Source organism: Callionymus lyra, chromosome 18 (genome assembly GCF_982586985.1).
Source record: "Callionymus lyra chromosome 18, fCalLyr1.hap1.1, whole genome shotgun sequence".
Classification (NCBI taxonomy): Eukaryota; Metazoa; Chordata; class Actinopteri; order Syngnathiformes; family Callionymidae; genus Callionymus; species Callionymus lyra.
The window spans coordinates 21,682,691-21,809,795 of NC_141835.1; the positions used below are offsets into that span (position 1 = coordinate 21,682,691).

Consider the following 127,105-nt stretch of genomic DNA (forward strand, 5'->3'; position numbering starts at 1 on the left):
AGCATATTATAAATCATGTTGGAAATTGAAGTATGAAAGTGCAAAGTATTAATATACTATATAACTACTTTTAAGTGAAAATCCATAACGTATTTCGGAATGCTTTCCGTTTCTATATATATATATATATATATACAGTATATATAAGTAAGTAAGTAATTTTTATTTGTATAGCGCTTTTCCAGACCAGGGTCACAGAGCGCTTAAACAATCAAAACAATATTCAATAAAGGATATACTTAAAAGATCAAGATAAAAACTGATAACACAACAGTAGTTCCAGAAAATCAAGGAAAAGCCTGAACAAATAAAAACGTCTTATATATAGCCATGCATATATATATATATATATATATATATATACATTCTATTTATTTTTTGTATTGAAAGAGGACTCAACATACATACGGAAATATATATATATATATATATATATAAAAATAAAATAAAATATAAATAGAATGTGTTATTTAATCAAAAAGAACATTTAAATGAAACTTTCAGATATTGGCTTTGAAATAAGTGTCTCTTTTTGTCTGAACTTGGTTTTATTATTTTCCACATTTCCATATCAATGTATATACTCCTGTTTCCTGTTTTTCTTACCAATTCTAAATATTTGTGTCGCATTTATCATTTAAAAAATGTGACGAAGAGGTCACAGAGTGAAAGTTAACAAAAATGTCAAAACCTTTACAATTCCTCTGTTTGAACACTAGAGGGAGCCGGCTCCCTGTGACAGACGTCAACTGCATGAATCAATTTTGTGTGTAACATTTAAGGGGTGTGAGGAAAAAAAGAAGCAATCACTATTTGGCGATGAAATGCATTACATGTCTTGAGGTGGAAAAAAAACTCATAAAAATGCTCCAGAGATAACTAGAGCGTCCATCTAATGAGATGCATGAAGTAATAAGTAGTAAAATTGTCAAAGCAAAATGGGGTTGTTTATTAAGTGGGGTTGTATATTAATTATTGATGTGTGTGTGTCAGTATATGTGTGTGTGTGTGCATGCGACAGAACAGGTGTAGCTGAGTTGGTTTCCAGCCAATGTAAAACATTTTCTGGAGGGGGGTTAATAGGGGCAGTTGTCAGTCACGGGGGGAGACATGTTGAGCAGCGCTGTGCAAGCTGACACTAGACAGGCCCGTCTGTCGGTTCACTTTCCGCCCCGCTGAAGACACAGACAGTCTCCATTGTCTAACAATTAGGTGACATGGAGGGGAGGACCCCTTGTTCCACTCCATTGTTGTAATTAAAGGTTCGCCTTAAGGGCCATGTGTTCAGTTTCACATGCTTCTCAATGTTTAGAGCTTTAACGGAGCTGATGGTGATGAAAACCACACAAACAAGAGTGTGGTCAGATGAGTGGCCTACAGAATGAATAAAAGCTCTCTTGTGAAAGCGGTCGATGTTTCAGGAAAACGCTACTTAAGCTATTCCACCAGAATACTGTGACAGACGAGTTATAATGTAGGTTTCGGGTGTAGGCTCAGCAGCAGGACGCCCTCAAGGAAGGCGCCCCTGACAGCTTCACTGAATAGATGGTGGCATGACTCTGATACATGTGTGCACATTTGTGTATTTACATTAAGTCTGACGCATAAATCTGCGAAAAGAACATTTTTGCTCAAGCTACAAATGCCAGTAAAGTTAAACAAATGTGTTGTTTTAAAGTGTCTCTTAAATAGATTTTGGACCTCTATTAAACTCAATTAAATTCAATTAAATTCAATTTTATTTAAAGTGTCTTATCATAACAAAGTTATCTCAAGACACTATACAGTTGAAAAAAGACTATAGTTGATTAAGGAAAAATAGATCCCAGCAATTCAACAAAGAGCATAAAGCGAAACACTGTACAGTGAGCTGTACAGTGAGCTATGACGAGGAAAAACTTCCATTTAGAAGGCAGAAACCTCAAGCTGAACCAGACTCATTGTTGACGGCCTCAACTCATCAGTACTGTATGTGCTTTCTGTACAAAACTCTCTTTTCATTGAAATATTTACATTATGTACTTAAGGGCTGGAAATGTATTCATATTAACCATGCCCAATCTGCTGTGATTAGTCAAGCATCAAGGTTTGTCACTGCCTGTCATCAATCCCGTAAGGCTTCACCTCCAAGGGGCTCATTGTGTGACCAAAGAGGGATGTGATTGGCTGTACGAGGAGTGAAGGCCATTATTACGTCAAAATGGGCTCCGCTCTTGTAACCTCTCCTTTGCTGAGATTTTAGAAATGTATAAAGTCATAACTTTTAAACATGGTCATAAAGAGAGACTTCATATTAGATTAGTTTGATTGTAATGTTGTGACAAGAGAGAGAGAATCTTGTTGGTTTGGTGGTCACATGAGTCAAAATGTTACGTGTTGCTTTTTTATATGAATCAGTTCTCAAACCTTTTCAGGAAGACATCGCAAACTTTCCCTTGAATTCTTAATGTTTTAAAACGGGAGTCTCAAACCCGTCCTTAATGGGCTGAGAAATAAACACTTCAATTTTTAGCTGAAACACCACATAACAATGCTAGCTGCTTCGTTGCGAGCTCTTTGTTTCCAAAACCTTGTTTAAGATTGTACACGCAAAATAGTTTGGAGTGCTAAAAAAAATAATACAGATTTGAAAAGGAATTCATGACCATTTCAAAATGTATTTTTGACCATTTCAAAAATGATGGATTCTTTGGAACTCGTGAAATGGTTTGGCAATCCATCTGGATTCACTGTTAATCATGAGCATGTTCAAGCCTCACTCAGAGGATTTTGCTATTGACCATTGGAACAATTTGCCCTTTAAAAGATTAGAGTTCTTGACTTACCTTGGAATTAATGTCACCAGGTTTCATTATGTAAATGTTATTCACAAATTAAAAATTGAAATGAACAATTGATAGCTTGTACCTTTGTCACTTATTGGATGGGCTAAAATTAAAGTTAAAAGTTTTCTTGTGGTGTCTGGGAATGAAGAGGACCCAAATGAGGAGTGGAATCACCAATCAACAGGCGAATAATTCACACTGTATTCACACATTTAATTCAGAGAACAGCTATAATAATGTAAATAAGGGTTCCACGAAGAAGTGTCCAGAATGTCCGTGTCCATAACACAGTCCAAGTCAACTTAAAGCGCACCACAAACCAGGCGGAGAACAAACTAAGGAAGACTGAAGTATAAATAGAGCAGTGGTAAGGGAAAAACACACAATAATAAACACGACACAAATCAGGCACTTGGCGAACTAAGAACAACCAAAATTGATAATCCAGAAAGTGGAACAGGAGGAGAATTGAACCGCGATATACCATGACGCGAAGATAATAATCTGGCGCCTGCTGCTGGGAAAGGGGTGGCTTTAAACTCTCCAGCTCATGGATTAATTGCTTAAAGAGCCGCAGCTGTTGCAGCAACAGGCGCAGAAGTTCTGAAAAAAAAAGGTAGAACAAACAGGGAGTGTGTTTAATAAAATCACAAGACTCTTGGATGAGAGGTGAAACATCTTCCTAGAACTCTACACCGTCCAGTTGACTCGCTTTCTAATCACTAACAACATAAAATATTCCACCAGGGTGATGTGTTTCTTTTAATTGCAATGGCCCTTAATCTTTGGTAATATTTCATAATTACATTGTCATTTCTAAGCTTTTTGGACTTTAGATGATTTTTTGAGCAGCTGAAGTTCAACCAAATGCCTCATAGATGTGTGGCCGAGGGCTAATCTACACCCAAATATTGATGTTTAAGTTTTCCTCAAGGCCAAGATTTGATATGGATGAGGCCCATAAGAGAAAGAGCACCAAATCTAAACATCTATAACCATAGTTAACAGTGTGAAGTATTCTATAATAATCATTCATCACAACAATTAAAAAACTATTTTTTTAAATATGTGGTCGTACTACATAAAATATTATTTTGAACCAATAAATGATCCAAAAAGTATGTTGAGAAAAAGTTATTTCATTTTATTTCAAGGTCATAGAATGTTCATCTTATTCAGAGTTGGACTTTGGGGTATTCTATCGTTGAGAATTGTTCGAATTGTTCAACTTATCCTGAATGAATAAAAATCGTGGTACAGACTCTTTTACTTACCGTAGATGGATTAATTTACTTTTCGTTTTTCTCTTTATGCTAGCACTTCATTTCTATTACATTTTTGCTTCCTATATTTTGTCTTATTTGCTTTTTGTCTCATAACGTAATATTCTCTTTCTTTCGTTGTTATGGGTAGGAAATGGTGTGATGTTGTTTTTCATGCGTCTTGTGTATTTCTGTTTAAAAATAATTAGAAAAATAATATTTTCTTTAAAAAACAAAGGGTCAATCACCTGCAATAATTCATGTTTTGGAACTCCCTCCTGACTGCTAAATAGCCTTAGCATTAGAAGAAAAACTACCCCCTACAGTCACGGGCACCACCTTAGGCGGATTAACAACAGACATAAACTCGTATTTTACAAACGCCTTTTTTGTGTGAGTGAGTAAGAGTGACCCCAGTCTCTATTGTCCAGGGAGACAGGTTGTTGATGAGCCTGCTTTTAAACATGAGGTTCCAGTTGACTGAAAAGAACTGACAAGGTGTCAGTCGCGTCTGTCAGGATCACTATTGAACAAAACGCTCCCTTCAACGGACGCTGGTAGATCCTACGTGAAGCTCCAACGTCCCGCGGAGTCATTGGTGGTTTGAAAAATATGCCTCCGGGGTATTGAAAATGAGCACATGCGTGTGGACAACGGAAGGTGTGTTTGCCCGTTCATCTTGACACTTCCAGCTCTGACATTATTGTCACATCAGTGCACGGTGTGCTGCTGTGAGCTCGCCGAGCAGGAATTCATTAACACCTCGCATCAACAACTTGTCCGGCATCGGCGGGAGGTGGAGACAGACCGGTGTTATATTGCTGCCTCACGAACTGCTGCTTCAAACCTACACGTGATCCTTTCTCTCTAATACAGAGGGGAAGAAGGACAGACGGATAGACAGACGGACTGAATTTTCCTGTAACAAAGATTTTCTCATTTTTTAATGGTGTAAATGAAATGTGAGCAGACCAGCGATCGCACCTACTCTTCACACTTCCACTCGTGATGCTTGGTCTCCCTCCAGGATAAAACACCGACCTGTCCATCACAAACGGGTTCATTCACATGTTAAATTTTCCGCTAACATTGTTTGGAAGATGAAAATAATTGATAAAAGCCTAAACAAGCACACATAATAGCGCGTCAAAAGCAAGTGTAACAACGTGGCAGGTGGAGCACTCTCGTCCTCAGGCGACAGATCAAGCGTAAAATGATGGTGGAGAGAAAAAAAAGGTAATAAAAGCGGGACATGGAAATTATGCAGATTGTTTCCTGAAAATCACAATATTCCGTGACCTATAAAATGACTGTGAAAAGCTCGTCATGCTAAACTCTCATGTTAGTGGAAAATAATTCAATGAGCTTACCACCGCTTTTTACTTGAGAGCCTCAACGAGCACACTTGTCATCGTACATCAGCCTCCTGCACTCCAGCTCCACCACACTAGCAGACATATTTCATCCGCACCAACAGAGCAGTGGTCGCAGGCATCGATGGATATCCAGCTCAAGACATCCTAAAGATGTGGGTTCATGTTTCCTTTGTTGAGTCACGGAGCACGTTCACGCCCTGACCAGGTCGGAATCTGACCTTGGGATGTTCGACGGTGCGGAACAGACTGTACTGTCCGTACGGATAACATCAACCTCTCCTTTATCTTCTTGGGTTTAGGATGTCATTATTAAACTAGTCTACCAAAAGATTAAGATAAAATCCAAGATTAAGGGTTATTTCAAAATTGAGTAAAACTTTAAAAGTGGTTGTTTCAAAATGACAAACAATTTTAATTTATATTGATTTAATGATTTATTACTGGTTACATTTAATATATAGCTTTTTAAAGTATTCCTTTTGAGATCTATCTATCTATCTATCTATCTATCTATCTATCTATCTATCTATCTATCTATCTATCTATCTATCTATCTATCTATCTATCTATCTATCTATCTATCTATCTATATATCTATCTATCTATCTATCTATCTATCTATCTATCTATCTGTCTATCTGTCTATCTGTCTGTCTGTCTGTCTGTCTGTCTGTCTGTCTGTCTGTCTAACTATATGTCTGTCTGTCTGTCTGTCTGTCTGTCTGTCTGTCTGTCTGTCTGTCTGTCTGTCTGTCTGTCTGTCTAACTATATGTCTGTCTGTCTGTCTGTCTGTCTGTCTGTCTGTCTGTCTGTCTGTCTAACTATATGTCTGTCTGTCTAACGATATGTCTGTCTGTCTGTCTGTCTGTCTGTCTGTCTGTCTAACCATATGTCTGTCTGTCTAACTATATGTCTGTCTGTCTAACGATATGTCTGTCTGTCTGTCTGTCTGTCTGTCTGTCTGTCTGTCTAACCATATGTCTGTCTGTCTAACTATATGTCTGTCTGTCTGTCTGTCTGTCTGTCTGTCTGTCTGTCTGTCTGTCTGTCTGTCTGTCTGTCTGTCGGTCTAACTATATGTCTGTCTGTCTGTCTCCAACATTTAATCGAGAACATGTATATTTGGTTAAAAAATATTTTGTAAAAGGTGTTACAGGTGCAGGAACAAAAGACCTTAGTAGTCTCGCTTTCACGCAGGAGGTTTTTTCAACCGCAGCCCTCCAAGGACAGATCCAGCTTCAGTTTGATGCAGGTTTAAATTTCCCTCAGTGAACAGCAGACACTGCCAAGTCAAGCTAGATGTTTTCCTCTTATGAGGAAGGTCCATAGATTGGAGATTCATCCTCAATGCATGAAGCCTCACCCATGGTCCTGCTGATGATTGATAAACAGGAAGACACAGACTCTGTATTTTTTCTCGCCACAGTCTCTGTGTACGTCTCCACATGTCGGAGGGATGACTTCAGTGTTAATTGGGAGATCTCCCATGGGAACGTACATGCATCGCACTTGTTTATTAGCTGATGGGATCGCCACAGCGCTCCCCATTCCACAAGACTGGATATTCTTGGTATGATCTTGTGTGCAAATAGTGTTATCCCGCTGTAGCTTTACTATTTTGACCATAGCAAGATGAAGGCAACAGTCTTCTGAAAACACCTGAGCGGGTCCTTAAATCACTTTTCAATATTTCACTCTTGTGGTCATTTGAATTTAAATCAATATTATTGTAAGTTTGAAGCTTTGAGTTGAGAGGCCAAAACCCCATAGCCATCTAAGTCTCGAACCACTGAACAAATTGCAAATATACCAGGAAGTATGTGTCGGCTTGCGACGTTGTCTTTTTATTCTTGGAGGCTTGATATATCTTAATGATCTCTCTGTTTACCCTCCTTCATCAAACCCTTCCATCAAATTCATTTTCTTCAGTGTACGTTTTTCTATTACTGGAAGCCTCGATATTATTGTTTACATTAAAGGGCAACTACTGTTAAAACCCAACTCTCCTGACTCACTCACATATTGCAAATGTTGAAGTCTTCCTCTCTTGATGCAATAAGTCCCTCAACATATGACGTTTTAAAGTTATTACTTTATGAAGTTCTCCCCCCCCAGACTCGCAGAATGAGATATTACAGGAACGGAGCCCATTATGACATAATAGCGGGATTCGCTCCTCCTGCAGCCACACAACAATGATGACACTGGGCTTACGAACCTCGATTCTTGACCAATCACAGCAGAGTGGGCGTGGTTATGGTAAACAAGACTGAAGAAAGAACTGATAAAAACCAAACCTTTTCAGTGGGCGGGGCTTTAGGGCATTTTCTAATGTAAATTTTCCAATGAAAGAGAGTTTTGTACAAACAGACACGTACTGATGAAAATTAGAGGTCAAAGATCTATTTAAGAGACACTTATATCAACATATTAGTTGCCCTTTAATAATCGTACATACTTATCACAACTTAAACATTACAACCTTTTATATGTATCTTTATAGGTACATAATTACATGAATATTCATCTACTTTGATCAAAGGGAACCTTTGGATGGGTCACATAAAATTTCTTCACGGGCCAGATTTTGGCCTATGGGCCTTGAGTTTGACACTCATGCATGAGACCATTGCCACAGAAAATACCTGAATTTCTCATTATACATCCTTTTCGGTTCCAGCTAGTATACAAGTGGTTCCTTAAATTGTTATTTGTTTTACAGGGAAAATAGACAAACACAGAAAAACGTAAAGGCAGCTAATACTGATGAGAATGTGTCCCTTGTCATACGGAATGGTTCTCATGATGGTAAATAAAGATTCATTTGTGTCCTTTTTGTGAGAAGTATTTTAACTAAGCATGTTTTCTTATGTTGTGGTATTACACACAAGCATTGCTACCGCACTCTGTCTGTAAAAACAAAACTCATTTCTGAAGATTGAAAAGATATGGCTGCAAATCACACACATGTTTGTGGCTGTGACTCGTCCACTTTGATTAATGTGGGATTTAAACCATTTATTATGTCCAGTAAGTGCATATTAATGTAATGAGCCGAATTAAAAGTCATGATCATAAACAAGATTCATGTTTGAAATGGAACGTGAGACGTTCCTCCCCTCTGACGCCAACAATTACGAGCGTCCCAATCTCATCTTCATCTCCCCTGACATGGCCCCCTTGTCAGCATCACATTAGATTCTTCTTTCATTTTTTACGAGAGGCTGTTAAAGAAATGAAAGATTAAACGCCGTGAAGCTTGTTACAAAATGTGTTGTGTGTGTCGTCTGAGGCCCCAAAGGTTGTTTTGTCGTTGACATGACAGTTGGGCATAAATTGCTCATAGAGAAAAGTAATAATGTGCTCTCGTGAAATTGCTTTAGTCTAATTAGATTTCTTGAGAAGATACTGTCACTGCCTAATCCATCTTTGGAGAATCATTCCATTGACGGGGATTAAAAACTGAAAAGATCTTGGTCTGAATCATTGATTAGAGTGTTTTTCCAGACTTTTTCTTTAGACATGCTGATCTGAATAAAAAGATCTTTCTTCTGTTCGAAGAGGTTCTGAATTGGCATTTCCGCAGGTTAGAATGTGGTAAAAGTTTTTTATTGGGTGTCAAAAACGCCCAGAAAACAGTTGAGATGGTTGTCGACTTCAGGAAAGTCACAGCCCCATCATCACCCATCACCCTGGCTGATCCCCCACCCCCTTCTCCATTGTGGATTCCTTCCGCTTCCTGGGCACCACCATCACCCAGGACCTCAGACCATCAGCTCTCTCATCAAGAAGGCCCAGCAGAGGATGTTCTTCCTGTGGCAGCTGCAGAAATGCTGGTGCAGTTCTACACAAGCATCATCTAGTCCATACTCACCTCAGACGTTGATCGGCTGTAGACTACCATCTCTTCAAGACCTGCATGTCTCCAGGTACCGGAGACAGCCAACCCTTTTGCACCCTGGCTACCGACTTTTTATCCCTCTCCCATCGGGCAAGATCCTCGGTGAATCATGACCAGAACCACAACAACCACCTCTTCCCCTCCGCAATAAGACTGCTGAACACAAACTTGTAAAACGACAGTCTACATCTTGTATTCTGCACTCTGTGAATAGTTTAACTGTTTTATTTATGTTTGAGATTTTGTCATTTATTTTAGATTTTATGTTTACTGTTGCACACAATACCGAAAGAAATTCCTATTTGGTGGTTTTGCATTGAAAATGGCAGTAAAAAAAATCTGATTCGATTCTGAAAGGAGTTGGAGCCTATCCCAGTCACTCAGGACAAGAGGTGGGGAGGGGTTTAAAACTTAATCACACAAGGGGACAAGATCTTTTAGTGGTCAAGGTCGTGTGCCTAACAATACGCAATGTATTTACTAAAGTGTCCTGGAAGTATGAGTCTGGTTGCAATAGAATATTTCAGTCTTCTTCTTATCTAAGCATCCGTCCTCCATCTTATTCCTTTCCCTCAACATCAGTTTCACTCTTAGTTGAACACTCTGTACGGTTGGTAGCGACTATAAGTTCTGTTAGCTTAGCTTAAACGCTGGCATCTTGACACATCACAACACCAACTTGAACATTAATCCATCTTTATGTTGACATGGTTCCGGGCCTTGAGTTTGACCTATGGCCATAGTGAAAAACAGACACTCACATACACTCACATTTTAGTGTTACACTAAATAACCTGGGTACGTTTTGGGCTTGTTTGGTCAAGCTGGAGTACCCGGAGTGTACCCATGCAAGCAAGCATGGGTTGAACACAGAAACTGTCATTTGGAATCGGCTTCTACAGCTGCTTTGTTTTGCAAATGCCACATTATGCCGAGCTCCTGCACCACGATGATGATCAGGTGGTCTGCAAGCTGCTTGCCATCCAAGCTCGACGAAGACGTTTTATGCCAGATATTCAGGACAGTGTGAGACAAGGTTGTATATAAAAAAAATGTAATATAGTGTATGTGTTTAATTTCTTGTCCAGACAAACTAATGCTGTTATAAAAAGGTTGTTTAGGGTGTGCAGAATCTAGCAGCAGCTTTTTAAACATGCATGTCTCTTTTAAATGAAAGATGATCCTGGTTTATCTTCTGTGGTCAGCAAAGACAACAGGATCGGTGCTAATGTGTTTGGTACCGCATTATGGCTGCACACTATCGTCCTTCTTCGATGATCACTTAAAGCTGCCCGCTTTAATCATGTGATCGCAGGAAGTTTGGTCCAAATTCCCCAGGCCGAATCATCCAACATATGACCATCACCGAGGAGGAACACGAGTGAAGGCTAACTTTGTAATTCATCTGGAATATGCTAATGATGCTTTAGTAACAGGTGCTGCACGCTTGACACACCATCCATCAATCAAAGCTTAACAAAGCATGGACGCTAGTGGTCTTCACCCTTGACCTCGTAGTGGACGTGTATTTGAAGGAGACTGATGAGGGTTGAACTGTGGTGAACCCCAAATGTGGTGTGGCTGATGAGCCATAGCTCAGGGTGTGTGTGTGAACAATGACGATACACAAGTCACTTCATTGGCAGCAGATATTGTTTTCATGCTTGTTTCAGCGAAAGTTATTTATTTATTATTGAAAGGGTCAAGGAAGAAGATATATTTCCTAACTGCTACCATTTTCACTCAACGTGTTGGCATTTAGCTGGAAGAGTTCCCCACACATATATACACAGTATATACTGTATATATATATATATATGTATATATATATATATACATATATATATATATATATATATATATATGTATGTATTTGTATTTATATATTGTGTGAGTGTTTTGAAATCAGTATTTATTGTTTTGTTTTACGATGTTGGATTCTTTATTGATTGTATACACGATTGTGGACTTGTGTTTTTGGAATTGTATTTATATATTGTACTGCTACTGTCTGTTTAAGGCTGTTCACTCACACTTGGGTTCAGCTTCCTTACAACCAATATCAACCTTAACTTAGTATGTGGCTTTTCAACTAAATAAAATGTTTATTTATGTAATTAACAGCAGGAGTCCCCAACATTTTTTTTTCACAGTTGGAAAAGTAAAATTCATTAGGCATAATCTGCAATAAAAAGAAAAGGTATTATAACATAATAGATAAAATACAAAATGGTGTTGGCTGTCGCACTCATCAATGGAAACTATCTGCAGAGTGAGGTGCAGAAACATGCAGCGACCCACATTGCATACACAGACAAACACAATGCCGCTCGACCTTGTGTCTTCGTAGTGTAGCGGTCGCCATGGCGATGCAACTCTAACTCTAACAGAGATATGAAGTCCTTTGACATTTTCTTTTAAATGAAAGACTGGATGGAACACATTTGAAGGACTTTCAGGCGTAGAGAAGAGAACGCTGCGGAAAGAGTTTATATAATAATTAAAGGGGATGATGGATTTTATTCCTATGATTGACTCAGAAGAGGAGTAAGAATCTCCAGACTGACGGCAGGAGGCTCGCTGCCAATCGGCCTGTTAATGCTCCACACTCATCCATCCCCTCTCCAGCCCAGATGGCCATGATTGTTGAGGAGAGATGAATCCCACCTGACAAAAATGAAGCTTTAATCTGACTAGTCTGTGATAAACATTGTCGGTCATATCATTATCTCACCACAGTATCGATGGTTAAAAATGTAAACGCACATAATGGATCCACATTAGTGACAGAAAACATGATTTCTGTCATTACACACTTCATTTACTCTGAGCTCAGCATGCAAGAGACAGATGTCCGAATGAGGAAATTATTCTGTATCAGTCTCTCTAAAGTACATGAGTGAGCTATTTTGTTACTTTTCATATTCCCATGCTCTGCTTAGCTTCAGTTGCTCCTTTTTTGTTATTACATTTTTTTTTTGTCTCTTTACTTTTTGCAGATTTAAAGGTTTTGGTTTAGTAGCTGTACCTCGCCTTGCTTTCCTTATACATGGTTTTGGTTTTACCTGTCATGGATCATGTATCGACTGTTTCGTTATTTAAGCTGCTACTTTGTTTTTGTTTTTTGTTGTTTTTTTTTTTACAAATAATCGTAGAGATCTGTATCATCATTTAGGATATATTCTATAAATGGTTTCTTAGAAACAGTGCTGGTGCCTCAACCGTATTTAAAAGAGCAATACGTAAGATTGAAAATAGTTTCTGGCTCCACGCTCTCAGAGGAGTGTAACTAAAATACCATGGCTCCTCTATTTTGCTATTCTCAGGAGAACTAACAAGAGAAATTGTCTTTCAAAAAAACTCAATTGCCACTAAAGATTGTTGTTGATCTTTTTTGTTGCAATTCTTTTTGGTAACAATCTCTTCAATGGCTCTTTAATCCGACATGTAAATGGCTTTAAAGTGAGCGTCCTTGACCCGATGCCTCATAATTTGAGCAATAAATGGACCGACTGTTTATAGTCTACTGGGCTTTCAGAGCAATTTGTAGCAGATTCACTCCGTCACTCACGCAAGAGTTCATGGCGACGAAAGAAAGCAAGGATCTACTGCTGTGCCTGACTGGGCATGCAGCGGAGCGCCCTGCTAATAACATGATGCGAACAAATCACTGGTTCGATTCCCTTTGACAGGAAGCGTGTATCTAATTCGAATGAGGCTGCGGAGCTGCCATATATATATATATATATATATATATATATATATATATATATATACCTGCTCACTCCTGGGTTTTTTTTAATTACTTCAAACGTGTGTCATCCCGTTTCATAAACACTTTCTCTTCAGAAACATACCTGCGGCACTTCCACTCACTTTCCCTTTTCCGGGATTATAACTCAAAATGTCAAGTAAAAATAGAAATGTCACCAGACTCTACTGTTAATAACTGACCTTTTTTTTAAAGGACAGCTTCAAATATGCGCTCAAACAAAATCTAATGAAGATAAAGATTCAATAAGAAGAGGAAGCGCTTCTTCTGACATTGAAAGAGATTGACCATCAATCACCATCATTACTAAAGTGACTCCTATATTGCTCACCTGTTTATTTTTAATACACACCAGGACTGTCTTTAGCTTTAGCTTTAGCCATGTGCACGTGATGACCAGGTTGTAAACCCGTCAGTGAAATCCAAGGATCTCCAAACTCTGTTAGCGCAAGTGATGGTGTGCGAGTGAGAGCAGGAATATTACACCGCTGCCATGACAGACCTGGTCCAGCCTGCAAAAGCACTCTGCCATTGTTAGTCAGTAATGGCTGAATTAGATGGACGCAGCGAGCAGAATATAAATGGATTGTGGTGTTGACGTGTTTTTACGGCAGCATGAGGAACTCAAACTCGCAAAGCAGAGTCTATTTTTGTTTCATCCAACATGGTACCTTTGTTGTGATTCATTCCAATACTCCTCCTGTGTTCAGACTGACTGACAGTATTTTACACTTTAAATAAGTGTTGAGTCTAAATTTGAGATGAAATTGACAGTATTTAACCTCTTTAACACCTACATTAGTTAAATACATTGTTCTAAACAATCTAATACTGCATCAATGTAACTATGTTTATATCAGATAGTTTCCATTGATGAATGAAGAAACAGGCTTAAAGACACGATCTATAAATAGATGTATTTTAACACTCTCGCTGACAGAATCAAGTGATGAGTCATGAGATAAACCAGAGCGCTGGTGGTCCGACTGAGTACCACTGAACCCGACAGCAGACTTCTGAGGGTACTGCAGGGTCAGGGACTTAATGAGCTCATCCAGCGGCTGCAGGGCCACTTCGCTCCGTCCAGCGCTCAGGAAACTGGTTGATATATTCACTTGTGCCTGTGGTTCTGTTTCTGTCTGTGAAGCACCTGCTAAATCTTTGTGATCACGGCCAAGACCAGCAGAAACGCACAACAAAACAGGTCTTTATCGGGTGAAATGGTCCATGAAGAAGCTTCAGCCCAGGGACCATCAGTCAACTGCAGGAACACTAATTTGCCATTCTCAATGCAGCTGACAAATACATTGTAAATATATTGACATATTTCTCCTTTTGATTTTTACCTGAGCTTTATACTTGTTTTTCTTCTGTTGACCACAGAGCTGCTTTACAGTTGCATTTATTTCCAGGCCAAACGGCCAAAGCACTGAGAGGACAATAAAAAAGTAAAGGACCCGACATGATCCCCTCTCTCGTAAACTGTGGTATGATATTAATGTTAGAATGTATTGACAGAAGAAATGTGTTCTATCTGATGTAATTCAAATTTAAAATTTCCCTTGTTTAGTCGCTAGTGATTTAGTGTTAACAAGGTTTTAAACCACAACGCAATACCAATTGTGGTAATGACAGGAGGATGAGCGAGTCTGGCTGAATTGGGGTCTCAAAACCTCCCTTGGAGGAAAGTACCAGGTACACGAGAGCCAGGATTCAGAAAGATGGCTGAACAATGAAGGCAAAAGGCTGTGGACCTAGCTTTCCAAGTAACCTGGACCAAGTATGACCTATCCAAGATCACCTGGGTGGACTAGTGGAGCCTTTCAAAATCTCCTTTCTGTTGAGATCAGTTTAAGATCCCTACCCCAACAAATTTTCACTAGTGTGGTCTGAGAGAGGTCCATGGTACACAACCTGTGAAAAACAGCACTCAGGTAGAGAAGGGTTAGGTGCTATGACAAGATGCTCATGACAGTAACCACCTTAAAAAGAGGAGAGGAAAGAGGATATGACCGGTCTCAGTGCTTCTCCAATTCATCAGGTATTACAACCAAAAAATAAAGTTGCGTTTCCAGCTCTCCTTATCTTAATTTGCAATTTCATTTGAAAACTCTGCAGTAATTCAGTGTTGCTTTGTTTATTCATTTTCTCCTCTTTTAAGAGAAACGCCTCTTCATTTTCTCCATTAATTGGATCGTTGCAATTAGACGACGGCGTGTAATTTTGATAATGAGTGAAAGAAAAATGCCTCGGCAACAGCGCTACATGTTTCCCATTGAGAGGAAAAACATCTTTCTTTTTTAGTGGCAGATTAGAAGACGCTGTCAGTGCTGAGCCACAACCTCCTCCCTCCTCTATTTATGCATCTTCCACCCGCTCGCCCCCTCCATCCGCCCCTCTTCACACTCTCGCAGATAGACTGATGACACACTGTGAGTGCAATCACTAGAATTCCAGCTGTAATTGCTCTAAACTCCTCTCGCATCATGCCGATCTTGCCACTTGAATATATTTCATTAAAATGTGTACATACGTCAGTGTCACGTCAACAAACCTGAGTGGAGAACCGGAGTTTGACGGATGAGGAGCACTCCAGTAATAGTTTCCTCAAAACAATATTAAATAAGAGGCGTGGTGTTGCTCTACAAAAGTAGGCTTCCCAAAATCCATCATTGCAAATCTCTCACAATATTCGCAGATGAATGTGCAGCCCACATGGAGAGGGGAACTAAACCCCTACGAGCTGCCACTGTGGTCTCACAAGCCTTTTGTCATCACAGACAGCTTCTGTCGCCGAAATCTCTCAATTTCTGCTCAATGCCTTGGAACCAACGCTGAAATCATCACCATAATTATCGTACGGGGGACAGAATTTAGATGCAAAAACACCATTCGTCCTCACTCGTACTTGTCAAGGATAACTTTAACGCCAAAATCCTTTACCTCAAAATCAAGTGTTCAGTAATGACTGCTCGGCTGCCAAGACTGGAGTTTCTGGCATGCTCCACATTTCCTCTCAAATGCAGTTCCGCATGATGTCTCCTTGCCAAATGTCATGTATTTTCCACGACAAGATACATGTAATTTGGTGATGGACTTTGCTGGGAGAGTAGAAATAATTGTGCAGCTGTGCAGCAAAAGAGCAGGATACTGGGTAATGAGTGACCTTGTGACCCTGCCACACAGAACACAGCTGAAAATGAATGTTTTGCACTCGATGTGAGGTTGACGATATTATCTTTGGCTCCCCCCAGTGTCAGAACAGTGTAACGATAATGTTGTGACTCCTCTGTTGCTAAGCTGCCACATACTGCATGTCAGTTTTTTTTTACAAAATGAGAGAAAAGCTCCTGTTTTATCTTCTGGCAATTTTCTTATAACTTCAGCTACTTTAAATCGAAGACCGTGGTCCTTAAACTAATGTGAAAACCCAACTCTCTCTCCTGACTCACTCACATGTTTCAAATGTTTAAGTCTTCCTCTCCAAGATGCAGTAAGTCCCTCATGATGATGTTTTGAAGTTATTACTTTATGAAGTTTTCCCCATCCGAAATCTTGCGAACGAGTGGTTACAAGAGCAAAGACCATTATGATCCAGGCAGCTGTAATCACGCCCCGCTTTTTTATATGAGTCTCTTGGAGGCATCGACTTTCAGGATCGATGATGTGGGCAAGGCTTAAGCGGATTTTAATCTTTTTTTAATGTAAATATTTCAATGAAAAGAGAGTTTTGTACAAACAGAAACGTACTGATGGGTACAAAAGAGGTCCAAGATCGAATTAAGAAACACTTAAATCAACACATTAGTTGCCCTTTAAACAGATAAAGGTGGAATTTCCTGCCAGGTTGGAGGGGTACCTTAGTACCCTTCCAAGTGAGATAGATAGATTTATTGATTTATTGAAACTCTTTCGTCCAGCAGTAAAACAAACATTTATAAAGAAATGAATCTGAAGAGACCTATTGACAGATCCAGAGAACATTACAGAGATTATTGCGACCTCGTAAAATCAACCAGATTGGTCAGGGATGTCCATGTGTTTAAACAGAACAGTGGTGGAAAGCAAACTAAGCATTAATAGAAGCATGTAAAATATAGAAATAGAAATTAACTCTGTGAGGTAAATGGACATAGAGGGAAGAAGGTGTGCATGAAAAACCATCAATAAGTATCTAAGAAGTGTCTAAGAGTCTCTAGATGTGCTGGATGGTGACAGGTGTAAAGGAGATCACGGTCAAGGAGGAACAATTTTGACAAATGTATAAACATACTTTGCAAGAAAGTATGAGTTAATGGTAAACGTATTCATGGATTTCTGGAAGATGGATCAGTGGACACTATCGTTTTATAAGTAGCCAAGGACGCAGAGAAAAAATACACTGATGAACTAGATGAAGAGGAATGAATCACTTCAAAACACACTGACAGGTAAAATAAAATGATCGGCAAACTGAACATGAATTGATGGCCATGGATTGAAAGAAGGTTTCAAAATATGTTAATCAAATGTGTAATAAGAGATTCAGAAGCAGGAGAACGATTAAGGGTTGTTCAGGGATGAGCTGGAACACCTCAGATCACGTGACGCGGGCGCCCAGCGCGCAGCTTTATAACCGCCCTCATCCTCACACGCGCTCACACGCGCTCACGCAGACGGACTGCTGCCTCGCTGTGATTGACACCGCTTGGAAATTGGAGTTTAACGACCTCTGTTACTTTTTATTTATTTTTCAAAAACTGATTCTGTGTTTGTTTTCCGCTTCTTCTCGCTCGCCGAGTGTGTCCGTGCGTGATGGAAATAATGCTGACATGTTTGAGGTACGTTTCTTTTCTCAGATCAGACAATTTGATATAAGTTAGGTATTTAAAAAATGCGCTTTTTAATTGTTTTATTTATTGATTAATAAGTTGAATTCAGTGTAATTGTTTTACTGGACTTCCACGCAAATGAACCCAAAAATCAAATTGATTCCAGATGACAGTCAGTCATTAATAGGCGAGCTCTGCTGCCCTACATACTTAATGCCATGATCTCCCCTGAGGCCACACAGGTTTGTCCTCAACTGCTTACTTTCCCACTATTGTCTGAATTACATCTGCTGTAGAGTCATCTGCTTTGCACCAGCAGCAGCAGAAAAAAAAAAGTTTCCTCCATCAAGATGTCTGCTTGCATGGATATGAGTTGAACCACGAGACTGAGCCATGACCCTGCACGGATTCTCCGGTGCCAGCATGAGCACAGCGTCGATGGGGAGGCAGTACCTGGGTTCCAACGACGCCCTGTACGACGACCCGGCGCTGGACTCCGGTCTGATCAAGAATGGATTCCTCTTTGAGAAGCCGCAACTGGCGTCCATCAGCGCCTCCTTCTCCGAACTGAAGGAGGTCATCTACAGCACCATGGCTCCCGTTCTCCCCACCAACGTTTCCGATCTCCTCAGTAATGACACCATCATGGAGGGCGGGGTGGGAGCAAATTGCGGGGAGGACTTTGTGGACAACATGGAGTGTTTCATGATTCTCACGCCAGGTCAGCAGCTGGCCGTGGCCATACTGGCGCTGACCTTAGGTGCCTTCACGGTGCTGGAGAACCTGGTGGTGCTCTGTGTGATCCTGCACTCCAGAACACTGCGATCTCGACCTTCTTACCATTTCATCGGGAGTCTGGCCGTGGCCGACCTGATCGGCAGCATCATATTTGTCTACAGCTTTCTGGATTTCCACGTGCTGCACAGAAAGGACACGCACTATGTGTTCCTCTTCAAATTGTCCGGAGTGATTGCCTCGTTCACCGCCTCAGTGGGCAGCCTGTTCCTCACGGCTATAGACCGCTACATATCCATCCACAGGCCCCTGGCCTACAAGCGCATCGTGACAAAGAGAAAAGCGATTATTGCTTTCAGTCTGATGTGGACAATCTCCATTATTATCGCCATGCTGCCACTGCTGGGCTGGAACTGCAAAGATCTAAACTCCACCTGCTCCGATATATTCCCACTGATCGACCTGAAGTACCTGATGTTTTGGATCGGTATAACCAGCATCTTGCTCCTGTTCATTGTCTACGCTTACATCTTCATTCTGTGGAAGTCGCACCACCACGCCGTCCGCATGCTAAGCCGCAGCTCCCAGAGGAGCGTGATCATCTACACCGCCGAAGGGACCAAAGTTCAGACGGTGAGGCCCGAGCAGGCACGGATGGACCTTCGCCTGGCCAAGACGTTAGTCCTGATCCTTGTGGCCCTCATCATCTGCTGGGGCCCTCTCCTGGCAATTATGGTGTATGACCTTTTCGGCAAGGTGAACGATTCCATCAAGACCGTGTTTGCATTCTGCAGTATGCTCACTCTGCTCAACTCCACCGCAAACCCAGTGATCTACGCCATGAGGAGCAAAGACCTGCGCCGGGCCTTCCTCAACATCTGCCAAGGAATGACCACGACTCTGGACAACAGCGCGGAGAGTGACTGGAACAGCAGGAGCGTGAGATCCACGGGAGTCGGTGCGAGCAAAGAAGCAGCCAGCAGTGCCACATCCAGAGTGAAAGTAGCCCAGGTTACAGTTTCTGGACTTCCTGAAAGCTCCAACGCAGCTTCAGTCTAGATACCACCGTGAATCAATGTTGTGTTGAGATGCTTTTGCTGTGTACTGTTCAACGCTGTTGCTGTTAAATCTTCTGAGCCTTTAAATGAAACATGTTGCCGTGGAATGTGAAAAAGTGACTTAATACTGTAAAGCAAATAAAGAGGTGGAGGTTGAAACTGTTCTGATGAAGAAAAAAAAAACATTTTACACTTATGATCATGGAGAATTTCATTGTACTAAAAAAAGAGTCAACAGTAAAATAAAGTGGTAATTCAACTGTTCTGTTACGTTTTGTTGTGGTACCTTTTCATCCATAAGTTAATGAGATGCCATATTTGTCACAAGTTGTTATCATGACTCTGAAGTTGATTCTCCTGTAATGCGTTGTTTGTGCCAAGATAAATGACAATGCTGTTAAATATGTGTTTCAAAAATATTTTGCATGGCTCTTATTTTACCTCACCTAAATAATGTATATTACAATTGCTATTGACTGTTTCTTTCATGTTAATGTATGGCTTTTATATCTGCAAACGTTTTATCCATGTAGTTGAACAGAATCCTTAATTTATTCATTTATTATTTTGATTATTGGTAGTACATTTGAACACAGTCTTCTTAAAGAACATGGTTGGTTATTTATTTTTCATTCATTGTTTAACTTTGCTTTCATTGTAATGGAATAGATTTTGTCTTCTTTTATATTTGTTCTGATATGAATCATTGTAATATATGTTTTGTAAGAAAATGCAAAAATAAACGGAGGTGACAAAAAATGACTACATTTAATATCAATGACTAAACAAAGAGCGTTCTCGTGTTCTGGTTTGAGAACACAACGATGGCGGTTGTGTAACACTGCCATCGTGTGGTAGATACAATTATACTTTTCTTTCAATCTGCGATAACTCAGATTAAAAACATTTTTCGTTAAAACCGGGGTATTTATTTGAAGTAGTTAGTCGTTTTTATGCCATTTTTAATAATTGCATTAGATCGACGGCTAGTATTTATTTTAACCAAAATAACAATATTATCCATAGTGCATTGCGGCGACTTCAGATGTGACGTCAGGAGCCGGAGTAGCTAGCTAGCTCTACGAACTAACGGCTGGTGTTTGTGTTTGCTGCCTGTTCCTCGCCATAACTTGTGAAGATCAACTTTAAGATTGTTTCCAGTTGGATTCCGCAGCTTTAACGACGGTCGTTTCCTGATCAGGTAAGGTTGGTTTTCCCGGACATCAACGGCGATGTCCCACTTGTGATAGCCTGAGCTAGCGTTAGCTTCGTTTTCCTTTAAGTTGTTTTCGAGAACATGGATCGATCGACGATTAAAAAGGGACACCAGCCAATTCGTCTTTCTAATCATTTTTAATAATTCTGACGTGTAAGGTTTCTGGTAGAAAGTGGTTTAACAGTTCAGTATATTCTTAAAACATTTTCCAGCCATGGCGTGTGGTGCAACGCTGAAGAGGACCATGGATTTCGACCCCCTGATGAATCCAAACGCTCCTAAAAGACGAAGATGTATCCCTTTGTCCCAGCCGTCGTCATCCCCTAGGAAGTACCTCAGTATGGAGCCTTCGCCCTTTGGAGAGTCATCGTCCAGACTTAGTGCAGGTAACCAGTAGAAGTATCACTGACGTCAGTTTTTATTAGAAAAATATGGGTTTGCTTTAGCTCATTGTTGACCCCAACTCTGTCCTCCCAGAACAAATCCTCACCAGCATAAAGCAGGAGTACAAGCGCATACAAAAGAGGAAGCATCTGGATGGCGGCTACCAACAACCAGAGTGCTGTTATTCTCCAGAGTCCCCCTCACAGTCGCCCGCTGTGAATGTCCACATGTCAGGTGGGTGATCCCGTACGTCGCCCCGGCCGTGACACGTCATCATTATTTTTTATATCTGCAGGGTCATCCTCTGGGGGCGTCTCACCGACTAGGCGAGAGCAGCCACTGTTCACCCTCAGACAGGTGGGCATGATCTGTGAGCGCTTGCTGAAGGAGAGGGAAGAGAAGGTGCGTGAGGAGTACGAGGAGACGATGACGTCAAAATTGGCAGGTTGGTGTTCATGAACCCATGAGAATCAAGATGTGCAGGTCCATAAAAGAAGTTCATATTTAAATCTCGGAAGTACTTAGCCCACAATTGGTTTCATGCTTATGATTTAGCTTTGAGCTTATTTTAGATGATTACTTTCCTTGAGCTGCATTTTTGTCTAATATCTACCTATTAATTATCACCATATTATGTTTATAGTTAATTTAATTCAACATCTTATATTCTCGAGAAGTTTGGTAAATGACCAAATTTAAACTTTAACATGTTTGTTTGCTGAATCAACATTGTTATATTTCCACATGCTGCATATTTGGAACCGTTTGTTTTGACTGTTGTAAATGGACTTATTTTATTCCTGCAGAACAATACGACACTTTTGTCAAGTTCACACACGATCAGTTAATGCGGCGATTCGGGGAGCAACCTGCAAGCTGTAAGTTTCATGCGTCTCCTCCACCTTGAATAAGTAAATGTGTCTACAAGTCTGGATTCTATATTTATTACATCTCTTCTCCAGATGTTTCCTGAGCATTCCCCTCCTACTGCAGCCTCCATGGCATTTCTCACAAGAAGCTGGCGAGTTGGAGATCAAGTTACGCAGTTTATATGAAATTTTTCTTACAGTGCCATATTTCTGTCTTTGGACACGTTTCTATGAAGCTGTCGTGAGCAACTCGGTGCTTCCTCATGTACATATGACATACCCCCCCGACCCCCACCCCATCTCTAACAGTGGCCTCAGTTCCTGCTCCTCGTACATCAGCTCTCACTTTTGTAAAGATTCCCAGCATTCCAGACAACTCTTCAGTTTGTTACATGTAAATATGTTGAAGCAAGTAGAATTTTACGAGGTTTGCTGGTCAATCTTTGGAGGCGATGGAACAGGGAATTTGCAGTTTTAAAACTGTTCAATCATAAATGGACTTCTTTTCCCCTCCTATATTTTATTTATTTTAACATTTACTTTTATCACTTTAAAATGTACTGACATGAACAAAATAAAAATCTTCAACGCATTTTGACCCTGCCTTTTGTGACTCTTTGACAAGTCACAAGATTATTTTGTATGTAAGTAAGTAATATTTATTTATATAGCTCTTTTCGAGACCAGGGTCACAAAGAGCTTAGACAATCAACAATACTCAAAAGTACATACTTTAAAGATCAAGATAATACTGAGAACAACACAGGAGTTCGAGAAATTCAAAGTGCCTTCAAGTACAGAGTATGTTCTTTAGAATATAATAAATAGGCAACAAAGTTAACTCCGACTGACAGTTTGGTTGAAAGCAACCGAAAAAAAACAATCGAGACTTAAAGCATTTCAGACTTTGACCTAAAGATGAATATGAAACACACACCAAAGTTTAGTTGACTTTTTAATCGTCAACCATTTGCAGTTGTGAAGACTTAATTTCTGCATCAGCAGCCTCCCCATGTAAGCCGGGCCACGTGATCAGTCTTCACTTTGGTCGACTTGATGAAGCCCAGAAACTCTAGTTCTGACACGGCTCTAATGAAGCGAGCACTGGAGGAAAGTTAAAGGACTTTGGATAAAAACAATAGAAGGAGACAGACTCAGGTAGATGGGTAAAGGATACTGTTTGACTTCATCCACCTTTCCAAAACTTTCAGATTCTGGGTCAACACCTTCAGCTGCTGACACCACAGTAGCATAAGCCTGAAATACAAAAATAAATGACATTGAATAATAGAAGTTAATGGTCACAGATGGATCTCAAATACAACACATATGGAAGAAAAATCACCTCCAGCCAGTCGTAAAGATTTATCATCCGGCCACACTCGAGGTGGAGCTTGTAGGCGATACAGATATCAGGTGCAGAATTGGAGACGGTGCCGTCCTCAGCTTTAAGACGCTCGTTCTGAAAGACCAGACAAAGTGCTTTTGTGCCAAAAATATTGAGATAATAGAATTCTGATCAACAAGAGAATGCAAGAATCGTGTTTCTCAATCATATGATGCGAAGGAATACAATTATTTAACAGTCTAGCAGCAGGTCAAACAAGGTCTATATTTTCATCATCTTTATAAGTCATCAACATGGACATTAATACTTTGTTTTTGAGCCAAGAATCCAGTGTTCCAAAAAAAGACTTGGTGGGCCAGTAATTACTGCATTGAAAGGTTAACTAACACACGGCTGCAGTACCTGGAGATAGTAGTAGGGATTTGTGAGCGCAGCCTGGATGGAGATTCGAGGTGTAGCATTAAGATGGCGTCTGATCGAGGCAGAGGAAGTGTAGTAGCAGACTTCAAAGAGTGTCTGAGACTCCGGGGGCAACAAGTGAGTCCTGTGTGGTGGGAGACGAGTCAGCGGGGAGAAGTCTTTCTTTTTGCTCAAATGCTACATTCGGAAACAGCAGATTGCTCACTTGACTAGGCTGTCAATAAACTCTATGGTGTCATTACGTAGGATTTCAAAAGGACTCTGCTTCTTAGATCTCCTGGACTCATTCATCTCCAGCAGCGCCTATAACAAGAGTCGCAACATATTAGCAGTGTAGCATGTACAGTATGCTGATGGCAGACGGCTTTAAAGGTTTACTCCGATCTTTTTTTTATTTTTATTTCCCATAACCCTTCCTCACTTTTAGAAACTTGTTTCATGAAACTGCTGGTATAGAAGCTGGGTTTGCACGGAACAGACTGTGAGCTCAGGGAGATCACACTGGACAGGTGGTGAAAAATGTCCTGGCTGGAGATACGGAGCAGCTACAGTCTGATCGCCCACTCAGTGAATCAAGTTTCTTGATTGAGTCATAGCTTTCATTTCCAGCTTGCTCTTCGTGATCGACAACCTTCAATAAAACTGCGCTGTACCTTCTTCAGTTGGAACAGATCGGTTTTCTTCTGGAGGTTTTTGATCGGGGAGATGAAAACCTCATCCGTGTCTTGGGGAGCATCCATCATAGCGACAGCTGAAATCAAATTAATAATGTCATTTTTAGTCATGGCAGTCTAGTGCAAACAACTTCCATAATTTAAAAAGGTGTAATGTCAGGTGTTTAAGAAGTTCTAAACATTAAATCTGTAGTTTAAAATCTAGTTTAGTTGATCTTCTTGGGTGTACTGTGTTCAAGTTTACAGCTTGTTTGAGCACATTTAGCACATTTTTGTTAAAACTGATTTATTTTTCTAGGCCACTTACCATCCAGCTCCTTGAATTTGATTATCATTTCCTCCAGCTGGGCCTGAGCACTCTTCATCTTCTTGGACTTTGTGGACTGAAGGATCTCTGCACACCTCTGCAGCAGAGTGGTCAACTCTTCCTTAGCCAGCATTCTGTGAGGAGAACCCATGTCCCAGAGAATTAACTAGTGCTCAAGATACTTTCATTTAGAGTTTAGACACGCATGCATATAACAGCACATTACAAACTGCTAGTATTTTAGATCATATTGTGGCAATTACGTTCATCTTAAAGCCTGCAAGTCATCGTCACAGATATGGGTGCTTTGGTTCTCTTTATCTATTACTTATTTTGTGCGTTATGTTATTGAATTATTTTACTCTTTACTGACACCACAGAAAAATAATTTCAGCCCTAGATATTCAACGGAAATGTCGACATCTAGTGGTCAAAAGTGTTACTGCCAGTTTTACATATGAACCAACAATCATATTATTTTTGAATACGATTATGATTATTAAATAATCGCAACAAACATTGTATAATAACTGGTTTGCTCAGGAATGTAGTAATTCAACTGAAATAACATCAACAGGGGTTATAATTGTAAGTAAGTATGGTTATTTCTAAAGCGCCTTTCTAGACCAGGGTCACAAAGCGCTTTAATGGATCAAGAAAAATACACAGTTAAAACTATATACTCTAAAAGGCAAAGAAACATAAGACAAACACAGGAGTCCCAGAAAATAAAAAGTAAAAAGCCTGCACAAATAAGAATGTCTTAAGATGTTTCTTGAAGGAGTCAGTAGATTACATCAAACACAGAGAGAGATGAAGATCGTTCCAAAGCTTAGGAGCAACAGCCTGGAAGGATTTCTCTCCTCTGGTCCAGAAGCGGTGCATGGAACCATCAGTAGATTCTGATCCACAAACCTCAGAGCCCGAGCTGGGGTGTAAGTCTGGATCAGATCACTGATGTAAGGAGGAGCCTGACCATGAATAACTCTACATGTAAGAACCGGAATTTTAAAGTTGATCCTGAAAGAAGTGAGTTCTTCTACTTGAGCGGGTCAGAATTCTTGCTGCAGAGTTTTTTATTAACTGCAGGCGAGACAGCTCCTTCTTTTTTAAACACGAAAATAAACTGTTACAATAGTACAAATGACCAAAACGCATGGATTACAAGCTCCAGATCGTGTTGTGACATCATTTTCCTAACTTTGGAGATTTTTCTTAGTTGAAGGAAACGGTTTCTGGTCAGTGTTGAACTAGAGACATGTCTTTGTCAAATACAACACCAAGGTTTCTCAGGCTCATTTTGACAGACTGGCCTAAGTCACCCAAGTACTGACTCAACCCTGGAATCTTATCATCAGGAACAATAACCAGAGTTTCAATTTAGAGCGAGAGAGAGGGAGAGAGTGTTCAGATTAAATTGTAATATAGTTTTAACTTATGTTGTTTATTTTAACATATAATAATTTCTGAAAATCTTTAAATGATACATTTAAAGATGAAATAGACTTTGTCTGATTTTCTTGCTTGTATTTTCAACATAATTTAAAATAATTCCCATTTTAAAGTAAAGTTATGAATTTTACCCTGAGGCAACTTCCATTAAACCAGATTAAATTCGTTTTCCATGTACATACAATCTCTTGAATTATATCACATGATTACTGAAAAAAACAACTTCTCTTACCATTCTGTTTGTAGTAGTATGCATGTCGAAGTTGAACTTTTCGAACAAAATCACTTTGTCTCATTATTGTGATAATATCAAGAACACAGACAAATAAGTGATACAAGTCTTAACATGAGAGACTTTTTACATGATCAAACAAAACAACTTAACCAAGATTCATGATTCATCTTTTTAGCAAATCATTACACACCTTATAGCTCTAACATTTTATCTGAACTTTCATAAAAAAAGGACTTACTTGAGTAACTTGATGGCTGACTGGTAATCCTCATTGTCCCACACATTCTTCTCCAGACAGATCAGGTGGAGCTCCCTGATCTACAGCGAGTACAGTTAAATCACAACGCTGAGAGAAGAAGCTCAGGATGTCAAGATCTTGCCTGCTTTCCGAGTGGGTAACGGGGTAGAGCCGATGTCAGCGTGTGAAGAACCCTCAACACCGGATAATAGTTCTTATGGTACTTGCGAAGGTTCTTGATCATTTTGCCAGCCACCTCCTTGACACGGACAACGACAGTGTCAACTCACAAAGTGAGTAATCAACTCATAACATTAGTGAGGACAACGTGTGCAAACTACCTTCAAGTGAGCGTCATTCTTCATCAGATCATCTTGTTCCTCGCCTTCCTGCTTCTCTAAAAACCTGAAATAAAAAGACCAGTATTTTTAATCTAAAAGTCCAAACGGAAACTTTGAGACAACGACATTAATGAATAAATTAAAGTCCCAGTATAGCGAGTCAAGTGAGTTGCATGATGATTTTTAAACTGTCGATACATCTTCAGCAGGACACAAGGCTGTGGAGTTGAATGAATTCAATTAACTGAGCTTCATTATCATAGTTATAGCTCATTCTTCTCATCTTTGATAAGGTAAGACGTTTTTTGTGCTCATTACCTTGTGAATGAAGGCAGCTGCCTGATTTGCTCCAACTGGTCCACCCCAAGTTCCTTCACGTGTAGAAGAGCCTCCTTCTTCTTACAGCATAGAACACTGAGAGGTTGGGAATGGAAGTGCTCCAGCAAGGCCAGCTGACCAAAACATGATCAAGCATGAGAAATCAGCGAAAGAATTGCACCACATTAAGGGTTGGTAATGACAAGAAAAAGAGAAATCTAGGCGTTACAATGTCAACAATAGTCAGTTGGACCAAATCGTTAGCAGACAGACACAAGCATAAATTATATAATGATTATGTTTTAGTTATCCACATGGCGGTTGACAAAACCATATCTTAAATGTAACATTATTCTATTTTGGCGATTAGGAAACATTTTATCATTTTATTGTGACTTGTTTTTCACAATTAAATAAATCACGTAAGGAAATATAAGAACGGTTTTATGAGACAAGAGTTTACCTGCAGGCCCTTAATGAAGTTCCGCACAGAGAAATCATGGTAGAGGAATATGCTGATGAGAACCTGGAGAACCTTGGCGTTGAGTTTAAAGGGGAACTGTGAAGTCAGGATCAACTGCAAAGAAAAGTACAACTTGAACCAACAACAGATGCTTATTAAGCCTGTTGTCATTTAAACCTATATTGCTGGTGATTTTTTTACATTAAGGTTGTAACCATGATGGACATCAAGTACAAATACATATGTATATATACATGACTCTCAAAAAATCAGAAGTCAAGTGTACAAGTAGGTGAGATCACCTTGTCCATGACGGTGGCCAGGTGCTGTGTGCAAGACAGCGACTGGAACAGCTCAATGCAGAGTAGTGAGGACACTGAATGTGGCAGCATATGCTGGATGGTACTCGGTGAAGTTGCAATCCCAAAAATGAACATCAGAGGAAGACGGAGGATGTATCGGCTGCGAAACAAAATAACATATCCCTGACATTTCAGATAGTTTAATCGTTTTAAGTCCGAGAACATACTTCAAATGAAAATGCAGTTTCTGACTGTTCAATATTAAACCATCATTAGAGACATTGTGAGGAAAAAGGTTAATACATTAGACACCAACAAAATATGTAACTTGGGTTGGATGCTTAAAATTACCCGTTTTTCTAATGTGAATAAAATGTTTGAAGTTTTCATTTAAAGGACAAATAAATTCCATAGTTGATATTAATGTTTTGCAAAACAAAACCTTTTTTTTATTAAATTTTTTTTTTCAATTATGTTGATTTATATCCAACGCTTTGTACCTGCAAATGACTATGAAGTCCTGCAGAACCTTTGGGTTAAAAGCCTCAAAATCTTTAAATATGATTACAACAGGAGGCTGCTGTGGATGGCTCTTCGCTGATGAACTGCGTTTCTTTCCCGGACTAGACGACACCTGAGGTACAAACATTGTCATTTAGGGTTTTACATAAACATTAAGATTTAGATTGTGACTTAGGATCCTACCCTTGTAGCATTATTATACCAGTCACATAACGTGCCCAGAGAACAGTGGACACTCTTGTGGAGGGGCATGTTGCTGTGGTCAGCTTCCTCCTCATCCTCATCATTAGCCACAACAGTATCCATGATGCACTCCAACACCCTTCTCATCAAAGGTTTTAGAGCTGAAGTTGATAAAAAAAAAGAATCAAATTGAACTAATGAACATAAATAATCAAAGATCTACCTGCACATTCTTTGGCCTGTAGAGACGCCACATGAGGAGTGACAGACTGTTGGAGCAGGTCAAAGAGACTCTGGAATGTCATGTCGTGGTCAGGCACATTAACACCTATTCAAATAAAAGGCAGGACAATTGTTTTCATGTCCAACAGTGCTCTCTTGTGTAAAAAAAAACAAAACTGTTTTCATACCAAGTACAAGAGCAGCAGTTGGTATCTCACTAGCTCTCATTTGAGATGCCCAGTCGCTCTGCTGCCTTGTGGAGGAACATTTCCCAGTAAAGTCCAGCAAACTATCAAGGATCTTCCTGTTGAGCTCTTCCTGTAACAACTAATGATTCAAAAAGAATCAAATTAAAATAGACAGATTCTGCCACGTCAAAAGAAAAACATTAAAGAGTTAATCGATGATACGTTTATGATTTTTCTAAATAGCTTAAAAGATTTTTTCACAACTTCTTCATTAAGACGACACAAGCTTGCTTATGTCAATTGTGACTTTTATTTATTTGTAAATCAGATTATTACGGTTGTTAAATAACACTTACCTCTGTGTCGCCTTTAATATTTGTCCAGAGATCATTGCAGAGTTTAAATCGTACTTGACTATTTCCTGCATCATCGCAGCCTTTTATAAAGTGGTCCTCTATTGATAAAAATGAACAGAAACAAGTGGGATTTACTGCAAAAACAGAACGCGATATTATTCCTACATTCATTTGTGACGCTTCTTACCAACGCCGACCGAGGACTTCTTTTTTTTGGCACTTGGTTTGAAAACAAAACAACCCTGCAACGTGGCGTCCAAATTAGTATATCGCGCAACACTTTTATTTATGTCAAACTGTAGATATACATACCTTGGACACGGAGGAAGTGGACATTTCTTTGGATGCAAATAAACCGAAATGAAAGACGTTGTTGACACAGAAGCAGAAAACGCAAGGTTCTGACGTTTCCCGCCAGAATGACGTATACGGAAGTAGTGTGAAAGCCGGTGTTTCATATGTATTCACCTTTTATGTGTAAGTGTAACAGGGTTTGTGTTTCATATACCTTTAAAAAACTCCGTATTTATTCTAAAAAGTACCTAGGATACATATACCCTTGTCTGTAAATACCGTTCGTTTTCCATTTGTTTTATGGTTTGTAGACCCCGAACACAACACATTTCTGCAAGTATGTTACGAGGCAAATCCTATTAACATGTGCATTCGAAAATGCTCTTCCATTAGCTTTTATTTGCTAATGCGATTAACTATTAAGGTCAATATTTAATCTATATTATATGTAACTACAATAGGCGTGCTTTTGCCTTCTGTTGTCCGTATCATTATCAATATCAAATTTAATTAGATTAATTTTAAATTTGTATTATTCTTTTTTTTTAATATATATATATGCAATTTTATGGTAATGTCTCTTGTTGATTTAAATTTAATGCGTTTTATTTATATTATTTCACTTTTTTATTATTATTCTGTAATGCCACACATTTCAGTGTTATGTTGCTGGTTTAACATTTGCAATAATCTCAATCGGATTCACTTAATTTTATAAACATTAACTCAATGAGATGTGTCGTGTGAAGAAAAGTGCCTATTGCTGTTATTTGTACCGTATACAAAATGATCAAATATATGTAACCAATTGTCCTTTTTATACCAGGTTCACATAGAGTACGCACATATTATTTGATGGGATGAGCAGCAAATCCATTTAATCAGAAATAGCGTCGACAGTCATCAATTATAATAATCATAGCAATCGCTTAAAGGTGAAAAGGTTTTACTGTTTAGTTAGTGTTAAGAAAACAATTTATACAACTTGTCAAACTTTACAGCATTTTCTTTCCTTCTGGAGTGTACAAGACTAGAGACTGTAAATATAAAGATATAGAAAAATATAACATAAATGTCTTCAAACAACACTTTACAAAAAGAAACAGTAACAGTTTATTGAACACTTTGTGGAAGACATGTAAATATTACAGATAGCTCTACTAGTGTTTAGAAAGAATGAAATAAATACAAACAGAAGTTTAAATCCCATAGGGATGTATAAAACAGTTTCTCTTTAAAAGTTTACATATAGTAAAAGGAAAAAAAACATCTCAGTACTAAGCATAAATACAAACAGTATTCTAAAATCTATGCCCTATAGTTTACCTGGTTATTATGACTAACGTACATACTCAAAATCATCCAAGACAGTTTTCATTAAGCACAAAATAGGCAATTTCATTGTTAACCTTGCCTAGTATCTGTTAACCGTTGGGAATCTGATGCAATAACAAATCATTCTGCAGCATACTTTCTCAAATCCTGAGTGAGATCGAGTCTAATAAAAACTGGGCACCAGGTTATGATCCACTAAAAAGCCATCTTTTTATTATGACTTTGGGTTTCATATCTTGCAGCTGTTTTAGTAACTGATCAGCACCTTCTGACAATCTTTTATCCATAACAATCTTTACATTACTACCGGATGTGAGATTAAGTGGATTTCTGAAGTCCACATGATTCTGAGAATCGTCAGGTTCATCTTTTTTTTTCATTCTACCTCCAACTTTGGCTGTGCACTTTTGCATCTGTGTTTTTTTAGAAGGAGATTCTGTGCTGGATTTTTCCTCTAATTTACGCTTGGTTGAATGACTTGGTTCTGAGGTTTCAAGGATTTCAAGGAGAGGATCCTCAAGTACTGAAGACTTCAAAGACACTGGTGTGACCTCGGTTTGTTGTAGCTCTGCAGGGGTAGGAACATCAGGATTTGAATAATCTCCTGAATTAACAGTCGTACGGTTCCTCAGAGTCTTCAACCTTCTAGGACAAGCTGGTGTTGGTTGCACAGGTCTTTTTGGGCGACCTCTTCTAGGTCCCATATCAGTCTGAGTGGAAGCTTGGGATAGTACATTGTCTTCAATCTGTGATTCACTGGAGAGTGAATCTGTCTCCTGACCACTCTGGTTTAATGCTTCATAAACCTTCGTTTGTTCCCCAGATTTCTCTTCTGAGTACACCTTTTCAGAAGGTGCATCTGGTAGACACTCAGATTTTGTCACTTCTTTGCATCTAGCCCGTGAGTACTTCTTGCAAAATATGAACTGGCTCCTCTGGTCTTCAATGCATCGTTCTGTGAGGCCATGAGTGGTGTAATGCTTGAAAATATTTCTTTCAGTCGGTTCAACTGTATCGCAACCTACTATCATGCAAGGATATTGCAAAGCAGTCTTCTTTGTGCAAATGACTGCTGCATCTTCATGGGATTTCAGTGCCGGCTTTCCAAAATTCGTCCAATGTTCAATCGTTTTGTTCTCTTTCTTTTTTACATTTTTCTTTCTTGATTTTTGTTTGTTTTCAAGATTTTCTTTTCCATTGTTGAAAGTTGGGAAAAGTCCTGCAGTCTTATTTCTTCTTCCGTCACTTGCTTTTGGATCATAAACATAGCTATGCTTCTTAATTAAATGACGTAGGAGGTTTGACTTTGTTGAGTAAATGCGTTCGCATTGTTCATACTGGCACCTGAAAGTCTGATCGACCGAGCCACTCTCAGAGATTGCAATTTCCATATGGTAATTCTTTATGTGCTCGATATAGCTGTCCACGGAGTTGAATGTAAGCGTGCACTCTGGTCTGTCACAGTTGAAAGTCCCAATCATCAGGCTGGCCATCATGGTGGTAGCTTTGTCACGGGTAAACTTGTGAAGCAACAGATAATGTTGCACTAGTCGAGTAATTCCCATGAACACTCTTGAGCAGTTTTTAACTTGACAACGGACTTCATCATCTTTTTCAATGCACTGAAAGCCCTCTTTTTCACTATTCACCTCTTTCTGTTCAGGGTCTGAATCGGTTTTGCACAGAGGCAGGGAAGCCTGATGCATGGCCCTGTAATGGAGAATCAGATTCTGTTGTATGGTAAATGCAGCAGTGCATCCTTCATGAACACAGCGATACGGTCTGTACGGACTGTAGGGGTTGTCCATATCACACATTTTAAGTCGTTTTGGAAGCTTTTCTTTCTTTTGTGAATCATCTTTTGAAGGGGTGCTTTTGGAGCTACTAGGGGTCTCTGGGGAGATGGAAGCAGATGCATTTGGTGATTGTTCTACTTTGCTAAAAGCTGTCTCCATGCTCTCCTTTTGCTTTCTTGGTGTCCCCGGACTGCATTTTTCTTTAACATTGGCTCCTTCCTTGACTTCAGTACTTTTATTTTGTTGGCATGGAGATAAGGGTACCACACACGGAATATCTTCTGATGTACTTTGTTGTGCGTGTATTGTTGTCACAGTTGGTCCTCTATTAAGTGCCACATAATGTTCTGTCTCCGTTGTCAAATGTGTCGGAGCAGCGTCTGGATCATAATTGTTGTCTCCCGGATAAGTATTTGCAATATCAAATGGTTCTTGCTTTATAGTAAGAAGTGTTACTGTAGTTGTTGTACCACTGACTGAATGGACGTCAGTGACATGGTCATCTGTCGCCTCATCCTTGCTTAGTCTAAACGCCCGTCGATGTCTGGCACTTATTTTAAGCTTCTGCATTTCTTCTTTATCCAAACGGTGGACTTTTTCATAGTGAATTCGTAGACCCGTGGTTCTTGTGAATGTTTTAGGGCAAATTTGGCAAGGATAGGGAGCTAGTTTGGATGGGGTTCTTTTAAGTTCTTCAATCATTTCATCAGTGAAATCGTGCATTTTACGCAGATGCTTGAACAATGCTTCCTTGGTCATGAATGAATACTCACAACTATCTTGGTCACATTTAAAAGGTTTGGGTACTTTTTCAGTAGGCTTATTTCCTTTGCTTGTTGTCTTGCTTTTTGTGGTTTTTGGAGTGTTTTCACAACTCAGACTTTGATCCAAAGGCAAGATATTCTGATTTTTTTGTCTTGCAGTTTCTATTGAACCCATTCTGTCAAATGAAGGTGACATTTCCATTGTACTATTATGACTTGGGTGAGTCAAATTCCTCTGTCTTTGATTCACAGGAGTATTTGCAAAATTAGGAATTTCCATTATATTGCAAAGTTGAGGCTCCTGTTTTAGTACCAATGGTGAGGTCAAAGTAGTCAAGTTATTTGAGTCTTGAGAAAAATCACCATTTGATGCATTAAAACCTGTTCCATTTGTTTCAGGTACATGTGGGTCATTTAAGAAATCAAGAAAAGATGTTGGCAAATCTGCAGTTAGGTCTATTTCCTCTAAAGGCTTGCACTGTGAGCGTTTTGAGAGGTGACCTCCTAAAGATTTTGTGCTTGTGAATTCTCTAAAGCATCTCCTGCAGATAACCTTGCCCTCTTTAATTATAGCTGGCCATTTGGCTCGCTTGGTCAACTTGCCAGACCTTTCTTTCTGAAAGTCAGAGTCATCAACCTTTTCGTCGATGGGTGAGGCTTTGCAGTCAGCATTAGAACATTCACCCTCAAAATGATATTCTGTAGGAGTGATACCAAGAGGACTCATTCTGCCATCAACAGCGTTGTCAATCTGCTTGTTAGCAGGAGATGCAACATTTTCTGTTTTACTTAATTCTGTTGCTAATTTGGTTCCAACTTGAGCTTCTGGACAATTAATGGGTGACTCAACTGCTGAGCTCCGAGTGGTTTCACTGTGAGCATACTGAGTATTATAATTTCCTTCAGGTAGGCCTGGGGTTGTTGAGACACAGCTATCACTATTCAGCTCCTCTGTGACACCAACACTGATTTTTCTCACTTCTCCACTTTCTCCACTACCTTCTTGAGATAGCGGAGACAGCATTTGTCCATATGAATGTCCTCCATTATGCATTTGTGCTCCATTGTCAAGCATTAGTGAACTGGACAGATATTGAGACATCAAACTTGAATCTGAAGGTGTATGAGGTCCATGGGGGGCATGTATTGGGGCCATTGAAAGATCTCTTTCAGGTTGTGAATGAGATGCAGATGCCTGGTAAGCTTCAGCATGCCACTGAGAATAGTTGCGCACAGGGTATTCGTTTATGTTGTAACTGCTGGGATAGCAACTATTAGTTGGAGCTGAAGACCATGACTGTGACATTTCTGGCTGCATTAGAGGACCTGGATTGTGTTGCCCACCCCATGATGGGTACAGTGTTGGGTTCACCATTGGAGTGATTGGGACTGGGTCCATTGGGCCTGGGTAATTTGGGCCAGGCGAGGAAGAGGATCCCGATGGGTAGGTCATTTGCTCTATCCCAGGTTTGTTGCAGATTTGCCCTGTATGCTTTGACAATATATTTGCGGGGTTCTGGGAATGACTGGGTGTAACAGCTCCCACTTGCATCTTTTTGTTGGACATTTTAGCTACTTTGCTGTACTTTTTTGCCAGTTTCCAATCTTCAAATATGTCTGGGTGCTGCTTCTTTACATGTCTGGACAGACTTTTATTGGTACTGTATGCCCTTGTGCACTCATTGTTTGGGCAACAATGAAGGTTTTCTTCACTCTCCTGTGCTATGGTTGCACTGGTGGGATATCCTTGCAGTGAAGGATTGACTTCTTTCTTGATTTGAGTTGGAGACATAATCTGCGGCAATGGCTCTTGGCTATATGTCCTATGAAATCCATTCTGCATATCTTCCAGCTCACTCGCCATTGTATTTATTGAATGAGGTGAAGGACATATTCTAACGCCCTCACCCTGATCTCTTACATGATAATCAATAGGGTTTCCCTCCAGTCCAAAATTTTCCAGTTGGGCCTGTGAAAATGTTGATTCCACTTTAACGTGTACTGCTTCTGGTTTTGTTTCCAAATGATGAGCCTTGGGCGCAACTTCTGCTAAATAAGGATTGGGCTGCTGGTTTGGGTTGTTATCTACTACCTCACAATCCAAACCGTCCACAGATTTTGGAATGTTTTTCACTGAATGCGCTATTCCCACTGGAAGTTCCACAGAGACCCTCTGCTCTTCTACATTGCAATGCAGTGCAGAGGCATTAGTGTAGACTGTGTGTACGCCAACAGAGGCTGAAGGTGTATTTTCTGCACACATGACTTGCAAATGTTCCCCCTTCAGTGTGATACTTGGGTTTTGATTTGGCATGGGGACTGTGTTCATGGCACCATTAGTACCATGAGTTGCTTGGTGAGACAAGAAATCTGTGTGTGTGAAAAATATCCTGCCACAGTTGTTTATTTGACAGGTATAGGTAAGATAATGCTGAGCCTCGTGATCATACAAAAGATAGGCCTCACTGAAAACTTGACCACAGTTTGGGAACATGCACTGTGCCTTAAACTCTGAATGGGTTTTTCTGTGCATTAGGAGTTCTGAATTAGAATTGAAGTTTGACTTACAATCCAGCTGTATGCAAATGTATGGTTTGGTACCACAGTGCATCTGCAAATGATCATTGAGATGTCTGACATTGACAAATTGCCGCCTGCAATACTGACAAATAACCTTTTGCTTTTGTATCTCTAAAAACCTCATCGCTTCGTCATCGTTTTTGTGAGATCGAACATGAGCCATGAGATTCCGGAAAAATTTAAAGGCTTTAGAGCAGTTTTTAACAGGGCAGAAGCAGTCATGACTTAGTGTTGTGTCTGAAGTAGCTTGTTCCGCCTTTACAGTAACTGTGGTTTCTGACTGGTTACCAATTTGCAAATCAGTTTTCAAGGGACTAACTTTTGCTTTGATTATATTTATATTTTTTGTTGGACTTTTGGGAGATAGAGGTGGTTTCGGCCCTTTTCCTGCAGCTTTCATTGCAGCTAGTCTCTCTTTACACGATTGCTTTACATGTGATGCTACATGAGGCTCTAAAACCTCTCTACTTTCAAAACTGTCAGCACATATTGGACAGAGATAAACTCCATCTTTGAAATGCTTCTGAGCATGACGGACAATTCTATGACCCAAGAACTCTTTGTCACACAGAACACAATACTGCATGTAGGCCCGCCAATTTCTGAAACGAGCAGAAACAAAACCCTGCTCTCTAAGCTTTTTGACCTCTCTATTTTTTTCTTTTTCATCCGTGATTTCATTGAGCTCATTTGTAGTGGTTAATAAGAAATTCTCCAAGTCTCTGTACTCTGGTACCTTAACTAGTAGATTTTCCATGTCTTGCTCATCTGTATCATTTAGTGTGTCAATGGATGAAACAATAGCTGCCTCATCTCCCATTAGCGCCAAGCAGTTACATTTGAGTGTCTTCCAGTCCCAGAATTCTGGATCAAAAGGCCACTGTGTTTTCAAGGCCAGAAGTAACTCACAGCGTAAGGAGTTGGGTACTGGTAGACTGGCGCTCTCTTCCGGCTTCTGGTCAGGCTCGTTGTACAGTGACTCGACGGCGTAATAGGAGTCAACTGTTGGCTGAAGGAGGAATTCAGTCAACTGGCATGCTCTTTTAACTTCCAGATCGGTTGGCAAGAGGCAGTAAATAGTCTTGCAGATAGTTGACTTGCTATCTTTATGGTCACTTGAGGTCATTTTCAGGGCTTGGATGCACATTTCGACACACACCGGAAGCCCCACTTCACCAATCTATGGGACAAAAATGCAAAAATGTGAGGAGAAAGTTTGCTGCGAGTAAAATCAAGAGTTAGAAAGACCTTCACCTCGTTTTGAATGACTTTAATTAGAAACAGAATGTGACAGACACTTCTGCAGAGAAGAGCCATTTCGTTGCAGTGTTGAAGAAATGCATCTGTTGTCGTCTCTATACGCATGAGTAGCTTACTCCAGAACAGTGTGAGTTCCCTGGAATAGATAACCATCATAACTTAAGAAACTTCTTAATGTATTCATGATCTAAGGTGACAAGATACGTGCTAATTGGAAAAAAAACTATTTCTACCTATACAGTTTAGAAATTCAGAGAAGGAAAAGTAAATGTAGATTCTTCAGACATCAACATAAAACTCAAATTTAATGTACTTACCAGGCACAATAAACTTCCCCTTGGAGAAGTTGGCGCTTGAGGAAGGCTGAACATAAACAGAGTGCTCCTTTTTCGTCTCCATCTGACTCCAGGTTACAAATCATCTCTAGAGCATCTTTGCAGTCAATGGAGGATAACTGTGAAGAGTGGGTATTAATAAAGAGGAAATATTGAATGTTGTTCCATTTAGTTACGTGTACATATAAGGAGAGTTATCTATTGAGTTAATCTTTTTTATAGAGATGTTGATTTTCTTTTAATTTTTACATCCTATTCTGCTAATATTTCTCTCTTAAACAGAACAGTACATAATTCTCCATAATATTTTTACACCAAAAAGACATGAACATGGTCTACAAAGCATATACCTAGTTTCAGGAAGAAGGTTTCTAAATAAATAAATAGACAAAAAAACTCACCTCATTTATTAGTTCCTCTTGACTTTTTGACATGCAGATACAAAGTAAGAAGGTTGGTTTGAACGTCCCCTTCCCTTCATATCCTGGATAATCTGCACATGTCTTTGCAAGCAGTGCTGCTTTTTCAAGACTGTCCATTTTGATAAGGTGCTTTATTCTCATTTTGAGAAGTGTGGGCCCTTCCATTTCCAGATACTCATGAACTATTTTGAAAAAGGTAAGTATATGATTGTAAGAATAAAACAAAAAAAGTATTTACGCAAACCATGTAACCAGAATAAATGGATTTTAACTGACCTTGCTCAGGTTGACAGTCCGAGTTAGACAAGATGTCACATAGTGTGGCGTTTGACCAGGCCCCATCTTGCTGTGCCAAAACTGAAAGCAAGCAAAGTTTGGTGCTTTCACTTTCCTGCAAAAGGCTTTGTGCCGACTGTAACACAAGAAACATATATGAAAGTTTAGTTTTTGTAAAACAGATCTCAAATCAGAGATAGAATCAGAATCCCTTTATTGTCCCGCTAGGGGAAATTCGTTTTAACAACAGCAAGAGCAATATACCAGAAAAAAATAAAACACCCAGAAATAAAATATTAAAAAGAAAAGAAAAAATCTAAATAGAATAGAAAATAAATCTGCACTATATTATATACACAATCATATTTACAAAAATAACAAGAAAGGTGCAGTTAGATAATTATCTGGCTGTGTTCTTGTTGTGGAGTCTGATGGCAGTAGGGAGGAAGGACCTGCGGTACCTCTCCCTCACACACCGGGGATGGAGCATCCTATCACTGATGGAGCTCCTCAATGCCCTCAGTGTGTGCTGGAGAGGGTGAGACAAGTTCCTCCTCATGGAGCCCAGCTTGCTCCGTATCCTCCTCCCAGTCACTTCCTCCACAGGATCCAGGGGGCGCCCTAGGACGTAACCGGCCTTCTTAATAAGGCTGTCCAGTTTAGCCCTATCCTTTGCTGTCATGCTGCTCCCCCAGCAGACCACACCGTTGAAGATGGCAGAGGCCACTACTGAGTCATAGAATGACTTCAGGAGTGGCCCCCGGACACCAAACGACCTCAACCTCCGGAGCAGGTAGAGTCTACTCCGCCCTTTTTTAAAAAGAGCAGCAGTGTTATCCACCCAGTCCAGGCGGTTGTTGAGGTGAACACCCAGGAACTTGTAAGACGTGACAATCTCAATGTCCTGTCCCTGGATGTTCAGTGGTGAGGGGGAGATGGAGGGACACCGCCGGAAATCCACAATCAACTCCTTAGTTTTGTTGGAGTTGATCTGGAGGTGGTTTTCCAGGCACCAGTCAAAAAAGTCCTGGACAAGTCCCCGGTACGACCCTTTGCAGGTGACTGGTGGGAGACATGTGTTGGAAGTCTGCAGTGTACAGTGAAAAGAGGAACGGTGCCAACACCGTTCCCTGGGGGACCCCTACACTGCACAGTACAGTCTTCGAAACTGTGGACGGTTGGTGAGGTAGTCCACAATCCAGTCCGTGAGGTGAGTGTCCGCTCCAGACAGCTCCAGACAGATCCCAGATAGGGACAAACATGAGAGATACATATGATTTTGCAATAGGTTCAATTATGAAGCGACTTAAAATGGTCATTAAACAATAGAAAAGATTTTGCATTGTGATCCGAGTGTTTTCTGGAGTGATACAATTACAATATAATTAAATCTTAGATTAAAATTCCTTTTTTGTGTTTAAGTGAAAGTACAGGCAAAAAGCAACATACCTTCATCACTCAAAAATAAATTATAGACATACAAAAAAAATTTTTTCAGACTGGGATTTAAAGAATGGAATGTTGTTATGCTGGTTATCAAAAAAGCATTAAGTAAAGGCATACTGACCTTGATGGAGGACTGAAATTCCTCCCATAAGGCACCTGGAACCTGTTGGGGCAGCAGGAGCACCAGCTCTGCACAGCTCCTGTGAAAGCAATTTAAAACTTTTATTAAGCTCAAAAACATATGGACATTTATATGGCTGTTGATGGATTTATAGGTCGAACATAACTGTTTCTGCTTTGACTTCACTTTAAATTTTCCAGGATAACATTTTAATATTATGGTGGTTAATTAGAATGTTATTAACACAAAAGTTACAACTGCATTCTCTGATTGTGAATAATACTATACTTTATGGTTGTTTAATTTCATAACCATATGTGGGGATTCTACTTACATTGCTAACTTTTCAAGTAGGAGTGGGACATTTTCACATTCGGAGGAGAGACAGGATGCAGCATGAGCGAAGCTGAGGATAGCTGCAGTGTAAACCTCCAGCAGCGGCAGCGGGTCTTCATCAGTTTTCCAACGTCCGGCATGTTCCACAAGAACCTGGAATGGAAAAAGCCACAAAAGCTTAAATAAAAATACTTATAGGGAAAGTCTTCCAAGACAAAACTACTAACTAAAAATTATCCTCACCGTTAGATCTCCAGAAGGATTAATAAATTGTATCTATCAATCTAACTATCTAAACATATCTATGTATTTACCAATGATAATGACAAACACTACTATACTGTAAAGATATCTGCTGCTATTGTTATAGGTTAAGTCCTGTGACTAGAATCAATTATGATACATTATTATTCATATTATTTAATAATACTGTTTTCTTTTTCCAAATGTTCTTTATCTGTACTTCAAAAACATATGAAATTGTAGGGAAAACCTTATATATCTGTATACCTGTATATATATACATATATATATATATGGTTTTATTTATTTTTTATAAAAACCAGAAACATATTCATATCTTATTTATTGTTGATTATTCTCCAATATCTGTTCACAAAGTATAGGAGGGAGTTATAGAAGAGGAAAGGGCATTTCTGTGGGTCACACATTAACGTGTATTCATCCTAGTTTAGGATCTTTGACATGCATCAATGATAAAACAAATCCGTTCACTTTATCATCGATACCAACCATTTCTTTTTAGTGGCCCAATTATTCCAGTAACTGCAGTTTTGTGCATAAAACAAACATATCAATCAAAATAACTCATTTAAAAAACAATACATGTAGTGATTATGTTTTCAAGATTTCCATTTGAAATGGTAAATGTAAGGGAACCGTGTTTAGACTTTTGTCCCTCGCAGACTTTTCGTCTCGTTTCGGGGGAAACTAGTATTTTCGTGGTTAATAAAGTCGGTGTACAATGGAGTCCTTGACCACAGCCGCACATTCTCTTGATAAAAAACACGATCCCTGCAGGACAATACTTCCCTGATATCACCTTCTAGCTACAACCATCATCTCGTGTATGATGAGGCTCCACGGCCTGAGCTAGCACACTGCTGGAGGAATCATTGATTTCCACTGTTTCACGCCGAATAAACTGACCATTCATCGATTTGCTATTTTATTACACACGCATTACCACTTTGTTATAGCGTCATACGCACAAATCCAGTCTTTGATGGTCGAGGAAAAACACTGAAAAATGTTCGCTAAAGGTTTCTCTCCATTTTCTGCACAGCATGACCACTGCACAGGGCAGTGGGACCCTGAACACCAGCTAGCAGTTTATCTCGCTCTCTGGCCTGGAAAATACCGGGAATACGTGCACAGCGCGCACACATCAGCCCGAGCTTTTAAAGCTGCGATTCTGCACAGTTTGCAGACTAGAAACGTGGAATTTAAAAGCGAGAAAACTCCTCAGCTCCATATGAAATGGAAGGCAGCTAGCAGAGCAGCTAGCCCCTTTAGCTACTTTGTTGTAGCAAAATGTAGACGTACATCCTCGGCCAGGAAGCCAGAGGGGCTGCAGGATGAGCGGCGGGAGAAAAAAAGGGCTAACCTGGCAAAAGTCTTGGCAGAAACGCAGCGAGGCTTCCAGCGGAGGCTGCGAGCTTTCCTTCAGGGTCGCGGTCAGCGCCTGGAAGCGTTCTCGGAGCTCGTCGTTCGCTCTCCGTGTGTCATATTCCTTCTCTGTCTCCCCCTCCGCCATCTTCACAACAATCACGACCGCGTACGCACAGATGTTACGCTGCGAGACACGCACGCGCACGCTGGAGGGGTGGTGGGGTTGGAGGTCGATGTGGGGGAGGGGTGTGCGCCTGTATCAATGGAGCATCTTGTGTCGTACGGAGGATGAGACTTCTGACCACAGTCTATCACTCCGTGTTCTTTGTCACAATGGTAATTACCTAGTAATAGGACAGAAAGATGGGGAATGGAAAACATCATCATCACCCATGATTGATGATTGTCTTTCCTTCCTGCAACAAACCTGCAGAGCAAGACAGGATGAAGCGACAGTAGACCAATAATTTAGACAAGAGATAAAGAAATATATATATTTTCTATTCTTGAGTGTTTGTATATACCATTATCGGCTTAAACTATCCACACTATTCACTTTGCATCTTTCCACAGACATCAGCAAGTCCAGAAATGATGGATCCGATTAACCAAAGAAAATCACATTCCCACGATCCTTAAAACTCTGCATCGGCTGCCAGTTTCTTTCAGGGTCAAATTTAATAATCTGGTTCTTTCTTGCAGCGAGAATTCTGACCCGCTCCACTAGAAGAACTCACATTTCTCCGATCCTTAAAACTCTTCACTGGCTTCCAATTTCTTTCAGGATCAACTTTAAAATTCTGGTTCTTACTTTCAGATCTATTCATGGTCAGGCTCCTCTTTACATCAGTGATCTGATCCAGCCTTGCACCCCAGTTTGGGCTCTGAGGTCTGTGGATCAGAATCTACTGATGGTTCCTCGCACACGGTTCAGGACCAGAGGAGAGAAATCCTTCCAGGCTGTTGCTCCTAAGCTTTGGAACGATCTTCCTCTCCCTCTGTGTTTGATGGATCTACTGACTCCTTCAAGAAAACATCTTAAGACATTTTTATTTGTGAAGGCTTTTCCCAAATTTCTGGGACTCCTGTGTTTGTCCAGGCCTTTTAGAGTTTTTAAATTTTCAGGTATTTTTAAATGTGTATTGCTTTTGATTGTTCAACCGCTTTGTGACCTGGGTCTAAGAAAGGCAATTTACAAATAACTATTACTTACTTACTAACCTACTTTCTTACTATGGATAAAATAGAAAATAATGCAAATGTTATGTGGTTAGAAATAAATATTTTAAACATTAAATCGTTATTGTTTGAAAATAATAATTATGTTGCCGTTTTTTTATGTGACCCTCTGATAGAGCTTTAAAAGTATTATTCATACATTTGTTATTCAACTTAAAAACGTTCAAACACCAAACATAAGTCTGCATATATATATTCATTTAATAATGAATGAATAGTAACTATAATAATGAGTAAATCTAATAAAAAGATGTGGATCCAATATAGTTAGGGGCAGGGGGCACCTCTGAGGTTTAGTGCCCAGGGGCACCATATTGTATTAATACGGGTCTGGCTATATCTGCAAGCTTTGCTCATCCGTTCCATTACCAGCACCAATCATTCTTTGTGGAAATCTACCCCCTACCCTGTTACACTTTGGTAATCTTTGTGATTTATAATCTAAATATGGCAATGGAGGTGGTAGTAGAGAGTCCCACTCTGATTAGCTAGATTGAATGATACTGTTTATACCGTTTCCTCTTCTACTAAACCTTATGTGTAAACCCTGTCTTTGTTCCAGGAAATCTCAAAAATCCAACAGTAAGTCATGTGAACATGTGAAAGAATTACCAACAAAGAATGACTGAAGATTTAATATTTGAAATGTCAGTTTACATGACCTTCTTTGCATTGAAACTCTATTGTTTTTAAAGCAGCACAACCAAGCAAACACTAAAATAAAACTCCTAAACCTAGTTTTTAGATATATTCCACTACATATTATCATAGACTGATTGAACACTAAAGACAAAACTGACTAAAGGTGCGCTTTCCCCCTCACAATTCTTAGTGAAAGGTGGATGCCGACATGCATGAGTTATGTCTTGTGATGGTAGCAGGTGCTGCAATGACATTCAGTGTGGTTCCTCAGTTCTATATTTCCCCCCACCTAGAAAAAGAAGACAGCAAAAAGTCAAAAAGGTCTTAAATTAGAATGAAAACTTTTAACAGTATAATATCCCATAATAACACCATATTAGGATCTGTTAAACTGTTTGAAAAACCATGCCACAGAACAGAGCTCATTTTGTTTCTTATTTACCGTACCAGAAAATTGGTAAAATTATTTGCAACACAGCATGTTGCCTCTGAGGTGATGTTCTTCTTGTTTCTTTCATTCATGGTATTCCAGGAAACCAAAGGTGTTGGGTACGCTCTGGAGAAGCAGCAGCCCATGCACTGGAAGATCGGGATATCTTTGAAGCTTCCTCGCCTTCTCAGGGAGCACTCCTCGCAGCCCACTTGAAGTAAAATGATATATAACGATGAATATATACTACTCCCAAATAATGAATTCATTGCCAATATTTAGATTAACAATTGAATCTTACTGCTGGGGAAATCTGTGTTGGTGTAAGAATCTGCCAGAGAAAGGAGCAAAGACACCAAAAGAAGCAAGTTGCAGGTGGATTTTATTGATCCCATCATGGTTCCTGTTGACTGAGAAGAAGAATGGAAATACATGTTAGGAGTCAACTCAGTAACTCTGCCCAATGAATACCTTACCTTCATAGTGATTTCAAGGTAGACAGCCTTCTACTGAGACCTTCTTTATGCCGGTGGTTTTATACCTTTGTCAAAGGCCACTTCCTGGATTATCTAAAACCTACCAACCTTATCAGTGATCTCGCTGACTTAATACCGCTCTCATAATCCCTTTAAAGCCCCCCACCATCAAAGCAGACCATGAAGAATCCAAACATTCTTTCTCTTTTCCTCCATTCTGATTATTGATGCTGCTATAAATTCTTTTACCCGCATGGTAACCATTTCATGTTATAGGAGAAGATTTGATTCACGACAATTATTTAAAAACTTCATATGTTCATTTTGTTGTATCATTGGATAATTATTATATCCCTCTAAAATTTAGAATAACACAGTTCATCAAAGATGAAACAGAAGACCATGATATAAACATTATTTCCTATTTTTACTAAACACAACTTGTTTTGTTTCCATTTTGTGACAAGAAAGATGTTGTTTTATCATGGATCACTATCTGATGGTTGCTAAGGAGCATCACCTGTTCTCTGCGTACATAGGAAATGTCAAGGATTACCGTTAATTCCTAGCTATATCAATTTACAGTAACTTGACTCAAATGGGTTCATTGTATCGGTGAAAAATTGGTAAACTAGACATAAATTACATTAATTTGAAAATGGATACCTCTATCTAATATTTATCTTTTTTCCATTACCATTTTACTCTTGCTTAATTTATTCTTTGTACTTGTAAAAATGTATAAATAAATAAATGCTCACTTAAAGTTTCCATTTGCAGCAACTAATACATTTTAAAATGGATTTTATAGTTTTTCTCTATTTTGATGTATATTTATATAGATAGATAGATAGATAGATAGATAGATAGATAGATAGATAGATAGATAGATAGATTGTCTTGTCTTGTTTTATTCCAATTATCCAGGGTTTGGGTCACGATGGCAGCAGCTTCAGCAGGGAGGCCCAGACTTTTCTACCCTCGGCTCCAGACGCATGCGGTGCTTTCAGCCCTCTGATGCGGGTCCCTGAGTTTTACGAAAACAAGTATTGGTATAATGTGGATATTTAATATAAATGTTTCGTATAGTTTTTTGTAGCGATGCATGAAAAACGAGCAGCCCTCTCATTCACTCTACCTTTTATTTGACAACAAAAGTGTTGTCTTAAATGAGGGAAAACATGAGACTGTACTAAATTAAATGCGTAAAAATCACAGCAAAGCATGTTGCAGTCTAATTGTAGTTATACTAGATAAAAACAGATGTATTTCTTTAACCAGGAAAATCCACCTTGCCCCCACTTTTGGGTCCTGAGCCAGCAGTTTAGAGTCAAATGTAGTTGAAAATATTCAGTGCCGAAAATTAAACATATTATACATGTATGGGTTGAATAGGTATGATACAAAAACTATATTTGCTTTTAGAGGCAAGAAATCTAATATTCACATTATCACTATTTTCATCGTCTTATTAAAGTGATCTGCTCTCAGTAAAGATGGATTGATTTTCCACCATTGACTAGCAAGTGTTAACTACATAAATTGTTTCACCACTTTCTCTCAAAATAAGAATCGGTGTACAACAAAGCTGATAAGAAAGACCTAGTTAAGATGGATCATATTCTCTCAGAGTCACAAAATGCTTTGCATAACAACATAGTTATAAACAAAGATGAGTCCGTTCTATAGGACACACTGCAGTAAAAATAAAGTACGAAACATTGTTAATGCTTAGAATCATATTCAAAATTCAAACATCGCTCATTTTCTACTCACACTGTCGACTCAGGGTTGGGATTATTTCCAGAGTAGTCGACATGAGGGGTGAGAAGACATGAGGGGTGAGTAGAAAATGAGTGAAGTTTGAACTTTAACCTTTTGTTTATAGTTTATATAGTAATAGCATAAAGCTAAACAAAGTAAGTAATCCTTATACGGCATCATATTTTATTTTTGAAATCAAAACAGTTTTGTGGCTCCCAGTGTTTCCTTAACTGTATGAAACGGGTCCAGTTGGCTCCTTGAGTGCAAAATGTTGCCGACCCCTGGTCTAGTTTACCGAGGGACTCTGAGGTGTTCCTAGACCAGCTGAGAGACACCCTACCCTTTGGTTTCCTACCAGTGGGACTTGCCCTGAACACTTTTATCAGTGAGGCATCCTGGATGTATCTTAATCAGATGCCCGAGCCACCTTAACTGACTCCTCCCAACACGTAGGAGCAGCGTTTCTGCTCTGAGCCCCTCTGGGATGACACTGCTTCTCACCCTATCGCTTAAGAGAGCTAAGAAAAAAGTGAAAGCTCTCTGTATACCGGTCGATCTAACTTTCTACCCTCCGATGCACGAACGGTGGGTAGTGACCATTAGACCAAGGTCGTGGGTACAAGCAACCAAAATTAATTTTATCCATAGGGAGAATATCGGGCGCCACTGATAGGCGCAATGTGCGCAGAGCTGCTGATGCAACGATGGAACGATCTCCCTTCTTAAAAGGGGGAACCACCACCGCAGTCTTCCAATCCAGAGGTACTTCCCCCGATGACCATGCGATGTTGCAGAGGCGTGTCACCCGCGATAGTCCCCACAACATTTAACCCCCGGCCTTGTCACCGAGTATCTTTTTTAGACTCAGAAGGCAAATTGGTGGGATTAAGGAGGTCTTTGAAAAATTCTTTCCAACGATTAACAATGACCTAAGAAGAGGTTTGCAGCCCGATATTGCCACTGTATACATTGTGAGACATTTGATGGTTTTCCAGAACCTCTTCAAAACCATACGGAAGTAGTTCTACATGGCCTCACCAAACTCCTCCTGGTGTTGGGTTATTTCCTCAGCTACTGCCTAAACTGTGGCCCACTTGTCCTGCCTTCACTGATGGGGTCCACCAACAGGTTCCAGGATTTCTGGCCACAGTTCTAATCAGCTGACTCGACAATTGAGGCACGGAACATGGCTGATTTGGACACTATGTCCCCCCACCTCACCAGGAACATTAAACCATATAACCAATAACATTCTAGACAGTGAAAGAGTGGTACGGCTGACAGAGAAAAGAAAACAATTGTTAACTGCTCTGGGGTGTAGAAAGATCCCAAAAAAAAGAATTCCAGCTTGACTTTAGTCATCTTGTCCCTCATTAAATAATTAAAAAGAAACAGTCAAATGTATTTATTCGTACAATGGGTTGCACTTGATGTTTTTTATAGAGTAAACAAACATTTTCTAATTGATGCATGTTAACGTTGTGTTATTCTTACAAGACCATGTCCTTACACCTACATATTGCGTTTACTGCGATTGATACTAGTCGTAGAAGGATACTTATCATTATAACACGCCCTCTGCTGTTTGTTTATTCAGAAAAAGGGTTGTATGTTTTTGGGGCATTACCGCCATCTACTGGTAGAATGGCTGCAGGGCGTCCTCATCAGGAGACGATTGTGATTCATTCGCCGCGCCTTTTCTCGATGAAAAACATTAATGAATGTATGATTTGGGAATACTTCAAAATAAGTGAAAAAACAAAGACGTTATTATTTTCGAACAACAGGATATATAGTCGAAAATATATACCCAACGGTGGTTGTATCAACCATCTTGCAATGACTTAATTTATAGTAGTTGTATTCTGTATTCTCTTAAGAGTCGAATTATCATCAAATAGCAATGGGTAAATAATTTAGACAGACACATGTTTATCCATAACATCAATTATCAAGTGATCTAACTGTATTTGACTTGGGCAGAAGATACTTTGTAGAAGACGAATCTTATTTTCAAAGATTTGCAAAACAGTAAACGTGTATATACTTTAAACCAAACGTTACGTGTAATTATAATATAATACAAGTAAAGCAATTGTATTTTGTGTTAATGTGTGTACATGCAATTATTTTGTATAATTGCTATGAATTGCCAAGTATAGTATTTTAAAGTGATGCTATACGTCAACGTAATCATAAACACAGGCACGCCCATAAAGTTGTTTATTTTTTCTGTTTGGTCAGTGGCTTATTGATGCATTTGCATGAAATATGCAGCGATTCATCCCGTGATGTCTTTTCTAAAAAAATAAATAAAAAAACTAAGGCAACTTGTGCTATGAGACGTCACAATGCTGCGAGAGTAATCCAAGAGGCAACGTGTGATGTGTAACAGTGGCGTGTCTGCCGCGGTGACCTGCTGCTCTACTGTAGATCCACACACAAGGCAAGCCCCTGCAGGTTCGTCTAAGAAACCCCATCGACGAGACAAAACTCGAGGCGTGAACGTGGCAGCCATTTTACATCATCAAGAGTGAATGAGTGAAGCCGGACCAGTGCCGGGACTTTTACACTTTTCAGTCACATTTATCTTCCTACTTCATCCACACCGTTCGCAGTGGTGATCCAACTGCAGGTAGATTCACCGTTACTGTTTTGGCGAATGTTTAACGTTGTGTGTTTTAGTCTGAGAAGTCGAAATCTTGCCGTGTTGTCTCAAACAATGTGGGAACTGGTAGTTGCGAGGGACGAGTGCTCCAGACCGGCTTTTTGAAAATGGAGGCTTTCTGTGTGGCTTCGTGTTGGCAAGCCACGTAAACGGCAATATTGCCTTTCGCTTACTACCGTATCGACTAGTCATTTTTGTATACAAAATTAGAGAATTTGAGAATCGACCAAAGCCCGTGCGAACACATGACGTCCTAACAATGGCCTCACTGAAATAACCATGCTAGCTTCAGCTAGCCTATTTTGACAGATCATGGAGTTCATGTGCTCATTGTCACTGTATGCTAAATGCAGCAGATGGAAAGGTTGTGTACAGATATCCATCATGCAATTTTCGACAAAAATAAATGCCAATGAAAAGCAATGATCTTAAACCAGTTTTGCGCTTTTGACGAGTATAATACTGCACAGGGCCATGCATCGAGCTAGCATGTTTGCATCGATGTTAGCAGTTTCCACCTAGCCTTCTAGCTAACCACAACGTGTGCGACCCAGTCCCTCCCTTCTGAATCGAATGGCAGCACTAGCTTTGTATCAAACTATACCCTTGATCGCACATTTTGTTTTACAACATAACTGTTTGAATTACACAGATGCCATTTACCTACCCGTGAAGACAAATAATTGTAACTGTTAAGCACGTGTTAACGGCAATCGATTGGAATGTTTATTAAGGAAAAATTTGACCCTTATTTACAAAAATGTTTTAAGTAGAAGCTATAGAGAAACATTAAGCATACTCGCAATGTTTCACCGATCAACACAACACATGGGGGCGGTGATTATTTATAAGTTGTTTTATCGACTTTCTATATTATTCGAAGATGGTTAATAACCAAGATGCCTGATCTGGTGATACACGTACATCGTATACCATATTTGTGCTTAAGCCAGCATTTCGAAGTTTAAATGAGTATGTATACCTAATATCTATAGATTCATCAATTCACGAGTACAGTTTTAGATGTTTCTATACAATGATAATATTTAAAGCCATATGACGTGTATCTAGTTGGTATTTTATTTAGTTTTGCCCAAAACATCTGATACCATGCACATGAGTTTCTTGCTAGTTTTCTGATTTTTTTTTTTTTTTTTTTTTTGGGTTGTTGTCAGGATAGTGAATAGTCTTCATAGCTTCTTTACAATGATTTATGAAAAGTTAAAGTTGTAAATTTGACACGCATGTTAAATGCTTTTTTCAAAACTGATTTCTCCAATTAAGTCAAGTTCGTAGTGTTTATTCGAGACTCTCCACTATCCTGAACACATCTTAAGGCTTGCCCTCCATGACCCAGGATTAATTTGGCTCATTGCATTTACACAGATTTCTGGAGACATGGCCACAGAACATATTAATGGAAATGGTCCAGAAGAACCAATGGACACCTCCGCTGCAGTTACCCATTCTGAGCACTTCCAGACTTTATTAGAAGCTGGTTTACCACAGAAAGTTGCTGAAAAACTAGATGAAATTTACGTAGCAGGTAAGGTTCAGTAAATATACTTGCATATGTTAATATGCAAATTGTGTGTATCAATTTTTTTGCATGTATTGTCATGAATGTTCAGGAATATATCCTGAAGCAACTTTTTGTGGTTCCCCCCCAAAATGGGTACTGCAGTGCTAATAAACATTAAATACAAGTCACAGCTGAACATGTGCAAGATGTTGCTGCATTTGCTCTCCCAATTTAAATGCATGTCCTGTCGTAAGGAAAATGTTCACTCATCCATTCATTTTTAGTGGGAAAAATGTAATTCATACTAGGTTAGGGTATGTTATTTGTTTCTTTTACAGGCAAACTCTTTTAAAGCACAATACCCATTGCCAATTTTCGAGACTACACAAGGGCATAAATGCTGATTGCAAATGTCTGACTGCTTCACCATATGAAAATGCTCAAGTTCAAAGTCAGTGCCACAAGCTCTGGGGTTCTGAGTTGCTTTGAAACACTTTTTTAAGTTCTGCCAAGCGGAGCACGTCAAATTTAAACTCAACCTAAGTATATAAACATGCCAATGTAGACCTTTCAGTTTAGATCAGTCATTATAATATTGATGGGTTTATTATTGGCTTATTTATGCCCAAAACTACTTGCATGATACATTTACAAAATCCTATAGCCTTTTGTGTAGCAGTAACATATCTTTATTTGAACTCTTCTCAATTTTTCCAATTTCTGCAGGTTTGGTGTCACACAGTGACTTGGATGACCGCGCAATTGAGGCTCTGAAAGAATTTAACGAAGAAGGTGCTCTACAAGTCCTTTTGCAATTCAAGGACAGTGACCTCTCACATGTTCAGGTGTGTAAATGTTTTTTAGTGTAGTAATTTGTTTCATATCCTTAGCCAATTTCTTTTTTTTCCACCATACATCAATAATTCCTGCTTGTGCTTTGATCATGTAATACCGTGTTACCTGAATTGTCTAAGATCACGATCTGTTCTGATTTTGCACTTAAAATTGTATTAATACTTTATTAAACTAATAAAATATGCGTGCAACCTATTGCACTTCTCTACAACTGTGTTTGATTGTGTATGGTTCTCTTTCAGAACAAAAGTGCCTTTCTTTGTGGCGTGATGAAAACCTACAGACAAAGAGAGAAGCAAGGGACCAAAGTGTCCGACACCAACAAAGGACCAGATGAGTCCAAAATTAAAGTAAGACTTAAAAACTAATCCAAAAGCTTGATATGACAGACTATTGCACTTCAAACACTATCACAAAAATGAGCATGTCCAGCATATTGGCTTAAACTATATCTTGTTTTCTTTTCAGGCTTTGTTGGAGAGGACGGGATATACACTTGATGTAACAACTGGCCAAAGGAAGTATGGTGGTCCTCCACCAGAGTCAGCCCACTCAGGGGCACAGCCCACTATTGGTACAGAAGTAAGGAGGCTTAATCTACAAGTGCAGACGTTGTGTTGTATTGTATACCCAAATAATGAAAAATAAGTAAGCATTCATTACTAACTTGAGTTACAATGGTGGTTTTGGAGCTAATTAACAATCCAGTTAATTGTATAAAAAAAACAAAAAAAAAAACATCCTCATTTTCTCTTCATCTTTTAATATTTTGCAGATATTTGTGGGAAAAATCCCCAGAGATCTTTTTGAGGATGAACTGGTTCCCCTCTTTGAAAAAGCTGGTCCAATCTGGGACTTGCGTCTGATGATGGATCCCCTTAGTGGCCTGAACAGAGGATACGCCTTTGTCACTTTCTGCACTAAAGAAGCTGCACAGCAGGCTGTCAAGCTGGTATGTCTCTCTTTAAACTTTACACAATTGAATAGAAAATTGTAAATTGATAACTGAGTTAGAGTTCAGAAACATGGATTTGACTAAATCTTGGAATCTACCAGAGCACCACGATCTGTTATATTCTGTTCCAATGGTTTTCCACTTCAGCATGTAGACTAAAGTGCCATTTAGCCATTGCTTTAATGCACTTTAACCAACTTTTCAAAATATTTATTGCATAAATGATTTGTCAATTGATTATGCAATAAAAGTTTAAAAAAAAAAACAGTGTTAACATATCAACAATTGTTGTTCAATCACACCAAAATGAGTGGATACTTAAAAATACTTGGATACTTCTAGTAAAACGATATTGTTTTTTGTTTTTCTTTTACAGTGCAATAACAATGAAATTCGACCAGGCAAACACATTGGTGTGTGCATCTCTGTGGCTAATAACAGGCTGTTTGTTGGGTCAATTCCAAAGAGCAAAACAAAAGATCAAATTGTTGAAGAGTTTGCAAAAGTCACAGGTGAGTTGACTTTATTATTACAACAGATCTGATGATGTTCAAATTGTGTAACTTGTAAGTAATGCTGGAGTGGCTCATGTTACAGCTTAGATCTGATTTGGTATCAGAGATAATTTGAAGCACGTGTTATAAATCGATTTTCTGCGATTATCTTGATGCTGATTCTAATTTTCTTTTCTCCTTTTTTAGAGGGACTTACTGATGTCATTTTGTACCACCAGCCAGACGACAAAAAGAAAAATCGTGGCTTTTGCTTTTTGGAGTACGAAGACCACAAAATGGCAGCTCAAGCTCGCCGAAGGCTCATGAGTGGAAAAGTGAAGGTATGGGGAAATATAGTCACCGTAGAGTGGGCTGATCCAATTGAAGACCCGGACCCAGAGGTCATGGCCAAGGTAAGACTCTTCTTCAAACACGAGATTTCTAAATTTCTTTTGAATGGGCTAGTTGTGAAGGTTCTTATTTTCACTGTTTCTCATTGTTGATTTTTGGTGTTCTTGCTGTTTGGTAAACTAACAATGGTGTCTTTTTTAGGTCAAGGTACTATTCGTCAGAAACCTGGCAAGCTCGGTTACTGAGGAGATCCTTGAAAAGGCCTTCAGTCAGTTTGGCAAGTTGGAAAGGGTTAAAAAATTGAAAGACTACGCCTTTATCCACTTTGAGGAACGAGATGGTGCTGTGAAGGTATGACACTAATCTGCTGTTGGATTATGCTACTAGATCGGGCAACAACCAATTTTGATTTTATATTTTTTCCCCCAGGCACTAACTGATCTCAATGGCAAAGCGCTTGAAGGTGAAGACATCGAAATTGTCTTTGCAAAGCCCCCAGACCAAAAGCGAAAAGAGCGTAAAGCACAGAGACAAGCTGCTAAGACACAAATGTAAGTGGAGGATAAAACCTTAAGCGGTCAAATTCTCATGTTCTGCAACTTGTTTGTAACCGCGTTGGCTTCTGTTCACATCAGGTATGACGACTATTATTATTACGTGCCTCCTCACATGCATCCACCAACGAGGGGCAGAGGACGCGGGGGACGTGGGGGTTATTCCTACCCTCCAGACTACTATGGCTATGAAGACTATTATGATTACTACGGATATGATTACCACAACTACAGGGGTGGCTATGAAGACCCATACTATGGATATGATGACTTCCAGGGATCTGGGAGAGGACGAGGAGTGAGGGGAGCTGTCCGTGGTGGTGTAGGCCAAACCAGAGGCCGTGGTGGAATCACAGCTAGGGGCAGAGTTGGCTTTACCCAACGGGGAGGCCCTGCAACAAGCAGAGGTATCTATAAATTCTTTGCTACCATATCTAGGCCACATCTGGATTACTCCGGTAAATTACACCAAATTTGCATCCCACAAGTTGCCAGAGAAGTAACAACGGTACTTGGTCAGCTCTGGAAAATTATGAGACAACCCACTATAACGGATATTAAGGAAAGATATTTAAAAGCTCGACATGCACATAATGCTTCACATTATATGCAGGGTGTCTTCTTACATACTCTGTAATGGAAGTATAGTTTTCAGGAAAACAAGGGTCATTTGGTACTTGCTGTTTTTCAATCCAATGAATTTACAAAGATGTTAACATTTTTAACTAATTAATTTATGTATAGTTGCACAATTTTAAGTTGTGCTAATGTTTTGTTTGTTCTCAGCAGGAAAGCGTGGCAGGGGACGGTCCTGACCTGTAACAGTGGATACTGACTTGATGTGTGGAGTTACACCGTAATCTGCAATGGATGTTGAAACAAAAAAGAGCTTGACAAAAGGTCCAATGATATTCCAGCCTTACAGAAGAAGCATCCCCTCCCCCCATCTTTTTTTCTGAAAACTTTCACTTTATAAAATGGAAGATGACTGTGGGATAATTCTTTGTCCCTACAGCTACTTCTGCCCTGCGCCCCTTAACCATGCCCTGATAAATGGGGTTTAATGTATTGCCCTAACAATCTCCCAAGCTCCCTGTCCCCGAACATGCCATTTTTAAATAATTATAAATGAATTTGCACTTTTTAAGTTTCTTAGGTTTGAAGTGGCTCGGACGAGCTTGATGCTATTGTATATTTTTGTGCTGAACGCAATTTTATTGTCGGAATATCCATGTCTTAATCGTCTGATCTGGATGTTTGAAAGAGAACATTTGCAGGTTTTAAGGGTGTACCCACCTGGCATGGATAAGTCAGGCATTCCAGGAAAGTAGTTCTTTTCAGAACTTGTCTTTTAAAGGGTTGGTTGACTACCTCAATACCGAGGACTAAACTACCCGGCCTGTACTGTAAATAGGGAAACTATATTGATGAAAGCAGGGCTTGTTTCCAAACAAATATATGCACAAGAGCTGTGACATAATCATTATACTTCATGAAATAAAGTAATTTTTTTGCCACAGCTCTGACACTGCAAACAGTCAAACTGGGCATGCAAACAATCTCATAAGATGAGTCTGAACAAGCCCTGCTTTTGTCCTATTTTGAACTGAATTAGCCGCTTTGCTTCTTCAGAGTATGTAGTTACTGTTTGTATAGTTTTTCGGACAAAAATGTTACTTTTGTAAAGGCTTCAACTTTGCAGGCATCCAACTGCCTTTTAATTCACAAAGACAAAATAATGCCCTGCAGTCTCCCTTTGGTACAACTGTAATATTCCAGTGGGTTTGTTTTTATGAGATTTTTTCAAACAATGTAAAGAAACCTTACAGTCTTTCATTGTTGGAAACCTCAATCATGATCTTTACTTGTAGCCAAGTACAGAAACAATGGAGTAGATCCTTAGCTAATCTTGATGGATGACTGAATTGCCATAATGCCCAGATCAGTGAGCATGTGTGCCTATCATGAATTATTTGGCTTGGGATCATTTTCGCAGTGGTTGAAGGGATACTGCAGTGAATGAATTCTTATTTCCAGGTATAACAAAAAAAAAGGAAACTACTATTCAATCCCAGTTTTCTAAACAGTTAACTCCCTCAATGAAATCATGACAACCACCTTTTGAAGAAAAAAGATGTTAGCAGTTATTGTTGGTGGCCAACAACGTTTTTTGCATTCCTGCAAATAAATTGTTTTATACTGTAAAATGGAGGTGAGTGTAACTTATTTTTGTAATAAAGTTTTTGATTTCTACCCTGTCTTAATTCTTTGAGTGCAATCTATTTTGAATATTTTTCCACAAAATATTCAATGCGGCTTGTTCTTTTGCATTTTGGCATTATCTCTATTGTCATCTAGAACATGTTTTGGTATACATGGAAGTACTGTATCTTGCACATTAAATCACTAATGACATTTAAACCAACTATTTGTATTCAAAGCTCTATGCTCTGACTATATACAAACTTTGCAGTCTGGGTTGTTTTCACATCAAAACATTTAAAATGAAGATGTTTTTAATTGGTCATGTGCTACTTGTTTCTCTGCCAAAATCCCAAGCATTCTTTGACTTTAATTATTGAAACATTAACTTTGTACCAATTCTGTGTTGGCACTGTATAGGCAAAATGTATTTACAGGGGTGAGTGCAACAGAAATATGGTAAAAAGCAAAAATAGTCCTAATTTTATTTTCACGGTTAAAGTGTCTAAAAACAGGGCTTTAACATAAAAGTCCCTCCTTATAACCGGTTCGGTTAAAATAAATCTTAAACCACAGTCTATTTTACTTTGGTGTGTGTGCAGTACCTACTTATCACCATCAAATATATTTAAAACAATCTGGCGGAAACCGTGATTTTGTTTGCAGTTCTTTGCGGATGTAAGTATATTTTGTGCATATTTTTCCAGCAAAATATATTGTTTACCTTATGTGTGCTTATCGTTTGGCCATAATCCTTGAAAAAAAGGCATGCTTTGTTTAGAGCGGAGGTGACATCACAACCACTGCCTGTTAACATTGACCCTCTCATAGACTCTGGTGACAGAACTAGCTGCGTTAGCCGTTAGCTAAACATCGGACCAGGCACAGCTAATCCGGCTCAGCGTTACAGATGTGGCTCCGTCCATCATCCTTTTCCTTTTATTGATGGTAAAAACACAATGGTGCCACGGGTGAACTTAAAATGGCTAATACAACCGCCAAACATATGAAGTAAGTAAAGAGCTCGTCTGACGGCAAAATGTCTGTAGAGACGTGCGTCGATACAACTGTTTGGTGAGGATATGTTCAGTGATTCTGGGTTTTAAGGTGCTGGATTTGGTTCTTTTACGCAGTCATGTCGTGTTCCTCTGACCGAGAAGAAGTGCCATAAACAGCAGCGATGGGATTCATCAAGGCTTGTCTACAGAAACTCAGACGTAAAATGAAAGTTGACCTGCTGAGGGAACTGGGTCGACAGTATCCTATCTTCTGCTTCCTGCTGCTCATCCTGCTTCTGTCAACTGTGCTGTTGAACAGGTAAACCGCAGCTGTAAACCTCATCTACTGTCTTCATCGAGGAGTCCTGGTTCTTATTTTGAATTCCACAGATACATTCACATCATTATGGTGTTTTGGTCCTTCCTGGCCGGTGTGTTTACGTTCTACTGCTCTCTGGGGCCAGAGTCACTTTTGCCCAACATCTTGGTCTCCATCAAACCCAAGATAAAGGTAAGATATCGCACTATAATGGTAAAATCCGCAATGAAACCGATAATGGTACATTCAGTAAATAAAATATTTGAACCTAGTTAAATAAAAATGAAAAAAAAGCTCCAGAATATGTCCCAGACTACATCAGTCATTTCAATATTTTAAACTGTAAAGATACCAAAACAATGTTGATAAGGAAAAAGTCAGATTATTTAAACATGTATTTACAACTATTTAAAACATGGTTTGACCTGCTTTCTAATAAATGAAATAATTGATGTACATTTCTGGTTATTGTGATTATAATAACAATCTTAGGTACAATTAATTGGTTTTATTTTTTAGCAACTAATAACAAAACTTTGGCGATATATTGTTGACGGTGACTGTGTTTACACTATTAAATTAAAAATTAAAAATTAAATACTCTTTTATAATTAACATGTTGTCTGTGTTGTTGTTTATCTTTTATTATTTGTGAGAAAATGATAGTTCACACAAAATTCAAATTTATTTTGTACTTACCCTCATGTTGAGTAAGGCTTGGGATTATTTGCAGTTTGTTGCTTTTTTTTTTTACACTTAGTTGTAGACAAAAATGTAGGTAAGTAAGTAATTTATATTTATAGAGCGCTTTTCCAGACCAGGGTCACAAAACCCCTTAAACAATTAAAACAATACTCAATAAAATATATACTTAAAAGGTCAAGATAACACAAAGGAGTTCCAGAAAATCAAGGCACAAAAGCCTGCGCAAATAAAAATGTCTTGATGTTTCTAAAAATAGACATACTTTTTTTTACCTTAACTCTAAAAAGGATGGGATTACTCTGAAAATAATCCCAATCCTTAGTCGACATGAGGATGAATAGAAAATGTGTGAAGTTTGAATTTTCAGGGGAATTTACCCTTTAATTGTCTGTCCAAAATGTCTTCTATTCTTTTTAACTTTTAATTGTGAATGAAGAATCAACAACTTTTAGTTGTCTGTTGTTTAAATGTGTGCTTAATAATATTTTTTTTAATTTTTTTTTTTATAGTTGTATGAGCAGGAGTTGTTTCCCCTCGGTCACAGTTGTGCGGTTTGTGGAAAAATTAAATGCAAAAGACACAGGTGGGTCACTGTAAAGACTTTAATCTAGGCATTTTAATTGTATAGCTATACTAATATGTTATATTAACACATTAAATTCAAGGTCAGATATATCAAGCAGTTATTTATTTTATTTTTGTTGATGATCATTACAAATAACACACAAATTCTAAATACCAGAAAAAAGCTACACTGTATACACACTGTGGTTCAAAGTGTCACACAAAGTTCAAAGTCAGTCTTCTCTGATCAGATCACATCTATTTGGAAACTGAGGTCTGGATGAGGGATGGTGAAGCACTCATTGATAATTTATAGGTCATTGCCAAGAATAAGATGAGATCTGACCCAACAATGAAGCAGATTTGGGGACTGCTATTAAAGAATCTGGGCCTTCCAATACACTATGTACATATTCAAGAATACAACCTTTCAGATGGACAATGTTTCTCTTATTTAAAATCCCCTTCCTATTAATTGTATGCGATTTTCAAATTATCTGACATTTTTGAAAAATGTAGGTCTTCATTTGCTGTACACTCAAATGATATAAATTAACTCACAATTAACTTAAATATGTTGAATTGGATTATTATATGTCATATTAGTTTCAGCGTATAAATCAAATTTACGAGTTCCCCCTGTGTGTATCCTTAAAGTTCATTGATTTCATTTTAGAAATGCCACACCGCCCTCTCGTGGTGTAAATATATAACGTGATAATATAATGCCTTAATTCCTTTTTTTTCAAGACCGACTTTATTACTGGAAAACTATCAACCATGGCTTGATCTGAAGGTTTCCTCAAAGGTGGATGCATCTCTGTCTGAGGTAGATCTGTTAGTCCTGTGAATACTTTCCCTGTTTAAATAGTTTTCCCACCAACTTTTTTTTTCTTCCAGATTCTGGAACTTGTTTTGGAGAACTTTGTTTATCCGTGGTACAGGTAAACTTTAAGTTTTGTTGTGAAATTGTGTCTTGGAAACTATTTAAAATTGAAATATTTTTTTTTTCTGGATTACACGAAAGTTGTCATTTTGTTTTGAACAAAAATATATCTTGTGCAAAAGGATGAACTTTATTTATTTGTAGCATGTTTATTATTTATCTTATATGTATTATGATGATGGAAAAGCATATTGTTTGATGAATTGATCAATATTTGTTATTGAATATTAAATGGATTATAGTGTAAATTGAAATATGTCAACGGTTGACTTCACTCCTTTGTACCATTGAATTCATTAATAAGTATTATTTATAAATAATAAAATTACAATGATGTTGAAATCTTATTAAAGATTCTTGTCCAGAAACCTTTTTATTTACCTTTTAGAGACATTACTGATGATGAGGCGTTTGTGGACGAGCTGAGGATGACTCTACGATTCTTTGCTTCTGTCCTGGTTCGAAGAACTCAGAAGGTGAGGGAGCTGGTCGTGTAATTTTCAGTATATATTTTGAACAATTATTTCAAATCTTTTCAGGTGAATGTTGCCTCCCTGATCACACAAAAACTTCTTAAAGTTTCCATGAAGCACATTGAAATAATAGCCAAAGCAAGGCAAAAAGGTACATTATCAATGTGTTTCCAACAAATGTATTAGTAATGTAATTGAAATCTGTTCCTTGTCTTTTTAGTAAAAAATCCAGAGCTTCTACAGCAGTCAGCCCTTGAAGAATACGGTCCAGATCTTCATGTAGCTCTTCGCAGTCGTAGAGATGAGCTCCTCTACCTGAGAAAGCTCACTGAGATTCTGTTTCCCTACATCCTTCCGCCAAAAGCTACAGACTGCAGGTGTATATATGTTTTTCAGAATTTACATGATTAAATGTGTTTTCTTATTCTGTTTGTCTCTTCTACATCTCTCAGTTCCCTAACTCTCCTCATAAGAGAAGTCTTGGCTGGCTCAGTCTTCCTCCCTTCCATGGACTATCTGGCTGATCCTGTGAGTACTACACAAAGTTGTACAGACATTCTAACACAACTTGCGTCCAAAAATGTCTGTCTTGAATTTACATTTAATTTTTTCTTAATTCAAGGATACAGTAAATCACCTCCTTTTGATTTTCATTGACAAAACTCCGGTAAGTTGTTAACAATAGAAAGGAGCATTTTGCTCTTAATTTAAGTACACATAGTACTTAAAATGTCTGTTTCTTCTTAAGCCTGAAGAAGCGACAGAACTGCCCTCAATGTTGGTTCCATTCCTGCAAAAATATGCAGACCCTCGCAGCAAAAAGGCCTCTGTAAGTTACTGATGACTGTTTCTCTTCTCCAGCCTAAAAATGTTCATCAGTTTATCAATAGTTTTGTTTTTATTTTTTTTGTATTTTATCAGGTCCTGAAGCTGGAGTTGAAAGAAATCCGAGGCCAGCAGGACCTTCTCTTTCGTTTTATGAATTTTCTGAAGCAAGAAGGAGCTGTCCATGTGCTACAATTCTGTCTTGCAGTCGGTAAAAATATGTATACTTCACGATAATTTAGAGAAATGTGTTTGTTTTAATCAATTTGGTCTGAGAGAAAATTTGAAAAGGTTTTGCCTGATGGCAGGACCGGTTCTTAAAGCCATATGCGTTTAGTTGTACATTACATGGAAAAATTGATGATCGGAAATTACTGTGGTTTAGGCATTTATTTACATGTGGAAGAATTCTGGCGTCAATCAGAAAAAGTCTATTCATGAAAAGGATTGGTACGGACCCCCAGACATGGGACAGTAAAATATATTTTTGTGGATATATTTGTGGGCTTCTTCAGCAAAGAAGAGTGATTTTTCCTCATCCTTGTATGAGATTCTGACGTGGGCAAGATAGGCAAATACAGAGCAGACACCCTACACTTCATGAGGCCAGCTCTTGACGTCATTGTGCGCTGCGCAAGCTTTGGCAACTCTTGACGGGTGGTCGGGAAACACTGAGATGGTTATTGTGTCCACACTGATTCTGATGTTGTTAGTGTCGAAGGCCTTGTGGATTTACCAGTTTCCCAGTCCAGTCCTTCTAAGTATGTGGCTTGGGTAAATACATTTTCCGAAAAGTGTGCAGAAAATAACTTTAATACATCTTTCCTGTGGAGCTCAACAGCGCCTCAGAAACTAACTTTTTGGAAGCAAATCTTGCCTCTGCAGAACATAGAATGTATCCCAGGTGAACTGTATTTTTTTTTTACATTAACTGGAGGCAAAGAAACACATCAGCAATAGGAGTTGTGAAGCTGTAGGTCCCCCAACGTTTCTTGGCAGCTTCGGTGCCATTTTTTTAATCTGTTGTTATCGACCGAAAAATGATCCTTTTAACTTTAAGTCAGTAGGGATTATGAATGTCACTTTGACGCTCTTTCTCAAGCTGTCAACATTTCAGATGTCTGTATATACACTTCGGCTCTATTTGTTTTTTTGTGCTGTGTTATCTTTGGTATTTGTGCTGTGCCAATAAGGACTCAAGGAATTGAAACGTTAAAAAGTAACTTGCTATTCATGCTACTTATTTATTTCTAATTTAATCGAATACCCTACTTGGATAGAGATGAAGAAAATGAGCTTATGTATCATATTGTAGCATAATATTAAGGGTTTAGTTAGCCTAAGCATTTCAAATGCATCTGCTCATTGTTCACATAACAGAGCTATAATATGAATTAAAATGTTAATTTCCAAAAGCACATAAGCTCCACACATGGTCAGGAGCAGGTGTAGATTTTGACATTGTTGAATGGCAAAATCCCTTAAATTTCCCACTGCTTATATTTTATTCACACATTCCTTCTGCTCACGCTTCATGAATGAGACCCATTGTCTTTGAATGTTTCAGAGGAGTTCAACGACAGGATTCTGTGTCCAGAGCTTTCCGATACAGAGAAGTTTATGCTTCACGAGGAGGTCAGGAAGATCTATGAGACCTACTGTTTGGACGAGAGCATAGACAAGATCCGATTTGACCCCTTTATTGTTGAAGAGATAAGGAATAGTAAGTACCTGAACATGAGCTAATGGTCCATGAATGTCAACAAATTAACGAAGAGTCTCTTGTTCAGTTGCTGAAGGGCCTCATGAAGAGGTGGTAAAACTGCAAACCATGACATGTTTGTTCGAAGCCTACGAGCACGTGCTGTCTCTACTGGAGAACGTTTTCACGCCTATGTTCTGTCACAGTGACGAGGTATGTATCCCATACAAATATATGTAAGGCTCTACAAATAACTTAATTACTGACTTACATACACTTTTAAATGTTAAAGTTTTGATTAAAGATGTTTTTCATTCATAATTCTTTATTCATAATTCAAAATTGTACTGTTTGTATCACGCCCTGGCAATGTACAGCCAGTGGGCCCCGTGCAGTCCCTTGAGTATGTTTTCGTTGGCCCTCGTCAGTATAACTATAAAAATGATCATGTAGAAAAGTTCAACTTTAAATGTATCTATTGTTCCTTGCTTTTATGACATCATTTTCTCTTTTTCTTTTCTATTATTTGTTCTTCTTTAATTAGGGGAATACATTTTGAAATAGCATGGATAAAATTTTGTTTTTAATCCTGTTTTTTCCATATTTCTTTTGTGATTTTTATTAAAATATTTTTGCTTATTTCCATAGTATCAAAGCATAATTATATATGTTTTCATATTCATCATATTAAAGCTTGTTGTCTATATTTTGCTTCTCAAAATAATCACAGTATACAACATGGGCCATCGAGTGATTAAATTCCACCCTCCTTATTTACACATAACGGATAAGACTCTCTAATACTCTAATACGTTTTTCTCGGGCGTGCCTTTTTCCTGTGGACTTTTGTTCTTGTTGTCCATTCAGACCTCCAATATAGTTTGATATATAGTCTCTTACATCCAAATACTACTGGCTTTGTCAACAATTCCAGAAGCACAACTGGCCAATGAGAGACGGCTGGCGTTACGCCAAGCTGTCAAGCCAAATTTCACCCTTCAGAAACAGTTTGAATGAATACAGCTGGGTGGAGTGAGCCGCTGCTTTTGTCCACAGCAGGCCACCGCTCCGCTTGGAAAGAGCCTCTAGAAAATTGTATAAATTACAGAATTATATCTCGACAACCTCAAGAGAGGAAAAATGTTAAACATTAAACATCATATGTAGTTCACTTGTGTTTCTTTACTAATATTTCCTTCATCTCTTCTTAAAGTACTTCCGCCAGCTTCTGAGAGGGGCGGAGTCTCCGGCAAGGAATTCCAAAATGAGCAGGTTAGCCCAATTCCATCTCTTTTCTGTTTGATTGTGGATATTTTGTCATCCAAATTTTTTTTCCTTTAAATTGTTTTGGAAATACTCATCATGTTGAGTGTCATCCAACCGTTGTATGGAAGTAAATGTGTGACATTGTAAAGCATCCAACAATTTAAGGGCAGAACACAGCCTTTCAGTGTGAACAGCCTGCTAAAGTTTTATTCAGTTATGGTGTCTGAGTGGCATCAAGCCCTTGGCCCTAACCCATTGTGCATATTGTTCCAGAAATAGCCTCAGTATGGATGACATCCGGTGAGTATGAAGCATCAGTGGTTGGCTGAGCAGTGCTGCTGCACGGGAGAAAATATTTTTGCCTGAACATATGCTGCCTTTTTAACAAATGTTCAAATTACTTGGGCTGCAGTCATGAGTACAACCACCGTTGTTGGTTAACAAATGGTAAAATAAGTAAAATGTAAAATCAACTTCTTATGGAAATAATAAAAAAAAAACATGAATGAATGAAATATTTTCAATTACAATACATATTGATTTTAGGTAACAAAGAACAAAACAAAACAAGATACTTTATCTTGTATATAAATGCACATGCTGTATTTGGCATACATTTCTGACTCTTTAAACTTTAAATGTCATCACTTTTGTCACTTAGTGATTTAAAAAAGTACATGCATGAACAAAAGTGATTGAAGGGAAAATGTGTTTTAATTTAATGTGAAAACACAACTTTCCTGACTGATTCACTATTTCCCTCTCCAAGATGCAGTAAGTCTCTCATCATGATGATGTTTTGAACTCCGCCATCTGAAATCTCGGCAAACGAGAGGTTACAATATGCCCACAGTGACGTAATACAGAAAATATCCCTGTTGTGTTAACAAGTTTCTGATTCTGATTTTGATAATGAACTTCAGTCCACCCATCTGTAATCACGCCTGCTTTGTTTAAATACAATGAGTCCCTTAAACTGTGATTCACTCATTGTTGTTTCACTGGGATCTGCTTTTCTGTTCTCCGATATAGCCTTACTAAAACTGTAAAGTGTCTTGAGATAACTCTGTTATGATATAAAACGAAAGAATAGAAAGTTTTGTACAAACAGACACATACTGATGAGTACAATAGAGGTCCAAGATCTATTTAAGAGAAACTTAAATCAACACATTAGTTGCCCTTTAAAAAGTATGAAATCAAAAGCTTTCTCAAAAAGTTAACTTAAGTTTAGTTTGTACAGAAGTTAAGACTAAATAAAAGCACTAATGCCAGTACGGGTCTAGCACGGACAATTAAAGATCTGTTACTCTTGATTTCTGGTCTACAGAATATTTTGTGTCAATGGTTTAATTGTTATGAAGGCAGTTTGCTGAACAGCATGAAAATTCCAGTCATAAATCCGAGGGGAATGGACATAACGGCTGACTGGCAAACTTCCAGAACTTTTATTCCTTGTCCGTCGACCCATCATACCAGCCATGTGTTGCCACCATCGTGCTGTCTTTTTTTCACCTCCTCTGACTCTGTAACAAGCACATTCTCTGACCTGCTCCCATCAATGCTCCTCTTCCTCCCTATTACCATGGGGACTCGACCCTGATCTGCTTTTAGTTCCTGGGACTGGAGCCCCGAGTCCCCGCCCTCACTGCTCACCACCTCTGGTAGTTCTTCACCTGCATCTTCTAACTCCCTCCATGCCCAGTCCACCTTCACAACTTTACCATACGGCTCTTTGTCCCACCGCCACTCATCGCCAAAGTAAGTTGGTTAGGTTCTGTCCATCTGTCACCAGTGAGATTTCATGCTATGCATCAAACCAGTTGTCACCTTCCTCCGTCTGAGCCTGCTGCCTGCATGGTTGCACTGGTGCATGGACTCCTTCGTCTATTGTTTTAATGTGTGCAAACCCTTCAGTGTTACTTCCCCTTTATTTTGTTTAGTTCCTTGATGTGGGGAGTCAAGTCAACTTCATGTTTCACTCAAAATATGTGTTTGTGTGCTTTTTATAATCTAGGTATGGAAGATTGTGTTGCTGGTCACCAACACTGTGTTTTATTTGACTTTACATTTCTCTTATGTGTTAGCTTGAGCTTTCCCTCACTATTACACCATCATACTTCGGCTGGCTTCTTTCCCTCAATGTCATTTCTTAAGCTTGTTCATCCGCGCATTCCTCGTCCGTCCCTCCTCTTTTTCTGACCTTTCACCATGGCTTGCAGGAACACATCGAAGAGAGGAGAGTCGTTCGGGATCAGCCGCATTGGCAGTAAGATCAAAGGGGTGTTCAAAAGTACAACCATGGAAGGAGCGATGCTGCCGTCCTACGGTCTGGTGGAGGGAGAAGATGACATGGTGAGATTTTGTTTTCTCTTCCTATTGTTATTATTATGAACTACATTATATATTCTATAACTATATTAGGATGAACTCATGGCCAAATCTAATATGAGGCCTTCGGAAGCACCTGATGAGTTATCGTGACACATTGTCTTATTATCTCATTAAACCTTATTTTAAAACTCGAAATGAAGACACTTTATCATGATACCTCATCAGCTTCATTTTTCTTTCATGACACCTCATCAACCCATCACTAGTCAAATTGAAATGCTTGCAGGAACAAAAAACTTGTTTGTATTTATTCACTCATGAGGTCAGAATAAAACAGTAGAAAGGTTTACAAAAATCTTTCTATAAACATATTTAAAATTGTCTGACAGTGGACAAACTATTTTAAAAATAATTTGTTATTAGTTTAATTTCTTCTTTTACATTTACATCTTCCGTCTTTAATTTTTCATTTAATTAAAAGTCTATAAATGTAATTTTTACTATGCCATTTCTTTTCCTTATTTGCATTGACTTGACAGTCCCTCAAAACAGTCACGGTAAATAATGTAGCCCTTTTAGAAGAGTGATGGACCCTGGTCATCACAGTGTTAACAGGGTTATAATTGAATGTACAATGTATAGAGTTAAAATCAATAAATATTATATATATATATTTTTATTCCAACTTTAACTTGTGTATTTTTCAATGCAACGTTTTAGTGAGCACAAGAGGGCGTCAGCGAGCAGAAAGTTCTTACATTTGTGTTTAAGGAGTCACAAGTAATAGCGGTTCTAAGACCCGGTGAAGCGGGCTGCCTCCCCCGGCCACAACTTTTGGGGGAAGAAATGTTGTACATATGGGAACAAAAATTGATTGTGGATTACATTTCATTGTATTAACGGTACCTTTCCATTTTTAATTTGTTAGTTTCCTTTCTATAAAAAAAAAAAGAAAAAAAAAGGGTTAAATGCCTTAAACCCTCCCGTCGCCCCTAATATTTCCGCATACACCCCAGTTTCTTTACTCTGCATGGTCCATTTTGACATGATGCTCAGGAGCGCCCTACCACTTAATATGTATTTCTGGTCATCCACCTTGACCCAGAGGCAACACAAGGGAGACCACGAACACAGTAGTTTGTCTTTTTTTTTCACCTAAAACTGTGGCCGCGCGCAGGTGCGAGTACTGTAGGGGAGGTCCGGGGGATTAGATATGGAAAACGATGCGATATTCCCCGTCCTTTATTTTCGTGCTTCTGTGCCGACATTATCAGAGAAAAATATCACTTATAACGCGACGTGCCGGCAGCTCCTCTCTGATGTGGCTCAATTTCGCAGGAAACCGATGCAAGTCCCGCGAAACTGAGCGACGTCAGAGAGGAGCCACCAGCACGTCGCGATATCACCAAAACAAAAAAATAAATTCCACCTCCTTCTTGAAACACATATAGCAAATTTATTAATGACCTTACGCTTACATCCTGGCTCATTAGCATACGGCGAAGACAGACAGGTTTACACTTGTTTTGAAGTTCCGCGATCTTATAAGAAAAAACTGAGACGAGATGAAAGGTATTTACAATATGTTGCTTTAACAAAGGGGGTTGAAAGAGATGAGCGGCTTACTAGATCACTCGCGTTTGAGTAGCGCTCAAAAGTTAGTCTTACTTCTGTGTATATACTGAGCCGCGCTGGCATGACATGTCGCCATAGCAACCGAGTCTAACAAGCTGCCTCAGAGCTCACAGACAGACAGAGACGTAAACGACAACAAGACATAGAAGTACAAATTGACAAATATAAAGAACGTGACACTGATTGGTCAAAGTGCGCATTTTAGAAATGCTTGATTTAAACAATAAAAAATGTGCCAATATTGCCAATACCGTGCATCCTTACTTTGATCCCAATGGAGCTCCAAAAGAAATGCCAGGGTGTTTTGCTCCACTACGCATGCCTCCAACATGCTTCACCCGTGCTAATGAATGAAAAAAAAATTCACATTACTCTTCCAACAGAATTCCTGCTATGTTTTTGACCTTGTTGAGAACCACTCTAGATGACCAATTCTTCCTCCGCTCTCCTTTGTGATCAACATACCTTCATTTGTTCTTTTATATTTAGATTGTTGTATACCTTTGTAACAATTTAGATATGGTTTCTTGGTACTTTTTACATCCAATAACGAAATGCGTATCTCACATGTATCTATTAGCTTTTTCAAAAATGTTTTTTAAAATAATATATCATATGTCAATCATGTTTTTCCAAACCGTGTTGGTTTTTGTGGATTAATGAATGATATGTGGTTTTGCCTTTTGAAATCCAAGTCATAAGTCTTCCATCAATTTTATGCTGTGCCATAGTAAGTCAGATACACTACCTCATTGTCTGTTATGAGAGCACTTAGTCAAAGCCTTACTACTCTAGAATCGTGTATGTTCTTCAGACCTGCAATGTATGATTTTAAACAGAGACAAATCAGGTGCCTAAATTGTGATGCATGCTAGAAATCTTGAAAGCAGGGCAGGCCCATACCATCCCCTCTTTAGTCATTTGCAGGGTTATCGATTTGCTGGACTTGTTCCCTTGTCACAAACAGTATATATTGCTAATAATCCATCCCATTCTGTAAATTTGTTTTGGTGGAACTTTGACAGGATGACATTGAAAAAGATCTATTTGCGGAAGAACGTACATCCTGATGGAGGCTGTCCTTGAGTTTAGATTAAAATAATGTTAAGAGGCCCAGCTTTGTAAATCTGACTTATATATATATATATATATTATTTAATAGTCCGTAGTTGATGTCAAACAGTCTCGAATAGTCTCTAGGCAAAGGCGTAAGTAAATAATTAATGAAGTTTACATCACATTTCCAATTGTACATAGTCCTGTTTTCTGGTGGTGGGTCGTAGTTCAATGTTAAAACTAGGGTTTTAATAATATTACTTTTGTACACTGATAATATGCCGCAGTCCTTTAGAATCTCCATCACTTTAGGGAGTGTCTTAGTTGGTTGTGTTAGGGTCACCATTAAATCGTCTGCAAATAATGCAAGCTTTTGCTCCCCTGGAGACATCATGGCCCCTTAAATGTTTGACCTCTGCCTGATCCACCGATCCAGAGTTTCTATTAACATTACAACTGTTGTTCTGCACAAAACCCCTGTCTTGTTCCTCTCATCAATGGAAAGGTATTCTGTAACTCTCCGTGCCTCCAACAATTCTGATTCTAGCAGGTTTTTTTCATACAAGGCTGCCAAAGTAACAATTTATAAAAAAAAAAAACATACTGACAAAACTGTATATAAGAATGACCATCTTACAGTCAAACAATCGAACAATCAAAGTTTAAAACACCCACCATCCACGTTATCTTTTCCATCCTTGGGAATGATAGAAATGATTTCCTCTCTTCATACAATTTGATTACTACACAGCCTACGTTAAATGTTCTCATGATGTTGTTATTGTCTGGTCATGGATTATTTTATACCACTATGTGGTAAATCCTTATTATTATTATTATTATATAAAAGTAATAATTATTAAAACTATATATATAAAAAATAATGTCACCAACCAGCTGGAAAGAGTTGGTGAAGATATTCTAAAAGTGCAGAAAATCCCTTTGTAGCTCAGATTCTGACCTGTGTAAAAAAGTAATTAGCTATGTATCTACTAGATCACCAAATATCAAAGTATGTTGATATGTATCTAAATGGATATGATGTTTAAAACATTTAATCCTGTTTGTACATAGCATGAAGTGTTTGGTATCATTCTGATCCATAATTAGGGTTGGGAAAGTTTAGATTGTTAATAATTTGTGAACCTCAGATCCTCTATTACATTAAAAAATCTAATAAAGCTGAGGGAAAGAAGGAGGAGGACAAAGGAGGAAACTGTGGTTAAATCTCTTGCCTAAGGTTTCAGGAGTCAGCTGCCATCCAATCACTGAGCAGAACACAGTGCCCACCCCCTCGTAAATATGCCTTAACAAGAGGAATCATTCCAGCGGCTGCACTGCCAGACTTCCGCAGACTTCTCTTCATGATGCAAGCCGATTCCTTCTCTCTGCTTTCAACCACAAAGTCTTTCTAGTAAGCCGATCTTCAGAGCACGCACGCCCGTCTTGTCACAAAGGCACAAGGGCTTCACACGCTTGTTGACTCAGTGAGTCCACAGTCAAGCGTGCTTCACCTGGTCATTCCAAATGTTCTGCAAAAAGAGATCACAACTTGCAATCTGCTCGTTGTTTGTGTGTCATATGGCAGCCACATAGTACAATGCTTCCAGGCTCATTGTCCCTTTAACCGAGTAAAGTTAAGTCTAGACGTCAACATGTAACTCGCACTGAGGGACCTTATCCAAGAAGTTCCCAAAGTCAGTGCCTCCAGATGCCCCTCTCTCCGTCAACCTCATCGATAAAGACATTGTCATTGTCTTTATCGTCATCACACCATCAACTCATTCATTATTTGAGCGGAAAGACGCCGTAACCTTTTCTCTGTTGCATAAGGTTGATGTGTTGTTTTTTCCCTATTATGTTGGATATTACCACATCATCATCTCATTTCATTGCATTTCTCTTCACTATTTTTGTTCCTGTATGTTTCTTTCAATAAAGCTTGTAAAATAATGTCAGTTGCCTTCACAATATATTACAATGTGTCATTATCATAGTAAAATCCTCTGATCAGTAAATAACGTTAAATAATCAAAACAATTAGCAACTTCAGTTAACGAGATTACATTTTTTTTGCCAATTAATTATTGATCACAAATGTAATAGTTTCATTTGGACGAAAACTCAAATTTGGTTCTTCATTATCCAAGTATCAAGTTTACATCACATTTCCAAGTATTAAAATGTTTTTTTTTATCACCAGAGCACTACAGCGCTGTGATAATTTAAACTTTTTACTACGGTTGTAACATGCTGTTTAACCTATCCAACCCTCACTGCTGTTCAGGTAGAGGAAGCCATGATGGTGTTGGAAGATGATTCCCCGGTAGAAGCAGCTTCCACCCCAAGTACTCCTCGTAACCTCGCTGCTTGGAACATCACCATCCCCTATGTTGACTTCTATGACGATGAAATAAAGAGGGAAAGAATACCTGTGTTCTGCATCGATGTTGAGCGTAATGACAGGAAGTCAGGTGAGGCCTGGACAACACATTCTACATTCAGAATTTTTACATAAATAAAAATAGAAAAGCAGTGTTTGATTTATATTGTCCTTCAATCCTATTTTTTCTAGTGTTTACTAAAGTGTTACTATTTTCTGTGTGCTTAAAGGTAAACTGTGATCAGAATCAGAAATGTTTATTGCCAGTGTTGTTAATACAACATCAGATGTTTTGTGGTGTTAAGAATATTATAAGAATGAAATAAGATAACACACAAAAAAGCAATAGAAAAACCAAACCGAGCACCAAGGCAGCTATTCTGGGAGGCCAATATATACCGGTTATGTTAAAAATGCACTCACATTAGTAAATATTAACTTTAGAAACTATTTCAAACATAAAAGGAAAATACTGCCTATCTGGGCTCGCCCATATTCTCTGTCCTCTGTGTCACTTCTGGTTCCATGCGCTCTCTCATCTCTCATACATAAACACATCCACACACGCTCAAACACACCTTACATTCTATTCCTGCCCTTACTCTGCACTGTATCTTCTCCCCCGCTTGAGTCTGCTTTCCTGTGAATTATATATTTGCAATCTGATTAGCTAGGAAGGAGAACCCCTTCCTGAAACCTGGTCCTTTCAATATTTCTGCCTCGTAGAAGCAGTTTTTCTGGACCACATTTGCGATATCGCATGCTCTTTGCAGGATACTAGAGCTGCATTGTTAGTGTATGGTTTATAAAGTTTAAACCAACTAATGCAACATAATTCAAATATTTCTCACCTAAACCCACATAAATCTAGGCTGTGCAGCTGTGGTTCTTTCAGATTTTAATTTAATGTACCACAACAAGAACTAAGCTTAAACTAGCTATTCATGAAAAACTGTTATTGGACAATGGATTCCTCACCAAGAGGACCAACCCAATACTATTATCACACGTAGTTGTCCTATTTTTCTCTTTGTTACTTTTCAAGGTACTTTATGTTTATAACAAAGTAATACGTTGGGTCTATAAAACTGCTCATTTGTATAAACTAGTGGCAAATAAAAACATGCAACTACTTGAAAGCGACAATCAGCAAGTTTAAAAATATTGTTTCTGGCGACTGCCTGTTCCTGTCAGAACATTGCAACTACATACAATAATGTAATGATGCCCTTCTTACACATACCAAACATGCATTTCTTTACAAACAAGAGATATACTCATGTTGTGTCAGTTACTGGTCTCATCTTCTGGTAAATGTAAATAATCTCTCGGTACTTGATATGTATAATCTGTGGGGGGATCGTCCAGACGAGTTTAAGTACTAGCAAATAATGTCCTTATGTTAGCAGTGCTCCTGAAAAAGGATTAAACAAACTGATCAGTTGCATTTCATTTTCTATAGTGGGGCATGAGACAGAACACTGGTCAGTGTATCGCAGATATCTGGAGTTCTACGTCTTGGAGTCAAAGCTTACAGAGTTCCACGGTAAGCTTTAGTTAATTCGATCACAAATGTCCAGGTCTGTCATGCATAAGGACGTCAGCACTATTTAATGGTTGTGTTGCTTAATTTGAAAGAAATTACTACACAACCCCTTGTCCCGCTGCAGGATCATTCCCAGATGCACAGCTGCCCTCAAAAAGAATCATCGGCCCTAAGAACTACGAGTTTCTTACATCCAAGCGGGAGGAGTTCCAAGAGTATCTTCAGGTGAATGTTTTACACAGGAGGTCTGGATGTGTGGGAAAGGTTGATCAAGTGAATTTGTCAGAGCCTGACAGACGAGCGAGGGAGCCAGGATTGATTTAGTACCTTAAGAAAGAGCTCTCTTTCCAAAGAGCATCTCTGAACTTGTTTGAACCTGTTTTTCTCCTAGTATCCTGTTTAGACTGAATTTAAACACTATTACATTCTGATTGATGTTGGATGCATATCAAAGGAGCAAATCAACTCTTTGGTAGCATTGATAATCATAATAATACAGAAACCAGATGGTATCTAATTGCCATAGACATTTGTTTTCTCATTAAGTTTTTCTGAAGTTTATAGTGAAAGTACTGTAGCTGTGGAGTATTATCAGTGAATACTGTGAATTCAAAACTGATTTTTTGCAAGTTCTTGACATCTAAACTCTTCTCCAGAATATGGGAAATCAAGTTCTTTTTTTCTCTCCAGATTTTTTCCTTCTTGACTTCATCTAAGCTTCTTGTGTAAAAGTTGATTTATATTTTGTTCTGAAAACTGGACCGGAACCAAAAATGTGTCTTTCAGGATTCCTTTACCCACAAACCACTCCTTTGTCAGAAATAGGGCTTGTTTGGATGCTTGTTTTTTTGTACAGCCATGAAACGTCTGCACTACTGTCAAACTTTTATAAAATAACATTTGTTACACTTCCAGAAACTTCTCCCTCATCCAGAGCTGAGCAACAGTCAACTCCTTGCAGACTTTCTGTCCCCTCACAGTGTGGAGTCACAGTTTTTGGACAAAATGTTGCCGGACGTGAATTTAGGTATGAAACATGGGTAACTGTGTGTATAGATTTTGTCCACAGAGATGGATTGTGTTTGCATAACGCACTCACTCGGCACGACCTTCAGTTAGTGAGCAGATGTTTGTTAGCTTAGTGCAGCAGATTGTAATGTGACGTTATTTTTGTGTTTAAGGAAAAATCATAAAGTCCGTTCCCAGCAAGTTAATAAAAGAGGTACGTAAATAACCTGTTTTTATAAATAAAATCTGGAATGTTGATACAAGTGTCTATATGTTAACCAGATGTCTTAACTATTTTTGGCAGAAAGGGCAGCATCTTGAACCGTTCATTCAGTCCTTCTTCAACTCTTGTGAATCGCCTAAACCCAAACCCAGTCGCCCTGAGCTGACAATCCTCAGCCCTACGTCAGAAAACGATAAAAAGGTTTGGAGCCAATAGATTTTTGTTTTTTATGATTTAAAATAATATTTTTGCTTGAATCTTTCTTTCTCATCCAAATTACTAATGTTTTATGGCCTAGTTATTGGTGTAATTAGAGCCTTCATGTTTATTATCAGTAGAACTCTCTGGCTATTATAAAAAATGTTCTTCACCTGTAATTTTGTCCGGGGACAGTGTTTATATATGAAATACTAAGAGACTTTTTGAATGAGACCCTTCATCTTGTTTTGTAAACAAATGTCCATATGGTATGTGGCAACGGATGTTCCACAGAGAAGCAGATATTCTGCTAGGGGGAGCCACAAACAATGTTTTTCAATTTAACGTTAACCAATTTGACTCGTTTTTAATCTTCAAGCAGAACCCCCCCCTGCTGTAATTTTGTGTAGCTTATAAATAAAAACTTGTGTAAAGATTTGAACTTTATGATGAAGATTTTAGAAGTACTTTTTTCTCTCTCAGCTCTTTAATGATCTCTTCAAAAACAACGCAAACCGCTCGGAAACAGCTGAAAAACGACACAATCAGAACTACTTCATGGAGATGATTCATATAGAAGGAGTCTACGACTACTTGATGTTTGTGGGTAAGTGCTTGTCTCTTCCCTGATGGAAATTATATCAAAGTCATTTCGGGACACTTTACAGGTAAATAACAAACTATAAGAGAGAAAATAACAACTCCGTTTTAACAGGCAGAAACATTGAGCAGAACCAGACTTGTTGTGAGTGTCTTCTGCTGTGACTGGAGGGAGAAGAGAGACGGGGGGGATGGAGAGAGAACTGTGTAGAGCAGGGTCCAGTGTGGACCATGGAGGGAATTCTCTGGAATTATATTATAACATGAAACCTGATCCATTTTACCGCCGTTTCATTTTTGTTGTCATGGTAACAGGACCTCAGTGATTATGTGATTATCACACCTTAATTTCCATCTTTTTCAGGGCGAGTAGTGTTTCACATACCTGACTGGCTTCATCACCTACTGATGAGTGGAAGGATCCTGTTGAAGAACACGATGGAGATGTACACGGATCACTACCTGCACTTCAAACTCAACCAGGTGCTCCAGGAGCACAGGCTGGTTTCTCTCATCACCCTTCTCCGAGGTGAGACCGTTTTTCAAGGTCAAAGTCTGTGTTTTCACTCTAAAACTGGCTCATTAAGTTGAATCGTTTAGATTTGTTTCGAAATATGTTTCCCCTCATAAATTACAAATGAAATATCTGGCCATTAGTCCTTTATTGTGTTTTAACAGTTACTTAAACAGTTATTTTCTTTCTATTCTTTTTTAAATGGGAGCGAAGACAAGAAACACAACCGGATTTTTCAACACAGTAAAAACACTTCGACATTGACATAGACAATTAAACTATATTCACACACATACAGTATTATATTGTACTTCTATTTTGTTTTCCTTTCCATAGTAACTGTGCAATATTTAGGTTTTTGATGCGGTCGGTCTCACACATCCTGAACTTAAATCTTTGAACTAGTATTGCTTCACACAGGCTAAATGGAAGTTAATAGTAAGTAAATTATACTTGTAGAGTCCTTTACAATGTCTGGTGATGAAGCTTACTTTGGTCAAACGCAATACTCTCTATACATAGAAAATATGTAGCGATGCATCCTATTTTGTTAAATCTCCAAAAGTCTCTCTTCATCTTATCCCCCTCTATGAACTTATCAATGGTGCTTTGTGCTTTTAGTGGATTTGTCAATGGGAAGCTCCAATGTTTAGCTTTCTGCAGCTGTTTAGTTCAGCATAACTCTTGACTCATAGGAGAGTCTGCTGTGTTTGGGCGTTCCTGGTGAAAACCATGATGACGGTCATATGAGCTCAGAGCCACAGCATTGCCTCAAGAGTTGCGTAACGTTGTGTGGCTGAATCACATTTGCCAGTGAGAGGTTGCTTCTTGATGTTTAGAAACAGCATATTTCCTGAGCACCAGTAACTAAAATATTTATTTTCGTTTGAGATGCTGTCTTCTGTGAGAGCAGTCCTCCACGCTCCGACCATGACAAGCAGAAGAGAGCAAAGGAGACGTTTGAGGAAATGAGGAATTATATTCCTGGTAACTGTCATCAAAGAGTCATCACAGGTGGTCTAGAAATATTTGTGCGTTATAGGCTTAAATCATTTTATTTGTAGAGCTTCTGGGAAAATGCATCGGTGAAGAGGCCAAGCAGGAAGGTGTTCGTCTTCTTTTTGATGGTCTGCAACAGCCAGTTCTCAACAAACAGGTAGCAGCTTCAATGTCCACATTTGAAGATTCTTCTCAGCTGTTTTCATGAGATCTAAAGTACCAGCACAGTGTTTCTGTCCTACGACTACTCCTCACACTTTCAACAAAATTGCAAGAAATGTTACTTAAAGAAACAATCAGAGGAGAAATGTATATTCCACATTAATAGATGGTTAAATTTAAGATGTTTCCTCTTCCTTCTGCAGCTGACGTATGTACTCCTGGACTTGGCTATTCAAGAACTTTTCCCAGAGCTGAACAAGGTAAAACCAGTTTGATTAAAACTTTGTATTATATTGATTAAATTGAGGAATAATAAGCTTGAAGCCATGCATATTAAATATATTAAATTGTTTGCGTCTTAAAAATCCCTCAAGCATCTCTTCTGTCTTGTATGTGCTTTCTTGTGTTTGTCGATTGGCTTTGTTGTCATCAAGCAAGTTTGTCTTGTGCCACACTGTCTGTGTAACCAGTCTGTTTGTATCATCTTAATTCACTTGTCGATAGATCGTCTCTTGTTTACCTGCGTCTGTCTTTGTGTTTTTGTGATTCTATTTGTTATGTTTTGCTTGTCCCGCCAATTTCTTATTTCTCTAAACTATGTTCTGTTTTCTTTGTTGTTTGGAGTCACGTCTTTGAAGAAAATCATTTTCTTTGCTAATTTTCTTTGATTATATACACAGTGCTCGTCTTTGTTTCTTCACTTAATTTTTTTCTTTGGTTTAATCATTGTGTCTTTGTTTTGTTTTTTCTCTGCACATTAAGTTATTCATTTCTGTGTAATCGTCATCTGATTGTAGAAAGAAAGAAAAGGGCTAGTTCACCCATTTTTTAAAGTTTTCCTCATTTTCTAATGAGTTATAGACAAAAATGTATGTCTATTTTATTGTAGCGACTGATGCTCAGTTGTCTTCATCTTCCTCCAAAAAGACTCCAAAAAAACATCCAAATACATCAATGGTACTTGCATTGAAGTAATTGTTCATGAAAAATTAAAAAAGGCTAAATCATCAGGCTAAATCTTGCGCATGCACACTGACACTTGCAATGTCTTTGAATGAGGAAAGACGTCGGGCAGCAGCTGAGTGACTGATAACTTCTGCTACAAACAAACTTAAAATATACAGACTTTCCGGAAAGATTCCTAATTTCGACTCTTCAATGCAAGATGGACATTACAGACGAGAATCATGGAAGTATTTGGATGTTTTAAGGTGTCTTATTGGACGAAGATGAACCTGAGCTCCAGTTGCCACATTATAATTAACATACATTTTTGCCTATAACCCTAAAAAGTAACAGATTACTCTGAAAATAATATTAACTCTTAGTCGACATGAGGGTGAATATAAATCAAGTAAAGTTTGAATTCTGGGTGAACTAACCTTTAACGAGGCTTTTAAATTAATTTTTTTTATTCTGAAGATTTTTTTGGTGTAACAAATATTCAGGCTCACATTTTTCCATCTTCAAACAGGTCCAGAAGGAGACCTTGACAATAGCACCGTGGATTTAAACTGAAATTTCCAAACCGTGTGTGTGAGGTCTGTCTGCACATCCGCACGTCTGCACTTCAACCTTACGTTAACTTGTGAACTTTGTAAAATAAAGTGTAAATGCCGCTATGCTCATACTTTATGGAGAATGTCCTGTCTTTTGTCTACAACTTTGATTGGTTGTATTCCATTTCTGTCATAGCTCAAAGTTTATATCAATACGGAAAAGTATTCACACACCTTCACTTTTACCACATTTCGACTCATTTGACAATGTTTTAAAATGCCTTTGTTTGTCATCAATCTACACACAGTACCTCATAACTATATAGTGAAATAAGTTCCCCCCATATTATGACTTAAAAATAAACAAGGCTTTATGAAAAACACATTTACATAAGTATTTACACTCTTGTTGTACTTGGTTGAGGAACCTTTGGCAGCAATTACAGCCTTAAGCCTGTTTGGGAATGATTTCACAAGCGTGGCTCACTTAGTTTTGGGATATTTTTCACAGTAATCTCCGCAGATCGTCTCCAGATCTCTGGAACGGGGGGCGTCGCTGCACGTGATTTTAACATCCTTCGAGAGATTCTCAATAGAGTTCAAGTCAGGACTCTGACTGGGCCACTCGACGACTTTCACACACTTTTTCTTGAGCCATTTCTGTTGTTATTTTTGCTGTGCATTTGCGGTCGTTGTCCTGTTGAAAGGCGACTTGTCAAGTCGGAGGTCATGAGAACTCTCGAGAAGGTTTTCATCTAGTATGTTAGGCTGCCACTACAATGCTTCAGCATAAGGATGATAGCCAGGTGATAAGCGCTCCCAGATTGTCTCCACACTTGACGTTCTATTTTAGTTTTATCAGACCAGAGAATTTTCGTCATGATTGAGAGTCTTTTAGGAGCATTATGACAAACTCTAAGCAGACTTTCATTTGTTTTTTTTTACTGAAGAGAGGCTACTTTCTGATCATCTCTACCATAATGGCCTGATTTGTTGAGTGCTGCACAGATAGTTGTCCTTCTTCATGGTTCTCTCAGTTCCTCACAAAGATGCTAGAGCTCTGTCAGAGTGCTCCTTGGGTTCTTGGTAACCTCCCTGAACAAGGCCCTTCTCCCTCTATGGCTCAGTTTGGAGGTGCGGACAGATTTAGGAAGAACACGGCAGTTTTGAACAACTTCTATTTCTGAATGAAGGAGGCTACTGTACTCTTTGGAACCTTCAATGAATCAGACATTTTGTAACCTTCCCCAACTCTGTGACCCATCTGACGGAACCGACCAAAGATCAAATCTTAGTGCAGCATTTCTCCCTTATCAGGATCTAAAAAGGTCTTGCTTTAAAGCAAATCAAAGAAATACAGCAACTTTAAAACTCTAATTTTAAGTCTTTTATTGTTTGTGTTAATGTTGTCACATGAATGTCACATTCAGACATGATGAAGCACATACTGGCCATAAAATGAACCTTTTTTTGGTTCAAATGTTCTACTACATGCTGTGATGAGGTTCAATTGGACAATAAACACAAACTTGGTAGCAGCAAGCCCAAGCCTAATGATGAGGCCACGGCCGAGTTCTTGAACAAGATCCGCCCTTCCACCATAGGGAAGATCTGCTCCATTTCAGAGATGTAGTCCGACACAACCGTGATATCCATGTCACCTGCAAGACATGTGAGTTCAGTTAACTTGTTTGACCGTCTACATGCAATTTATTTAAATCACTAAAAATGTAGCTTGTTCACCAAAGTCATGAAGTGAGCTTTTTTTTATATATATATATATTCCCAGACATGTTTGCACAAAGTCAGGTCTGGTCTCCTGATGAACCACTCCTTATATAATTTGTTGAGGTAAGAGGTTTTGTCTTCTTGCTGTACAATTATTTAGCCAAACTTTAAACTTTTGAACTAGAAAAACCTCAAAGAAGCAAAACATTAGAGCGAGAAAAGCAAGAGGTGGGCTTGTACTGTAGATAGGAAGTGGGTTGATTTCATTGTTCTCATCCACACACATACTGTGCATATGTTTGCTCAGACAGTTCCAATACTTTTTGTAACGTATGACTCAGATTCTGTCTTTTCTCACGTTGAATCAGGAAGAAAACATTCAGCACTTGTTTCTATTCCCCTGGGTAAGGACATTTTACTAATCAAATCAACAAACTTGCTCAACTTACCCGTGTTGTGCTTCAGCATCTCTTCCTTAATCATTCCATAGCCATCCCCCCCGCTCACCATGTAGGAATTCATGACCAGTGTGTACGTCTGCTCCTCGTCCACTGCCACGTACCTTGGCACACGACACTCGGTGCACAATATGGAGAGGGACACCACACGTTTGTTTGCTGGCAGGGAGGTGTCGTACACCACTCGAATACCTAAAAAAAGAGGCACAGCTCAACTCAAGGGGAAGTTGGTGGTTTTTTAAAAAGCTGTTTGAGGAGGACAAGTTTGTTCTAAACCGTTTTAAAGCATTTTCTGCTGAATATTTAAATGATGGCAACCAATTGAAGACTACTATCAATCTCCCTTATCTATGAACAATACCCTAAGATACTGGAGATAAACAAACCTGACACTTGAAGAAATTCTCCAGACATGCTTCCGTATCTGTGAATGGAATGTTCAAAAGCACTCTTCAACGTGGATCCTTTTATTTTCACCAGGTCGATGGTTTCTCCGAATGGCAGGACGGTGAGGATCTCCTCCATCGTGATGTTACCTGTGAGGGGTTGCAACCATGACTGTTAACAAATGATGAAGATAATATGTCATAAACATTTTAACTATTCAACCAATACTTCAACTGGAATAGTTCATCATAATGTGTTGGTGTTTAATAGTTCCTTCTCTAGTTCCTCAAAACAGAAACAATATTTTAACCATTTTTCAGTATCTGGTCAAGATGACCCGAAGGCGAGAAAACAAATGTTTTTGAGGTACCCTTTTGTTGTCTGGGTCTAGAGGAATGACCTCACTGGTTTCCAGAAATGGATGGCTCTAAACAAAATGTATATTTGCCTAACAGGACAGAGTTCTGATATATATATATATATATAAATATATATATATATATATTGTCTCTTGATTGTCTGAGGCTCAATTTATATTCATCATCTCTTTGTTTTTCCTCCTTCACCAAATAAATTCCAATGTTACGCCTATTAGTGGCATTCATGATCTCTGTCCCCAATCTTTCACAACGACATATTTATAGGTCACTATATCAACATGAACATTCATCTACAGTGTTTTTTGAGTTAACTGTATGGTGTGCTTAGCACAAAAAAAAAGAGTGAAATAACTAAAGTTATAATTTAGTTTCTTCAAAATATCCTCTTTTCTCTGATGACTACTATGCAGTCTTTAATCAGTCTTTTGATGACCTTCAAAATATAGTCACTCGAAATGATTTTTACTTCACAGGTGGGTGTTTGTCAGGGTTACTTGGTGTAATCTTTTGCATTTTCTTTATTATTGCGGTTGCCATCACTACTTTAACAAATTAAGATCAGTCAGTCCCAAGTTTTGTGTAAATGAAGGAAAGAATGAAGCTAGGATATCTACTCACATTAGAACACGTACCATGCACATGAACACTGATATACTCAACAACAAACAGTTTCCTGATCAATAAAGTGTATCTATCTATCTACTCTGACATAGGTGGTATTAACCCGGAGTCTGAGGCAAATTGGGCAACACACTATACTACTTAGCTTGAAAAGACTGTTCCCTGATGCGGGTAATGATGCTTTACGCAGGTTTAAGTGTAGAGCAAACAAGAGTACAGCGATGACGATCATTATATGGTAAAAAAAAAAGCATTGTATAATAAATACATGGAAAAGTTAAAGGACCGAAAGTGTAACATGGATGTTATTCAAACTATGTCTACCGTTGTTGTAGCGCTCGTCAATCGCTGTACGTATGCTTCCACTGTTGATCATGCAGGAGCCCACGTGGTTCCACTCACGGTCGTTTGAATGCTTGATGTTATGACGAACCTGATGTCACAAAGTAAGAAATGTATCTAATTAATCGCAACTGAAATGTTGAGAAAAGCATTTAAAAACAACAATTCCAACACAAGAAGACCAACACACAAACACTAGTTAATAAAAAAAAAGTTATACACGAAAAGCAAAGATTAAAGGTAAAAGTCAATTCAACAGGATTAAAAAACCTGTAAAGATCATATCAAGTATTGACGATGAGATATAACAGTTATGTTTTGAACTCAATATTTTCAAATTGTCTGGAAAGGGTCACTTGCTTGAGCTTCCTCAATCTTACCATGGCGTCGCAGATCAAGTTTCCGAGGTTACACTCCCGAAAACGGCATTCTTCAAACGTTCCGTTGAGGTAGACCAATGTCTGTCCGACGTACTTTGAAGAGTAGTGAGCCAGATCCACCTTCCATTTCTTCACTTCGGCAAGGACCTCTGGGTCTGAGCAGAAGGTTTTGGACATGAGATTGATTAACAGCACAACTTGAGATTCAAACAAACTCAGACACACATTGAGATTAAACATCTGTCATCTTGTAACATTTTATTTTCTCATGTTAAACATTGGAATTTAGAAAACCTTTTACCACCATCATTCACGATGAGGACATTCAAGCATGAGAAGCCTGGACGAGCCGTTCATGACAACGTTCGACAAACAATGACAATTCAAGAGTAGGACAAGTTAAGATGATGGATAAGAAAAAATATTTTTCAAGGATCACATGTAATGAGTAAGAATATTAAAAAGTGTTATTATGGATGGACATTCTAAAAAATAAATACAATAAAATCTATAAGATACAGCAGGAGGCAAGCCACTCTGAGTCTGGTTCTGCTTGAGGTTTCTGCCTGTTAAAACGCTTTTTTTTTGCCACTCACACTTATTGTGATTCTCTGGTAACTGTTCTTTTATATAATGTTATTTAAACTTTAAAGTGTCTTGAATTTTGACACCATTAAGGACATTTCTTTTTAATAAATTAAAAAAGTCATTTTTATTTTATTTTATTAGGTGATTAAATTCGTATAAAACACTCAATTACGAGATTCAATTTGCATTAAAATAGAGCTACATTGAGTGTCTTTTGAAGCTATATTTTGGGATCGGGTTTACATATAAGAAAATCATTAACATAGAATGGAATACATCATCCTTTCACTCTGCTCCTGCCCCTATAATAAAATAAAAAATACTCAAGTCGTATTATTTAAACTTACTTGAAATTTAAATCCTAAATTAACCTAAACAACCTTGTGTCGTCACACAGTGACTTCCATTGAGCATAATAACAGTGTTGGATATTTTATGTCAGAAACATATATTGTCTTTATCAACTTGCTAATGAATGTGACATGAACTTTGACCTCTGCTGTGGAACAGTTTAGACGGATAGATAAACTTTATTGATCCCTCTGGAGGTCTCCTACGGTAATTTTTTTCCCCCAGCACACAGCAACATTAGGCGATAGATTCATAAAACAAGAACAAGAACAAATTGCAATAAAAAGAATGTGCAAGATGACACAATATAAAGATAAAGAACATAGATCAAAGAAAAATAACAAAGTATACAAATATTAACATGGAATAGAATAATCTTTTCGCTCCACTCCTTCCCCCAAACTCAGAATTAAACAGCCTAATAGCACGAGGAATGAATGAGTCCCTGAGTCTAGTTTGTCAAATGATCTCCTCTCTGCAACTGTCACCAGTGAGTCCAGCTACATGCCAACCACAGAACCAGCCCTTCTGATCAACCTGTCCAACCTGTTGACAGTCATCTTGGACACATTTCCACCCCAACACACCACATCATAAAACAGGACACTGGCCACCACAGACTGGTACAACATGCAGAGGAGCTTCTTGCAGATGTTAAATGATCGGAGCCTCCTCAGAAAGTACAGTTTACTCGGAACCTTCTTATGCACATGGTCTGTGTTGCAGGACCAGTTTACTGTCCAGCCACACACCGAGGTACTTATAGTTGTCTTACCTTGAGGGACGCTGCTGTCCATGAGGATGGGGTTCCCCTCTGCTTTGATAACATTCCCAGCGTCGTCAAACGTGACCTTCAGGTAACCAAGGTATTTTCCGAAAGCATAAGCCTGGACCACAGGCACGTTTCTTCCATCGTCGGATTTCACCATGAAGGGATATGGGCCAGCAGGGATTTCAGTGGAGGGGGGTGTTCCTGTCGGCGGAAGGGTTTGAGCTTGTGATGGTCTGATGAAGCTTCATGAAGCAGTGACATTATTTTCAGTGTCCACTAGATGGTGGTCTCTACACTATTTTCCTTTGTTTTAAACAACGTTTCTAATAAAACATCACACCATTTTTAAACTGATGGCGCCACCAGCTGATCTCTGAACAACATGACACTGCTTCATGAAGCTTCATCAGCACAATAAAGTTTTACCTTACCTTACCTTACATCACTAGTTTGAGCACACATATAAAACTGTATAAAATATATAGTAATTGAATCATATTTGTTCTGGAACTATTCTAACACTGGGAACACTTCTAAGGAATAATTTACTTTTTCCACTCCCCTACCCCCCGTCTTCTTTATGTGTACTTTAATGGCCACCAGAGGCAGAATTGTGAATACCAGTGAACAGGAATGTGTTTGTGTGTCCTCCGATAACGACGTCAACTCCTTTCACTTTCTTGGCGATGGTTTTATCCACGTCGAAGCCAGCGTGTCCCAGAGCGATGATCTTGTTGTAGCCTAGCGTCTTCAGCTTGTCCACCTGAACCTGCAGAGCCTCCACTTCGTCCTGGAACTGCAGGTGTGGTCCTACAACCACACAGGAAAACATGTGTCCCATTAAATGCTCACCCATGAGAATCTTTTCCTTTAGCTGGGAATTACCTGGTTTGGATAAGAAGGGGGTCTCCATGGTGGTGTACCCCACGACCGCCACGCTCTCTCCGCCCACAGAGAAGATCTTGTAGGGTTGATAAAGCACACCAAATTTGGAAGCCAACGTCTTGTCGGGCTTGATATTGGCATTCACTACAGGGCACCTGAGGTTCTTCAGGAAGGGCTCGATCAGACCCTCGACTCTGTTATCAAACTCGTGATTGCCAAAAGCCTGTCAAGTAAGAAAGTGAGTAATTAGTATCTATAGAGCGCTTTTCAAGACCAAGGCCACAAAGCGCTTAAACAATCAAAAAAAAGAATACCCACTAAAATAAATACTTAAAAGGTCAAGACAACACAGCGATAAACACAAGAGTTGGTGTAAGTCAGAGCAGCGAGAGTTCTGTTAATTTCAGTTCAGTATATTTTAAAAGGAAAATGTCCAGTCATCACCCACTTCCTGTTTGATCTGTTATGGTTAATAGTGTGTTTTTAAAAGTTTGTGGTTTTCTCTTTAAACATTTTGAGTTTTACAAGTTATACATTCTAATGTGAAAATATAAACTCCCCCAAAGCCCTTTACCTTACCTTACCTTACCTTATTCCTTGTGCTTTTTAGATTGTTTCATTCTGGGTTTGGGGGCAGGAGTGGAGTAAAAAGATGATGTAAGTAAGTAAGTAAGTAAGTAATTTTTATTTATATAGCGCTTTTCCAGACCAGGGTCACAAAGTGCTTTAACAATCAAAACAATAGTCAATAAAGTATATATTTTAAAGATCAAGATAACACTGATAACACAACAGGAGTTCCAGAAAATCAAGGAAAAGCCTGAACAAATAGAAACGTCTTAAGATGTTTCTTAAAGGAGTCAGTAGACTCCATCAAGCACAAAGATGTATTATATGTTAATCTTTGTATCCTTTGCCTTTTATTTTTTGCACTTTTTTATAGAAACTTGTTTATTATGAAACTATCTCCTTTATAGATCTATCTACTTTTTGAGACTGATTTAGAATTTCCAATAAAAAAATATTATTTTAACTTTCTGTGTGTTTATGTTGTCTTTCGCAGACCCACAGTCCAAACACTGAATAGATTTAACTATCTGACTGAACATGTGCTCTGGGATGGTGATATATTTGGATCCTTAAATCTGAGTTAAGGCTTTAGAGTTAAGTTTGCTCTCGTGATCGAGCAGCAGAATAGTAAATATTTACCATCGCGTCATAGCCGATCTTGTTCATGAAGTGAGCCGCCTCTGCTCCCAGGTAGTAGTTGAACCAGACGGTGCCCTGGAACTGGTCTCCCGCGTCCAGCAGCAGGACGTTCTTCTCCCTGCCGCGGATCTCGGACACTTTGGTGAACCTCCGGGCCACACCGGCGAAGCAGGGGCCCTTGTCCGCATGACACTTGCCGGAGTCCTCGTTGGTCTCCTCGATGCGCGCGTGGTTGTCGTTGGTGTGCAGCAGAGTCAGCTCCAGGCTGGATCCTCGCCCCGGCAGGAGCAGCAGCAGCAGCGCGAGACACGCACTTTTCCACGCCATCTCTCACGACCGTTAAAAAGTTCCGAGCGTCACTGAAGACGAGGCGTGGATTTCCGCTCCTCACTGGCTCACTTTATATCATAGAGGTGCGTGAGTGAGCAGAACATCCTGAAGAGTTCCTCAAATGAACTCGGTAGATGTTTCAATATTGACTAATATTCTCACATGTGTTATACATTGACTCAACGTTAAAGGTCACACTTTTGTTTGTCGAGAGGTAAGTGATTAAAAAAAACAACATTTTCTTGGGCTAATGGATGAGTTCGTTTCAAGGACAACACCTCGAGAACAAGCACACTTCAAAGTTGCTGGTTTCATGGAGGTTCAGTTCAACCAGAAGTCATCAAGATATAAGGTTTATCTGAATATAATTAAGATATCAGATTGACTCGTTTCCCTCGTCAAAATGACATTTTTCCTCTGGGTTAAAATCACGCGTCGAAGAAGGTTTGGAACCTTTCATTTGCGATCCCGAATTTTATTTGATTTTTTTTCCCGAGGGACATTTTCGTCCCTTCAGGAATGTTGGCTCCCCGGGCAACAAACCTCAGTGACATAAAGAATTTGATAGTAAATAATAATTTCAAAATGACCAAGAGACCGTCACATGCAGCAATTTAAAGCAAATGCGGACATCTGCTGGCGTTCTTTGAAAGGCACACATATAAGGTTAATAAACAAGATTTTTAATCGTATTTTTAAGACCTCAAGCGTATTCGATTTAATTTTAATAGTCATTTATTTTCACAATTTATGTTTGATTTGTTTTGATTCGTTTATTTCCATTTTTATTTAATTTATTTTGATTATTTTTGAAATCTCTTTTATATTTATTTGTCTCAGGACTCAGGGCAGGAATACCGAAAGTATAAACAATATTCAACTATATTTATCAAAAGGCTAACAAAAAGAGCACAAGAAAATAACAAAATAATAAAAACTTTCCAAAAAATGTGGATAATTTCCATTGTTGATTGTTTATTTTGGCTATTTTTATTTAGTTTATTCCAATTTTTCTTGCTTTATGTAACTATTTTTGTTACATTTATTTTAACAATTGTTTTCTGTCTTAAGTTTCACAGCCTTATGCCACTGGCGGCTGTTAAATAAGAATGTATGTGGTTCTCTTAAAATGTAATATACGCTCAAAGAATAAGGAATTTTGTAAGACTTGAATCTCGTGATGAATGTGTTTTATACGATTTTGATCTTGTAATAAACTTGTCATAAACATGAACATTTAAAAAGTATATATTTTTGGCAAACAAAATGTTACCATTTTACAAAAAAACATTCTAAATTGTTTTCTTAAATAATGCATACATATCATTTCTAAATTATCTAAATCTACAGTTAAACGTTTAATGTTTTATTCTATTAATAGGAATTCAAATAAATGTGAGGATTGTGAAAACTTTATATATGTATATTCAATGTCACAAAATGTATTATAAAACAAACTTGAAATACCTTGAATTAGGAAACAAAATCAGATTTAGGATCTTGGAAATAAGGGACTTCATGATTGCTATTCAAATATTAAAGGAGGTAAGACCCCAGGCCCCGACGAAGAAAAACTTGTTATGCCACTAATGGAATAGCCTTTTGAAAAAGGGTCTCTCCCACTTTCATTACAGAATGCCCTTATTATCCTCACCTAACTGTGTATTGTTTTTGATTGTTGAAGCACTTTGTGTGACCCTGGTGTAGAAAAGCGCTTTAGTGACTATTACTTACTAAATTACTTAATTACTTACATTAAAACTGTGCAAATCACCCACAGAATATATTTCTTTCTTATAGACCCATTTCCCTACTGAGCTCTGATGCTAATTCCAAAGGCCCCTGCTCAAAGATTTGATTAAATCCCACCTGCAATAATAGCAAAATGGCTTGATGAGAAACCAACAAGGTTTTCATAATGTGAGGAGAGTCCTTAAAATGATTCATCAAGGTGAGGGTTCGGCATATAACACCATTCTGTCGTTGGATGCTGAGAAGGCGTTCGACAGATTTGATTGTCCATACTTGTTTGAAGTGCTTAGGAGATTTGGAACTAAAGTTCCAAAGATCTAAAGTTCTTTTTGCTGGGTCAACCGCCCAACTTATAACAAATAATTCAACATCACTACTGTTTAAACTATTTTGTAGTACCCGAGAAGCCTCACCTTTATCTCTAATACTTTCTGTGTTAGCAATGGAACTTTTGGCAGTTAGATGGTATTCTTTAATTAATTGCAGTATGACAGTAAAAGTAAAACATCAGATTGCATTATTTCGCTGACGACATTCTGTTTTTATCAAAACAACAAAAATCAATACCTTCCTTGTTGGACTTAATTCATGATTTTTGTCCTTTTTCTGGTTATAAAATCAACAATGCAAAATCTTCATTATGTTTTTAGAACAGCAACAGTGATTAAATCCTAAAAAAAATTGCTGATCTCAATCTCTACTTGTCAAAGTACGTTGGACAGACGTTGGTCTACCTCAACGGAACATTTGAAGAATGCTGTTTTCAGGAGTTTAACCTTGAAACTTGATCTGCGACGCCATGGTAAGATTGAGGAAGCTCAAGCAAATTACCCTTTCCAGACAATTTGAAAATAGTGAGTTCATAACCTTGTATAAGAACTGTTATATCTCATCGTCAATATTTGATGAGATATCAGCAAAGAGATTTTTGCACGATTAACTATGAAACATTGATAACAAAATTAGAGGAAAACAGGGCCAATGGGCAGCTCTTCCACTTTCCTTGATTGGAAGAATAAATAGTTGGATGAATGGATGGATGGATGGATGGATGGTTGGATTGACGTATGAAACAGTTAATACTTAAATTTCTCTGGGAAAACCCAGAGTTGGACTATCCTTATTCTACCTACCTCATTAAAGAGGTTATTATAGGGTTACAGTCAGTGGTAAACATTCAGTGGTACTATTTTTTTTTTTAATATTTACAATAAAGGGACATTTAGTCAAATATACTAAATCCTTACAGAAAATAGTTCAGATGATTCTAAAAGTAAAAGACAAAATAGGATATTTAATCTTCAGCAAGATACCCCCGAGGTTGATTGGCAAACAAAGGGCACAAACTCACACTAGCAAACATTAAGCTATTGCAATATACCGGCTACTTGTCGAAATGCTTGTTAAGGCAATTTTCTAATCAGCCAATCACATGTCAGCAACACGAGGCATTTAGGCATCTAGACATGGTCAAAATTATCTGCTGCAGATCAAAGTGAGCATCAGAATAGGGAAGAAAGGTGATTGAAGTGACTTTGAACATGGCATGGTTGTTGGTGCCATACAGGCTGGTCCGAGTATTTCAGTAACTGCGGATCTACTGCGATTTTCACATACAACCATCTCTAGTGTTTACAGAGAATGGTCTGAAAAATAGAAAATATCCAGTGAGTGGCAGTTCTGTGGGCGAAAATGTCTTTTCGATGCCAGAGGTCAGAATGGCCAGAATGGTTCGAGCTGATAGAAAAGGTACAGTAACTCAAATAACCACTCCACCCAAGGTATGCAGAAGAGCATCGCGAACACACAACACATAAAAAAATAAATAATTTCATGACATTTATTTAATTTTACTTTGACAGTTTTTTTATGTTTATCACACCCATCTGTGCTTCATGAAGCAGTGTCATTAGTTGAGAGGTCAGTAGGTGGCGCCATCACTTGATGTGATGTTTTGTTAGAGCAGTTGGTCATAACAAAGTCAAATAGTGCAGGGACCGCCATCTAGTGGACTCTGAACATAATGACACTGCTTCATGTAGCTTCATCAGACCATTGTCCGATTCGCTCAGGATAAGTATTACCTGGGGACCTCTGGTAATTTGAAATAATTGCGGAGAATGTCTGAGTTTTAATCCCGTGCGAATGCGCCATGTCTGTGATCTGTAATTTAATATTTACGCCGCAAATGACCTACTGTTATTCACCAAACACAGACGTCGGATGATAATACTAGTCCCATGTGAATCCGAATGCCTGTGTTTGTAATTCTGAATGCGGCAGATATGCCACTGTAATGGACTTCTAGGCACTCGCCATTGTGTTAATATTTACTTCTGCTGTTTTATTTTGAAGAATTTGAAAAGGAAGTAGATCGAGTTCGTTGTTGTTGGGGGTGTGCTTCACATAACGAAAGTTAAAAAAGACCTGTGCGCTGCACGGATACAAACTAAGGTTCTAGCCTCGTTGTTTCCCACACCAATACACTCGGTTACACCACTGTAACAGATTGTGTCTCTTCTGTAAGAATTATGTTAGGGCAATTTTTTGAGCATCTGTACAAGAGAAACGAAAGAAAATAAACGGTTGGCCACTTTATCTTCTCTAAACGAAGAATGCTTGGATAAACTAACTTCCTCTTTCAGTAATTGCGCCCCTTGTTACATCTGTATCACTTGGTAATGTCAGTAAAAATGACAATTTTACAGACCGCTAATCCCATGTGAATGCACTTAAAATAACGCAGAGGAGGGAGGGTAATTTACAAAATACAGAGGTCCCAAGGTAATACTTATCCCGTGCGAATAGGGCTCATTACTACTTCAATCAGGTGACTGAAAAACTGTGTCAAATTACCTACCATTAGTTGGGATTTAAGGAATTGATTGTGATTGATACTGTTTTGACGATTATGCTTTTAGATGTACACTTATTCATTTATTTTTATCTCTGTTATACTTTTTTTTTCCCATTTACATTATAATAATTTATATTACAATCATATTCTATTTTTCCTGTTCAAGTATTGCTGCCAGCTGTTTGTTTCGTTTTGGGGGAATTTGAGGATGGGAGCATGAGCGCGGATATATGGCTGATATTTCTTTATGGAATGTGTGTCAAATTGAGTGTCTTTTGTTTGGTATGGGATGGCGGGAATACATTATGCGAAATGTTCTCTAGAAAAAGTAGGATATTAGTAGGGATTCATGCCTTACTAAAATAGACAAATCAATCATATGTGTTGTATTTGTTTTTTTGGCTCCTGATTTATAAACCAGTCAACACCAGGACACACGTGTCAATGAAACCTCAGTCTGTATCACCCTTTTCATGCACACACATGTAAATACATATAATGTGATAGCTTTCTCCTCCAGGAGCCACAGAATCCACACTTATCCTCTTTAATCAACTGTTTTTGTCTCCCCATCTCAGAAGAACATGTCAATTAAAATGTTTGCCTTCACACCAGCTGGTTAATCTCCGAAAATTGTCACACCACCATCTGTGGTGTTGACAGTGAGAGATTCTACAAATCTACACTGTTCCACTCAGACATGTTAACAGTAGCCGATGATCTCCGAGTCCATTTCTCTGCTCCACTTTCACTGAAGATCAGCACTTATCTCCTCGTCATCGTCGAAGCACAGACACAGATGACCTCATAAAAATGGGGCCAGAAAGTGGCACAACCCTCAGTGGCAAGAGTTCCTTCACATCATCACATCACATTTGGAAGCCCAAATCCTCCCAGTTGTAAATAGAAGCCCCAACATTTTTAGCTGTCGGCCTCAGAGAGCTGATAAGCAGAGCAGGACGCGCCATATGTCGTCTGACTCACACTGTCCTATATTTGATTGTTCTCACTACAACCAGCTGAGACACAGAGGTGCAGGAATCATTCCATGTGCAAATGTTTCTGTTGCAGCTTTCACTGAGAGAGATATGAGGTCAGGATCAATAAAATAACATCATTAACATTTCATTTCATGTATCCTGTCTTTACCCTGTACTATTGTGTCTTGACACAATTTCATAATCTTAGTTCCACACAGAAAGAAAAATGATAATAAAAAAAAAGGTATCTGCGCTGTTTCTGTGACACACAAATACACTGACTATGAGTCATATCTGTATGCAAATTTTTTTTAAATGATTGTCGTGAAAGTCGTGACTTCAGTTGTTTTGCTTGTGGGACATTTTTTGCTCAACAAAGAGGACCATCAATTTTACATAATTTTACTTTTGCGAGCAAGGGAGAAGCTTGTGTACGTCCGTTGTATGGTATTGTGTATTGTTGCATGGTACTGCATCAGTTGTTAAATGATACAGTGTTTCAGATTTAAAAGGCCACTAGATTCTTCATAATCTTTTGCTCTGATCTACTATTCAATTAATCCTAGCATCAATTTCACTGAGGGTGCCATCTGGTGGTCTTTCTGGTCAATATCCGAAATGGGCAGCTATGAATTCGTTCAAATAGATGAATTCCAGTATGGGCCTCCGACCCCGGGTCTTCTTTGGCACAAGGAAGTACCGGGAGAAAAGCCCGGTCATCATCTCTGCAGCTGGAACCGGCTCTACCACCTCCTTCTGCAGCAGAGTAGAGACCTTGTTTCTTAGAAAGGATAATTTCTCCTGCTCCGCCACGGAGTGAAGTAAAACCAGGCGACTCCAAGCCGAATAATCTCCATCTCTTGAACCGACAGAGCATGTACGCAGGGGGGCAGGGGGCTACTGATCCCGGCGTCACGTTGAGGAGATAGGCTCTAGCAAAGGTTGACATTATAACGGATGTCCTCTGCTGCAACACCCCGCAAAAGTGCCACCACTCTGGAATGTGCCCTTAGTCCGCTTGGAGCAGATCCACCCGCTGCTTGGAAGGGTTGAATAATAGCCGATCTCACCCAATGGGAAAACCTCTAGGGTGAGATCGCCTCACCCAGCCGCGGCTACCGTGGCAGATGAAGTGCCTAAACACAGCCACCCGCCGCAAGTAATAGGCCAAAGCCCCCACTGTCACCAATCTCACTCGCTGTCTCTGGGTCGTCAGTGCCGGAAGGAGCGAGACATTGAAAGGCAAGATATCCAGTGGGACTTGGTCAAGAAGCTAGAAGGTCGAGAGGGAGTCCTACACCAAATGGAGATCTCGCTAAGGGCTGGAAGGCCTTGCAGGAGGTTGAAGCCTGCAGGCACCCCATAAGAACCAGAGGGTGGGCACGAGCCAAAGCACCCTCGAACCCGACATGCCTAGTTGCTATGGCTGGTGCGAACACTCTCAGTGTCGCCACAGTCCGTCAGTTATCCAGCAAATGTTGCAGGAAAGACAGGACAGCAGAGACCAAACAGGAGCTGGGGTCCAGGGACTTGTCTGCACACCATCGGGAGAAAATCCCCCTCTTGGAGACATAAAGCCTGCATGTAGACGGGTCCGGTTCCAAAGTCCCGCTCAGCTCGTCCCTTGCAAGAGCAAAACTTTGAGACGCCATGCGGAGTCCCTCTGCCATCTGGAGTGAAGTAAAACCAGGCGAGGCCGATTGGTTGTCCTCCGCCCCGCCTCCAGGACTGTCCCAGGATGGGCCGATGACGAAAGGGCATCACACGGGCCGCATCTCCATCTCTTGAACCAACAGAGCATGTACGCGAGCTGGATTCACTAGAACCCCCACTTGTACATATAATCCGGCTCTGGTGGTCCTCACCTACTTGTCTCTCATGAGGTCCGACCACCACGCACGTCTCCAGATGATCGACAAGCAGGGGTGGTAGCTCCGCACCCTTGTCTGGTTTCAGAATGATAAGAAAACGAAAGCGTAAAGGCGACAGGAACATGGTGCTCAGATCCGTCTCATAATCGCCTGATGATTTCACTGGAGGATGTGGCGTACGTCGACAAGCCTTGTACGCCTCCCTTCTCTGTTGGATCTCCACAGGAAGCGCACGGCAGGTCCCAAAATCAGCGATCACATGATAGGTGCCTAGACAGAGAAAGCAGAGAACATGTGTGTCCCCCTCCCCAGGGGGTACTGCACGTCAGGCACACACTTTTGTCCACTTCGATGCTCATTATTACACTTACGTCTGCTCATTTCAATACGGATCGATCTGTCAGGAGCTTTCCCGCCAAGTTGAAAAGGAGGAAGGGCGGCGGATATTTCCCGCCTTTATAGGAAGTGGACTACACCCAGCTGGGTGGCGAGTTCATTACGCTTTTCAGAGACGAGGCGGTGCCTCGGGGGTAAACCAATGGCGAATCGGTTAGAGGGCGAGCAACAAATGAAGTAGAACCCTCGCTTGCCTCACATTCATTCCCATACACACTCATATCACAATTTTCAAAGTTCCCAATCAACCTCTGTATGTTTTTGGACTAAGAGACTGGTTCTTCTGCTTCCTCTGAAAACCTTCATCCTCTTCCTCAAACTTTGCACTTTTGATCTTCTGTAACTCACTGACATTGTTATCGCACTCCCACTGATACTCTTCATCATGCATGGTTCCTGTCCATTTCTAACGTGAAAAAAACTTCTCACTGACTTGTCAGTAACAACAATGAATCTGGGTCACCTACTGTGATGCTTGGCTCAGAACCTGTTTGAGAAGGCGTAAGACCAGAAATGCCCATCGACCTCAGAAAACATCGCTGAAATTGAATTCAAGAGAAGGAACAACTCTCACCACCAAACAATTAAAACAAACAGATCTACAATGATATATATTCATCAAGTAGAAATAGTCAAATTGACAGAAATGATCTAATTTTGTAAAATAAAAATAATAAACAAATCAATGACAGTAACAAATCTAATCATAAATAATCAATAAAAATATCTTAAATAAATCAAACGGAAATTATTTAAATATAGTCAGAATAAATCGAATCGAAATGGTCTGTGTCAAAAGTTTCATTTTTGATTTTTTTTTAATGTCGGACAGGAGAGAGTCAACTTGTTTTTGTTTGTCCAAGTTCTTCGAAGTTATTACAGAAGCCTATGACATAGTTATCAAGAAGTTTTGGTATATTGTAAAAAAGGGAAATCTGTCTATTATGGGATCTGTTTTTAATTTAAAAAAAAGCATTTTATTTAATTTTTATCACACATAAAGCACTCAAAGAGTAAGTGTGCAACCCACGGGGTAGGGAATGATGAATAACCCATGATGAACAAATATTCATCTGGTACATGATGCTAACACTGAAGGTGTTGAGAATAGTGATGGGCTGATGAAGCTTCATAGTGTAGTGTCATGTCGTTTAGAGCTCAGTAGGTACCATCAGGTAAAAAATGATGTGAATATGGCACTAAACGGTTTCCATCAACTGAGGAATATCAGTCAAAACTGATGCCCCAGAATAGTCCAAACGAGGAGACACTAGCAGTTTATTTTCGTGTCTAAACAAGAAGCAGGTGTCTGGCCTTAAGTTTATACAAAACTCTGCAGAGAGAATTCTGACCTGCTCTAGTAGAAGAACTCGCATTTCCCTGATACAAAGATCTCAGCATTGGCTCCAAGAGAAATCCTTCCAGGCTGTTACTCCTAAGTTTTAGAATGATCTTCTGCTCACTCTGCGTTTGATGGAGTCTCCTGACTCCTTCAAGAAACATCTTAAGACCTATTTGTTCGTGCAGGCTTTTTCCTAATTTTCTTGGGGCTGCAATGTTTGTCACTATGTTGCCTTGAGCTTTTAAAGTTTTTTAAATTTGTAAGTATTTTTGTCTTAAAGTAATCTATTGTCTTGTTTTTTAAGCGCTTTGTGAGCCTGGTCTGCAAAAGGTGCTTTACAAATAAAAATGACTTACTTACTAAGGACTAGAAATAAGTTATTGTTTATATTAAGTGTTTTTTTTATATTTAAGACATTTAGTTTTATAAAATCATTGAGATTTTGTCTGGGAGCTTTTTCCATTAGGTTACTTTTTTATACTAAGACCACCTCAGCTAACAACCAGACAAGACCAATATTTTTTTGGAGCCAATAAAACATAACTTACATGGGTTATACATTGGCATTAGCACTTTAGTAGCCTAATGTTGGTTAACCCTTGAGGGGAGAACCCCGGACCAAGCCCAGAGACCCCTACCCCAAGACTAGAACAATACCATAGAGAGCAGGAGCAATTTGAACCGTTTTCAAACCGGCCAATACAGTTCTTAATGCAGGTCCATAAAACCTATTTTGCAATGACGTTGAGCTACAACTTGGCTATGCTAGTTGCTACAGTTAGCTGCTTAAAATTGGTTTGTGATACTGAGATGCTAGTTTTATCCAACTAAACTAGACAGAAGGTTTGTAAAGATATTCCTACACAGGTTATTTTGACACAAAGCAAATATAATTTTTGTTTATAAGAATTCATCACTGGCATTAGAAAAGCTAAAGCAGCCATTCTTAGCTCTTTTTATTCAACTATAATACATGACAGAGATGTATAAGTGGTTGAACCAGTGATTTATCTACACCCTAAGCTTTGCTCAGGGCACCACGCAAGGTCCCCGAGCTACCTGTCGATCATCTAATGATACTGATGTGTGTTTTATGTACTTAGAATAATTTAAAAAGTGTGTCTTCTGTATGTGTTTGATTATGTGCGTGCATGCGTGTGGAATCGTGTTTATGAAAAAGACTTCAAGAGGTCTCAGTCACCTGTAGACATTCTTGTCATAATCAATAATAAAATGCATTGAAGCTGAAACCACACGTGAGTCCTCACAGAGATGCAGGAATATAATCAATAAATCACATGAATGACGTCTCTATGGCTCACAAGAGTGCAGCACAAACAACCAACATTTTTCATTGCAGAGACTTTCAGTTAAACATTGAAAGTAGTTTCATGTGATGATGTCACTCCTAGAGAGTATAAGGATATGACAACTTTACTGTTATCGATCATCTACATTTAACACATATTTCAAATAATCACTTGATTAACTGATAATCTTTCATATTTAGTTCATAGTAAATAAGCATTGCCTCTCTTTAGAATTAATGTGCTCAGCTATTCTTCAGGTCAGGTCAAATGGTTTAAATGCTGTAGATTTTTCATCTTTTCATTTTTTTAGTTTGTATTTTTTGGTAAGGAAAGCTTACATATATATTTTTTAGCTTTGGTTGCTTGGGCAAATAATGTAAGTCTCTGGTTCTGTCACAAATTTAGATTATATTTTTCAATAGTGCTTTGTTAAGATGATGCTCGTTTTTGGGGTAGTCCATGGTCAGCTGTTATTTAATGTAGACAACATTATCGTCTCCCTGATTGAAGTTTTACTTTGAGGAAAGAACAATTGATTAGAATTTTGGTTGTATTGATTGGCAGAGGAGACGGGGTTACACGACGGGTAACTCCTGGAATTCACAGTAGGGGTGGAAGCAAAGGGGCTCCCCCTACAGGGCATCTGAGATATTTCCAGATTCTTAACTAATATGTACTTTTCGATAAGTCAAGTAGCTATCATAAAATTGAGAATATTTGGGATTTGAGGGGTCTCTCCCATAGAAAAGATATCCTGGTCTGGAGGCTCTGCCAGCTAGAGTGTGTAGGTCAGTTAGATTTCATGGTTTTTCTGTGTTGAGGGGCTCCAGAGTTATTTGGCAGTGTAGTCAGGGCTACTTCATTTTTGTCTACATCACAGTGATGGATAAGTTCTCATTGGTGTAATCACCAATGAGAATAATGTTGTCTACACTAAATACAACAGCTGACCATGGATTTAACTGTTAGAGTTAGTTCGGCATAAGACTGGTGTTGAAATAGGTGGAATAGTTGAGGGGTGTTCTATCGTCCACAGGGTGTTTGAAGCATATTGAGCGATTGAGGGAGCTCTCCTCATTATTGTCTTCGACACTTTAGTCACGACAGGCTAGTAGAGTCTCGGTCCACGTAGCATCGTGTGTCTCTCTGCCTGTTGTTTTTATTTGGTCTCTTCACCCTTCATGTTGAAAATTTGATTTGTGAGACGTCAGGTGGACTTCTCTCTTTAGAGTGTCGTGTCCAAGATTGGGCTCAATCCTTGAAGGTGTGTTTAAGTAAAATACTGTTGTCGTTGTGTTGTCGGTCTTTTTGTTAAATTGTTTGGGTCTGTATATTTTGATCTTTGGAGAATTTTTCTTGCTGCGGTACTTGTAAAGTTGGCATTCATTTGTGGTATTCTAAATAAATGTAATTGTTAAAAAATAACATTTGTGTGAGATTGTTTTCTCTGACCAACTGTGAATCAACTGAGAGTTCATGTGTCTGTGAACACTATCTCTTGCTGATAAGAACACGTGCTTCTTGGCAGACATTGTGGTCTGGTCAGCCACCGGAAGTTCAACTGACCTGTGGAAGAAAGTTTCCTGGTTGGTGGGAGTGGTTTTACTTCCCCATTTTCCTCACTGACCCTCCTGTTGTCATCTTCTTTAACGCACACACATTTTTTCTTCCTCTCGAATTCTATTCTCTAAACTGTTTATGAAAGAAAATAATAATAATTAAAGATGTATTTTGATTGTTCAGGTTCTTATTTTGGTGTTCTTATTTGTTTCTATTTTTTTTGACTTATTACGTTTTCTCTTACCTTTATCCATTATTGTAATTTCTATTTTTCAATATTTTTTATTATCTATTATTTCTTGTTATCATTAATATTGTTTTCAATTCTTCTTTTTTTTCAATTCTTCTTCACTTTTGGCACTGTTCTGGCCGATGCTTGGGGTTGCATTGATAAACAAACTGCAACTAAAGATAAGAAGAAAGCCAGAGCTAAATTTGCCAAGTGGAATAAATCATTTTAGAGTTTGGCGTTTTTTCCCACATGATGGTGGTGCCATGTTGTCCAAGAAACTATGCTATGCTTTTCTACAGCATGTTTGCAATGAAGAAACACGTTGTCTGACTGCTTGGGAAGCAGCTAATAAACTTAGAAGAGCCATCTCAAGTCAGGCTTTGGATGATGCAGTTAACCTACTTGTAGTACTTGCAGTTCTTGTAGTCCTTTTGAGTATAACATGTCGTTTTATCACTCACTGGAACATCTTTGGCTTTCACGCCCTCTGGAACTTTGGTCCAGTTCCCAAATGGTGACACCTACAATTGCAGCAATTATGATGAGCTGTACAAGCATGAACTCAGTCTTGCCCAACTCTCCACCAAGAATGAACTCTTACTTGCCCCAGAGAGGGAGGCCGCTGTGTACTGGTTCAATGTGATTGATGGTTTCTCTGAACTTGAAAAGACTTTCAAGACCTGGAAAAAGTGGATTATGCTACAGTGTTCCTATGAACCACCTGTGGACCCCCCACACTACACGACGAACTATGTCTGGGATGACATCAAACTGCTCCCTGTGTGTGTGTGAGTGTGAAAGAATTCCCTGAATTCCCAACTGTGCTTCTCTCTTCTCCCTGAAGTCAAAACATACTGATAATCTGAACTCTCTGCTAAAGTTTGGAATACAAAACTCATGACACACACATAACGTCCTTATCACCATCTGAATAGATTCATAACCGACCTTCTCATAACTTCTGATCAGCCTCATCCTGTTAGAGGTGATGTTGAGAAGCTCTCCAGTTAGGGAGAAATAAGAAGCCACTGTCCACTGCAGACTTTTAAATATATCAAATGATCTCCTTGTTAGAAGGTGAAAAAGAAACATGAGCCAACATGTGTAAAGATAAAAACTTGACTAGCAGACTTTATGAATGTACAAATGTAGTTTTAGGGAAACTACTCTTTGTACATGTGGTGAAATATTTAAGATGTAGAAATCGTGATTTGAGATAAATCCAACACCCCCAAACTAATAAGACTAAATGCTAAAAGAAGGAACATATTTGTATATATTATATATATTATATATATAATATATATTTAAAAGGGCTTAAATCAAATGAGCTGGAAATTGTCTAAACATCTGGGAAGTTCCAAAGAACAGAAAATAATGATTAAAACATATTTTCAAAATGAATAATTTTAAGAACAAATTTTTAGTAGCCAATGATACAATATACACAAAACGAAAAGTGAAACTTGGAATAAAAAATTTAGTTGATTAATTGAAAAAGTTAATAAGAAATGGAAATATGTCTCTAGAGCTGCTACTAACATTCTATGGAAAAAAACAAACATTTTATGAACTATATATAAAGCAGGGAAAAGAATTGACTCTGAACAATGTAAGACCCATCAGAAAAAAAAGACATAAATGATGCCTTCAGGAAAGAAAATAGTGAATAATTAATTTAGAAACTACAGAATCATATCAGTCTCTAACTTATAGATAAATCTACCTTAAATCCAAAAAGGGTTAATAATGGAAAATAAGGTTCTCAAAAATTTTGATCGAGTTCTATAAACAATTTCCCGAAGGAGACCTCCTGAGGGATCAATAAAGTTTTTACCTTACCTTACCTTATATCGAACAAAGGACAATAAAATAAAATAAAAGAATGAATCATAATAATTATAATCTGGAAAAATATTTGATAGAGTATATTTTTACTTTTAATTTTATTCATAAAGTAAGTCTTAGTCTTTTATTAATTGGTTAAACTTAGGTACAGAAATCCAACAACAGAAATGCTAACAATAAAAACATAATTAAATAAATAAACGGCTGCAGAAATGTTTTTTCATAGTCACTTTTTTCTATTGATATTATCATTGAACCTTTTACTTCAGCAATAGACTTTCAAACCAAATCTAAGAGGAATAATAATGATTCAACTGAGCTTAGAATGTCTTTGCAGCTGACAACACTGCTGAAGGGGGCTCTGTCGAGATTGCATTCAACTTATTTTTAATTTAGTTAATCAATTTAGTAAAAATTGTTGGTTTAGAAAACACTTTGTGAATAAGGTATGGTTAATACTGTGTTTTACTATCTCTCTAACTTATGTAGTGAATAGGAAGGGGTTCATTTTGGCTACAAGAAGAAGTATGAGTAAATTGTGAATATGAAGTATGATTTAAAGATGTATTGTTTCTGGTATGTCCAAAGAACGCTATGCAGTTCATCTCTTTCCTATGTTGCAGGACGAGCTCAATGATGCACTGTTGACGTCAACAACACCTCACATGAAGCGCTGACATCCATGTTCGCAGACTAACAGGGCTGCTGCTTACTTTTGACCTCGCTAAAGAGGTTTTTCAAAGAAGTGGATACTGGCTCTATATCAATATATATTTAAAAAAAATCTTTACTTCAATATAGGCTTTAATAGATTTTACTTAGTTAGTATATACATGTTTCTTTTGATGATTTGCCATTCAATTAATTCAGTTTCAATACTTGATTTGGATTTTTAAAAAAAAAAAATTTGATTTAAGAGAAATGCTCAAAATGTATAACCGGTATTCATTAAATGAATTTGTGTTTGCTCCGTTGCTTTCTCACCAAATCTAATCTTTGTGTGGCACTATATGGATGATAGTTTAGCATGTTTAGCTTGTGAACAGATTCGCGATTATTATTTTGTAATCAGACCTGTCTTTGTTTTATTGCATCATTATTTCATGATGCAATCAGGGGGAATGTAAGGATATGACAACTTAACTGTAATCAATCATCTAGATTAAACACACATTTCAAATAATCACTTGATTAACTAATAATCTTTCATATTTAATTCATATTAAATAATCATTGCCTCTCTTTAGAATTCATGTGTTCAGCTATTATTCAGGTCAGGTCAAGCCAACATTCACACTGAGAAAGAAAAAACAATCTCTCGATGGTGCCAGCTAGTCAAGGACAAGAACAGACATCTGCGTCAGTCTACTGATAAACAGATTCTCTTAAGACGACATCAAACTTCGGTAACTTTCCATAACCACCACGTGGCACTACCTTCTTAGAAGACGTGTTTAGAGTATCTGACCAATCATTCATGCACAAATGACTAGAGGCATCTACCTGAATATTCATACTATAAAAGATATGCTATTTTATTACAACTTTACACTTGACACTCTAAGACGTATCTGCGATAGTCTCTGCTTTGCCAAGGCCCTCGAATCATGTAAGTTGTGTCTCTGACTTTTGCATATTTCACCAAACGATAATTTTCCCTTAAACTCATTCTTGTGTCTGTGTCCCTCTTTACCACCACCACCTATCGAGACTGGGGTAGGGTCGGTTCATTGGAACAAAACCCTAACAAAAGATATAATTATACTTCTTCTTCCTCTTGACTCAGAGTCAATATAGCCTCTAGCATGTACACACTGAGTGAACCTGGTTTGTACTCTGTGGACTAGGAGACCCTGTTGAAGGACATATCTGCAGTGTCAATCAAGAGTTTCCACAATATAAACACCAATAATTGTTACTTTTTCCCAAAAATCTCACCCTCTTCACCTCCCAGTCACAAGGACCAAACTTTTTCCTGTGAGGGCCACACTTTTCTCTTCTCTGATTGGGGCGGGGGGATGACCTGAATCCTCGGGTGTTACCACAGTTATACACCCTCTTCCAGGCGGCCCTACCTCGATTGATCAGACCGCGTGTGTTCGGGTAGCATTTACTTCCCTCCGTAGCCAGATCCATCTTGAAGCCTTCTAAGCTTTTTCTGTGATGCTCTTAATTGCTCTGCTCCTTGCTCCTCCGGTTATGCCCAGTATGCCAAGGGCTCTGTGGACCCTAGGATTCTGGTCACAGCCAGACTGATGCAGATGCTCATCTCACAATCTTGATGTCATCTGAGTTTTGAGCAGTGTAATCCAGGAGGTTTAGAAGCAAGTCAACTAGACTGTGTAGAGTTTCTAGAACGATGTTTCGTTCCTCACCCGAGGAGCTTCTTCAAATCCAAATTAGCTAGGCCAGTATATGCCAGTATATATCATGTTAGGGGGAGGAGCAGAGACAAGACCAAAACATCAAGTTAACTCGTGAAGATGTCAAGGACCACATCTTAGCCTTCCTGGACTGCGCAGTACACGTGGATACAGGCGGGGGCCTCAGTGTGGAAGTTTACAGGAAACCCACACATACAGATCAATACTTACTCTTTGACTTGCATCACACCTTACTGCATGAGCTGGGTGTCTTCAGAACTGTCAATCACCGGGTTGAGTGTGTCCCCACGAGAAGGGAAGGTAAGATCAAAGAACAAAACCAAATGTTAACCAAAACCATGTTAGAAAAGCCCTACCTGTGGATACCCTAAGTGGGCCTTTTTGAAAAACAAGAGGAGGAAGGACAAAGAACTTGAAAATAAAGAGAAATGCAAAGTCATTGTTATTCCTTGCGTAGCGGGAGTATCAGAAAAATTAAAGAGGAAAGATGGTTTGAGAGAGGAGTGAAAGAAGTCATCTTCATTAGGCTAGAAAACCCTTCGCTCATCAGAGGTGGGGGGCTTAAGGCACTGGCCTTGTAAGTGCAAGTAAAGGTTGTTCAGCATTTCTGCCACGTCTGTTAAAAATGTGAGTTGCAGATCAGCTCTTTCAGGAGCGGTTTGTCTTATGAATAAAGAAAAGCATTATTTCAGCTAGTATATGGTAAAAATGCCTCAAAACTCTGCCCTGGACCGCTGTGTAGTACAGCACATCTCAGTGTGCAGACTCCACCATACTAGGAGCCCCGTCAGTGCTGGCTAGCTTTGACCAGTCCAGGTCCAACTCTTCCATGGTTAGGCACACTTTGCCGAAAATATTCTCCCCCGTTGTAGTCCCTTTGAGAAATTAATGACAGCTCCTCTCACATCTCAAAGGGTTGCTCTAAGGTTGGTCCCCGACAGCATCCATACATTTCTTGACAAACTCTCCATCAGTGAACGGTTTAAGGCTGCTCCCTATCAGTTAAGCAACCCTACAGCTGGCTAGAACGGATAATTGCTTTAGCTGAGCTTGGCGTACAAATGTATTCTGCTGAGCTAACAGCAGCTGCTCCCAAAGTCTTTTGACTCGAAGTGGCTTCAGTCTGCCGCTGAGATCTGATCTGCTGCTCAACATTAGACATTCTTCTCTGGAGGATCTGACTGGTCTTCACTGCTTTATCAGCAGAGACGCTGATGTCCTGCTGGAGCAGCTTCATTATATCTTCTCTCTTTTGTATCCTCTGCTGGATACTTCGAACTACGAACCTTTCCCTCCCCTCTGAGGCCAAGACGTCGTGAACTTTGTGTTGGTCCACAGCACAGGGAGAACAGAGGAGCTGCTGATCAGTACGACAGAACATCTTCTAGTCGTCATCATTTTGATATAAACTTGCTGACTCATGTATTTTAAACCTTCCTTGAAACCACTATGACCTGGATAAACATCCTTTATTCCCACAAAGACACATACACACATATGCACACACGCAAACACACACTATTCTTTGTCTAAACTGAAAGAGAAGTGGAGCATCGACATGGAAAGAAATACTTTTGTTAAAGTTGTTTCATTTGGTCTCTGCCTGTGCGACACAGTTCAGCGTCAGCATGGCAATTTTGGCAATTCTCTCTGTTTATCTCGTCTTCTCCTAAAACACACTGCAGCAGACACACACAACTCCATCCAATCTCACGCTGGCTCTCAAAGCTGGTTTTCAAAAGAGCAATCAGGTGATAATCGATCATTGAGATTGTATGCCAGACGAGCAGAAAAAGGTTTTATTTTAAGTCTATTCCAGATTTCTGATGAAACAAATGGTCGGTGGCCATGGTTGTAAGTAAGTAAGTAAGTAATTTGTATTTATATAGTGCTTTTTTTGACCAGGGTCACAAAGCGCTTAAACAATCAAATAAAAATAAAAAACTCCAAAAATATATACAAAAAAGATCAAGATAACACAGAGAAAAACACAGGTGTCCCAGAAAACCAGGGAAAAGCCTGCACAAATGAGAAATAATGTTTCTTGAAGGAGTCAGTAGACTCCATCAAGTGCAGAGAGAGAGGAAGATCATTCCAAAGCTTAGGAGCAACAGCCTGGAAGGTTCTACTACTTGAGCAAGTCAGAATTCTCGCTGCAGAGTTTTGTATCAACTGTAGGCGAGACAGCTACTTCTTATTAAGACATGAAAACAAACTGTTGCAATAGTCCAGACGAGAAGACACAAACGCATGGATTACAAGCTCCAAATCATGTTGTGACAACATTTTCCTAAGTTTGGAGATTTTTCTCAGTTGAAGGAAACAGTTTCTGGTCAGTTTTCTGCAGTGTTGAACTAGAGACATGTCTTTGTCCAATACAACACCTAGGTTTCTCAGGCTCAGTTTGACAGACTGACCTAAGTCACCCAAGTACTGACTCAACCCTGGAACCTTATCATCAGGAGCAATCACCAGAGTTTCTGTTTTGTTAACATTTAGCTGCAAAGTGTTTTCACTCAGCCATTGTTTGATTTCTAGCAAACAATTTACTAAGCTTTTCAGCCTGCGGGGCTCAGTTGGATCAAAAGAGCAGTAGAGCTGGATGTCATCAGCAAAAATGTGGTAAGAAACATCAGGAAATCTGTGAATGATTTTACCGAGGGGAATCAAGTACAGAAAAAAACACTCAACACGACAGATTCCCTGATTCAGACCTCATTTGATTGGCAGATACACTGAAACTGCAACAGAGTATTTACCCGAATCAGCGGACATCATGATGTCACTGGACACTCTCAGTAAGGCTCTCTCCGTAGAGTGATGTTTACGAAAGCCAGACTGAAACTTACACCACCTACTCCAAGATCTTGGACAAGAAAGGGAGCTTAGAAATAGGCCTGAAATTACTGAGGTCAGTCGGTTCTAAGCCCGGCTTTTTGAGTAAAGGCTCCACAATGGCATGTTTAAATGTATTGGGAAATACCCCTGTGGAAAGGGAGAGGTTCACCATATTGGTAACCCAGGGGCCAATTACATCAAACACTTTGATGAAGAGCCTACATGGAAGGACGTCATCTAAGCAAGAGGAGGGTGAAATCTTGTAGAAGGAAGAACACAAGGTGGAGACAGGCTCAGTAACAGCAAGTGTTCCACACAAAGGGGGAGAGATTTTCTCTTTGATCAATTTAATTTTGTCAATGAAAAATCTCAACAATGCATTGCTGTCAGCTTCACAGAAGACAGGCGTGATTTGAGGAGCAGGAGACACGAGAGAATGAATCGTGTCAAACAACCCTTTGGGGGTTTTCTTATTAGCTGCTACCAGTTTCCTGATGTAATCAGATCTGGCAGTTTCCACCATCTCATTGTATGAAGACATTAGATCCCTGAGGTGAAGTCTGTGCACCTCAAGTTTAGTGGACTTCCGGAGACTCTCAGTCTTTCGACAAAGTCTCTTCAGACTCAGGAGATCTTCATTTGTCCAACGACCCAGTTTTTTCTGAATTTGTAAGTAAGTAAGTAAGTAAGTAAGTAAGTAATTGTTATTTGTATAGCGCTTTTCTAGACCAGGGTCACAAAGCGCTTAAACAATCAAAACAATATTCAATAAAGTATATATTTTAAAGATCAAGATAAAACTGAGAACACAACTGGAGTTCCAGAAAATCAAGGAAAAGCCTGAACAAATAGAAACGTCTTAAGATGTTTCTTAAAGGAGTCAGTAGCCTCCATCAAGCGCAAAGAGAGAGGAAGATCGTTCCAAAACTTAGGAGCAACATAAGTTTGATTTAACAGGCGCCACTTTATTCATTATTTCAACACAATGAGTAGTGATACAGTGAATCAAATTGTCCACATTAAGGCAGTCATTGAAGATCAGAGGGTGAAACATAGCAGAAAAACTGTCTTCAGTATCGGCTGAGATGATACGCCTCTGAAACCTAACTTTCAAAGACTTAGGTTCGGGGATGAAGTCCAGGTTAAACAAGACAAGAGAATGATCACTCAGATGGACATCATGTACAGATACATTAGAAATGTCCAGGCCAAGAGTAAAAACTAATTCTAAAATGTGGCCTTTTTTATGAGTGGATACATGTTCAAAATTAAAGGCTTCTGTTAAAGTTAAAAGTTCTTTAGCAGAGGAAGATGTGATGTTAGCAACATGAAGATTAAAGTCTCCAAGAATAAGAACAGATTCCGTTTGAATAATGGAAGATAAGAAGTCACTAAAGTCTTTAAAGAACAGGACCAGGCGGGCGGTAGATTGACACACAATAGAAAGGTCTTGTAGATCCAACTGAGATCATCTGAGACTCAAAAGAAGTGAATTCCTGTGTCTGAATCACTTGGCAAGAACAACTCTCTCTATAAACAGTAGCAAGACCTCCCCCACGACCAGAGATGCGAGGCTTCCCCAGGACAGCGCTCCCTACTGGACAGAGTACATTCAGATTAATAAACTCTTCCTCTCTCTGCAAGTCTCAGACAGACATAATAAATCTAATTATACTCTTGTGAAAAGACAATTCAGACAAAATGATTTATTTGTAATGGAGCGAACATTCAAAAGTCCCACGTTCAGCGTCATCAGTGGATCAGAGCGGGATCCTTTGAAGAGAACAACAGCGGTCACGTGGGGGACAGCTGTCACTCACGTTTAACTCTGTTGTAAAAGCCGAGTTAAAAAGAGGAAAAGAAATGATCTAACCACCACTCGTTGAGGTCCGGGCAGACAGCAGCGCTGACGTGTCATCACACTCTTCAATGAGAGGAACATCAGTTCCATCAGTTCCACACTCTCACAGGTTAAACCCGAGGGGGTTGCATTTGCATATACACTAATAACAGCTGGCGTAACAATGCTACCCTGGTCACCAGTCATTGCTCTGTGGCTCTGTATCGAGTTTATGATTGTAAGATGCAGGCCCTTTTTTTGCCCCGGGAGTTAACCACTGTCATCGTTGTTGCTGTGTACATTACACCAAGTGCTAACACCAAGCTAGCACTAAGTACTCTCTATATTGCCATCAATGACATAGAAACTACACATCAACGTCTACACCAACATTAAGAAGGCCTTCATAGCAGCCCCTTGCCCACACCTCGGCACCTCAGACCACCTCTCTGCTAATTCCAGCATATCAGCCCCTGCTCACCAGGGAAAAACCTGCTGTGAAGAAGGTGAGAGTGTGGCCAGAGGGAGCTATGTCTGCACTGTGGGACTGTTTTAAATGCACTGAGTGGGAGATGTTCAGAGAGGCTGCAACAGACAATCAACACACAGATGTGGAGGTGTATGCTGCTTCTGTGACCAGATACAATCAGTGGTGCATGGAAGAGGTCACAATAACAATGACAACACGTAACTGACCCAGGCTATTGTCCCTGCCTGCTTTAAGTCTGCCTCAATCATCCCAGTGCCCAAGAAACCAAACATCAAGGTCCTTAATGACTTTCGTCTGATTGCACTAAAAACAACCATCATGAAATGCTTCGAGTGGGTGGTTAAGGACCACATCCTCTCTCTACTGCCCAAATCTTTCGACCCGTTCCAGTTTGCGTACCAGCCTAACCGCTCAACTGAGGATGCCATCTCCACTGCTCTCCAGCGGAGTCTGGAGCACCTGGATGACAACAACACCCACATGCGAATGCTGTTCTTGGACTTCAGCTCAACATTCAACACCATTATCCCCCAGAACTGGGTATGCAAACTGGGCCCTTTGGGCCTACACTCCCCCCTGTGCAACTGGTTGCTAGACTACCTTACCAACAGAACACTGTCTGTCCGTGTGGGCAAGAACACCTCAGGAGTCATCTCTGTGAGCACCGGCTACCCACAGGGGTGTGTCTTGAGCCCGCTGCTGTTGACCCTGATGAACCACGACTGTCGTCCCAGGTACAATAACAACCAAATTCTGAAATATGCAGATGACACAACAGTTGTGGGCCTCATTCAGGACAAAAACTGAACTGGCCTACAGAGAGGAGGGGCAACACCTGGTGGACTGGTGTAAGGTGAACAATCTGCTTCTGAACATCGACAAGACATCGAAAAGAAATTATCATTAACTTCAGAAGATCCCGACCCAGCCACGCACCACTCCTCATCAACTGCACACGGTGGAGGTCGTCAGCAGCACCGAGTTCCTAGGGTTGCACATCACAGAGGAGCTCAGCTGGACACTTCACCCCACCTCCCTGGTGAAAAAAAGCCCAGTAGCACCTGCAATTCCTGAGACGGATGAAAAAGGTGTCTCTCCCCCCTCCCATCCTCTTCACCTTCTATAGAGGGGCCATTGAGAGCCTACTGACCAGCAGCATCTCCATCCGGTCGGGGAGCAGACTGGAAGTCTCTGCAGAGAGTGGTGAGGACTGCGGAGAAGATCATCGGGACACCTCTCCCACCCATCTAGAACGTTGCAAAAAAAAAATGCTGTCTGAACAGAGCGCACATTATTCCCCTCTACGGACAGTTCTCTCTCCAGGCGTCTGGCAGAAGGTTCCGCAGCATCCGCTGCAGAACAGAAAGATTTAGAAACAGCTTTCCTCATGCCATCAGACTCCTGAAAGAAATATAACTAGAGCTATGCAATATTTAATATACAGTATTATGTATTTATTCTATTTATAACATATTGCACTATTTTTTACTTATTTATGCTTTTATATATACATTCACTCTGCTGTGTTTTTTAACGGTTGCCAAGCAACAAAATTTTGTTGCTTGTTTCAATGCTGAGTTTTCTGTTCAATGACAATAAAAGAAAGTCTAAAGTCCAAAGTCGATGGCACTCTCAGTTTAGAAATGTTTCATTGAATTTGTAGATAAGAGCCAAATGTATAAAGCAGAGAGTGCCATCTTTAAAAAATGAAGACACTATCATAATACCTCAAGAGCTGTTTCAACAAATTCATAAAGGTTGAGTCAAGTTCTTATCACCAAAATATGAAACAAACAACAGATGTAACATTTGCATTAGCCAGACTGATGATGGGTCAATTAAAGTAACCTTGCAAAGTGGTAATAACATAAAAAGCATTGGACCCATAAAGAGGAGTTGGATGTATCTCAAGCAGCAACTTTCATGCAATCTCTTCGCATTGTAGTTTAGTGTGTCTGGTCTAAATCAGTGGTTCTCAAACTATTGCACCGCGGAACTGTTCAATGTCAGCCTTTATTTCACAGTCTATCCTGCAGATAAAAACAGCAAAAAAACATATGATCAGTAAAAACCAAAGCAGAAGTCTATAAATTCATTGCTGAACGTAACGTTGAATCATGGGAGCTGTCGGCTGCTCTTTTTCTTTACTTTACTTGTTTTTTTTAGTAAACTTGACTGCTTCTTGTCAAGAGTCACACGTAAATATGACTTTATAGACTCTTCTTTCAACATATAACACCTTTTAGACCTTTTAGTTTATATTTTGCGGTGCGGTCCGGTATCAGAGGCCTGGCGAACCGATACTGGTTTCCTGCTTGTAAGTCAAAGAAAAACCTGAATGCTTGGTCATGATTTGGTTTGAAACAATTGTGCCTTGGGTACCTTAATGTTGGTGCAACACAACACATCAATCCACTCTACTGTTACATTAACATAGCCTTCTGACTCTTCATTCTAATACATGTATTTACAAGTAAATATTGCACAAATTACAGTATATATAGAATAAATAAAATGTTTTCTTCAGTTGATATAATATAATATATATTATATAGTTAATATATAAAAAATTAAACATTATTATTATTATTGTTATTAAATATAATTAAAGTATTCCCATCATATTTAATTCTTAATTTGTCCCTTCTTTTTTTTCAGCCCCCCAAGATATAATGTTGCCCCCGAAGAAATGTAATTGCCCAGCCCCTGTCTTGGAACCTTTTCTAAATAAGAACGTTATTTGGGCATACAATGTATTTTTGTATTATATCGAAATTGTTGCTTTCTGCTTCTTTTAAGCAAATTATGATAAATATGAATCAGCATTATAAGCTACATTCTATGAATGTATTTTTGTATTTCTAGGCAAAAAAAAACCCTTTGACTTAAAACAAAAAAAAACATTTTAGCTTTCTAAAAAAAAATCAGTTTTTGAGAAGAAATGTCGCAGAATTGACAAGTAACTACCTTAACCTTGACCTTGACCTTGAAGTAAAACGATGCTTTGAATGTGTTTCTATTCCAAGTTGTTTGCGTCAGGGGACTCGTACTTCTTCAGCTACTGACGTTATGTGGAGCAGAGTATATTCAGGAGCTGTTTGTTAATGTTTTGTCAAGCTGACACAGATGCCAGCCTCTTTTACACATAATTGTCTTCATTCTTATTGCAACCACTTCACGTCCACATTTGAGTTCAAACAGAGAGAGAAATGTGTGGTCAGGGACAATGAATAAAATAGGTGCGACGCCCGGCGACAGCAGGCTCTGGAGGGAATGTAAAGCAGGATCTTGGTTCAGCAATAATCCGACTCATAAAAGCATTTCCAGACATATATGTTGCAAAAGCTTTTGAAATCTTGAACACGCTTTGTCTTTTACTATTGACGTATCACATCTCACCTTCTATTCAGTGGTGCCTGAACGAGGGTGACGTCAAGAAGCTAACAGCCTTCAGAAGTACCTTTGTGTTAGCTTTATTCAGTTCTGAAATGTGACCTTCATGATGTGGATAATGTATACATCCATCTATCTAGAAGGTTTGAATGTGCGTTTGTGTAGTAAAGTGTGAAAAAACTCGGCAAAATAGATTTGAAATGTTCTGAACAAATTTTTTTTTCAGGAAAGATTAATGACAAAAAAAGGATCAAGTTTTTAAATGTTGGCGTTTTGTGGAGTTTCATCTGAATTAAAGTGGGTTTTGATTGATTTGTCATTCAATCCAACATTTACCTTGAAAGGTACTCATGATTTAAACAAGGCAATAACAGTTACGTTCGTTCTTCATCAGCTGACATTGTGTGGACCGGAGACTCAGATGTCCCCGTCCTTATAATGTTTGTCTCAGGTAGCTCACGTGAAGAAATGAGTGTCTAGTTGTTGCGAATAATTTGGAACGTGAGAAAATGAGTCAACTGTGGAACAACACCTACAAACGTACGGCATAGCTTTAACACTATATTCTGGGAGGTGTTGAGGGGTTTTGTGTCAGGTCCACTTTACCACTGTCTCTGCGACAGCGGATTAACTTTCATCAATTTTCATCAATCTACCAAGACCTTCAGTTTCAACAGCTTGTTTTTTTCTGTTTGACCCGCTTGTGGTAGGTACTGTCCACTGCAGACATTGTCAATGTGTTGGATTCAAAACGTTTTACTTTTGATCTACCGCAGATGAAGACTGCTTGAACAAGACCACCATCAGAATGATCATCTCAGAGGTGAGTGGGTTCATGTATGGCTGAACATCGGGGCACTATGGCCCAGCAGCTCCTGGTGGGGAGTGAGAAAAAAGGGAGATTTGAGTGTGTGTTTGACGTGAGAGACTATAAAAATCAAGACGTAGCTCCCTCATTCAGCCACTGGGGGGGCGAGGGATAGCGCGCATGCGGATTATCTGTCACATCTGCCCAGATGTGAAGAGACCAGGACACAGCAAGTGTTCTGCGCACAGATGAGAGCTTGTGAACGTGAAAAGTTTTGGGGGAAATCTATTCGAAAGTAGACGCCCTGACCTTCAACCAAGATGAGGTTTAAAAGAAAAATGTTTTTATTTTGGACACGTTTTTCTGCTCAGACAGCGCGGGAAATGTACTGAAAGTTATGGATCCGACTCCACCGGCGAACTCTACCAACGACAGTTCCCTTCCAGACCTCCTGAGCGCGGATGAGAGTCTGGGCTATCAGGTCAGCGTGGCGGCGGTTCTGTCCGCCATCACCCTGGCCACAACTTTATCCAACGCTTTCGTCATCGCCACGATTTCCCAGTCGAAGAAGCTGCAGACGCCGGCCAACTTCCTGATCGCGTCCCTGGCGATCACCGACCTGCTGGTGTCCATCCTGGTGATGCCCATCTGCGTCCTCTACACGGTCATCCAGACGTGGACGCTCGGGCAGATCGTCTGCGACATCTGGCTCTCCTCCGACATCACGTGCTGCACGGCGTCCATCCTGCATCTGTGCGTGATCGCACTGGACCGGTACTGGGCCATCACGGACGCGGTGGAGTACTCCAAGAAGCGCACGCCCAGGCGCGCGGCGGGGATGGTGGCGACGGCGTGGGTCATCGCCATCTCCATCTCGCTGCCGCCTCTTTTCTGGAGGCAGGTGAAGGCGGAGGTGCTGACCAGCTGCAGCGTCAACACGGACCACATCTTCTACACCATCTACTCCACCTTCGGGGCCTTCTACATCCCCACCCTGCTGCTCATCGTTCTTTACGGGCGGATTTACGTGGAGGCGCGCAAACGGATCCTAAAACAGTCTCCTAAGAAGGCGCAGGGCAAGAGGCTGACCTCTGCGCATCTGGTCACCGACTCCCCCGGATCCATCGCCTCCACGACCTCCCTCCACTGCTCCAGCGACGCCGCCTCGTCCACCAGTGAGAACCAGGTGAAAGTGACCGTGTCGGACGCGCTTTTGGAGAAGAAGAGGATCTCGGCGGCGCGCGAGAGAAAAGCGACCAAGACTCTGGGGATCATACTTGGCGCTTATATCATCTGTTGGCTTCCCTTCTTCATTTACACCCTGGTGGTGGCGACATGTGAGACCTGCTATCTGCCTGAGCTCTTTGACTTTTTCACCTGGCTGGGATACTTGAACTCTCTCATCAACCCCATCATTTACACCATGTCCAACGAGGACTTCAAGAAAGCGTTCCACAGACTTGTGCGCTTCAGAACCTTCACTAGGTGATCCTCCACAGAACCCGATAAGATTTCCTGTTCCCATCGTTTCGGTAGCCAAAAATAAATGTTGTGCATGTGTGAAACGTTTTCTGTTATCATACATGTACAGTGTACTTCAATGTTTAACGTTCTAAATGGACTTTTCAATAATGGATTCGAGGGGTATGTTCGTGCGTAAAAGACGCACAAGGCTGCATCCAATGAAGGTGATGCTGCAATGTCAACAAGTAACTGATTTTTTAAATGTTTGGTCTTAAATTGACAGTGCCATGCTATGAAATAGGTGCCATTTTCATTTAAATTGTATTTCGATATAATAATTTCAAAGACTATTTAAAATATGCTTTTATTTATAACAAAGGTGTTATTTTTCATAGAAATTCTAGTGACATTAAGGATACTCTTCATTTGAGACTTGATAAATCCATTTATTTGAAACTAAATATTGTCACAGAAAAATCCAAGTCTCCAAAATATACGAAACTAGTGTTGCAAAGTGGAAAATTTCACCCAGAGAGGCTTTGCTAAACTAGCAAGTATATCATTCAGTTCAATATTATATTACCTATATTTGAAGAAAATTGAAACCATCCGTTGCCTTATGGGTTTATAAGATTAGGTTAAATGGATCACACCAAAGCCATTTAAACATATCTAATTGGAACCAGCCTGGTAATACTGTGCAAAGGTCCCTGAAGTGACTAATTATTAGTTATATTATTTATTTATTTATTTTTAAATCGATTTTACAGGGTGGCATGTAATATTGAGGGTCATCCCTAAAACATATGTTATTTGAAATGTGAATTATGTCCAAAGTAAAAATGGAAAAGGCACCTGTTTCAAAGAATGGCCAGCCTAATTTGACTGGCATAAACTTGTTTTTTTCTTTTATTTATGAGTAAATAAAATACTACATTCACTGTTTGGATTGTTCTATGGATTACAACTTTGAATAATTTTTTCTCTCTGCGCTGATAGTTACTGAAAAATATGTGGGTGCAAAAAGGGGCAAATAAACCACACAAATAAACCACACCTTCCACAACTGCAAGTAAATGTTCCTTAAGAGTTCAGAATATGTAATTAAAAAAGCCATTACATCACTAGCATTGTATTTACTAAACCTCGACAACATCAAATGAATACAACAATGAGATACAAAGCACTTAAAATGTGTAACAAAAAAAGGAAATATAAAATGGTCACAAAATGAATCATCAAAATCTTTTTTTTTTTAACTCCAGATTTTTTACTCAACTCTTGAGATCTTGTTTAATGGACTTTTTGACCATGGATTAGAAAATCATCAAATTAAAACAGTATTCTTCTAATACCAAATGTTTTTGAGGAGTATTTTCTTAAAGCAGCAATACGTAACGCTTTATTACATTTCTTTGGTTTACATATTTCTTCTACACAGAACTCTCAAGCTTTTCTAGCTTTGCTACACAAGTGTTTACCAAAATATGGTCACAACACATATTTTACTAAGAAAATCATACCCCACACCATCAGAAAGAAGGAACACACTGTGCAAGTGTTTTTCTGCATATTATTCTTTCTTACAGGCTGCATTTACTGCACAAAAATGTACTATCATACAGCTGTACAGTAAAATTCTACGTCCTCAATCATCCATACGTCCATTCACAATCTTCCATGCATGTCTCACAGTGCAGATTGTTTAAATAAAATATACTTTGCGGACAACCTATAATGAATTAATAAAAGCAATGTCGAAAGAGAAGATGGATGCTCATGACTAAAGGTGCTGTTTTAATAAAATGAATGCATACAGAGTAGCATTTATGTTTGGTGTACATGCACAAACTCATCAATGCTAGTGCACAACTACCAGTTGCAATCTTTCTTCAATGTTGACACCAAACTTTCCCACTTTGAAAGCAGGTATCAAAGATTTCCAGTTTCAGTCGGTGCTGGGATCTGTGGCACATGAAAGGTTTGGATACAGTCAAAGTAGTGGCTTTCTAAATAGTATATTAGAGTATTAATTATGACAATTTTCCTACTTCACACCTGATGATTTCTCACCGCACAGTCATCTATAGTCTCTCTGACAGCTTTGCATTCATTTCCATCATGTCTGAGGTACGGAGAGAGTTTTTGTAACCAGTAACCAGGATGATTGAATGTAAAGCCGACATTAGTCTTTATCTCCTGCAGTAGGTGGCAGCTGTGCAGTCTTTTATGACATTGTAATGAAACAGTTCTCACGCTACACAAACTACTGATGAGTCCATATTTTATATATGACACAATCTTTTGAACTATCTAACTTTTAACTATAAGTGGAAGAAATTGAGGTTGACAATATGAAAACAATATGTGCTCTTCTCAGCAAGCCAGATTCATGGTTGCCTGACTTTACTGGAGTAAAGCACTGTGTAAAGTTGACAAGTTCAATGTAAGATTTAAATTATTAAGTGCCTTTGATGTAACACCAGTATAATATGATCTGTAAATAATCTAATCTAAGTAGCTTCTCTCCTCCTGCTAATCATGGACATGACAGAGGTATCAGAGATGTTCTGAGTGTGCCTTGTGACCTCCTCCCACACGCCCAAATTTCCTTACTAGTTTTATCTAGGCTATTCCTCTCCGAGTCCCCCCACTGATAACTGAGCTCCTCACCTTTTCATAGCGGGAGAGACGTCAGGGGGACTGTTTTTATTTCTAAACGTGTAAATTGAATCTCTAATTTGACAACTAAGATGAAGGCATTCAGCACCAGATGCACTTAAATACACCTGTTTAAAGATGTTTTCCTGACATTTCTGTGCGGTATCGGTGCTCCAAGTGTAAAAAAAAAGGGTTGAGATGAACATCCTGAGGCGGCTGCTGAGGTGCTGGAGCATTAAGCAAGTGGGATCAATTCAGATGAATGAGCGCCATTCCACATCAGCTCCATCTTAATTTCTCACCGAGACACAATGAGAGTGTGTTGGCTTCTCACAAAGGTTCCAACAATCTTCAGCCCTTTTAATCTGTGAGCCGCTTCCCTCAGGGCGGAGCAGGACACAATCTGCATATTCAACAGCTGTCACAGTTCAATAAGTCATGAGAGCAACAGTGGCTCTAGAAGCTTCTACTGCTCATTCAGAAGCTTCTCTTAATGTCAAAGCTAACACAGCGCTTGGCTTCCGGGGCAGAATCCTCAGTGCTCCAGGGGTAGTTCCACCTTGGAGGTTCAAGGACAGGCACGATATCTAAACATGACGTCTCGGCGAGGAGAATACATTCACATTTAAATCCATGTCCTTGTTGGTGTCAAAAACACTACCGAAAGCTAGCAAGGGACATCAGTTTCCTTAAAGTCTTCTTGAGTCCGGGCTTCTTTGAGCAACTTTAAGCTAAATTCAGCATGAAGCATGAAGGCTCCTCTGTTTCTTCTCATCCAAAGGAAAGAACGCTGAAATAACTACAACCTTGGCAACCTTGTTAGCTGCCTTCTACATCTGTTGTTATATTAGTTTGAAGTCTGTCACCAGACCAAAATCCCAAAAAGTACTTTTAAAAATTAAAATATGACATATTACTTCTTATTGTTTGATTTGTAGTTTCACTTGTCATCTGAAAACAAGGAATAATCATTGACTTTGATAAAACTCTAACTGTCATGTTGCTTGTAATTATCTGTGAAGAGAAAGAAAAGAAATGTGTAAATGATACAGTATCAACTGTCTGTCTACATTTACACATTCAATTTCAAGTCAGAATGAAGGTTTAAATAAAAATGCTTTTAGGCTCTATCTATAACAACTTCATGTGATATATGCCATGAGCCATAAATGCAGCTATCATATTGCTGTATTGATATCAAATACCAAAACAATACATTTGTGAAATTAATGCTAAATTAACGTCAACTTACAGTTGAACGAAAGTAATGTAATATACCTACTTACTTTGAAATCATAGTAATAAATCAGATTTTAGAAAAAACATCTCTTTATTTTCTTTCACATGCTTTATTACAATGAAAGCCATTAACACACACACTGCCCTCAGAACACAAATAATTTCAACATACATGTTTTGGGCCACAGTTTTAATGTGAAAGCCTGATAAGCCTGACTTACTCAAGGTTAATGCTGCTTTTGACTTTACAGATGCTTTCTTTAAGCTAGCATCATGATAATTAATAGTAGGCGTCATGGTCTGTCTCTGAGACGTTTTTTAACGGGTCGCCCAGAAAAGATAAATCACATGAATCTTTTATGTGGTATTTATTACCAGAGACCGAAAAGGTCAAGGACAGGGCGGGATAAGCTAGCTTTAACCCCAGATGTGGCCAGAATTAAGACCTTTAAGGGCAGCACTAAGCTTGTGAGAACCTGGTCTGAATGAGATTCCACTACACTTTTCTGTCTCCCACACCCCCTGCTTTCTTATTCCATTAGGTTTGATGTCAGATCCTTTCCTGGCTAAGCTTTGTACTCTGGTGAGCTTGAACCAAAAATGAGCACTATGTTTCCAAAACAGTTGCTAGTGTAGGTGCAGTGCTAACAATGGTGAACATAAATGTAACAACGTATAGAAAAAACACAACAAGATCTGTGGGATTAAAGGAAGGAAGCAGAGTGAATCAATTGTTAATGTGGAAACATGCTGGTGAGCCGCACGTCTGTGGCGGTTCAAAAAACATGCTTTACATTTCCGTGCCGTCGACGTGATTGTATAGCTTGAGTAGAAACATCCTCAAACCACAAACATCCTGCTGTCCATGCATGATGATGGCTTTAGTCGTACAAGCACTTTCTTCCGTTAGACCGTGATGGTGAGAACACATGAATAATGTTGCCAGAGAACATTCTGTACAGTCATCGACTGGTTAACAGCTTCATCGATCCACCCTTTATGCTTCAGGAAGGATCGTACTGTTCTACGCCCAAAATAGGACGCACAGGGAACCATCTTAATAAATTACCCCAACAAAGTGATAACTATTCACCTTGACGAGAAGGTTAAGGTGTCAGCCAGCCATATGTTCTATCAGATGATGTGCTATTGTTCCTTACATGGACTCAGGTAATGAGAGGACCAGATCATCAATGTTCTGGTTAACAATGAGAGAAATTCATCATGTCACAGTCGTAATCAATAACTATTGTCAGAACCGCACACAGCTGTCTTTATTTGCCGCTCGTTCAGCAACACACAGCTGACGGTGCAAGGATGGATTGAAGGTGAAGCCGACCGTGCGCGACTCTAGCGTTGTGAAAGCGTGCGTGACTTGTCAGCCATATGGCTGCTTAAACATTCATTCTCTGCCATGAGCGTCTTATTTTCTCACAGTAGGTTTGCTCTGTCTGGACTTTAAAAACAAGTCATGAAGCGACATACTGAGATTCATGAGAGCAAATCATGCAACAGTCCCAGTCCTCTGACTATGTTTACATCCTTAGCAGCTGCGAGACCTATCACACTTATCACGCTTATCGTCATGTTCATTTTGAGTCAAGGTATGTGAGCAGCTCATATGTATGAGAAAACCTGTTTACATTCACAGTAGGCTCAAACTATTATCTTTGATTCCATGCCAGACATACTCCCTATGAAACAAATTAGACTAAAGAGACGTATTCCTGACAGTGTCCCATAAACATTTGTGCACACCTATGTTATCATGAATGATAATACATAATATTATTAGATTGAATAGTGGCAATTTTACATGTCTTAAATGTGAAAACATGTAGTTTGATTTGAACATGTTTTGATTTCTTTTCCATCGAACAATTCCTGTTGCAGTGTCGGCATCTAGAGCAGTCTCCCTGCATTATTTACAGCGTATGACCTGCTGCTGGTCCTCTGACTGAGCCCCTTTTATGAGGTAGCCCATGACAAGCAGCAATAAAGGTATGAGTGGCAGTGGACATGCGGGGAGTAGACTTGGGGAAAACAGATGAGTATTTGGGATAAGTCATACAGTAAAGAGTAATGTTGATATATGCAGAGAGATGGTGATCGGAGGGACTAGCTATGTAGAAATGTTTGTAATAAAATTCAGAGACTCCATTTGTAGAGTTTTTTTCATGTTCAATACGTATACCAGGACAGATTGATGGTCGGTATGGATTCCAATCTGATACCTACGTTGTTCCTCTTTTAAAGCTCCAATATGTAAAGTCGTAATTACGGTTACTGGTCGTTGGACAATTTTCAGTATGTGCATTATTTGCAAAACATGATAGAGATTCTTGTTTTCTGGTTTTATCTTGTGATAAGTTAAAACAATATCTCAGTACTTCATATGAAAATACCATATATTTGATGTAAAGCAGTTTCTGCTGTCACATGGCAGTCACAGACTCTCCAGAAAAGTTACTGCTGAAAAGGGTCGTTCAAATAATATCTAGTTACTGCTATATAGCCATGAAGGTTCAACATTGAACCATCATTACAGACAGTCTGTCTAAATATGTTAAAGCTGTTGTTAATAGCTTTATTTGTATGATTTTCTGAATATGAAGAACTAAAAAATATAACACTTTGCAAGGCAGCAGATAAGGTGCTTGAGTTGGTATTAGCCTAAGAGAGAATTCTTGATCATGTCTGTATAATGATACTGTTATATATCATTGCTGCACACTGATGATCATATGGAACATTGCAAGTTGAAGTTTTGCAGTTCAGTTCTTATTAAGAGGCCAGTGTTCAGGACCACGTGGAATTTTTTTCATACTCTTCACCAATATTAGACTAAAACATTGAGGCTGGAGCAGCTATATAATAATATGCTTTAGGGAGCTATTTTGATGTGGGCTGACATTTGTGTTGAAAACAGCTGCCCCCGTTCAGAGGGTCAGGAACACCAAACATTCCGTTTTAAAGAGCAGAAAGCGCTTCAAGGGAGCAGATGGCAGGTCGTCTTTGTATTTTCCCTTTCATCCAGTCAACTTCTGTATTGTTATTCCTCATTTGCATGTAGAGACGCTTCTGTGGGTCCAGACACTTATGCTGGTACACAGTGAATTTGATTTATCAGCAATGTAAAATGGCGCCGAACAAAGATAAAATTGCACTTCATCGGGACTGTTGATGAATATAAACGACCGCTTTCGTCAACCTCTGTTGAAATTTAAATATTGTCCATTAACCTTTGATATTTAACATGAGAAAATTCATCGAGACGGATACGTAGCCGGTGTGTTTGTAATATCCTATCTTCACAAGCAATAACAACGCAAAATGTCAGAGAAGCTATTAGCATGAAATTTACCTGACACAACCTAATTCAGACTTTCAGTCTCGAGGAAGACAAAGGCCCAAAGCGTTATGTCAGTTTAATAAGGAGCTCAGACCTCTTATCGTCCGCCTCCATCTCTCACACAAACAACTCATGATGGGTGAAGTCTGTTAGTGTGGTATTTAAAAAAAAGCCATTAGTATCCACATCAACGTTTGGATCCAGATAGAAAATAACAATAGATAATGATGCACATAAATGTTACCTTGGATCTAAGTTGATGTTTAATAATAATAGTAAGGTCACATTAAATGATCCTCAAAAGCGTCTTCTTCTTCTTACAATAGTGAGATCAACCATGTTTTAATCTTGCTCTTGTGTACTTGAGTGTTCTGTGAAGCCTCATTAGTAGCTCCAAGAGCAGCACAGGAAGCTGATGCTAACTGGATGCATCGAGAAAATTGTCATATGAAGGATGGCTGGTCTGCTATAACACCTGAGGCCAGGCTGATGCCAAAGGCAAGATGGGTGGAAAGAGAAATGCCTGGGAGAAGCCATAGGGCTCACCCCCTCTGGCTAGAAAGTGAGATCGGCTCTCAAGAGCACCTTTTCTTGGAGAGATTTATAGGGCAATGATCAGGACAAGCTTACCTGTTAGTTTTGTGCTCTATCAGACCTCTTGCCCAGGTTATGGAAAGGAGTAGTACCTATCTTTTTAAATAATAACCGTCTTAATAGCTATAACATTGTCCTGACAAAAACAGTGCTTTTAAACATTACTCATTTTCTTTACTGTCTAACTTTTGTTAAAGAAAATGTTATGATATTTTTCCATGACTGTATAGCAGATCCAAACCAGGTGGAGGCAGTATTCAGCACTCACAGAGGTGGCCAAATGGATTAAAGCTACAAAGGACCACTTCAACATCAGAATCAGGTGTGCACCAGGTATTGCCATTCACTAGTATCAGTTTCCGTGTAGAAGAATAAAACATGTCAAATTACAAATTGGATTAGCATTACCTCACTTCTGTCCTCAATTCCAATGTAAATATTGGACAGCTTAGCTTTACTAAAGCTAAATTTCACTCAGTTGTTGAGAAGCTCTGAACTGAAAACATTTCCTAGTTGAAAATATCTGAAAAGATTATTTAAATGGAGCTCAATTTTTAACATTACGCTGTTAGAAATTTTAACACAGTATAGGTCTTGAATATTGTGTACTTCCTTATTATAAATAAGGAGAACGCTCTGCCCAAGCAAGACCTAGAGTAGAGGCCATTTTGTATTTAAGGTGTTTCTGAAATGGATAGCAATTTCGATAGTATTGCATACTAGGGGATTCTTGACAGCTGTTTTTTTTTTTTGGCAATGATGAACAAAATAAGAGTAAGTAAGTAAGTAAAGGTTATTTGTAAAGCGCCTTGGTCAGACCAGGGTCACAAAGCGCTTTAACAATCAGAACAATACACAATTTAAATATATACTTTAAAAGGCCAAGACACATAAGACAAACACAGGAGTCCAGAAAATCAGGGAAAAGCCTGCACAAATGAGAATGTCTTAAGGTGTTTCTTGAAAGAGTCATCAAGTGCAGAGGGAGAGGAAGATCGTTCCAAATTTGCACCAAAGCCAATCTGGAACATAAAGATATTTTTGTTGAACGTGAGTAGCCAAATAATAATATTGAAAGTTAAGAAGGGAGAGACCATTGTTAAACTTGCATCTTAATGTAATGAGCTGCAGATCCTCTGAGACCTCCCACCCAAAACCAAACTACAGACCATTTTATCTAATGTATCAAAAGCATTTGGGCAAAATTAAAAGTTCTGGTAAAAAGTTTGGGTTATGTTAATATTTCCCATTAGGGAGAGGGATAGATTGTTCCATTTCTGGAGGTCAGATTTAACTTCCATTAGTGGAGGGAAATTAGCGGAAATAAGCTTTTGGGAATATACCAAGTGATCTAAATCCAGCATTAATGTTCCAAGCTAGTGCAAATTGTTGTAGCAGCTGGAAAGCATATGCTTTTCCATTACTGACCCTATACCCAGAAAGAAAATGCAGAAATATTGAAACAGTGACAGAATATAGGGGAGACATGATGCAGGGTTGGTGAAATATAATAATATATCATCAGCACAAAGTGATACTCGATATTCAATTTCTTTGCGCATTATACCTCTGATCTCTGTGGATGATCTCAGCGCAATGGCTAAGGGTTCTATTGCTAATGCAAAAAGAGATGGCGATAATGGAAAGCCCTGGCGAGTACATTGTACGAGCTGAGAAAACTAAATGCATTCCATTTGTCTGCATACCTGAGGTGATGCATATAGAAGCCTTATCCAATGAATTACTGTATCTCCGAACACAAATATTCTCAATACTGCAAACAAGTACCTCCTTTCTATTCTATCGAATGCTTTCATTATTCATTATATTTGACATTACCTCTTCTCAACGTGAAGCTAAACATTTAGATCTACTTTCAGTAGTGAGAGAGGCCTCTAAGATTCACAAAGAGTTGGGACCTTTCCATCCTTTAGGAGAACAGTTATCTTGGCTCAGGTCAAGGTGGGTGGTACATGGCCCTTCTCTAGAGATTAATTAAACATTAATAGAAGTAAAGGGGCAATTTATCAACAAACTTATCATAAAACTCTTGGAAATATATCAGAGCCAGGAGATTTCTTAGATTGCATAGCTTTGATTGATAATTTTAATTCACTAGCGCATGTAGATGTGATCGTAGGGTTTTTCAAATTATCTTTTAAATGTGTGATTAATGCCTTTAGAATCTGAACCGTTAGAATTTTGATTAGTTTTAATTTCAGCTATACAATGAGAAATACAATTGTGCTTGAGTTGATGAGCAATTAAACATCTAGCAATGTTCATAGAATACTCCTTGGAATGTAGCAATAGTTTTTCATCCATTTTTTGTTGTGATGATATCTAACTAAGCTTGGAGATCCAGTAGCTTCTTGAATAAAGTGGAAGATGGAGAATAAGCACACTCCTGATGCAGATATTTCATATCTAAAGTCAGAGAAAGTATTCTCTTATTGATTTTTTTATTTTTTACGGATTGAAGGATAAGAAATAATCTGTCCTCTGAGAAAGGCCTTGATTCCCAAACAGATGAATGAGAAGTAGTCGAGTCGCTTTGATTAAATAAAAGGTATTCATCTATAGTTTAGATATAAAATCACAAAATGATTTATCGGATAATAATAATTGATTAAATTTCAACAAAGGGAGTGAGATTTGGATATTAAGACAAATTGGGGCATGATCAGAAACAAGTATAGCAGTCTGTCTCTAGTGGGCAGAATAAACATACAGGTTTAATTTAGATCTATGAAAAGTGAATCCATCCTTGATTATGATTGATGGATGAGGGAGAAAAAGACTCACTGTGTCATCTCAGGGTCAAGGTAACTCAGGGGCCGAAAGCAACTGTGTTTGAGGTATCCCTTGGGTTTCCTCTGGGTCAAGGTGAACGACCTACCTGGCTGCCAGAAATACATATGCAGTGCCAGGCGCTCCGGTACTCTGTGTGGTCCTGTTTGACCCGATACAAAGAAACTGGGTTGTATATGGAAAATGAAGGGCGACAGAAGGGTTGGAAGTGTGGCATTGCTAATTCTCCAAGGATCCACAAGACCATTCTAAGTAATAAAATCAATGAAAGATTAAGACATTGGCTGCTGGATAAGGTTGAAGTTTGTGAATTAGAATGTTCCATAATTGGATTGAATACACAATTTAAAATGCCCAACAAAGATTGAAAACTGGGTAATCATTATTTTCCCAAATGAACCTGAATCTATGATAAACCTGCAATTTGCGTCAGCAATAACATTTTCCTCTGTGAATTGTGTTTGTTTCTTAATTAGACTAGCCACGCATGTAGTTTTCATTTGAATGAGAAAACCTTGAAATTTAAGGTGATTTCAGAATACTTGTGTCCTTGGGTTTCTTGAAGGAAAGCAAACAGATGGAAAAAACACAAAAAAAACATTTCCAAAAGGGAGACAGCAGCATAAGGCTTTGAAAAAAACAATTGAAGGACAACTCGGAAACCAAGACCATTGAGCTTAAGGAGCATCCTGTAAGTGTATCAATTAAGAAAACAACCAGTAAATAACAAATGAAAAATGTCTACAGTATTCTAGAGAAGCCATTTTTTCACAACATAAAAAAAAGATTTTTACATACAAATAAACATGTCTTTTACCTGATCGTTCCGGATGATTATCTCCATGAACATCTTAACAGCTGAAATCAAGCACACGATTCGTCAGCTGTGAGAGGTCATACAGAAAATATTGCAACGTAATGTGCAGCGGAGTGAGGACGGTCAGTTTATGGAGGCGGAATATAATTTAGTCTGAGGACCAAAACAAAAACAAATGTAGCTGAACCAACCTGTCTTTTGCCCTTGTAAACTTCACGAGTGAGAGAAAACAGTCATCAGTCTACCCCAGCTCTGGCCAGCCTCTACTTATCCTCCACCTCATACACGTCACAACACTTTTCATTTCTGTGATTGTTGTGCAGAATCCTAAATCACCTTGGTCGATGTCGCCCTGGCTGCCGGAGAATGCACCACTTTAACCATAACAAGACACAAGGTAGTTATACTGCATCAGCAAGGTTTCTCCCAGACAAAGATTTCAAAGCAGACTGGGGTTTCAAGATGTGCTTTTCAAGCTCTTTTGAAGAAGCACAAAGAAACGGGCAACGTTGAAGGCAAAGGGTGTTCAACACCAAATATTGATTTGATTTACATTTCTCTTCTGTTCATTCACTGCATTTTGTTAATTGATGAAAACTATTAACACTCTTAGTTTACATATTTGTTTCACACCTGCCTAAAACTTTTGCACAGTACTGTATATACAGTATATGCTGAACTTTGATGGACAGACATTTTCAGGTCTCTCCAGAGATGCTCGGTTGGGTTTAGGTCAGGGCTCTAGCTGGGCCATTCAAGAATGGTCACAAAGTTGTTCTGAAGCCACTACTTTGTTATTTCAGCTGTGTGCTTAGGGCCATTGTCTTGTTGGAAGGTGAACCTAGAACCTACTTTTTCCTTCTCCTCTAATTCACATCCCACCTGTGGGGCATAGCCACTAATAACATTTAACATCACACCTTCAATTTCAAGCTTCAGACTCATCAGTCTATCTGACACTCTTTTCAGTTCTAGGGTAACACCTCCATTTATCTTCCAATCAATACAATAGTAGTACAACTTAAAACCTGCACCTAAGCTTCTGCCTTGTTACTTTTCCACCTGGTCTCCTGGACACACCTTTTATCCACATTCCTTCTCTTCATCCTGTCAAACTACTCTGTATTTTTTCTAGTTATTGTCCAAATATTCAGTCCCTAATCTCCTCCTCCCACCCACACAAGCCCAATTTCCATTATTGCCCTGTAGGTTTTTGGGACCAATGGGGGTCGTTGTTAACCCGGGCCACGACTGATCTGGTAAGGAAGTCATGGTTGTGATTCGCATATATGATTACCTTTAATAAACTTATTTATTATGTGCCTGCGTACTTCCAACTCTAATTTCAACTT

At 39.0% G+C, this 127,105-nt stretch overlaps 9 protein-coding genes across 12 annotated transcripts; 5 read left to right on the plus strand and 4 right to left on the minus strand.

Moving 5' to 3' along the window:
- The first annotated feature begins 17,771 nt into the window (after positions 1-17,771).
- LOC148060940 (cannabinoid receptor type 1B-like) lies at positions 17,772-20,479 on the plus strand. The gene is made up of 2 exons (XM_087779766.1): positions 17,772-17,957; positions 18,299-20,479. The coding sequence occupies exon 2, from the start codon at positions 18,342-18,344 to the stop codon at positions 19,740-19,742; it is 1,401 nt and encodes a 466-aa protein (XP_087635892.1). The 5' UTR covers positions 17,772-17,957; positions 18,299-18,341; the 3' UTR covers positions 19,743-20,479.
- A 322-nt stretch (positions 20,480-20,801) lies between these two features.
- LOC148060941 (akirin-2-like) lies at positions 20,802-22,802 on the plus strand. Its single transcript, XM_087779464.1, has 6 exons — positions 20,802-20,942; positions 21,170-21,343; positions 21,435-21,575; positions 21,637-21,786; positions 22,148-22,219; positions 22,304-22,802. Exons 2-6 carry the CDS (start codon positions 21,172-21,174, stop codon positions 22,312-22,314), a joined length of 546 nt encoding a protein of 181 aa, XP_087635590.1. The 5' UTR covers positions 20,802-20,942; positions 21,170-21,171; the 3' UTR covers positions 22,315-22,802.
- Positions 22,803-23,152: 350 nt separating this feature from the next.
- On the minus strand, positions 23,153-30,118 carry orc3 (origin recognition complex, subunit 3). Its single transcript, XM_087779574.1, has 20 exons — positions 30,092-30,118; positions 29,967-30,021; positions 29,780-29,877; positions 29,424-29,562; positions 29,237-29,341; positions 29,014-29,174; positions 28,809-28,942; positions 28,309-28,468; positions 28,007-28,120; positions 27,544-27,677; positions 27,226-27,289; positions 27,027-27,143; positions 26,885-26,964; positions 24,960-25,093; positions 24,632-24,729; positions 24,184-24,281; positions 23,961-24,102; positions 23,556-23,672; positions 23,388-23,467; positions 23,153-23,314 (listed from the first exon to the last, which is right to left on the minus strand). The coding sequence occupies exons 1-20, from the start codon at positions 30,113-30,115 to the stop codon at positions 23,209-23,211; spliced, it is 2,160 nt and encodes a 719-aa protein (XP_087635700.1). The 5' UTR covers positions 30,116-30,118; the 3' UTR covers positions 23,153-23,208.
- A 1,044-nt stretch (positions 30,119-31,162) lies between these two features.
- Positions 31,163-42,575, minus strand: znf292a (zinc finger protein 292a). Its single transcript, XM_087779418.1, has 8 exons — positions 42,372-42,575; positions 40,743-40,897; positions 40,409-40,487; positions 38,842-38,977; positions 38,545-38,747; positions 38,126-38,262; positions 37,803-37,944; positions 31,163-37,728 (listed from the first exon to the last, which is right to left on the minus strand). Exons 1-8 carry the CDS (start codon positions 42,519-42,521, stop codon positions 31,594-31,596), a joined length of 7,137 nt encoding a protein of 2,378 aa, XP_087635544.1. The 5' UTR covers positions 42,522-42,575; the 3' UTR covers positions 31,163-31,593.
- A 1,899-nt stretch (positions 42,576-44,474) lies between these two features.
- Positions 44,475-45,085, minus strand: cga (glycoprotein hormones, alpha polypeptide). The gene is made up of 3 exons (XM_087779335.1): positions 44,989-45,085; positions 44,705-44,898; positions 44,475-44,546 (listed from the first exon to the last, which is right to left on the minus strand). The coding sequence occupies exons 1-3, from the start codon at positions 45,083-45,085 to the stop codon at positions 44,475-44,477; spliced, it is 363 nt and encodes a 120-aa protein (XP_087635461.1).
- Positions 45,086-49,363: 4,278 nt separating this feature from the next.
- Positions 49,364-56,579, plus strand: LOC148060945 (heterogeneous nuclear ribonucleoprotein Q-like). Of its 2 annotated transcripts, XM_087780147.1 has the most exons (12): positions 49,365-49,562; positions 50,982-51,141; positions 51,844-51,962; positions 52,215-52,322; positions 52,441-52,554; positions 52,748-52,924; positions 53,304-53,439; positions 53,629-53,834; positions 53,974-54,123; positions 54,202-54,323; positions 54,408-54,733; positions 55,113-56,579. In XM_087780147.1, the coding sequence occupies exons 2-12, from the start codon at positions 50,994-50,996 to the stop codon at positions 55,139-55,141; spliced, it is 1,635 nt and encodes a 544-aa protein (XP_087636273.1). In that variant the 5' UTR covers positions 49,365-49,562; positions 50,982-50,993; the 3' UTR covers positions 55,142-56,579. The 2 variants fall into 2 exon arrangements, with proteins under 2 accessions (XP_087636274.1, XP_087636273.1); XM_087780148.1 differs by lacking the exon at positions 50,982-51,141 and having other exon boundaries at positions 49,364-49,562.
- Positions 56,580-57,363: 784 nt separating this feature from the next.
- Positions 57,364-78,619, plus strand: snx14 (sorting nexin 14). Of its 3 annotated transcripts, none has more exons than XM_087780144.1 (30): positions 57,364-57,539; positions 57,662-57,845; positions 57,917-58,037; positions 59,060-59,133; positions 59,865-59,943; positions 60,015-60,058; positions 60,449-60,536; positions 60,600-60,684; positions 60,754-60,910; positions 60,986-61,061; positions 61,156-61,200; positions 61,282-61,362; positions 61,455-61,569; positions 62,926-63,081; positions 63,149-63,273; positions 64,274-64,332; positions 64,600-64,626; positions 66,549-66,681; positions 71,639-71,825; positions 73,197-73,280; positions 73,405-73,505; positions 74,196-74,307; positions 74,462-74,502; positions 74,593-74,712; positions 75,193-75,316; positions 75,674-75,838; positions 76,715-76,810; positions 76,888-76,979; positions 77,188-77,244; positions 78,459-78,619. In XM_087780144.1, exons 2-30 carry the CDS (start codon positions 57,709-57,711, stop codon positions 78,495-78,497), a joined length of 2,820 nt encoding a protein of 939 aa, XP_087636270.1. In that variant the 5' UTR covers positions 57,364-57,539; positions 57,662-57,708; the 3' UTR covers positions 78,498-78,619. The 3 variants fall into 3 exon arrangements, with proteins under 3 accessions (XP_087636270.1, XP_087636269.1, XP_087636271.1); XM_087780143.1 differs by lacking the exon at positions 64,600-64,626 and adding an exon at positions 65,941-66,087; XM_087780145.1 differs by lacking the exon at positions 64,600-64,626 and having other exon boundaries at positions 57,365-57,539.
- Positions 78,456-86,953, minus strand: nt5e (5'-nucleotidase, ecto (CD73)). Its single transcript, XM_087780146.1, has 9 exons — positions 86,585-86,953; positions 85,376-85,598; positions 85,112-85,300; positions 84,494-84,691; positions 82,780-82,934; positions 82,382-82,490; positions 81,056-81,205; positions 80,661-80,861; positions 78,456-80,144 (listed from the first exon to the last, which is right to left on the minus strand). The coding sequence occupies exons 1-9, from the start codon at positions 86,909-86,911 to the stop codon at positions 79,990-79,992; spliced, it is 1,707 nt and encodes a 568-aa protein (XP_087636272.1). The 5' UTR covers positions 86,912-86,953; the 3' UTR covers positions 78,456-79,989.
- A 26,182-nt stretch (positions 86,954-113,135) lies between these two features.
- Positions 113,136-114,364, plus strand: htr1b (5-hydroxytryptamine (serotonin) receptor 1B). The gene has a single exon (XM_087779605.1). It carries the CDS (start codon positions 113,213-113,215, stop codon positions 114,302-114,304), a length of 1,092 nt encoding a protein of 363 aa, XP_087635731.1. The 5' UTR covers positions 113,136-113,212; the 3' UTR covers positions 114,305-114,364.
- Positions 114,365-127,105: the final 12,741 nt, after the last annotated feature.

Excerpts from the sequence above, each read along its gene's own strand:
- cga (XM_087779335.1), bottom strand. The coding sequence starts at position 45,085 with ATGATGGGATCAATAAAATCCACCTGCAACTTGCTTCTTTTGGTGTCT. Across the intron at positions 44,899-44,988 it reads CAACACAGATTTCCCCAGCA|TGGGCTGCGAGGAGTGCTCC; the intron begins GTAAGATTCAAT and ends TTTTACTTCAAG. Across the intron at positions 44,547-44,704 it reads ATAATTTTACCAATTTTCTG|GTGGGGGGAAATATAGAACT; the intron begins GTACGGTAAATA and ends TTCTTTTTCTAG.
- LOC148060945 (XM_087780147.1), top strand. The coding sequence starts at position 50,994 with ATGGCCACAGAACATATTAATGGAAATGGTCCAGAAGAACCAATGGAC. Across the intron at positions 51,963-52,214 it reads GTGACCTCTCACATGTTCAG|AACAAAAGTGCCTTTCTTTG; the intron begins GTGTGTAAATGT and ends GTTCTCTTTCAG. Across the intron at positions 54,124-54,201 it reads AACGAGATGGTGCTGTGAAG|GCACTAACTGATCTCAATGG; the intron begins GTATGACACTAA and ends TTTTTCCCCCAG.
- LOC148060940 (XM_087779766.1), top strand. The coding sequence starts at position 18,342 with ATGACCCTGCACGGATTCTCCGGTGCCAGCATGAGCACAGCGTCGATG.
- LOC148060941 (XM_087779464.1), top strand. The coding sequence starts at position 21,172 with ATGGCGTGTGGTGCAACGCTGAAGAGGACCATGGATTTCGACCCCCTG. Across the intron at positions 21,344-21,434 it reads ATCGTCCAGACTTAGTGCAG|AACAAATCCTCACCAGCATA; the intron begins GTAACCAGTAGA and ends CTGTCCTCCCAG. Across the intron at positions 21,576-21,636 it reads TGTGAATGTCCACATGTCAG|GGTCATCCTCTGGGGGCGTC; the intron begins GTGGGTGATCCC and ends TTATATCTGCAG.
- snx14 (XM_087780143.1), top strand. The coding sequence starts at position 57,709 with ATGGGATTCATCAAGGCTTGTCTACAGAAACTCAGACGTAAAATGAAA. Across the intron at positions 75,317-75,673 it reads CGACTACTTGATGTTTGTGG|GGCGAGTAGTGTTTCACATA; the intron begins GTAAGTGCTTGT and ends CATCTTTTTCAG. Across the intron at positions 77,245-78,458 it reads TTTTCCCAGAGCTGAACAAG|GTCCAGAAGGAGACCTTGAC; the intron begins GTAAAACCAGTT and ends ATCTTCAAACAG.
- znf292a (XM_087779418.1), bottom strand. The coding sequence starts at position 42,521 with ATGGCGGAGGGGGAGACAGAGAAGGAATATGACACACGGAGAGCGAAC. Across the intron at positions 38,978-40,408 it reads AATTTCAGTCCTCCATCAAG|TCGGCACAAAGCCTTTTGCA; the intron begins GTCAGTATGCCT and ends CTTGTGTTACAG. Across the intron at positions 37,729-37,802 it reads TTAAAGTCATTCAAAACGAG|ATTGGTGAAGTGGGGCTTCC; the intron begins GTGAAGGTCTTT and ends TTTGTCCCATAG.
- orc3 (XM_087779574.1), bottom strand. The coding sequence starts at position 30,115 with ATGTCCACTTCCTCCGTGTCCAAG. Across the intron at positions 28,943-29,013 it reads GGTATAATAATGCTACAAGG|GTGTCGTCTAGTCCGGGAAA; the intron begins GTAGGATCCTAA and ends TTTGTACCTCAG. Across the intron at positions 23,315-23,387 it reads AAGGTGGATGAAGTCAAACA|TGCTCGCTTCATTAGAGCCG; the intron begins GTATCCTTTACC and ends ACTTTCCTCCAG.
- htr1b (XM_087779605.1), top strand. The coding sequence starts at position 113,213 with ATGGATCCGACTCCACCGGCGAACTCTACCAACGACAGTTCCCTTCCA.
- nt5e (XM_087780146.1), bottom strand. The coding sequence starts at position 86,911 with ATGGCGTGGAAAAGTGCGTGTCTCGCGCTGCTGCTGCTGCTCCTGCCG. Across the intron at positions 81,206-82,381 it reads TGACGAGCGCTACAACAACG|GTAACATCACGATGGAGGAG; the intron begins GTAGACATAGTT and ends AACCCCTCACAG. Across the intron at positions 80,862-81,055 it reads AGAATTTCTTCAAGTGTCAG|GTATTCGAGTGGTGTACGAC; the intron begins GTTTGTTTATCT and ends CTCTTTTTTTAG.